The sequence below is a fragment of the Hemiscyllium ocellatum genome, chromosome 10 (assembly GCF_020745735.1).
Source record: "Hemiscyllium ocellatum isolate sHemOce1 chromosome 10, sHemOce1.pat.X.cur, whole genome shotgun sequence".
Lineage (NCBI taxonomy): Eukaryota > Metazoa > Chordata > Chondrichthyes > Orectolobiformes > Hemiscylliidae > Hemiscyllium > Hemiscyllium ocellatum.
This window is the reverse complement of record NC_083410.1, coordinates 107,029,236-107,173,414: the sequence shown is the minus strand read 5'-3', so window position 1 is coordinate 107,173,414 and position 144,179 is coordinate 107,029,236. Positions and strand designations below refer to the sequence as shown.

At 46.4% G+C, this 144,179-nt stretch overlaps 1 protein-coding gene across 4 annotated transcripts; it reads right to left on the bottom strand.

The window, feature by feature from the left end:
- Positions 1 to 41,253: 41,253 nt before the first annotated feature.
- Positions 41,254 to 107,296, bottom strand: LOC132819891 (BTB/POZ domain-containing protein 3). 4 transcript variants are annotated; one of them, XM_060831843.1, is made up of 6 exons: positions 107,156 to 107,296; positions 67,356 to 67,588; positions 63,608 to 63,698; positions 59,680 to 59,798; positions 50,539 to 51,466; positions 41,254 to 41,924 (listed from the first exon to the last, which is right to left on the bottom strand). In XM_060831843.1, exons 2-6 carry the CDS (start codon positions 67,511 to 67,513, stop codon positions 41,895 to 41,897), a joined length of 1,326 nt encoding a protein of 441 aa, XP_060687826.1. In that variant the 5' UTR covers positions 67,514 to 67,588; positions 107,156 to 107,296; the 3' UTR covers positions 41,254 to 41,894. The 4 variants fall into 4 exon arrangements, with proteins under 4 accessions (XP_060687826.1, XP_060687825.1, XP_060687828.1 ...); XM_060831842.1 differs by lacking the exon at positions 41,254 to 41,924 and having other exon boundaries at positions 49,676 to 51,466; XM_060831845.1 differs by lacking the exons at positions 41,254 to 41,924; positions 67,356 to 67,588 and having other exon boundaries at positions 49,676 to 51,466.
- Positions 107,297 to 144,179: the final 36,883 nt, after the last annotated feature.

The following is a 144,179-nucleotide window of genomic DNA, read 5'->3' as shown; positions in this document are numbered from 1 at the left end:
GTTACTGCAATTGCTTTGCTCTGAGTATTTGCCCTGATGTGCTGGACTCGTCCATCACTGAGGATGGGGATATTTGTGGAGCTTCCTCCTCCAGTGAGTAATTTGAGTGCCCACCAGCATTCACAACTGGATGTGGCAGGACTGCAGAGCTTAGATCTGAGCCATTGGTTGCTTGAAAATGTTATTCTATAGCGACAAATAGCTTGATATTTTCTGCCATCCTAGGGAACTGTATTAATGTTATGACCTTTCTTTTGCACTAAGAGATCTATATCTGGAAAAGCTTGATGGGTGTTGAAGCTGTAACCAGCTCCATTATCAACTCAGACAGCTCAGTCTCTGATTCACAGCCCGTGTCCTCACTCACTGATCAACCGATCAATTGATTTCTGTGACTGGTGCCTGTCAGACATTAGCTCGAGACAGTAAATTCTAAAATTCACTTTCACAAGAAGCTGATCCCCCAGCATTTCCCATAGCTTAGCAGTATCTCTCTGATCCTCTCCTGACAGGTTTGCGATGTTATTTCTAATGGCTACTTTTATTTTAACTGCTTGTTTATTCAGTTTGGTGGTGGGAATATCTAATATTTATAGCTCCACATAATTCCAACGAGACCTTAAATTCAGGAGGGACATCTGTAACCTTCCAAATCCTGCTAGAAGCAATCTACTTGATGTTCTCTGACTTTGGCAATAGTATGGTAATGTAGGGGATTTATTGTCAGAGGGATATCACGTACTTCCGGACTTCTGATTTTTAAAAAAAATTCTTCCTGGTGCTGTTTTTTGGTTGTTTTATGTGAAAACAGCATCTTTGTACAAAGAAATAAAGGGCTGTGTGCTGGATCACTCGGGAACAAAAAATCTGTCGACCTTGCCTAATGTCTGCTATTCCAATTAGTGGCTTTAATTTGACCGTTTACAGTTCCCAGGAGATGTGATCTTTTAGAATGATCATTGAGTGACCTATCTGATCCTATCAAGTCCAGAACCGCAAAGCGGACTGAATGGGCAACGTCTTAAATTCTCTTTTTAAAATTTATTTGTTTCTTGTTATATTATGGTGAACGCACTGTTATTCTGAAAAGTTTATTTTTCCTGTTTATTACTAAGATTTTGTACTTCAGAATTTCAGTAATGCTAGACTTTTTAGTTTTCCAATTCTTTTTCCTCAGAATGAACTCAGATTTCTCCAGTTTCCTCATTTCCCCTCCCCCCACCTTGTCTCAGTCGAATCCCTCGAACTCAGCACCGCCTTTCTAACCTGCAATCTTCTTCCTGACCTCTCCGCCCCCACCCTACTCCGGCCTATCACCCTCACCTTGACCTCCTTCCACCTATCACATCTCCATCGCCCCTCCCCCAAGTCCCTCCTCCCTACCTTTTATCTTAGCCTGCTGGACACACTTTCCTCATTCCTGAAGAAGGGCTTATGCCCGAAACGTTGAATCTTCTGTTCCTTGGATGCTGCCTGACCTGCTGCGCTTTTCCAGCAACACATTTTCAGCTGTGATCTCCAGCATCTGCAGACCTCATTTTCTCCTCAGAATCTGTGGGCGGCACAGTGGCACGCACTGCTGCCTCACAGCACCAGAGACCCGGGTTCAATTCCCACCTCAGGCGACTGACTGTGTGGAGTTTGCACATTCTCCCCGTGTCTGCATGGGTTTCCTCCGGGTGCTCCGGTTTCCTCCCACAGTCCAAAGAGGTGCGGGTCAGGTGAATTGGCCATTCAAAATTGCCCATAGTGTTAGGTAAAGGGCAAATGTAGGGGTATGGGTGGGTTGCGCTTCAGCGGGTTGGTGTGGACTTGTTGGGCCGAAGGGCCTGTTTCCACACTGTATGTAATCTAATCTAATCTATACCTAAGATGGTGCAGTCAGTGGTGACTTATAGACTTTTCACTATATTCACGTGAGTACATGTAACATTAAAGCTAACTCAATTCAATGATGCCTCATGATCACATTGGATCTCCCTCCTGATTAGAGGGTGAGTGATCACATTTCTTTGGGCCCCCCATTTCTTACTCCACTGAAATGCTAGCCACTCTAAAAATGTCCGTATTACAGTGGAGGAGGTGCTGGATGTCTTAAAATGCCTAACGGTGGATAAATCCTGGGAGCTGATCAGGTGTAGCCCAGAACTCCGTGGGAATTTGGGAAATGATTGCTGGGCTCCTTGCTGAGATATTTGGATCATCGATACTCACAGGTTTAGATTAGATTACTTACAGTGTGGAAACAGGCTGTTCGGCCCAACAAGTCCACATCAACCCACCGAAGCGCAACCCGCCCAGACCCATTCCCCTACACTTACCCCTTCACCTAACACTACGGGCAATTTAGCATGGTCAATTCACCTGACCTGCACATTTTTGGACTGTGGGAGGAAACCCACGCAGACACAGGGAGAATGTGCAAACTCCACACAGTCAGTCGCCTGAGGCAGGAATTGAACCCGGATCTCTGGCGTTGTGAGGCAGAAGTGCTAACCACCGTGCCACCCACCAGGTGAGGTGCTGGAAGACTGGTGTTTGGTTAATGTAGTGCCAGTATTTAAGAAAGGTGGGAAGGGAAAGCTAGGGAACTGTAGACTGGTGAGCCTGACATCGCTGGTGAGCCTGACATTGCTGGTGGGCAAGTTGTTGGAGGGAATCCTGAGGGACAGGATTTACATGTATTTGGAAAGGCAAGGACTGATTTGGGATAGTTTTGTGTGTGGGAAACCAAGTCTTGTTAACTTCTGGGCAACACAGTGGCCCAGTGGTTGGCACTGCTGCCTCACAATGCCAGCGACCTGGGTTCGATTCTAGCCTCGGGTGACTGTTTGCACGTTCTCCCCATCTGTATGGGTTTCCTCCCATAGTCCTAAGATGTTTAAGTTAGGGTGAATTGGCCATGCTAAATTATCCATAGGGATGTGTAGATTAGGTGCATCAGTCAGGGGTAAATGTAGAGTAACAGGGTAGGGGAATGGGTCTGGGTGGGTTACAGTTCAGAGGGTCGGTGTGGACTTGTTGGGCCGAATGGCCTGTTTCCACACTGTAAGGATTCTATAACTTGATTGAATTGTTTGAAGAAGTAACAAAGAGGATTGATGAGGGCAGAGAGGTGGATATGATCTATATGGACTTCAGTAAGGTGTTTGGTTAGGTTCGCCATGGTAGACTGGTTAGCAAGGTTAGATCACACAGAATATCAGGGAGAACTAGCCATTTGGAACCAAAGGTAGAAGACAGAGGGTGGTGGTGAAGGGTAATTTTTCAGACTGGAGGCCTGTGACCTGTGGATGCCACAAGGATGGTGTTGGGTCCACTACCTTTCAGCATTTATATAAATGATTTGGATGTGAACATAGGAGGTATAGTTAGTAAGTTTGCAGATGACACCAAAATTGGAGGTTTGGTGGACAGCGAGGAAGGTTACCTCAGATTACAACAGGATTTTGATCAGATGGGCCAATGGGCTGAGGTGTGCTAGATGGAGTTTAATTTAGATAAATGTGAGGTACTGCATTTTGGAAAGGCAAGTCAGAGCAGGACTTATACAGTTAATGGTAAGGTACTGGGGAGTGTTGTTGAACAAAGAGACCTTGGAGTGCAGGTTCATTGTTCCTTGAAAATGGAATCTCAGGTAGATCAGATAGTGAAGAAGGTGTTTGGTATGCTTTCCTTTATTGGTCAGAGAGCATTGAGTACAGGAGTTGGGAGGTCATGTTGCAGCTGTACAGGATATTGGTTTGGCCACTTTTGGAATATTGTGTGCAATTCTGGTCTCCTTCCTATCAGAATGATGTTGTGAAATTTGAAAGAGTTCAGTAAAGATTTACAAGGATGTTGCCAGGGTTGGAGGTTTGAGTTACAGGGAGAGGCTGAACAGACTGGGGCTGTTGGAGGCTAAGGAGTGACCTTATAGAAGTTTATAAAATCATGAGGGACATAGATAAGATAAATAGATAAGGTTTTTTCCCTGAGGTGGGGGATTCCAGAACTAGATGGCATAGGTTTAGGGTGAAAGGGGAAAGCTTTAAAAGGGACTTTAGTGGCATTTTTTTTCACACAGAGGGTGGTACATGTATGGAATGGGCTGCCAGACGAAATGGTAGAGGCTGGTACAATTACAAGATTTAAAAGGCGTCTGGAGGGTATATGAGTAGGAAGGGTTTAGAGGAATATGGGCCAAATGCTGGCAAATGGAACTAGATAATTCAGGATATCTGGTTGGCATAGACGAGTTGGACCAAAGGGTTTGTTTCCGTGCTGTGCATCTCTGTGACTCTATAGCTATTGTTTTTTTTTAAATCTTATTAATTTGGAAAGGAAATTTGCTATTCTTACCTAGTCTGGGCTGCAGGTGACTTCAGACCCAAAACAATATAAAATCATAGAATCCCTACAGTGTGGAAAGAGGCCATTCAGCCCATTGAGTCTGCACTGACCCTCTGTAGAGTTTCCCACACTCTCCCAGTAACCCTGTATTTTACCAGAGCTAACCCACCCAGCCTGCATGTCCCAGGACATTTAACGCAATGTAGGAGCAAATGACTGCAGAGGCTGGAATCTGTACTGAAAACAACAAAGTCAGGCAGCATCCATGGAGAGAAAAGATGAAGACTCATCTGGAACTGAAATGTTAGCTTGCTATCTGTCTCCAGGAATGCTGCCTGACCCGCTGTGATCTTCAGTTTTTGTTGGTTTCAATCCTGGACATGTAACCACAGCTCACCCACCTACCCTGCACCTCCCTGGACATGGGTCATGTATAAACCTCCCTTCCTGTAAAACACCCCAGTACATCACTCACTTGAAGAATACATAGACAACAGATGCTAACCCTGCCAGCGATGCCCACCTCCCATCAAATTTGTTTTTCCTACAAATTGTATGTGTTATTTCACTCTGTAACCCGGTGTGAAAAATTTAATCGCATAACCCCAATCTCCAACTCTGCTCTGGTCTGTTAAATCAATTTACATCTTGAATCAGGTCTGGGATATTCTTGCTTTGTATAGTTATAAAATCATAGAGTCATACAGCATGGAAACAGACCCTTCGCTCCAATTAGTCCACGCCGATTATAATCCCAAACGAAACTAATCTCACCTGCCTGCGCCTGGTTCTTATCCCTTCAAGCCTTTCCTGTTCATGTCCTTATCCAAATGTCTTTTAACTATTGTAATTGTACCCACATCCACCACTTCCTCGGGAAGTTCATTCCACGCGCGAACCCCACTCCGTGTAAAAAAAGTTGCCCCTCGTGTCCTTTTAAATCTTTCTCCTCTCACCTTAAAAACATGTCTCCTAATCTTGAACTCCCCTCCCTAGGGAAAAGGCCTATACCTGTCATGATTTTGTAAACTTCTATATTTTATCTACTCATTCTGTAAGCGTCCTGCATTTTTCTTGCTCTGTGATCTTTTCACACTGCTTCAGCTGATGCCGCTATGGGTGTTTTGAGTTAGAACGTTGTGGGTTCAAGCCCCACTCCAGGGAGGAGATTGGTAAGTGAGCTCTGATTGTTACAGGCATCGTCATGGAGAATGAAGCTATTACTGACGATTGACAGTTAACTGCTGGGTTGACAGTTAACTGCTGGACTCTGTTTGGTTTAATTTATTTTAAACATGGTGCCCAACGGTTAAAAATATTCTGAGGCAATTCCATTGTTTCTTGATATTTGAAAGGAATGGCCAAGTGCAAATGTTTGGCTTTTGAGAGACAATGAGCTCACAGCCTAGGACATTGCTTCCCGATTTCTTGACATCATTCTGCAACAGCTGAATACCGGACAGAAAATGACATGAAATCTGGTACGTGGCATGCAGGCGAACTGTCCCAGCAGATGCCAGTGATGCATTACCAAGGAGATGGTGTGCATTGAGGAACAGCCAAAACATCTCAGGCCATCTTGGCACCAGATTTAAAAAGGCTTGCAGCTTGTACGCTGAGGAGAAAGGGGATGCTCTGGCCGCAGAGAAGATGGAGTTGGAGTTTACCCAATCTGTCAGTGGGCATGCCAACCTCTGCCAACTTCAGTTCATTCCAAGTTTTATTAATCAGAAACCCCTGGCACAGTTAAGGCTGGCCAATCTGTTTGTTTGGTAAAGCAACTCATTTATTCTCACTTACTATACCCCGTGGCATCCTCAAGATCATCGCTGGAGGCAATCATGGGAACTTGTGATGGTTTACTTTGTTGCATTTTACACAAATGTTATTAAGGAATAACATTTCTTTTAAAGATGTCCTTGATAGGCATTATATCAATATGCCACATAATGGGGACTGTATTGTGTGAATGAGAACTAGGGGACATTGCCTCAAAATTAGGGGGAGCAGGTTTAGGGCTGAGCTGAGGAGGAACTTCTTCACCCAGAAGGTTGTGAATCTGTGGAATTCCCTGCCCAGAGAAGTAGTTGAGGTTACCCCATTAAATGTTTTTGGAAGGTGGATTTTTGGAAAGTAAAGGAATTAAGGGTTATGGTGAGCGGGCGGATAAGTGGAACCAAAGTCCACAAAAAGATCAGCCATGATCTTATTGAATGGTAGAGCAGGCTCAATGGGCCAGATGGCCTACTCCTGCTCCTAGCTCTTATGCTCTGAGGTGTGGCGGTTTGGTCGGGTTAGGATGTAGAGAAAACAACAAAGGCTAGAGGTCGCAGCAGGCCAGAGAACATTCATGGAGCGACAGCAAGCTAACATTTCCGTTCTATGATGCGGAGGTACCGGTATTGAGCTGGGGCGGACAAAGTTAAAATCATCGAGGAGAAAGTGAGGACTGCAGATGCTGGAGATCAGAGCTGAAGATATGTTGCTGGAAAAGCGCAGCAGGTCAGGCAGCATCCAAGGAGCAGGAGAATCGACCTTTTGGGCATGAACCCTTCTTCAGGAAGTTAAAGTTAAAAATCACACAACACTCGGCTATAGTCCAACAGGTTTATTTGGAAGGACCACTATTGGAAGTAACAGTTACCTAATGAAGGAGCAGCACTCCAAAAGCTAGTGCTTCCAAACAAACCTGTTGGACTATAGCCTGGTGTTGTGTGATTTTTAACTGTTTCCAGTCTATATGACTCTTCATCAGGATGTAAATCTGGTGTGCCTTTACTGGACACTTTTATATATTGAGGGGCTGAACAGCCTCCTCCTGTTCCGAAACAATCCGCTGAAGACAAGTGTACGGTGATTATTTGATAAAATATGTAAGGAGTTGTCATCGTTCATGGTTTCATCCCTTGTGAGGTGCATCCGCTGTACGGCTGATAGTCTGAAATCTGTCCACTGGAACAGATTGAATCGTCCCTCAGGAAACTCAAGTCCCTTCGCCATCTTCAGTGACTGGTTGGGTTATTGCTTGTGCTGTCAGGGGCAAGGCTAGGCTGATGAAACGTGGCAAGAACATGGGCAGGTGGTGCAGTGATAATGTCACAGTGCTAGTAACGTAGAACCCTCAGGGGCGTGGCAGAATGTAAAACTTGAGTTCTACAAATCTGTAATTAGAACCATGCTAACTTAGGGCAGCACTGTGGTTCAGTGGTTAGCACTGTTGCTTCATAGCACCAGGGACCCTGTATTCCTGATGAAGGGCTTTTGCCCGAAACGTCGATTTTACTGCTCCTTGGATGCTGCCTGAACTGCTGTGCTTTTCCAGCACCATTCTAATCTAGACATCTGGGTTCAATTCCAGCCTTGGGCGACTGTCTGTGTGGAGTTTGCACGTTCTCTGCGTGGGTTTCCTCCGGGTGCTCTGGTTTCCTCCCACAATCCAAAGATATGCAGATTAGACACATGCTAAATTGTGAATTGGCCGTGCTAAGTTGACCATAGTGTTCAAGGATGTGTAGGATAGGTGCATTTGTCAGGGGTAAATGTAGAGTAATGAGATAGGCGAATGGGTCTGGGTGGGTTGCTCTTCGGAGGGTTGGTGTGGACTTGTGGGCCTGAAGGGCCTGTTTCCTCACTGTAGGGATCCTATTTTTTCTTTTTCTGTTTGATTTTAGAAAGAGAAAACTCTTCTCCAAAAAAAAACAGAAATCAACATGATCAGAAACACTTCCTGTAGCACCAGCCAGCACAGAGTCAGTGCCCTAAACCGAGGAGACTCTAAATCTCCTGTTTTTTTTCCTCCTTTTTTTTCTTTTTTTCCTTGTATATCTTCTACCCCAACACTACTGCCTAAGTGTTGTAGTGCTTATATTTTCAGTAGCGATCCTATAAATGTTGACTATTGTTAAAAGCTATTTGTTATGGCTTAAGCTTAAGCTAACAACTGAGAGAATGCTTTGAGATAAAATGCTTATACTCAAAGACACAGCTATATTCTAAAATGGCTTTCTTTTGTAACTTAAAGTATGCATTTAAGGTTTGCATGGTTATTTTAATCTGTTTCATATATTAACAGTTACTATGGTTTCACATGGCTGTTGCAGTTAAAGGGCACAAATAGATTTTGGAGAATAATTAAGTTTATCAGTTGGGACCTCAGGGATGATATTAAATTACTAGCAGGAGACATCATCTGCTCAAGCAGATTAATAAATTACTCTTTCAAGATAAAGTTACCATAGCCCCACTCTTCCGTCAGACAGAGATGGTTTGTGAGGAGCTTAATGCAAGTCTTAAGTGAGACCAACTAGATGGTCATCACTGTTGAATGAACCAAGTAAGAATTGGCCACATTATGAGTTTGCCAGTTCAGAATCGGTCATGTGCTGCCCAATGCTGGGAAAACCAACTAGGGTTCAGAATGCTTCTGATCACACACAGGTTATAGGAGCCAGTGAGGGTTAATGAATGGCCATTCTTAGTGGTCTGATACAGAAAGGTCACATCAAGGCAACAGAGCAGAACAAGAGACATTTGCCCAGTGATAATGTGAGCTGGTGTCCTGAAGTGGATTGACTGAAAACTGGGCTTTTCTTGATTATCATTTATTTTGAACTCAGTGTGATTAACATCATAAATTCTGCAAACTTTGTGAAAGTGCACTTGTCTCTGGAATGTGTCTTGTAACTAACCGGTGCTAGTAGACATTTCAGTCTATAATTGCATTTGAATTACAAGGCCATAACGTATAGGAGCTGAAGTAGACCATTGAGCCTATCTATACAGTGAGAACATGATGATTCTCAATCCCACTTTCATGCTTTTTATCCCCATAACCCTTAATTCCTTTGCTGACTAAAATTAAAGTAGACCCCAAAATATTACCCAGTGGTTCAGAAAGGTGACCAACCACCTTCCATCTCAAGGAGCATGTAGGGATGGACAATAAATCGACAAGAACACACCCATTGTGTTAATGAAGAACTACCTGCGTATAGAGTGAGCTGCCAGAGGAAGTGGTGGACACGGATCCAATCAAATGATAATGTCAGCCAAATCCATTATCATTCCACGTGGGAATCTCACTGTTCCATTCCAGGTCAACGCTAAAGGAACAGCGAGATTACCTTCCAATTGCAGGGTGCTGATTGGAGGTAGCTAAGTGTATTGTTGTGCTAGTGTGCTCTCAGAAGGTGTCGAAGATGTCTCATGGTGTAACAGAGGGAAAATACAGCCAGTGGACGTGTTCCTGTTTTGATCCCAGGGCGTGTGCTGGGCTTACACAGGGTTGTAAAAGCCTCAGTGCTGCTGTCTTAAGATGGCAAATGCCTTACACTCGCTGAAATGAGCCCAGCTTCTGTATGAACGCAGGCTGTGAATCTACAGTCATTGTACATCCTGGTGACATCATCTAGATCATCACAATGGTCATACAGAGCAGAAAAAGACCATTGGTCCCACCTTGTCCATGCTGACCAGAGATCCTCAATTAATCTTGTCTTTTTGTTTTATTCATTCACAGGAAAAGGGTGTCACTGGTAAGATCAGCATTTATTGCCCATCCTATTCACCCAGGGGGCAGTTAAGAGTTAACTATGTTGCTGTGGGTCTGGAGCCAATGTAGGCCAGACCAGGGTAAGGATGGCAGTTTCCTTCCCTAAAGGACATTAGTGACCCAGAGGGGTTTTTCCAACAATGGTCTCATGGTCATCTTTAGACTCTTAATTCCAGATTTTTTTAATGAATTCAAATTCTACCATTTGCTGTGGTGGGATTTGAACCCGGGTTCCCCAGAACATTACCTGGGTCTCTGGATTAACAGGCGAGCAATAATATCACTAGGCAATCGCTTCCCCATTTGGTGCATATTCATATACCCTTTCTATTCATGTACCCAGCGAGATGCCCTTTAATATTGTAATTGTATTCGCTTTCACCACTTCCTCTGGCAGCTTATTCCAAATGCAGGTAGCTCTTCTGTAACTCAATGGTTGTATTCTTGTGTAACTCCACATTATAGAAACATTGTGCTTAAAGTGTTGGCAATGTAATCGCGTTACAGCCAACACCTTTGAAAAGTTTGCACTTTAGAAACAGTGACTCCAATTTGTCAATCACGCTACAGTGAATTTGTGCTCATGAATGACGTGTATTTGCCATCCTCGTGTGAAAAAGTTGCCCTTTGTGTCATTTTTAAATCTTCCCCCACTCACCTTAAGTGCAGGCCCTCTAGTTTTAGACTCCCCTGCCCTGGGGAAAGGACCTGGGAATTCACCCTATCCATGCCCCTCAGGATTTTATACTCACTCCTCAGCTTCCGACGCTCCAGGGAAAACAGCCCCAGCCTCTTCAGCCTCTCCCAATAGCTCAAACCCTCCAACCCTGGCAACATCCTTGTAAATCTTTTCTGAACCCTTTCAAGTAGGGAGACCAGAATTGCATGCAGTGTTCCAAAAATAGCTTAAGCAATTACCTACACAGCCACAACATGGCATTCCCAATGCCGATACTCAGTGCACTGACCAATAAAGGAAAGCATACTAAATGCCTTCTTCTCTATCCTGTCTACCTGTGACTCCACTTTCAAGGATCAATGAACCTTTGCCTGAGGTCTCTTCGTTTGGCATTTACATGCTCAAAGCCAGTGAGCTCTGCAGGCAGAATTTGGATTCGACTTGCGAGTTGCTGCTCATTCAGTCAGTAGAAAATTCACGACCAAAAATTCAAAACTCCATTCCCCAACCATATCCTCCGGGAAAGTCCAAAGGGAGACCTGTATATTTTTCATTAATTGTCAAAGGTGAAGAGAGAAGAGAATATCTCACATCCTTCACCTCCTTTAATGTGCTATTTTCTCTCGGAATGGTGCTGCCTGGCTACCCTACTTAATCAAAGTCACACGAGCAGCCCGAACATAATTAAACTTTTAATGCATCTCACTGAAAGAAGTGGTATTGCTGGGGAGATTGGTGTTAGTGTAACATTGTTAAATCGATTGCTTGCTAAAATGTGTAGGCTTGGGGGACCGGGGATGCTGGTGGGAGAGGGGTGGCTGCTTAAAAAATGAATTACAGAAACACTTTAAACAGTCGAAACTACACTCCGGGAACAGAAGGAGAAGGGGATACAGTTCATCAGTCTTTGAAAGTGACAGGGCATGTCAGAAAGGCTGTTTGGAAACTGTGCTTGCGTATGTTATGTAAAAAGCGACATAGGAAGGAAGTTATGATTATAGAGAAACATAGAAAGTAGAAGCAGATACAGGCCGTTCAGCCCTTTGAGCCTGCTCCTGTGTTCAATTTGATCATGGTAGATCACTCCCCTGTTCCTGCTTTCTCCCCCCATATTGTTTGATCCCTTTAGCCCTAAGGACTATATCTAAATCCTCTTGAAAACATGCAATGTTTTGGCCTCAACCAGTTGTTAAATGATTAACCTTAACCAACTCTGGCTAGGCCTCAGCTGGAATATTGCTTACAATTCTGGCCCCTCTTTAGAAAGGATGTCAAGGTCACCTGCCCTGATAACTCTTCAGAAGATACTGGATTCCAGACATTAACTCTGTTTCCCTCTCCACTGATGCTGCCAGACTTGCTGAGTTTCTCTAGTTTGGCATGGTGGCTCAGTGGTTAGCACTGCTGCCTCACAACGCCATGGGGACTTGGTTCAATTCCCGCCTCAGGTGACTGACTGTGTGGAGTTTGCACGTTCTCCCCATGTCTGCGTGGGTTTTATCCAGGTGCTCTGGTTTCTTCCCACAGTCCAAACATGTGCAGGTTAGGGTGGATTGGCCATGGGAAATGTGGGGCTATAGGGATGGGTCTGGCTAAATGCTCTTCAGCAGGGATTGTGTGAACTCAATGGGCCAAATGGCCTCTTTCCACACTGTAGGAATTTGAATGATCTCTGTCTTCTAGCACTTGCGGTATTTTGCCTTTATAATAACATCTCCTAAATCAATGTGGTGGGTGGGCAGTAAGGAGGGATGGACAAGGCATTGGGAGTGTGAGTGAGGCAGGAAGGACTGTGGGGGGTGGAGATGAGAAGTCATGGGGAGAGTGTGTGAGGGAGGAAGGGAGGAAGGAGTGAAGAAGGGACTGCCCAATGAAGCCGGAAGCAATGGGTTCTCTTCATAAGGTCTGATCGAGTGAGAGCACACAACATTTCAGACCCTCTGCATTGGAGAGAAATGTTTTAAAAAACACATCTGCGTGTTGTTAAAGTATTTCGTGTCTCTCAGTATCACAGATTATTCTATTATTCGATGCAGCAAACTTCCCACATAACATGGAGGGGCAGACGTAGGCCACTCAGCCCATCAGCACTGCTCCACCATTCACTGATCTGATAACCCTGAACCCCACTTTCCTGCCTTGCCCCGTAATCCTTGATTACGATTAAAGGCATGTCTGACTCAGCCTTGAGTATACTGAATGACCCAGCCTTGGTAGCCCTCTGCGGTAGATAATTCCACAGAATCACTCCCCTCCTCATATTCCTTCTCATCGCTGTCTTAATTGTGGGACCCATAATTCTGAGACGGTACCTATGGTCTTAGGCTCCTCCACAAGGCGATACAACCTTTCCGCATCTATACTATCAAGCTCCCTAAGAATTTTATGTGTTTCAATAAGGTCACCTCTCGTTCTTCAAAAGTCCATTGAGCACAAGTCCACCCTGCTCAACCTCTCCGCCCCTCCATCCCTGGGACTAGCCAAGTGTAGCATTGTTGGCAGTGACAGGTGATTGCAGGTGTGGTGCATGCATTACTGTAGTTGCACTGACAGCAAAGGCAGCCTGTGTAAAACAAGTGGATAATGTACAATAGTCTCTAATTACTAAAGCTGCTCATTAACACATCTGGCAGGAATTAACCCTGGGAATACTGGTGGCCCTGGGAAATCCTCCAGTGTATTCATTACCAAACGATTCAGCCTGTCTCTAACTGTACTCCATGAACTACTTAAGCTGTAACTACCCCCTTTGTTAATGATTTCTGTGACAATGAAAAGATTTCTTTTTCTGATGGTTTTTATTTTGCCGTTGGCTTGTCTTAAAAATTAAAAAAAGCCAATCCCCGCATCCCAGAGCTGTCAACACGACTCCATGGGAAGTTGGGAGGACTTTGGTACAAATGTCATTGATGTTTTGTTCCAAATGCGTATTCAAGGAAGTGTTTCAGCACTCGATCCAGATGCCGTGGGATTGGTTTGAACCCAGCAAATGGCCTCTTCCTGTTCTTGGGAGATTCGGGTGGATTTTAATCCAGTCTGCAGAGAGGGAATCCCAAGGGATCTGGCTTAATCTACGCTGTGCCCGATGGGATCAACGTTAAATCCATCGCCAGAACATAACAGCACGACGGTTGGAGGAAGAGCGCCTCATCTTCCGCCTGGGAACCCTCCAACCACAAGGGATGAACTCAGATTTCTCCAGTTTCCTCATTTCCCCTCCCCCCACCTTGTCTCAGTCGGTTCCCTCGAACTCAGCACTGCCCTCCTAACCTGCAATCTTCTTCCTGACCTCTCCGCCCCCACCCCACTCCGGCCTATCACCCTCACCTTGACCTCCTTCCACCTATCACATCTCCATCGCCCCTCCCCCAAGTCCCTCCTCCCTACCTTTTATCTTAGCCTGCTGGACACACTTTCCTCATTCCTGATGAAGGGCTTGTGCCCGAAACGTCGAATTTCCTGTTCCTTGGATGCTGCCTGACCTGCTGCGCTTTAACCAGCAACACATTTTCAGCTCAACGTTAAATTGCCAGGATTGGATGCAACGTTGGGTTAGGTCTTGCCCAATCCTTGGTCCAACAAATCCAACGGGACAAACACAGAAAGGATGCCCCTGATGATCATGGAGTCTAGAACCTATGGTCAGAATTTAAGGAAAAAGGGGAAGGGCACTTAGAACAGAGATGGAGTAGGAATGTCTTCCCACAGAGAGCATGGAGAACCTGTGGAATTCTCTGCCACAGAAAACAGTCAAGGCCAAAACACTGAATATTTTTAAGAAAGAGTTAGATATTACATAGAATCCTGACAGTATGGAAACAGGCCCTTCGGTCCAACAACTCCACACCCACCCTCTGAAGAGTAACCCACCCAGACCCATTCCTCTACCCTATTACTTTACATTTACCCTTGATTAACACAACTAACCGACACATCCCTGAGCCCTAGGGGCAATTTCCCATGGCCAATCCACCCTGACCTGCACATCTTTAGACTGTGGGAGGTAACCAGAGCACCCGGAGGAAGCACACACAGACACAAGGAGAACGTGCAGACTCCACACAGACAGTCGCCTGTAGTTGGTATCAAACTTGGGTCCCCATACTGTGAGGTAGCAGTGCTAACCACTGAGCCACCATACCACCCCCATGTGTGTTTACTACATTCAGGATGAACTAAAACTGCGCCCCCCCCCCCCCCCCCTCTCCAAATAAGATTAATCCCATGTCTTCAATCCCAGTAGTTTTCAGGGGAATATTTGTTAAACTAGCTGGGTCAAAGTTGGAGATTCTGAAGCTGTGCACAATGAAAGCAGGGACTTTTGTTAACACAAAAAAACTGCAAAGAAATGATCTAGCATGAACACAGAGTTTAGCACAGCAGGGACCTAGGTAAGGAGATAATTAAATGTAATTACTGTTGCATGTTGTGCTATTTCTATTGTTCACTGCTTTGTTCTGTGTCCTGTAGATCCACAAGGCGGTTGAAGCCCAAATTACAGCTTAGCACAGTGTTCTTCTACTGTAAGTCACTATATAAATGCAAGTTGTATTTGTTATGGTTGCTACACACAAAGTCAAATGAGATTATTCCCAGATATGTCCCAATAATCATAGGATCCCTCCAGTGCAGATCGAGGCTATTTGAGTCTGCACTGAACATCTGAAGAGCATCCCACCCAGACCCAACCCTATCCTACCACCCTACATTGCTCATGGCCAATCCACCCTAAACTGCACATCTTTGGACAGTGGGAGGAAACCCATGCAGACACGGGGAGAATGTACAAACTCCACATAGACAGTCACCCGGAGGTGAAATCGAACCCACGTCCCCAGTGCTGTGAGACAGCAGTGCTAACCACTGAGCCACCATGCTGCCCCTAATTTTCCACCCCTTTGGTCATCAAGACTCTATCTCCCTCTGCCTTAAAACGGTTTGAAGATTCTACATGCACTGGCCCTGAGAGAAATCAAATATTTGAAATTTGTTGAACCAACTTTAAGGGAAGGAAACCTGCCAATGTTACTTGGTCTGGCCTACAGGTGACTCCAGACCCACAGTAACGTGATTGACCCTTCACTGCTTTCTGACATGGCTGAGCAAGCCACACATTCGAAGAATCAGAAAAAAACTGCAGTTGCCAGAAATCAAAGTAGACAGGCAGAAGGCTGGAAGAACCCAGCCAGCCAGGCAGCATCAGGAGATGGAGAAGATTACTTAGATTACTTAGATTACTTACAGTGTGGAAACAGGCCCTTCCGCCCAACAAGTCCACACCGACCCGCCGAAGCGCAACCCACCCATACCCCTACATTTACCCCGATAGATGTTTCAGGTGTAACCCTTCCTTTGGAGTGGGGGGTGCGTGTGGGGGGAGCTGCAGGTAAAGGGGTTGGCGGAGGCAGGGTGGGGAGATTAGCGGAATGATGAGGTAGTGATAGGTGGACACAGATGGAGGGCACATTTTGGTTGGTCGAAGGGAGGGATGAATCCGGTTGTGAAGGAAGAAGAGTCGGTAAGTGGAGTGGAAGGGTTGATAGGTGGAATGGGAAAGGGGGGGGGGAGGGACTGTAAGTGGAGCTGGTGGGATGGGAAGGAAGGTTATTTGAGACGGGAGAAGTCAACGTTGAGTCCTCTGGGCTGCAGGCAGCCCAGGTGGAAAATGACCTCTGGTTTTGATCCTCCAGTTTGCGGTTTGGTTCGTTGTGGCAATGGAGGAAGCTGAGGATGGACAAGTCAGAGGGGGAGTGGGAGGGGGAGTTGAAATGACCGGTGACCAGGAGATCAGATTAGCTGTTTCGGGCCTGGTGAAGACTCTCGGCATAACGGACACCTACTCTATGTTGGGTCTCACCGATGTGAATAAGAGCTACCAGGAAAGTGGGGGTGGGGGGGGGGGGGGGGGGGGGGAGCTGTCTGTTTATGGGCTCACTGAGGTGGAAAGATGGACGCTGAAGACCATTGGCTGGGGGTGGGGAGGTGGGTTTACTGTTCAACATGTTGGCAATCAAAAGTATGCAGTGGATTAAAAACTGTGACTGTGACCATTCCTGAGGGGGGGAAGGGTAAATGAGAGAGAAGACCACAGGAAACTCCACCAGTTGCTGTTCAAACTAGGGGTTAAAAACCTTTGTTTCCCAAGTCTCATTTTCCCACTCTGGTCATATTTTCCCAATTTCCCACAGCATGCAGTGACTGGGAAAATACAGCTTTTATACCAAGCACACCATCACACCTCTCTAACATTTTAGTATAGGTGTTAAGTAGTCCACTATAAAGCAACCTCTTGCGTAATTTTGATGTCTGAATAACCAACGGGTCATAAAATGTAACTCAAGATATTAGACAGTTCAATAATTCTTGTAACTGTCAGATTTTGGAGGAAAAGCAAATAGATTCAAGTCCTACACCGCCTGAAATTTGATGCCATAGCATCAGAGAATAGGGGAAAACATGCAGTTGATAAGGTCCAGTCACCGACTCACTGTTCTAATAAAGATTAACCTTCCTTTGCCTTAAGCCCTCTTCACAAAAAGTACACACTGAGTAAATTACTGCAGAAGCAGGGAGATATTTAACGTGCACTTTGCTCCCCTTAAAACAAAAAATAATTTTTGGACATTTTCAGTTCAAACTTCACTAATTGCTATTGAGGACCAAATAGCAAGGCATATGAAATTCTGCCGGTTCAACTATTTTGAACTCATCTAAATGTATTTGGTTAATAGGGATATACCGAGTATGGTTGAGAGTATGGTGCTGGAAAAGCACAGTAGGTCAGGCAACATCTTAGGAGCAGGAGAGTAACCCACCCAGACCCACACCCCTGACAATATGGGCAATTTAGCATGGCCAATTCACCTTCCCTGCATATCTTTGGATCGTGGGAGGGAACCAGAGCACCCGGAGGAAACCACAACAGAAACGGGGAGAATGTATAAACTCCACACAGACAGTCGCCTGAGGCTAGAATCAAACCCAGGTCCCCGTCATTGTGAGGCAGCAGTGCTAACCACTGAGCCACAGTGCCACCCAGTCCAACTCAAGACTGGGATACAGACTCTAACCTCACACCTTTAATACATTGTCTGAACTGAGATGTCACCATTTTTGATAAAACTTTAAATTGTCTCGAGAGTGTGACTTGAAAGAAGTTCTGGGATTTACATATTAATGAACTGAAACCTGCAACCCATTCCAAAAGATAAAAGACTTAACAGCAATCTGGGTTTGTTCAATATATCATTTCAGTTGCATGACACTGTAATCTTTTGCTATAAATTCTGTGTCTTATGATCCTGCCCCACTACCACTTGATGAAGGGGCAGCGCTCCGAAAGCTAGTGCTTCCAAATAAACCTGTTGGACTAGAACCTGGTGCGGTGTGATTTTTAACAATAGCCAAGGAGTTGCTTTTAATAATATAGCTGTGAGAAATCAAAGGGTGTAGTCCCTTTTTGTTTAAATCGGGCACTGGAAGGAGATCAACCTGTCTGAACAGAGGTCTTGCTCTGTTCGGAGTGAGGGTGGCTTGCCATTGCAAGCTGAATAACAGTTCTGTTCATGAGATGAACTGAGTGTCTAATGCTCTGCAGAGCTTCCCTGACATATCTTAAAATGTAATTGTCTCCTCAGGTTCTTTAGCAGCTTGCTTGCTTTGACATCCTGGTGAGCACTAGTTACTGCTGCACAAGTGTGTAATCAGCTCTAAAAGCCTAATTGCCTGCTTCGTGTAACCGCAGTTATTTCAGGAATAGTCTCGAGAGGCCAATCATTGCCAAACAAGTTATCAGGCAAGTGAGCCTGTCTCAGCAACAAGGGGATCGATGGCCCAATGCCTGATATCCTCATTGGGAGAATGTTTTCCCGGGGACTCTGAAGCAGAATTGAGAGATTGATTAATTAATGCAACAGAGTATGAGTGAGTGATCTGGGTTGTATATTCTGCGCGGCATTTTGCTGTCTGTATCTTGGTCCATCACATTGAGCCAATTAGAGCAAATGACTCTTCGTTTCATTATCTATGTCTCCAGGTTTTTCATGGTTAATTGGAATGACACGTTGAATTCATTGCTTCTCCAATAACATAAAACGGTTATAAAGGTAAATGCAGATGGTAACAGTCAGTACAAGACTGAGGGTGAGACACTTGGTTTCCGGGCCAGTGCTCAGACTTATAGGGGGAGGCAACCCATGTTCCTCATTCTGAAAATCTAAAACCAACACCTAATTAAATTAAGTTCATACTTTCGCTTTCTTCAGTGTTGGCAGAGTAGTTTCATCTCCAAGTCAGGTGGTTCCACTTCAGGGGCTCAAGCACAAATGGGATTCTAATGCAGTGCCGAGGGAGTGCCATACTGCCTGGGGAACTGGAGCTGCCTGTTAGCAGAGACGTTGAGATACAAGTCCCATGTGCCCTCTCAACTGAGTGTAAAACAAAACCCAAGACATTATTGTGGGAAAGGAGAGAGAGGAGTTGTCCCCTGTAGCTCAGTTCATTCATATCCCTCAACCAACACCGTTAAAATCAGATGACCTGGCCTTTAGCTCATAGCTGCCTGTGGGCAAATTGGCTGCTGCATTTCCTACTGTCGCAGGTCCTCCAGGAGCAGGTAGCGATGGTGGGGGAAACCCTATCAGTTCCTCTGGAGGCTGGAGCTGGAGGCCACAGGGAAAGGCCAAAAAGGAGGAGGAGCTGGACTGGGCTTGAGTAGAAGCCTCTGATTTTTTATTAAAGGTTCACAGGATGAGGGCATGCTGACCAAACTGGCACTTATTGCCCAGAAGGCAGTTAAGAGTCAACCACATCACTGTGCGTCTGGAGTTACATGCAGGTTAGGGATGGCAGTTTCCTTCCCTAAAGGACTTTAGTGAACCAGATGCTTTTTTTCAGACAATGAACAATGGATTCATGGTCATCATTAGGTTCTAATTCCAATTTTTTTAAATCTGTGGTGGGATTTGAACCTGGGTTTCTGGATTATCAGTCCAATGACAATATCACTAGGCCTATGCCTCCCCTGGTTCTGTGTAGAGAAACAGAAAGGGGAATTAGAGCATGCAACAGCAGGAGTCCTCGCCAGACTGACTGACAGCACCCCTGAGCCGGAGGACTCTCAGGGAGTGATGGAGATAAACAGAGAGGAGGGGTTGCAGCCAGGAGTTGGAGCTTAGTTCCAGACTGGTGGGTCAGCATCAAGGAGGCAAGGACACAGACCAAAGCCACTGAGGCTGGTTAGAAAGCTGGGAAATGGTAGGGGCGAGGGCCAACAGCTTCAGGAGGGCCAGGAAGGCCATCTGGACCAAACGGCTGAGATCGTGAGGCCACGGGGAGTAAAAGATCCTCTTCATGTCTGAGAGGCAAGATAATCGGTGTTACACAGTCACAGGAGGTTAGCGTTAGGCACCCCTCCTCCAGAGCTTATTACCCAGCTGGTTAAGAATTAACCTCCTTAACAACGTCCTGGTGGATCAGCAACATTCCTCTAAGGTACACTTTTCCATAATGGTTACAAAGATATATTGCCAGTCTAATAATGAATCCCTGCTTCCCGATCTTTGTGCTGTGTGTATGTGTAGTTAACTTGCCTGTCCCATGACACTACAGCAAGTGAGCATACTATGTGGCTGTAAAGTGCTTTGGGATGTCTGAGAGAAAGGTGGTACATAAATTCACATCCTTCTTTTCATTATCTGCTGTGTCAGAGATAATGGAATGATTTCACTCAGCACACCAAGATGCTATATTCAGCAAGGGGTAAATGAAATATTAGTCACATTTGCAGAGGCACTGCAAGCCTTTAACAATTATTTAAACGTCAGGACTAACAAAATAATGGAACTTAAATCTTTTTATTTTCTTTACTTTGAATCGTAGACTTAAAACAAAGGATACTACTTTCAACCAATGAGTGTGATGGGTTGGCTGTAGTTTTGAAAATCCTGTTTACTGGAGTGCATTGAGAGTTGTGGACAATGTCGCTTTCTGCTGGAACAGTGAGTATAAATGAACACAGCGTAAATGTGCTGTTAGGTTCTGAAATAGGGGGACAACTGCTCAACAAGATTTTGACTGCCTCTTGACTTGGTGACCATGGGGGCTCCTGCCCTGGTGACCATGGTCCCTGACCTAGTGACCCCTGACCTGGTGGCCATGGTTCCCATGGCTCCTGACCTGGGTGGCCATGGTGACCATAGTTCCTGACCTTGTGGCAATGATGACCATGGCTCCTGACCTGGTGGCCACGGTGACCATGGTTCCTGACCTGGTGATTGTGACCATAGCTCCTGACCTGGTGGCCATGGTGACCATAGTTCCTGACCTTGTGGCAATGATGACCATGGCTCCTGACCTGGTGGCCACGGTGACCATGGTTCCTGACCTGGTGATTGTGACCATAGCTCCTGACCTGGTGGCCATGGCTTGTGCAGGATCAATGCGGCAGAGGAGCATCCATGTTACTAAGAGAAAGCATCAAAGGAAATAATTGTCTCCCTGTGTCTCCATCTCTTGTGCGGAGCAATTAGAAAGTCTCCAGTTCTAGTGTCCATTTATGTTTCTCTGCAAATCACCTTGTTGAAAGGAAAAGGGAAAATCATCCTCAGACTCTCCGAAAGGAGTAAATTCTCAAACATTCAATGAAAGACAGCAATGGTATATCATTGGGGGAAGAAATCAAAATCATCAAATGGGAGAGAAAGAAAGCAACTCATTGAACCCTATGGTCTAGCCTGGTGCTATTGAACTGTGCATCCTTGATTTTTCTTTTCATTTTTCTATTCTTAATAATTATGTCTTGCCTGTCTTTGAGTGTCTGTAAGACTTATGAAGGGTGAGATGGTGTAGAGTTAAATTAGAGAGATATAAGTTAGCAACTCATTATTCCTCATTGTCATTGGCTAAAGACAACAACTTACTTTGAATAAATTATTTTCTTGTTCAGTACGGAGAGCTGGTGAGTGTTTTCTTTGAACCTGAGTTCACCAGTTGGGTAAATTGGGAATGTTGGATAGTTTGGCTAAATCTTTTCACACTTGGCTCTGGGAACACACCAGAGTTGTTTGATTTCCATTGCACTACCCTCTGTGAAATGTGAGAAAGAGTGCAAGATTTGACAGAGGAGTACAGCATCCAAAGAAATCCACAGATTACTTCATTAATGATCTATGTAAGTTTGTGGAGAGGTGTGACAAAGGTGATTCAAAATCAGAATCATAAGAAACCCTTAATTATAAGAATTGCTGATGAAACTTTGTCAGATTTGTTATAGTCCCAAGAAGATCTGGCTGAAAGCCTAATGGGTTTTATTATAAACCAAAACTCACTCTTAAAAACTTTTGGCAAAACTGCTCTAAAATGTTATCAGAAAGTGGAACAATCCAACACAGGAAGTTTAAGGTGAAGGAACTCCTTAGGGCCAGTGCTCATATTATACAGAATTTACCTTCCAGTTTGAAATGGAGAAACTTGAATCAGATGTAACGGTATTACAATTGAGTAAGGGTAACTACAAAGACACGAGGGAGGAGCTGGCCAGAGTTGATTGGAAGGGAAGCCTAGCAGGGAAGATGGTGAGCAATGTTTCTGAGAGTAATTCAGGAGGCCAAGCAGAAATTCATCCCAAGGAAGAGGAAACATAATCGGGGGAGGATGAGGCAACCATGGCTGAACAGAGAAGTCAGGTACAGCATCAAAACAGGAGAAAAAGCATACAACGTGGTGATGGGATGTCAAAGGATTGAGAAGCCTTTAAAAACTAGCAGAGGATAACTAAAATTAAAGTAATAAGGAGGGAGGAGATGAAGGGAAGCAAGCTAATAATACAGAAGAAAATTGCAAGAGTTTTCTTTTTGGTTTAAAAGGGTGCAAGAAAAAGGCAAGAGTGAACATTGGACTGCTGGAAAATGTTACGAGAGAAGTAGTAATGGAATATTGTGAGCATTTTTGTGCCCCGTATCTAAGGAAGGGTGTGCTGACATTGGAAGGGGCCTGGAGAGGTTTACAAGAAAGACCCTGGGAAGGAAGGGCTTGTCATGAGGAGCAGTCGAGTTGTTGCCAATGTTGACCCATGAAAGCAGCTGACCAGGACTGTCCATCAACAGGTTAAATGTAGATTTACATCTAAGAAATAGAAACATAGAAAATAGGAACAGGAGGACACCATTCGGCCCTTCGAGCCTGCTCCACCATTCAATCTGACCAGGGATGTTCATCCAATTCAGTCACCTGTTCCTGTTTTCTCTCCAGACTTCTTAGCCCCAAGAACTCTATCCAACTCCTTCTTGGAAACATTCACTGTTTTGGCCACAATTGCTTTCTGTGGCAGAGGATTCCACAGGCTCCCCACTCTCTGGGTGAAGACATTTCTCCTCATCCTAGTCCTAAATGGCTTACCCTATATCCTTAGAATGTGACCCCCTTGTTCTGGACTCCCTAGTCATCAGGAACATCCTTCCTGTGTCTACTCTGTCCAGTCCTGTTCAAATTTAATCTGTTTGTATGAGATCACCCTCTATTCTTCTAAACGCCAGGGAATATATTCCTAACTGATTCATTATCTCCTTATACATCACCTTTGCCATCCCAGGATTCAGTCTAGTAAACCTTGATTGCACACCCTCCATCACCAGAACATCCTTCCTCAGATAAAACTGCACACAATGCTCACCAAGACCCTATACAATTGCTCCTCTGCTGAAATCCTCTTGCTATGAAGGCCAACATATCATTTACCTCCTTGACAGTTGGCTGGAGAGTGAAATTGATATTTCACCTCCAAATCCATCAGATGCCAGTTGGGTGGACTGAGTTAAAGATGGCCCTGGACTCTCTCCATGTGAGGTTTCCCAAGTCAGTGCATCAAGTGAAAAGGAAGGATTTTTCGTGCAGGCATCACCTTATTTGTCATGGCCGTAACAATGCAACCAGCAACACGCTGAGGTACCTTCCAAATCATCTGGAAGGCCAAGGGTAACAGATACATGGAAATACCACCACCTGAGGGCTCCTTCCCAAGCCACTCGCCACCCTGACTTGGAAATATGTCGCCGATCCTTTAATGTTGCTGAGTCAAAATCCTGGAAATCCCTCCCTAAGAGCATTCTGGGTGCATCTACAACAAGTAGACCATAGACGGCTCTCCACCACTTTCCCAAGGGCTGCTAGGAACATCCTGTGGAAAAAAAACATTTAAACTAAAAAGCAGGAACATCACGTTTGCAGTGAATCTGATGAAGGAGCATTGCTCTGAAAGCTTGTGTGATTTTAAATAAACCTGGTGTCGTGTAACTTCTGACCTTGTCCACCCCAGTCCAACCCCAGCATGTCCAAGGTTGGAAATGAGCGTCCAGTGTTAGGCTTGTGCGACAAGATGAAAAGCATTTGATTTTGTTTGTTCTTTAATGAACAGCAAACTATTGCAAATGCCCATGTCAAACCTTATACAGAGGAATGTCGATTATCCGAAAGTCGATTATCCGAATTTCAGATTATCCAAACAAATTTGCAAGGTCCCGATGCTTCGGTAAACTGTGTTATCCGGAATTCGATTATCCGAACAAAATACTGCCCGCCTGTGTTGTTCGGATAATCGAGGTTCCTCTGTATCTAGTGTGGAATCTGTTCGGGAAGCCTGCGATCTCATTGGTCATTCAGTAGTCAGGTGAACGCTGATGGTTCCAATTTCGGAGAATGGATGAATACTGGCTGTGACTGGGATTAACTGTATTACTCCAGGGTGTAATTGAAGGGTCTCACCAGAAGCACAGTCGAGAATGTCGCTCATTTCCTCTTGCAAATAAGCCTGTCTTTGAGATAAATGTAAACCAATTGCAGCGACGGATGATCGATATCCACTACCTTTCAATCCACAGTGATGAACCTTTTTCAATATTAGGCACCTTGCGATTAGAGCTGAAAATGTGTTGCTGGAAAAGCACAGCAGGTCAGGCAGCATCCAAGGAACAAGAAATTCGACGGTTCAGGCATAAGCCCTTCTTCAGGAATGAACTTTCTCCACCTTGCGATTAGAGGCAGGACAGGAATCAATTAGCATTTACTTGAATCAGAGTTTGAAAGATGCACAAACTGAGTGCCAGCTGTAAATGCGTGCCCAGTACGCTGTCCGACAGTTAGATTTTGGACAGGACATTTAGCGTGTAATTCAATAGAAAGTGGAAGCTAACATCATAAATATAGTTAGGTTTAAGTGATTAAGTGGCACTTGTTGTAGTTTGACCAGGGCATCCACCACATTTAAACAACAAAGGAGGGGAGGGAGCGATAGAAATAACCCAGCAAAGTCCCTTTACCTCACCTCGGATTTTGAGAATTAACCGTCCAAAAAGGCCCCAGATTGCTTCTGTCACTCAGTGTCCACATCTTTAATCACTCTCAAAGAGGCTGCGCAGTTACCAAGGACCTTTCACTGGATTGATCCGCAAGCAGGAAGCAGAATCAGATGGAGGCCGGAGATGTCAAAACAGGAAACGCTCATGGCTGTAGTCATGGCTACCCTCTTTTGTGGGAGAGCAGGTGCAGAGAAAGTCAGAGCTGCAACATTCCCCTCCAGTGGGGCTGGAGGGCATGGGGGTAGGAAGGTCAAATAATTGGACAGAATGGCCCGAGCGATACTCCACATCTCCTTCCTCACTACCTCAGGCAAATTGACTTTCTTCACCCAACACCAAATAAGAGCCATTAAAGAGGTCAATTATTTGCAACCTAAAGGCCCTTGACCACTGGCCCCAAGAGGGGTCTTGTGGAGCAGTGGTGGTATCTCTACCTCTGGGCCAGGAGGTCTCAAGTCCAACCTGCTCCACAGGTAGGTGTGGTAACGCCTCCCCAACTGGGACGAGGGGCAAAATAACCGCTGATGCCAGTAGCTGTCCTCACACCAGCTGGGTGAAGAGTGTCGACTCCCGACCAGGAAAGGATGTTGATTTACCTGCAAGATTGGAGGCAGGGGTTCAACTGGGACAAGAATGGAGGCTGGGGGAGGTGCTCAATGGCTCCAATGAAGCTCAACGTTCCTCATTGAGGGATATCACCTCACCTTTCAGTTCAGTGCTCTACAACCTCTGAGACTCAACACTGAGGCCTGTATTTTCATCCTGACAGAGGGACCCTCTGTTGTGGTGAAATTGGTGGACAAGGCTGGGAGTCTCTTAATCTTGCCCCAGATGTGGCACTTCCCATTTCTGAAGGGGGGGGGGGTGTGGGAAATGGGAGATTCACAGAAACCTCCACGATTAGATCTCTCTAATTGTCTTTCATAAGTTTAATTACATTGCCTTAATGTTATCGCTCATAAGAGGGGGATGGGGAACATGGTATTGAAGGATCCAGCAGATCACTACAGTTCACCAATACTCACAAACATTACATTTACACGCACATCCATTCCAGGCTACCATCAATCTCTTTGATTATAAAGATAGGCTCACTTCCATCAACGTGTCATGCTTCAAGTAATCACAGTTAAGTTGGAGTCTGAGACCTTTCTACCCTTAGGTCACGTGCTCTGACACAGTGGTGTTATCATGAATCTGTCTCTCACCAACATACTGTGTCTCTTAAAGGTATGTAGGCATACTGTGTTTCTTAAAGGTATACTGACATATGCTGTGACTTTTAAATGTATATCAACATTCTGTGTTTCTTAAAGGTAATACAACTGTGATACATCATATAATGTCTTCCCTTTTTTTTAAGGTATGAAAGATTATCCCAAACAGATATGTACATAGACTTGAGTTGTCAATCCAATGAGCATACAGCACAAGTAAAACAGTTATAAAATTAGCATTTCACATTTCAATGTCGTTCCGTGAAGATTGTATGACAGTCTGGAGAGGTACTTGTGGCTCTGTGTTGCATTTATATCTGACAACTTGCTGCTGGTAGCTGTCACTCGACATCACTGATGTACAGTCATCATCGCCACCATCCCTCTGTCCCGACATCGTGGCTGTGCTGGACATTGAGCTGAACTGGCTTCTGGTCTTTCACCATGTTTCACCATGATCAACAATCACTGTGTATGATGTGGGGATGGCTGTGTGTTCCAGAAATCTTTGCTGGTGTCTACATACTTGTAATTGTATTTCTAACTCACTGTGAAACCACAGCTCCCAGCCTGCTCATCCACCATGTAGCGTTTTTGTTAGGGGAGTGTTCACTGACACCGATAACTGCATGTGCACTGATTGGGGAACGTATGGTTCCAAGCACTGATGTCACCACATACACTTTTATGACTGGGTCAGTTGGTTGGACATCTGGTTGGTGATGGACAGTGACGCCTATATTGGATGGGTTCCAATTCCTATATCGGTTATCATGAAGGAGTGTCCCCTCATCTGAGGTGTGGGGACCCCCAGGTTAAACCATCACCAGCTATCTCTCTCTCTCTCTCTAATGAGAGAGTAGTCCCATGGTCCAGCAGGGCTTTGGCAAGTTTATCTCTTTCATTGTCCTCTGTCGTTGATGGGGAAAATCCTGTGTCTCAGAGTGTTAAGGTTGCTGGGCACACACACGTCCTTCAAACAGCAAAGTTGCCCAGAGTATCAGGGATGTGTAGGTTAGGCACATGAACCAGGGGGAAATGAGGACTGCACACACTGGAGATCAGAGACAAAATGTGTGGCACTGGGAAAGCACAGCAGGTCAGGCAGCATCTGAGGAGCAGGAGAGTTGACGTTTTGAGAATGAGCTCGTCATCAGCCAGGGTAATGTAGGGGAATAGGGTAGGGGAATGGGTCTGGGTAGGTTACTCTTTGGAGGGTCGGTGTGGACTTGTTGGGCCAAATGGCCTGTTTCCACACTGTAGGGATTCGATGATTCTGTGAAACATGAGTTATGCTTCTCCATTCCAACGGTTTTGGATTTCCTCTCGTCTTGTAAAACCCAGAACTAATTTAAATCCCCAGGACCTGATCAGGTGTACCCGAGAACTCTGTGGGAAGCTTGAGAAGTGATTACTGGACCTCTTGCTGAGATATTTGTATCATCAATAGTCACGGGTGAGGTGCTGGAAGACTGGAGGTTGGCAAAGGTGGTGCCACTGTTTAAGAAGGGCAGTAAGGACAAGCCAGGGAACTATAGACCAGTGAGCCTGACCTCGGTGGTGGGCAAGTTGTTGGAGGGAATCCTAAGGGACAGGATGTACATGTATTTGGAAAGGCAAGGATTGATTAGGGATAGTCAACATGGCTTTGTGTGTGGGAAATCATGTCTCACAAACTTGATTGAGTTTTTTGAAGAAGTAACAAAGAAGATTGATGAGGGCAGAGCGGTAGATGTGATCTATATGGACTTCAGTAAGGTGTTCGACAAGGTTCCTCATGGGAGATTGGTTAGCAAGATTAGATCTCACAGAATACAGGGACAACTAGCCATTTGGATACAGAATTGGCTCAAAGATAGAAGACAGAGGGTAGTGGTGGAGGATTGTTTTTCAGACTGGAGGCCTGTGACCAATGGAGTGCCACAAGGATCGGTGCTGGGTCCACTACTTTTTGTCATTTACATAAATGCTTTGGATTTGAGCATAAGAGGTACAGTTAATAAGTTTGCAGATGACACCAAAATTGGAGGTGTAGTGGACAGCAAAGAGGGTTACCTCAGATTACAACAGGATCTTGACCAGAAGGGTCAATGGGCTGAGAAGTGGCAGATGGAGTTTAATTTAGATAAATATGAGGTGCTGCATTTTGTGAAAACAAATCTTAGCAGGACTTATACACTTAATGGTAAGGTCCTAGGGAGTGTCGCTGAACAAAGAGACCTTGGAGTGCAGGTTCATAGCTCCTTGAAAGTGGAGTCGCAGGTAGATAGGATAGTGAAGAAGGTGTTTGGTATGCTTTCCTTTATTGGTCAGAGTATTGAGTACAGGAGTTGGGAGGTCATGTTGTGGCTGTACAGGGCATTGGTTAGGCCACTGTTGGAAAATTGCATGCAATTCTGGTCTCCTTCCTATCAGAAAGATGTTGTGAAACTCAAAAGGTTTCAGAAAAGATTGACAAGGATGTTGCCAGGGTTGGAGGATTTGAGCTATAGGGAGAGGCTGAACAGGCTTGGGCTGTTTTCCCTGGAGCGTCGGAGGTTGTGGGGTGACATTATAAAGGTTTACAAAATCATGAGGGGCATGGATAGAGTAAATAGATGAAGTCATTTCCCTGGGGTGGGGGAGTCCAGAACTAGAGGGTATAGGTTTAGGGTGAGAGGGGAAAGATATAAAAGAGACCTACACAAGAGTTAGGTATGGGTATGGAATGAGTTGCCAGAGGAAGTGGTGGAGGCTGGTACAATTGCAACACTTAAAAGGCATTTAGATGTTTATATGAATAGGAAGGGTTTGGAGGGATATGGGCCGGGTGCTGGCAGGTGGGACTAGATTGGGTTGTGATATCTGGTCAGCATGGACGGGTTGGACCGAAGCGTCTGTTTCCATGCTGTACATCTCTATGACTCCAAGTTGAAATTGTGGGCCAAATATATGGCAGAGGACCTGATTAAAAGCGCCCTCTAGTGGTGCAGCAATAGCGTCCATGCCCCTGGACTGGGAGGCCTGTGGTTCGAGTCACACCTGCTCTAGAGGTGTGGAATAACACCACCCGGCAGATTCATTAGGAAAAGCAGGTTTGGGGGAGATGGGAATAAAAAGTAAGGTAACTTCTGAGAGCCATCTTGTGGCACAGTAATCGTGTCCCTATCCCTGGACCAGGCAGCCTGGGTTGAAGTCCCACCTGCTCCAGAGGTGTGTAATAACACCTCTGAGCAGGTTGATTACGGAAAATAAGTAAGTTAAAATATTTACCTTACCCCTGAGGAGCTGCTTGGCTGAGGCCCCATTTTAACCAGACTGATTGTAACCACTTGAATCTCCAGCATCGCTCTATGTTTTGGTGTGGAAACAATGCCCCTATCACCTCCTCGTCTTACCCTCCTCAAGCCTCACTGACTGCTCATTTCACCCTCTAGAGTCACCACACAGAAGGAAGACTGCGGTGGCAGTGTGTGACACTTTCTTCAGATTGGCACTGTGGTGCAGGAGTGCCAGGGTCTATTCCAATTCTCCAGAGAATTCACTTGGCAGCAAACCTCCAACAAACAGGCCGAATTGCCGGTGAAGTATTTGCCTTATCTTTTATTTTATTGCCTGCGCTCAAGTGGAGAGGATTTTCTGTACAACGGAGTTTTTTTCAGGGAACTAATGATGATTTGACAGCGTGAGAGACCTAAACTAACAGGAAATGGAGGCAAATTTAATCAATCCTGTTCGCTGATTTCTCAAAATTTTCTGAAGAGTTATTGACCATTTTTAACCAGCCACTTGTAGTTACAAGCCTCTAACAGGCATCACTTGCAAGGTTTTCTGTTAGAATTGACAGGTTGTTGGCACAGTATCCATTCTTAACTGGTCAGATAAAACTCAGTCAGCGTTCAGATTTCCTTTCTGTGTATTACTGTCTGTAGTATAGGGAGAGACTTTACTTGATATGGTGGCTCAGTGGTTAGCACTGCTGCCTCACAGGGGCAGGGACCTGGGTTTGATTCCAGCCTCGGGCAACTGTCTTAATGGAGTTTACACATTCTCCCCCTGTCTGTGTGCGCTTCCTTCAGGTGCTCTGGTTTCCTCCCACAATCCAAGGGATAGGATAAATAGACAAAGTCTTTTTCCTGGGGTCGGGGAGTCCAGAACTAGAGGACATAGGTTTAGGGTGAGAGGGGGAAGATATAAAAGAGGCCTAAGGGGCAACTTTTTCACTCAGAGGGTGGTATGTGTATGGAATGAGCTGCCAGAGGATGTGGTGGAGGCTGGTACAATTGCAACATTGAAGAGGCATTTGGATGGTTATATGAATAGGAAGGGTTTGGAGGGATATGGACCAGGTGCTGGCAGGTAGGACTAGATTGGGTTGGGATATCTGGTCGGCATGGACGGGTTGGACCGATAGGTCTGTTTCCATGCTGTACATCTCTACGACTCTATGACTCTATGTGCAGGTCAGGTGAATTGGCCATGCTAAATTGCTCATAGTGTTAGGTCAGGGGTACATTTGGGGAATGCGTCTGGGTGGGTTACTCTTCGGAGGGTCGGTATGGACTTGTTGGGCCAAAGGACCTGTTTACATACTGTAGGTAATCTAATCTAATCAGAATTCTCTACATCGCTTCACTCTTTTCCCCATCATCTGATCTTCCCTAAACCAAGTGGGAGCAAATGACTGCAGATACTGGAATCCGAACTCAAAGCAAAAAGTCCTGGAGATCACAGTGGGACAGGCAGCATCTGTGGAGCAGGAGAATCAATATTTCGGACATAAGCCTTTCATCAGAAATGATGGGGCCCATTGTGAGTGAGAAACATTCCCGATGAAGGGGTTATGCTCGAAGCGTTGACTCTCCTGGTCCTCAGATGCTGCCTGACCTGTTGTGCTTTTCCAACACCACACTCTCAACTCTGATCTCCATCCTCTGCAGTCCTCACTTTCTCCATCCATGCAGAGAGAACAAGCTAACATTTCGAGTCTTAGACGAAGGGAAGGGATTGAGAAATAAATAGAGGGAGGAGGATGGGGCTGGGGGATAGCTCCCCTTGATCCCCTTGATACTCAAGAACCTATCTATCTCAGTGGAATGGCGATAAGTAGGTGGTGATTGTGATTGGTCAGTGGGAAGGGTGGAGCAGATTGGTGGGAAGGGAGATGGACGAGTCAGGTCAAGGGGGCAGGGTGGAAAGGGAGGGTTGGGCCTGAGTTGGGGTTGGGAGATTTGGAAGCTGGTGAATTCTATGTTCAGGCCATATGGTTGTAAGCTCCTGAGGGTTAAGCTGAGATGTTCTTCCTCCAGTTTGCGTGTGGTCTTGTGTCCCAGGATGGACATGTTGTTGAGGGAGTGGGAGGAGGAGTTGAAATGGATGGCAGCCGGAAAGTGGGGTTGACTGGAGCATACGGACCAGAGATGTGCCCTGAACTGGTCCTTGAGTTTGTGCTCAGTCTCTCCAATGTAGGGGAGACCACATCAGGAGCAATGGATGCATTAAATCTCCATAGATGCTGCATGACCCTTCAGCATTTTTTGTTTTCATTCCCTAAATGGGGTTGGAGATGCTAGGTGGGGTGGCGAGATAGGATTGTGGGCTTGCAGCCTCCGAGGTGGCCAAGTTGTGATCGAGATCAGATCCATAAGACCATAAGACATAGGCCATTCAGCCCATCGAGTCTAATAAGCCCATGGCTGATAAGTTTCTCAACTCCATTCTCCTGCTTTCTCCCTGTAACCCTTGATCCCCTTGATACTCTATCTCAGTCTTAAATATGCTCAATGACCTGGCCTCCACAGCCTTCTGTGGCAATGAATTCCATAGATTCCCCACTGTCTGGCTGAAGAAGTTTCTCCTTATCTCCATTCTAAAAGGTCTTCCCTTTACTTTGAGGCTGTGCCCTTGGGTTCTAATCTCTCCTAACGATGGAAACATCTTCCCAGCATCCACTCTATCCTGGCCATTCAGTATTCTGTATGTTTCAATTAAATTCCTGCCCCCACCCCCACACCCTCCCCATCCTTGTAAACTTCATCAAGTATTGTCCCATGGTCCTCAAATGTTCCTCATGTGTTCAGCTTTTCATTACTGGGAACATTCTCGAGAACCTCCTGTGAACCCACTCCAGGGCCAATACATCTATCCTCAGATATGGGGCCCAAAACTGCACACAATACTCCAAATATGGTCTGACCCGAGCCTTATAGAGCCCCAGGAGTACGTCCCTGCTTTAATATTCAAGTTCTCTACTTCCAATAGCAATAGTGACCAGGAGGGCAGAGGAAATACTTCGAGGGTGTCCTCAAAGACTCCCTCAGAAATTGGAACATTCTCACAACCCGAAGGAATCTCTTGCCCAGGATCACCCGAACTGGAGAAGAAATAACTGTGAAGGTGTCCATCATCTCGAGATTCTCCAGGAAGCCCCAGGTGGAGGCCAAGCACAAATAGTAGAAAGAATGTACAAGAAAGAATGGGACCCTGGTTCAATTCCAGCCTCAGACGACTGTCTGAATGGAGTTTGCACATTCTCCCCCTATCTGCATTAATTTCCTTCGGGTGCTCCAGTTTCCTCCCACAGTCCAAAGATGTGCAGGTTAGGCTGGATTGGCCATGGGAAATTGCCCCATGGTGTCCAGGGATGTGCAGGTTGGGTGGATTAGCCTTGGGAAATGCAGGGTATGCGATGCTGTTTTGAGGGTCAGTGCACACTGGATGGGCTGAGCAGCCTCTTTCTGCACGGTGAAAATCTAAACATTCCATCCATCCTCATTAGCAAACACTACCTGCCCATCCTCTTGCAGGGTGTGTGGATCGAGCATTGGACTATGTAGTCACCCATTAGCCACAATCCCAGAGTGAAAGCAAGTTGATTAAGCGATGAATATTGCCAGGATGCCAGAGATTGCTCCCCTAATGTTCTTTCAATTTGGTGCCATAGCAGCTTGCACATGAACCCAAACAGGTGCACACTGTCTCTGGTTCACATCTCACCTGAAAATGTCTATGGCCACTTTGGAATATTGTGTTCAATTCTGCTGTCCCTGCGATGGGAAAGATGTCATGAAACTTGAAAGGGTTCAGAAAAGACTTACAAGGATGTTCAAGAGTTTGAGGTATAGGGAGAGGGTGAACAGGCTGGGGCTGTTTTCCTGGAACGTCAGAGGCTGAGCGGTTATAGAGATTTATAAATTCACATGAATAGGGTAAATAGACAATGTCTTTTCACTGGGGTGGTGGAGTCCAGAACTAGGAGGCATAGGTTTAGGGTGAAGGGGAAAGATTTAAAAGGGAAAACGTTTTCATACTGAGGGTGGTGCGTGTAAGGAATGAGCTGCTTGGGAAGTGATGGTGGCTGGGACAATTATGACATTTAAAAGGCATCTGGATGGGTATATGAATAGAAAGAGTTTACAGGGATATGGTCCAAGTGCTGACAAAGGGGACTAAGTGAATTTAGGATATCTGGTCAGCATGGACTGGTTGAACCGAAGGGTCTGTTTAGGTGCTCTATGACTCATCCATCAGTGGGGTCACAGCCTTCATTGTTTTACTCAGAACCAGAATGTTGAGATTCCGGGGTAAATGTCAGGATCAACGGAGCTGCACCTGACGCTGTGAGGTAGAAAGGAAAACAGGAGAAAGATGAGACTCAGATAGGGAAAGATAATCCTGAAAGGAAATTTCAATCATTTTATTCATAAAAAAGGGGAGATTATAGCGATTCAGCAGAGCAATACTGATCGAAAGAGGGAGGAGTTGAAATTCTTTCCTGGGATTTCTGAAGTGGTGGGCCACCCTTTATTGGCTGTTGAGAAGATGTTGGTGTTCTGGGAAAGCTCCAGCCCATGTATTGTAGGTACAAACACAGTGCTATTAGGCAGGTTTGATCAGAACCGTATCATGGGGTTGAAACAATTGCAACGGGTTCTGACCCTCTAATTACAATATCAATTTGCATAAAACTGTTGTCATCACAAAGGGATTTTGACTTTCCCAATTATTTAATGGACTCTGAAGGCGAAAGAAGTCTGTTGTATCAATCAGTTATGGTTGAAAATCAGTTTTACAGGGAGGTCCAGAGAGGACAAGTTAACTGTTAACACTTAGACTCATACAGCACAGAAACAGACCCTTCAGTCCAACCTGTCCATTATCCCAAATTAAACTAATCCCACTTGCCTGCGCTGGGCCCACATCCCTTCAAACATTTCTTATTCATGAACTTGTCCAAATGTCTTTTAAATGTTGTGACTGTATCCTCATCCATCACATCCACATCCAGTTCGTTCCACTCACGAAACAACCTCTGTGTGAAAAGAAAGCACCTTGTATCTTTTTAAAATCTTTCTCCATAAAAACACCTAGTCTTGAAATCCCCCACCCTAGGGAAAAGACACTGCCATTCACCTTATCTATACTCCTCGTGATTTTATAAACCTCAATAAGGTCACCCGTCAACCTCCTACGGTCCAGTGATAAAAAGTCATTTATGTGATTCTTTGACAATACCTGATCCCCATTTGGGATAAGTGTCTGGTTTCTGTGTAGTCATTAGATTTTTGATTTTGTTTAATGAGTTAAATTACCCCTGCTAATAATTAAACATTAATAATCAATTTCAAAAGGGTTGGATTTTCTGCTTATGAATTGGTAATGCTGCATTGGATGTAGACTGTTAGGGTAAAAGAAAATAGCTACAAGCAGCAGAATAGAGGTTAGTATTTCTGTGCTGCGAGATAAGGAAGCCTTTTAGGTTGCTAGGATATTGAGGAATGGTTCATGCAGCTCAGATGCTTACATGTGCAGGTCTGCGGGGAAATCAGAATTAAGAAAATTATTAGCTAAAAAAGGAACAATTGTCACGAGAGAATAAAAACAGCTGACAGCAATAAAAAAGGCCTATATTAAAAATTCTAAAAAGGCAGGGGGGATAAAGGATCATCAATGTTTATGGTATAAATTGTAAGACTTTGTAGTGCTGTTTAGAAGTCAAAAAATAATTTGGAAATCAATAATGGGGCTTGAGACAGTTAAAGGTGCAGGAGAGGTTTGAAGATAACATCTGGATGATGAGTATGTTTTGCGTGAGGTTTCACAGAAGATACTGAGGTCCTGGAACTACAAGGTATGTCATTTAAATTAACTTCGGTGGAATCAGCAACAGAAGTGATTTCAGCTCAGCCTGAGACATTTAATGGTAAATGAGAGATTTCAATTCCCCCAAAAGTGCTGAATGAAATGGAATAGAATAGTAATTTATTGTCAGTTGTATTTATGAAAATACAGTGAGATGTGTATACATCACCACAATTCAGCACCATTTTAATTATGGAAATCATGAAAATAATTGATACAAAGTTAGGACAAAGTTCATATTTTGTTTCCTCCATCCCTCCTGGGTTTGAAACATACCCAATACAGCACAGGACAGGCCCTTCGGCCCTCGATGTTGTGCCTTCCTTTTATCCTATTCTAAGATCAAACTAACCTACATACCCTTCATTGTACTATCATCCATGTGTCTATCCAAGAGTCGCCTAAATGTCCCTCATGTATCTGACTCTACTCCCACTGTTGGTAGTGAATTCCAAACACCCTCACTCTCTGTGTAAAGAACTGACCTCTGACATCTCCCCTAAACCTTCCTCCAATCACCTTAACATTATGCCCCTTGCTGATAGCCATTTCTGCTCTGGGAAAATGTCTCTGGCTATCCACTCTGTCTATGCCTTTCATCATCTTGTATACCTCTATCAAGTCACCTCTCATCCTTCTTCACTCCAATGAGAAAAGCTCTCGCTCATCAACACTTCATCATAACACATGCCCTCCAGCCCAGGCAGCGTCCTGATAAATCTCCTCTGCACCCTCTCTAAAGCTTTCACATCCCTCCTATAATGAGGTGACCAGAACTGAACACAATTTTCCAAGTGTGGTCAAGCCAGGGCTTTATAGAGCTGCAGCATAACCTCGTGGCTGTTAAACCCAATCCCCCTGCTAATGAAAGCCAACATACTGTATGCTTTCATAACAACCCTATCAAATTGGGTGGCAACTTTGAGGGATCTATGGACGTGGTCCCCAACATCCCTTTGTTCCTCCACTCTGCCAAGAATCCTGCCTTTAACCCTGAATTCTATATGCAAATTTGACTTTCCAAAATGAATCACTTCACAGTTTTCCAGGTTGAACTCCATCTGCCACTTTTCAGCCCAGTTCTGCCTCCTTACAATGTCCTGTTGCAACCTACAACAGCCCTCCACACTATCCATAACTTCACCAAACTTCATGTCAACAGCAGACTTACTAACCCAACCTTACACTTCCTCATCCAAGTCATTTATAAAAATCACAAAAGGTAGAGGTCCCAGAACAGATCCTTGTGGAACACCATTGGTCACTGAGCTCTAGGCTGAATACGTTCCATCTACTACCGCCCTTCTATGGGCCAGCCAATTCTCTATCCAGACAGTCAGATTTCCCTGTATCCCATACCTCCTTACTTTCTGAATGAGCCTACCATGGGGAACCTTATCAAACACCTTGCTGAAATCCATGTACACCACATCCATGGCTCTACCTTCATCAATGTGTTTTGTCGCCTCCTCAAAGAATTCACGAAGGTTTAACCTGCTCCTCACAAAGCCATGCTGACTATCTCTAATCAGACTATTGTTTTCCGAATAATCATAAATCCTGTCTCTCAGAATCCTCTCCAATAATTTTCCCACCACAGACGCGAGACTGACTAGTCTGTAATTCCCAGGGTTGTCCCTATTCCCTTTCTTGAACAAGGGAATAACATTTGCCACCCTCCAATCTTCTGGTACTACTCCAGTGGACAGTGAGGATGCAAAGATCATCGCCGAAGGGGCAGCAATCTCTTCCTCCCCCTGCCTATAGTAACCTTGGGTATATCCTGTCTGGACCAGGGGACTTATCTATTCTCGCATTTTTTTCAAAATTTCCAGTACACCCTCCTTATTAACATCAACTTGTTTGAGTGTATCAGTCTTTATGGAGTGTCTATAGAACACACTACTGAAAGTGCCCGTGAAGATGAAAAGGATTTCTGGATTAGGCCCACCACACCATCACTGTTGCCATGGCAACGAGGGACCGACTAGAACCACCATGTTGCCACCATGATAGCCACCGCCGTCAGTGGAGCCTTTGGTGAAACCACACTCACCATGGCCTCATGTAATGGACATTCGGTTTGGCTGCCACAGGCCCTCACAATGACCTTCCTTCACATCCAGCGCAGAAAAGGTCAACTCTGATACAAAAGGGAAATGAAGAGGCAGAAGGAACAGAGGGGAACTGGGCCAGTCAGTTGAGTGGGAGCGTACTGTCATGGAGCCCGGACAGTTCCTAATTGCTGCAGTCGCCATCTTGTGAATGAGGAATATTTTCCATAGTCCATTGCATTTTGTGCTCCCTTCAATGAATTATAGTTATTTCCTTTATTTCAGAAGGCAACAAAAGATCACCCATGACATGTCAACTGCAGGAAAGCAATCTAACCCTGAGCCCTATTACCCTTCTCAACAGCCATCTCCCACATCTTATTCCTTCACCAAACACATTCCTGGGATTGAAGGGATGGTCCAGTCAGGGACGATTTCATAGACTGGCCTTCTATTCTCCAGAGTTTAGAAGAATCAACAGCAATCCCAAGTTCTGACAGGGATCCATAAGATGAATCTTTCCCCAGTGGGAGGGCTGAAACTGGTGGGCACAATCTCAGAATAAGGGACAAGCCATTTCAGATTGTGGTTAGGGGTGACCTCTTCACTGTGTGTGTGTGTGTGTGTGTGTGTGTGTGTGTTGGGGGGGGGGGATGGGGAGGAGTTGGTGAATCATAAGAATTTTCTGCCCTAGGTGCTACAAAGGTTCAGCCATCAAGACTGAAGATCCATAGATATCTACGTGTTAAAATGATTCAGGGATTGTACAGGAAAATGGGGTTAAAAGTCAGCCATGTTTTCACTGAATAGCGAGCAGGCTGAAAAGGCTGCATGGCCTCCTTTTGTCCTTGTTTTCCCCAACCCCAGATCTCAGTGGTTCTGATGTTTCCCAAGTCCCAACGGAGTAGATTGCACTGTTCGAACTCTTGAGGCAGTGTGTGATGGGGAGTGGGACACTTTTAGCTTATGTGGGTACTGCAGATGCTGGAGATTAGAGTCAAGATCAGAGTGGTGCTGGAAAAGCACAGCAGGTCAGGCAGCATCCGAGGAGCAGAAAAAAATCAACGCTTTTGCCCAAAACATCCATTATCCTGCTCCTCGGATGCTGCCTGACCTGCTGTGCTTTTCCAGCACCACTCTAACCTTCACTTCGAGCTTATGTCAATATTATCAAGCTGGAGGGGGTTCAGAAGAGATTTACCAGGAAGTTGCCGGGTGTGGAGGGTTTGAGTTATAAAATGAGGCTGGATAGGCTGGGACTTTCCTCACTGGACCGTAGCAGGTTGAGAGGTGACCTGATAGAAGCTTATGAGGGGTACAGATAGAGTTAATGGTGATTTCTTTTCCCCAAGATGGGGGATTTCAAGACTAGGGACTACATGTTTAAGGTGAGAGGAGAGAGATTTAAAAAAAAGACATGAGGGCAATTTGTTTGCAGAGAGTGTGGTTTGTGTGTGGAATGAACTTCCTGAGGGAGTGTTGGAGGTGGGCATTGTTACAATGTTTAAAAGACATTTGGATAAAGTACATGGTTGGGAAGGGTTTGGAGGGATATGGGCCAGGAGCAGGCAGGGGGGATTTGTTTAGTTTGGGATTATGGTCGGCATGGACTGGTTGACTGTGACTCTATAATTGGTGAACCGATTCCAGGAATCTATATATAGGAATTCAGTGCCAACATCCAAACAAATCATTAATGAACTAATTAGTAAAATGACATCATATGGGATTCAGCATGAGCTTGCCAATTGGATAGAACATAGAACATAGAAACATAGAAAAATACAGCGCAGTACAGGCCCTTTAGCCCTCGATGTTGTGTCGATCCAAGCCCTAATCTAATCTAACCTAATCGAAGGATACAAAATTGGCTAAACAGCAGAGAGTTGTTTTTCAGACTGGAGGCCTGTGACCAGCAGTGTTCCATAGGGATTGGGGGCTGGGTCCACTTTTATTTATCATTTATATAAACAATTTCGATGAGAGTATGGGAGAGATGGTTCGTAAGTTTGCAGATGACACCAAAATGGGTGGGATAGTGGATAGTGAAGGTTATCTAAGATTACAAGAACAGATCTTGATCGATTGGAACAATGGGAACAGATGGAGTTTAATTTGCATAAATGTGAGGCATTGTATGTTGGTAAATCAAACAAGGTCAGGGCCTGTACAACTAAAGGTGGGGCCTGGTGTAATGTTGTAGAACTGTGAGATCGAGAGGTTCAGGTACATAACTCTTTGAAATTTGTGTCACATGTCAACAGGGTGGTTTCAAGGAATTTAGTATGCTTGCCTTCATAGGACTGAGCAAGGAGTTGGGACATCATGCTGAGATTGTACAGGACGTTGGTGAGGCCCCTTCTGGAATATAGTATCCAGTCTGGTCATCCAGTTGTAGGAAGGATGTTATTAAGCTGGACAGATTCAGAAAAGATTTACAGGAACGCTGCTGGGTAAGGAAGGTTTGTGTTATAGGGAGAAGCTGGGACTTTTTTTCACGGGAGCATAGGAAGTTAGGGGGTGACCTTATGGAGGTTTATGAGGGGCATGGATAGGATCAATGGGAGTTCTCTGTTCCCTAGTATGGGGAAATTTTAAGACTAAGAGGCATACATTTAAGGTGGGAGGAGAAAGATTTAAAAAAGACATGAGGGGCAACTTTTTTATTACACAGAGTGTGGTTCATGTGTGGATCGAACATCGAGAGAAAGTGGTAGATGCGGGTGCAGTTGCAATGTTTAAAAAACATTTGGGTTCGTACATGAATAAGGAAGGTTTGGAGAGATATGGACCAAGCACAGGCAGGTGGGACTGGCTTGGTTTGGGATTATGGTCGGCATGGAGTGGTTGGACCCAAGGGTCTGTTACCCTCATCTCTGACCCTGATAGAATGCACCACCAGAATCCTTCTCTATCCCAGAGAGCAGTGCAGGCTCAGTACTTGAGTGTATTCAAGGCAGAGATTGATAGATTTCTACATATTAAATGTATCAGATGGGAATCGTGCATTGAGGTGGATCAGTCATAATCTGGTTCCATGGCAGACCAGGCTCAAGAATGACTCTTTCCAATCTTTATTCCTGCCTAAAATCCCTTCCCATCAACGAGGACCCTCTGCTTCCTAAATTATAGCCAATTACTGAGCCAACAATGTCTCATTCTCACAATCCATAAGGGCCGAATGGTTATCAATGGTTTTCTACGGGGCACTTTATTGAAGGTGTTTCGGAAGCGAAACTATCTAAGAGTCAATCTGACTGGAATCATTCATGTTTGCTCAAACTGGGTTATGTGTGACAGGGTCTGTCTCTTGAAGCACGTGGTGAATTCTTAACACCAAAAAAGGAGAAATCAGAAGGAAGGACACAGGAGGGGGACCAGTTGATAACTCATTAAAAATAACTGTTGGAAACTGGGCCAAGAATGTCACCAAGTATACAGGAGCAGACCTGTATCCTGATAAAATTCACATGGACGCAGCAGCAGCAGTCCAAAGGTCTATCCCACCCACTGTTGATTTAATTTCTCAATGGTAGCCGACGGTGGACACAAGGAGCCCAAATCAACTTATTTTAGGGCACAAAGCTTGTACTTTAGCACCTTTTCCTTTAGTAGGCTAGGATAGACCATTAGGCAGAAGTGACTACTGCAGATGCTGGAGATTAGAGTCAAGGTTAGAGTGGTGCTGGAAAAGCACAGCAGACCAGGCAGCATCCGAGGAGCAGGAAAAATCATCAGGAAGGGCTTTTACCCGAAACATTGATTTTTCCTGGCCCTCAGATGCTGCCTGGCCTGTTGTGCTTTTCCAGTACCACTCTAGTCTTGACTAGGATAGCCCACTCCCCACACCCCTCTACACTCATTGTGTGTCTTTTGCTTTGACAATATCAAGAAAGCAAAAAGTGTTTTTAAAAACACAGCAAAAGTAAAATCACTTCTTAGGCATCAAAGAACCAGCTTTCTTTTATTAATGTTTCTTTTCAAGTTTTAATATACACATTCATCTGTCAAACATCATTTAAATTGCTTCACTTCAGCACAATACAGGTAATCCCCAAATTACGAATGCTCAGAGTTATGGACATGATCCCTTTCTCTATTAATGTTAAGGATTCGACCTGCGAACATTTGGCTGTCCTTACAAAAGGATGTTTTGTACGGTACTGCATTGTGTTTGGACTTGTGTACAAATCCACTTAACAAAAGTACACAGAGCTTGTTCGTAATCCAGGGACTGTCTGTAACTTTATAAACTTGAGGTACTTGATCTTCTTTTCACAAAAGTTAATTGCGGTCACCAAGCACAATCTCAATAGTCAGTGCCAAATACGTACTTTGGGAAAGTTATTGATATGTAAAGATTCAAAAACATAAGCGTGTCAGACTGATGCACAGCTAAAGATTTGTCGCTTCATCATTTCAACAGTAGCAAGATACAAGTCAGTAACAAATGGTGGCGTTCATTAAAAAAACTGTGGAATGGAGTGAAATTCTTTTTGTCCTCTTAATCAACTCGCCTTTAAATTAGAAAATTTTGTTCTGCATCAGCTGCAAACTCTGTAATCCTGAAGGAAGTGTATTGAGGTGTAGTCAGCCGGCAATATACAACTTTGTGACAATCTGCAAATCAAAACCAAAACGCAGAGCTGCAATAATCAGCAAGTTTGACAAGGAAAAAAAAATATCTCCCCTACAAGCAATTTGTATCACTTACTGCAAAGCTATCAAACCACCGATGACAAGGGGCTGTGTGAAGTTGGCAGTTTAATCTACAAAATGTATTAGAAGTTCATATCAGTTTTGGTCTTTCAAACTGAAACTCCCTGGAACATGGAGTCATTTAGATAAGATATCCAGTTTAAACATGAACCTGACTCAGGCATGTTCAGAGGGTGAGATGCCATGTAATTATGATTCCTGGCTAAAGCCAAGGTCTCTATTAAAATAATTGAGGCATCACCATTTGGCGTTGACCAGAATGAAGATGGTTTGGCCATTTTCCTGTCAACTGCAGTTGAGGGGCATACTATCAACTTTATGTGAGGTGTTTGTACTGACTAACTCACCCCCTGCACTCACTGCGTTTTATTGGAGACATAATCCCGTTGCTACTGGGAGTTGCTGCTGGAGTTTTGATCCCAAATTCTGCTTGTTCACAGACACCCATTTTGAACAGATTCTGATTCTTAAATTAAAAAAAATCAAAAGAACTGTGGATGCTGTAAATCAGAAACATAAAGCAGAAATTGCTGCAAAAGCTTAGCAGGTCTGGAAGCACCTCTGCAGAGAAATCAGAGTTAACGTTTCAGGTCCAGTTCTGAGGAAGGGTCACTCAATCTGAAACGTTAACTCTGGTTTCTCTCCACAGATTCGGCCAGGCCCGCTGAGCTTTTCCAGCAACTTCTGTATGAGGTTCTGTCTGTTGTCAGCTCATTAGCTGACAGTAGTGCCTGAGGGTACACTCTGCATTCCTCCACCTCTCCTCATTACCCATGTAGTTTATTTGAAGCAAAAAAAACTATTCAAATGACACACCCACCTTTATTTGAAAGTACTAGCTTTCAGACTGCCTCTCATTAGTTACCTGGTGAAGTAGCAGCGCTCCGAAAGCTAGTGCTTCCAAATAAACCTGTTGGACTATAACCTGATGTGTGATTTTTAAACTTTCCAACACCAGCTCCTCCACAGCACAATTCAAATGGATCACTCTCCATCAAGTAGCCGCAGAGATTTAAAATATTTTTCCAACCACAGTCCTCCCCTCTTTTGAGCTCCAAAATAGGAGGTTTCAGCATTTGCAAAATAAAAACGTAAATTTTATCCAGCATTTCGGTTAGCAAACCAATAAAACCAGCTGTGACACCACAGCAACCCCCTTTCTAACAGCAACTAAACAGTCTGTGTGAACGGTCGCTCAATTGTTTTTTTCACCTAACAATGGTAGTGCTTATTTTTCCCCAGCACCCGTGTCGCCTGTGTGCGGGTGTGGGACACAGTGAAGAACAACATGTGTGTAAATCTTTATTTCTATTCCACCACCAGGAAGAAGGGAACCATCCGAGTGGCCAGTGACAAGCAATGCCCTTTGAATGTGCACCATATTGCACTTGCTTGAGAGGGAGCTAATCATTTAGCGACGGGATTTATAGAGTCATAGAGATGTACAGCACGGAAACAGACCCTTCGGTCCAACCCGTCCATGCCGACCAGATATCCCAACCCAAACTAGTCCCACCTGCCAGCACCTGGCCCATAAAGGATACAGGACATGAACATCAATCTGTGGCAAGGGCTCGACTAGTTTAAAGCCTCAGAGAGGTTCTGGATGAGAGTTCAGTTAGCAATGCAGCTGAATCCCGCGCTTTGTACTTTTCCAGCCTTGAGTTGCCATGATCTGATTGAGAACAGGGTAGAATCAGCAATTCTTGAAAGGCAACTGCACAAAGGAAGGAGAATGGGTGATGGGGAAAGACATGGGAGAGAGATTAATCGTCAGGTGAACCTAGCACTTAATAAAACATACAAGATTCTTAGGGGACTTGAATTAACAGTCTCAGAGCAAAGGGTCACACATTTGAGACAGAGAAGGGGAGGACTTTCTTCTCTCACAGAGGAGTCAATCTGTGGAACTCTATTACTGAGGGCTGTCCAGGCTGGGGCATTACTCAAGGCTGACAGAGACTCAGCAGGTCTGGCAGCACCCGTGGAGAGAAATCAGAGTTAACATTTTGGGTTGTGACCCTTCTTCAGAACCAAGGGCTATGGGGAAAAGGCAGGGAACTGGAGTTGAGGGTTAGCAGCTCAACCATGATCTCTCTGAATGACGAAGGAGATTTGATGGGCTGAATGGCCTACTTCTACATTTGACAGCACAACTTAACTTGCTCATCTTGATTCATCACTTCTCTCTGTCTGTCTCTCTCTCTCTGATGAGCGGAACTGACGAGTTCTCTTCCTTGTGTTTCCTTCGCTGCTGATCTGTGTTGCCATGTCAACAGAGACGAGTTACAAGTGGGTAGAAAATAACAAAAAAGAGAGATCAACCTTGAAAACTCTTAATTATCAGCCTGCATAAGCAATGGCCAAAGCAAGCTGCTATTTACAAGGTTCACTTGTTTTGTGCGAAGGACTCTTTCGGAAGATGATTACAGTCTTCTACAGTTCATCAGGCCTCCACTGATTGCTGCTGCCTTCTCAGCCTCCCACACAATCTAATAAAGCTCAAGAAGGACGAATTCTGATTAGCCAAGCTGTTCTGGAGACAAGATGCATTTACCGTCACTCAAAACACAATCCCTGAAAACTGATCTTTCTTTTCCCTAAACCGCACTTTCGAAAGAAAATAACAATATTGCCAAAATGTTAACTACATGCCATCAGAACAAACATGGTGGCTCGGAGATAAATTGTCTCCTTTGCTTTCGTCTGGTTTTGGCAGGTCTAAAGGCGGATAAAACAATGCAGAGAGAGAGAGACCCAAATTCGCATTGCTTGGTGGACAGCAATCAGAATCTGTTTTGGGGAGGAACGAGAGGAAAAGTCTTCCTCCTCCATCACTGCTTCCCCATCCTTTGTATTTCCCAGAGATAGAAACTGGAGGAGGTCATTCAGACCCTTTTGAACCTCTTCTGTCATAGAACACCTACAGCGTGGAAGCAGGCCATTCGGCCCATACCGGGCCTTGGAAGAACATCCTTCCCAGACCCACTGCCCCACCCTATCCCTGCAACCCTGCATTTCCCAAGGCCAATCCACCCTGACCTGCACATCTTTGGATTGTGGGAGGAAACCGGAGCACCCGGAGGAAACTCACTCAGACACGGGGAGTATGTGCAAACTCCACACAGTCGCTCAAGGATGGAGTCAAACCCGCGTTCCTGGTGCTGTGAGATGGCAGTGCTAACCACTGAGCCACCATGCTGCTTAAATAGCTCACCCATTCCCTAAATCCACATCACTGCCTTTGCAACTGATTCCGAAAAAGATCTTTGGTTAACAGAAAATCAAACGATTCCAGATTCATAAGGAACTGACAGCACAGGAAAAAGCAGAGGACAGGTCAAATGTCCACCATTCCTTGTAACATCATGAGGTTCCCATGTCACTCCTGAAAATCCTAACATTTAGTCTCTGCCCTCTTCAACTCCCTAAACCAGTTTCCACCTGTCCATGGTAACGGTTGGCTTCAATATTGTGAGAACTTTGCACACAACACCTCTCAACCTTCTCGAGTCATGGTTTGTGTAGTTGGTCTCCCTAACTTCACCCTTTCAGTGCCAGCTATCCTTCCCTTCGCTGCCACTCTTTCCAACACCAATATAGTTTCTGAGGGTTGGCACTCAGAACGGACTCCCACGTGGCTCTGAGTGTAGCCTAACCAGGCTTTGCATAGCTTTCGCTCCCCTCCCACCTCAAGCTTTACCACCGATGAAAACCTGTGACTGAACGTAATGCTGCCAAGTGACAGTGACTGGCTAATCTGTTGCTTTAGTCCTGACTCATTGGACAGCAGCCAAACTGCCCAGTTCTGGTTGCCCTGTTAAAGGAAGGACATTATTAAACTGGGGATGGTTCAGATGAGATTTAGAAAATAGAACAGTACAGGCCCTTCGGCCCTCGATGTTGTGCCAACCTTTTATCCTACTCTAGGATCAAACCCTTCATTTTACTATCATCCATGTGCCTATCCAAGTGTCGCTTAATGGTCCCTAATGTCTCTGACTCTACCACTGCGAACAGTGCATTCCACACACCTACCACTCTCTGTCTAAAGAACCTACCTCCGACATCTCCCCTAAACCTTCCTCCAATCACCTGAACATTACGCCCCCTCGCGATAGTCATTTCCGCCATGGGAAAATGTCTCTGGCTATCCACTCTGTCTATGCCTCTCATCATCTTTATACACCTCTCTCAAGTCACCTCTCATCCTTCTTCACTCTCATGAGAGCACGAAGCACGATGTTGCTGGGAATGGAGGGTTTGAGTTAGAAAAAGAGGCTGGATAGGCTGGGTCTGTTTTCACTGGAACGTAGGAGGCTGAGAGGTGACCTTATAGTGGTTTATAAAAAAAATGAGAGGTAGAGATAAGGTGAAAGGCAGGTGTCTTTTCCCTGGGGTGGGGGAAGAGAGGACTTCAAAACTCGAGGGCATATTTTTAAGGTGAGAGGAGAAAGCTTTGAAAAACACAATGGGCAACTTTTGTTTTTCACAGAGAGAGGTTTGTGTGTGGAATGAACTTCCAGAATAATGGTGGATGTTGGGTATAGTCACCATGTTTGAGAGATGCTTGGATAAGGACTGGAATAGGAAAGGTTTGGAGGGATATGGGCCAAGCGCGGGCAGGTGGGACTCATATAGTTTGGGATTACGGACAGGTTGGACTGAAGGATCTATTTCCGTGCTGTATGATTCCATGTAGAGATGGGGATTGAAGGGTGAGTGTTGGCCTACAATGACTCCCATCTGCTCTTGCTTCAAGAGAATACCCTGGCATTTTTATTTCACATTCACACAATTCTTATCCAAAAGACATCACGTCTAGTGCCACACCTCAGGGCTTCGGGAATGTGGGGCCGGGAGGCGGCGGGCAGCAGAGGCTTTGTGCATCGAGATTGGGGAGTGGGGCCTGACGACGGCCTGAAACGTCGACTCTCCTGCTCCTCGGGTGCTGCCTGACCCGCTGTGCTTTTCCAGCGCCACCCTTTGCAACTCTGACTCTCCAGCAGCTGCACTGCTCACTCTCTCCACGAACCCCACAGCCCTTGTGCCTTAGGAAGTAGACAAGGTGCAGCCTAACGAGTCAAGGCCGAACTGTAGCACAGACAAACCGAGAGCATGTTCTCTCTGGCTTCCTGCAGGTGCTAGTTTGTCCTGCTTAGTCCTCCCATCGTCAGCGTGCATTTCTGTCTATCGATACCGAGACAATAGCAATGACTGAATTGACTCTGTTTTTGCAAACAGCCTGTTCTGCAGGGAAGCTCAGTAGACGCCATTTTAGATTCAATACATTTGCTGTGTACAATGTGGAAGAATTGATGGCTGCGCCCTCTATGCCGGGATATGGGACTGAAGGGTGCAGAAAGGAGGAGAGAATAAATATTGGGTACAAATTTCCCCTTCGCTTGAGATGGGAAGGTGGGAAAATAGTTGAGCATGTTGGCTCTGGAAAGATCTTCTCGCTAGCTTTCCCACCAGCTAGAAAAGAAGGGAAAATGTCTCTGTGTTTAATGGGATAGGGAAATAACTGGACAGTCTGGACCCAAAGAAAAGTTTTTCTCCCCCTTCTTGCCACCTCGCCAATGAAAGTTCTGGGGATTTCTGTGTTTCACTGAAAACAACCACAGAAAGACCGCAACTCACCCTCTCCCCAGATCGCAACACACCGCCCCCCCCCCCCCCCCCCCAGATCGCAACACCCTCCCCCCCCAGACCGCAACACACCCCCTCCCCAGACCACAAAACACCCCCTCCCCAGATCGCAACTCCCTCCCTCCCGAGACCGCAACACACCCCCTCCCCAGACTGCAACACACCCCCTCCCCAGATCGCAACACACCCCCACCCCAGATCGCAACACACCCCCACCCCAGATCGCAACACACCCCCTCCCCAGACCGCAACTCCCTCCCTCCCCAGATCGCAACTCCCTCCCTCCCCAGATCGCAACACACCCCCTCCCCAGACCGCAACACACCCTCTCCCCAGACCGCAACACACCCCCTCCCCAGATCGCAACTCCCTCCCTCCCCAGATCGCAACTCCCTCCCTCCCCAGATCGCAACACACCCCCTCCCCAGACCGCAACACACTCCCTCCCCAGATCGCAACACACCCCCACCCCAGATCGCAACACACCCCCTCCCCAGACCGCAACACACCCTCTCCCCAGACCGCAACACACCCCCTCCCCAGATCGCAACTCCCTCCCTCCCCAGATCGCAACTCCCTCCCTCCCCAGATCGCAACACACCCCCTCCCCAGACCGCAACACACTCCCTCCCCAGATCGCAACTCCCTCCGTCCCCAGATCGCAACACACCCCCTCCCCAGACCGCAACACACCCCCTCCCCAGACCGCAACACACCCTCTCCCCAGACCGCAACACACCCCCTCCCCAGACTGCAACACACCCACTCCCCAGATCGCAACACACCCCCTCCCCAGACCGCAACACACCCTCTCCCCAGACCGCAACACACCCCCTCCCCAGATCGCAACTCCCTCCCTCCCCAGATCGCAACTCCCTCCCTCCCCAGATCGCAACACACCCCCTCCCCAGACCGCAACACACTCCCTCCCCAGATCGCAACTCCCTCCGTCCCCAGATCGCAACACACCCCCTCCCCAGACCGCAACACACCCCCTCCCCAGACCGCAACACACCCTCTCCCCAGACCGCAACACACCCCCTCCCCAGACTGCAACACACCCACTCCCCAGATCGCAACACACCCCCACCCCAGATCGCAACACACCCCCTCCCCAGACCGCAACACACCCTCTCCCCAGACCGCAACACACTCCCTCCCCAGATCGCAACTCCCTCCGTCCCCAGACCGCAACACACCCCCTCCCCAGACCGCAACACACCCCCTCCCCAGATCACAACTCTCTCCCTCCCCAGACCGCAACACACCCCTCCCCAGACCGCAACACACCCCCCTCCCCAGACCGCAACACACCCCCTCCCCAGATCACAACTCCCTCCGTCCCCAGACCGCAACACACCCCCTCCCCAGATCACAACTCTCTCCCTCCCCAGACCACAACACACCCCCCTCCCCAGACCGCAACACACCCCCTCCCCAGACCGCAACACACCCCCCTCCCCAGACCGCAACACACCCCCCTCCCCAGACCGCAACACACCCCCACCCCAGACTGCAACACACCCCCACCCCAGACTATGACTCACCCCCTAGGTGAAAGTGAGGACTGCCGTTGCTGGAGATTCGAGCCAAGGTTAGAGTGGTGCTGGAAAAACACAGCAGGAATGAAGGGCTCCTGCCTGAAACGTGGATTGTCCTGCTCCTCAGATTCTGCCTGACCTACTGAGCATCTCCAGCACCAATCTAATCTTGACGACAACTCACCACCTCCCCAGTCACCCGAGTTCCCGGCAACAAGGAGAGACAGCCTGTATGTTGGGATGGAGGCCCCCACTTTGTCCCAGTCTGGGGGGGGGGGGGCAGACAGAGACATGGAAGAGGGTGGTAAGTGTGTGCCCTTTGACAGTCCCACTCCTGTCTTCGCCCCTTTGAACCCATCCCCACCCCAATCCCACCCCCAGCAACAAACCCGCGGGAAAACCCCAGCCCTTCCCCACCACCCCAACTGGATCCGAAAAGAGTAGGCCTCCAGTGGCAGGCTTTAGGACCCAGAAGGTGCAGGGTGGCCAATTGGCCAGAGTCTGCTGGGAGGGGATTACTCCGAGGCCTGGGATAGGCTGGGATGTTGCCGGCTCAGCTCTCAGTGAGCTGATTGGTGGATGGTGGGTTGAACCCTCTCGCCTGGCGAGGGCAGCAAGATGGCCGACACCCAACACGTGCATAACCCTCCCCAGGCCCAACCACAAGGGGCTCATGCAGCACAGTGGTAGTATCCCTTTACCTCTGAGCTAGGGGTGGGAGGGGTTCAAGTTCCACCTGCTCCAGCAGATGTCTAATAAGATCCCTGAATGGGTCGATTGGAAAATATGCCCCGAACCGCAACCCTCCTCCCTGCTCTGAGCTAATCTTGCCCAGGGATACCAATAATGGTGCCCCGACAGTGAGGTAATCCATACGTACTGGGATATATCTTGTGATTATGTTGGTCAACGATATTAGCTCATTGTTTCAATTTAGCCTCAGTAGCATTTCATCTACCCCTAACCCCTTGGGTCGTTCAAGGACATATCTCTGGGGTTTTTACACGTGAGGGCAAAATAAATCCCTTGTCTGTCACTGGTAATTTGGGGGGGGGGCGTAGGGGGAGTGGAGGGGAGGGCTGGTGGGAACTAGAATTCAACTGCACATCCTGCAGGTGACCGGCTGAAAAGGGGCTGTTTCCTTGCGTTCCTGTTGGCCTCTAGGGCCCACCATACGGACAGGAGGAGGGGTGAGACAGGCAGCCCGCCCGAGAGGCTCAGGCATAGAATATCAGCTCCGGCAGCTGCCCCCCCTGCACCCCAGTGCCGTTGGTACTGTCGGAGGAGCACTGGAACTGGAAGGAGACTTTGCCGCACTGCACCTCGGTCAGGCCCTCCTGCCCAAAGTAGCTGAGCTCGTTGCCGTCCAGGACCACGCTGGCCGTGTAGAAGGTGTCAGGCTCAATTTGCACGGGGTGATCGAACCACACCGGGAAGGTGTGGCTGGAGCCGTCCGAGTAGAACTTGGTGAAGTTCTGGCCCAGCAGGACACCCTGCCTCTTCAGTTCCAGGGTGACGCTGTACTCCGCCGCCCCACAGCTCGAACCGTACAGGCCGAAGCCTGCCACAAACACCCGCCGGTCCACCGCAAACTGGATGCTGTCGCAGCGCCCCCGGTAACGCCACTGGTTGCTGCGGTAGGCGCAGGACTGGAAACGGTGGCAGCGCTGAGGGGCCAGGCCCTTTCGGGGCCTGGAGACAAACTCCAGGTCAGGCTTCTTGGCCGCCGTGTACCAGAGGAAGATGTCATTGGTCTCGTGGAGGGTCAGCACGCCGGACTGGGCGGCACCGTTGGCAAAATCGTCCAGGGACATGGCGGGGATGCGGATCTGGTAGAGCGCCTTCCCCAGCACCTTGCGCTTGTTCTCGATGTTGGCGGAGAGCTCCCGCCGCTGGCACTCCACCTCGGCCCAGTTCAGCACAGCCTCGAACAGGACAATCTCCTTGGCGTTGAGGGTCTCTCGGTTCAGGATGCTCTGCAGGGTCTGGTAGTCGATGTCGCAGAAGCCCTCGGACTTCAGGGCCAGCTCCGCCTGGGCGTCGATGACCTCCCAGCACCTCTGGGTCAGTTCGGGCTCCTCGAACAGGCAGCTCTGGGACAGCAGCACGCAGGCGTTCTTAGCGCTCAGGCTGGTCTCCAGGAAGTTGACGCAGGCCCGGGCCAGGTGGGGCACGATGTATTTCTTCGCCGCGTACAGGGTGGCCAGGACGGTGTCTGCCGCCAACTCAATCTCATCGCAGTAGATGTACCTGCAGGGAGAACCAGAGCCATGAGCAATTGCAAAGTGAATCCCTGCTTGCTCCCCAGTGGATCTGGGAAAGGGGTAAAGGGACCATTCCACTCTGTCCAGGTTGTAAGTTTCCTCACCGAGCTGGTAGGTTTGTTCCGAGATGTTTCGTCACCATGCTCAGTAACATCAGAGAGCCTTAGAAAAATACCCTGCAAGTCTGCAACAAACATTACATCAGACAGACAGGCAGGAAACTAGCCACCAAGACACGTGAACACCAACTAGCCACCAAAAGACATGACCAACTCTCACTAGTATCCTTACATACAGATGAAGAAGGACACCACTTCGACTGGGACAACACATCCAGCCTAGGACAGGCTAAACAGAGACACACGTGGGAATTCCTGGCATTCAGACCAGAACTCCATCAATAAACACATCGATTTGGATCCCATTTACCAATCTCTGAGAAAAAGAACCAGAAATGCTATCACCCACCTTAAGAGACCAAGACACATACATAGAAAGGGGAACAGAACACCAGCCCTTCACCGGAGGCTCACTGACGATGTTACCTAGTATGGTGACGAAACATCTGAGAACAGACCTTTCAGCTCAGTGAGGAATCTTACAACCAGAACCTCAACCTGAGCTACTAATCTTCCCCAAAATCACCTTCCAGCCTGTGCCAGGGTGGCTTGTTCTGTTGGGAAGAGGTCGCCCCCCTGTTGAGGGATATCTGCCCCGCTGATCTCTCCAATGGTGACTGCTCAGAGCACCGCTCTGTCAATGACAATCAGATGACTGGCCCATTTCAACACACCGCTGCCTCTATCAAAAGGGGCTGGGGATGGTGTCGGTTGGGGATTGAAACCTCCTCCTCCTCATGTTAAGATGTTAGCTACATACATAGGGCCACTCAGCCCCTCGGGCTTGTACTGTTCCTCATTCAGACCAAGGCTGAGCTGGCTAGCTAAGGCAGGGTGGAGGGGGTCGATGTGGGATTGCACAGCAGCAGTCTTACCCCTCTGGCCAATATGCACCTTTGTTAGTGGGTGCTTGGACACCCCCCACCCCAAGCTGGTGAGTTTGGGGAGGGGCTCAGGCAGGGGATGGGACAGATGAAAACCACCCATTCCCCCTCTACTGATGGCCCACTATGAGGTTTGTGGTAAGACTACCCAGTACAGTTTCCCCACCCCAATACTAATTATGACCTTTATATGGACCATTAATGTGTGTCAAGGCAGGACGGGCATTAACCCAGCCTGGGGCGTCGTTGAGGAGCATGATAGGCAGAGTCCTGTGGGGTTACCTGAATGTTGTGGGCGGAAGGGGGAAGTAGCTACCCCTTAAGGGTGCTCAATGCCCAATTGAGGTACCTAGCATTGAGAAGAGGAGGGCACTGACTGTCACCCATTTGCCCTTGATGTTGAAATACTCCCCTCCTCTCACTTCTCTCCCCACTTTTCCCCCATTCTCCCCCACCATTCGCCTGTAGATTGTCATCCAAACACCACACTGGGCCTCTGCTGGGTGTTGTACCTGACTCAGCCATGCCTCCATGGTGGCGCTGCTGAGCATTACAGCTGCCGATCTCTGACTGGCCGGTGGGACCTCCTTGGGTCCTTGATCTGGCTGGGACGGGTATCGCTGGCCTGTCAAGGGCCTGAATGGAATTAAGCCGTAATGACAGAGAATGGGGAGTAGGCCCAAAAGGGCAGAATGGCCTACTCCTGCTCCTGTTTTCAAAGTTTAAGTCATGAAGGAACGAGGTAATGTGTGGCTGTTGACATCACAAGAAATAGGAGCCGGCCATTCAGCCCATCGAGTCTGCTCCAGCCGTCAATGAGATCATGGCTGATTAGATAACACTCCAATCCTATCTCCAGCCTTACCAGCTTTCCATCCAGCAGCCAAGATCCACGCCCACTCTTACAGTACAAATATAAACAAATACAAAAGTAGCCAGAAAGTGAGAGGAATTTCTCGTTACTCACCTCTACTCAAACCCCTTGCTTATATGACACAAAAACTGGTGTTTAGAGGGGTTTCCAGGTTTAGTTCTTCCTTGTATATCCTCCTTCCAAGGAATTTTAAATCATTACAAACAACAGATTAAAAACTTTTCAAGGTGTAACCCTCCTCAGCTCTTCATAAAAGAACAACTAGTGTGTGTGTGTGTGTGTGTGTTTGTGTGAGATAGAGTGTGAGTATGTGAGTGAGTGTCTGTGTGCGTGTGTGTGAGAGAGTGTGAGTATGTGTGTGCGTGTGTGTGTGAGAGAGAGAGTGTGAGTGTGTGTGTGTGAGATAGAGTGTTAGTATGTGAGTGAGTGTGTGTGTGTGTGTGTGTGTGAGAGTGTGAGTGTGTGTGCAGGTGTGTGTGTAAGAGTGTGTGAGTGTGAGTGAGAGTGAGTGTGTGAAAGTGTGTGTGCATGTGTGTGTGTGAGAGTGAGAGTGTGAGTGTGTGAGAGAGTGTGTGCATGTGTGTGTTTGAGAGTATGAGTGTGTGAGTGAGTGAGAGTGTGTGAGTGAGTGAGAGTGTGTGTGTGCGTGAGAGTGTGTGTGCATGTATGTGTGTGTGTGTGTGTATATGTGTGAGTGTGAGTGTGTGCCTGCACTATTTTAAGTATTGTTTCCTGCTCTGCAATATCAGGGCCACAAATTCCACAAACCCTAGGGTGGGGGGGTTTCAAAACCAGGGGGCATCTTTTCAAGGCGAGAGGAGAGAGATTTAAAAAAGACATGAGGGGCAATTTTTTTAAACAAGTGGTTCCTGTGTGGAATGAGCGTCCTGAGGAAGTGATGGATGTGGGTACAGTTACAATGATTAAAAGACATTTGGATAAGTAGATGAATAAGAAATGTTTGGAGGGATGTAGGCCAGGAGCAGGCAGGTGGGGCTAGTTTAGTTTGGGAACATGTTGGAGCACGAACTGGTTGGACCGAAGGGTCTGTTTCCGTGCTGCATGACTCTATGTACTACGACTTTATAACACCTGACGCTAATGAGGGAGTCCATCTTTTCCACAGCCTAATATCAATCTTGGTAATCGGGAAACAAACGTTTTCTTGACAGCTTGGTTTCAGAGTCAGAGGTTCAAGCCCCACTTTAGGAATCTTGCTTTTCCATTGAGTCAGTGTTAAACACTTCGGAAGGATCTTTCTGCTTTAAAGATCCTATTTTAATGCCAGTTGTTATTATTACACTGTCAGCCATTGCTCAGGCAGTGGCATCCCTTGAGACATGAGGTTGTGGGTTCAAGTCCCACTCTAAACTCTTGAGCATCATCTCTGTCCAGGTTACTGGAGCTGATGCAGGATTGAGAGTGCATCACTATTGTAGAATCCCTACATCATAGGAGCAGGCTATTTGTCCCATTGAGTCCACACCTACCCTCTGAAGAACATCCCACCCAGACCCAAGCCCATCCCTGTTACCCTGCATTACTCATGGCTAACCTACACGTCCCTGAATACTATGGACAATTTAGCATGGTCAATCCATCCTAACCTGAACGTTTTTGGACTGTGGGAGGAAACTGGAGTGCCCAGAGGAAAACCACGCAGACACAGGGAGAATGTGCAAATTCCACACAGACATTCGCTCAAGGCTGGAATCAAACTCAGGTCCCTGGTGCTGCGAGGCAGCGGTGCTAACCATTGGGCCACCGTGCTGCCCTACGGTGGAGATTCCTCTGATGGGGCATTAAACCAAGACCTCACCTTCCCTCTCTGGTGGACAAAAACAAACTTCAAACATCGAATATTGGGGCAGTTAGAGGGACAGAAAGAGGGAAAATTATAAATTTGTCAACAAAGTCAACACTCCACTAGCTAATAATTAGAAAATCTTCAAACTGTTGAAGTGATAAATTTCTCACAAATTAATGTGGAAACTCAAGTTTAAGGCTGCAGATGTTCGGGAGCTACTACACGGGAAAGACATAGTGGGCACCGGCAATGGGCAACGTGTCAAATGGTAAGAAAGTTGAATTGGAAAATGAGATCTGGGATGCAGTTTAAAAAAAAAGTATAACTATCTAGTTAAGAACTTCCCATTTAGCGTACGTGTGATAGAAATACATTAACTGTGAACTCACCACTCTAGAAGGTGGGTTTAGGGTGATGGCCTTTTTGTCTGTAGAAGTGTGTCAGTTATTTTGAAAAAAAAGACTTTGTTGCTAACTTTGACTTTTGCCTGATCCAATTTAAATACTGGAATGTTTGATAATTCGCAGCTTTCCTTGTGTGCTGTGGCTTCATGTTTTAAAGGAGGGCTGTTAATTATTGAGGATATTGATTAATTCAGCTTCAGGCAGAGAGTCCAAATATCACACTTGTCCACACAACTGTAGAAGGTAACATTACTGTGGAAATGCATCTCCTAAAGGAGTTTGAGAGAATGTAAAAGTAGGCCCCAAAGCCCAGAAAAAAGCCCTTAAGTAGAGCCATGAAGGAAAGGAAATTATGCTGCGAACCTGACTATTAATCCTAAATTGGTAACAAAATCAGAAATTGCTGGAAAGCTCAGCAGGCCTTGCAGCATCCCGGTCCCGGTGAGTCTAAGACAAACAGCTTTGACTTCTTGTCTCATTTTAACAAAGTACAATACAGCACAGGAATAGCACTGACACATTTTGTCCTTCCATACTAAAATGGTCTTCCCTTACAGGATCCGTATCCCAGGTTAGGTGAATTGGCCATGCTAAATTGCCTGTAGTGTTAGGTGTAAGAGAATGGGTCTGGGTGGGTTGCTCTTTGGAGGGTCAGTATGGACTTGTTGGGCCGAAGGGCCTGTTTCCATACTGTAGGTTATCTAATCTACTCCCTTCTTATTCATATATTCGTCCAGGTCCAGGTTCCAGGCACTCACCACCCTTTGTGTGAAAAACCTGCCTCGCACATCTCTTTTAAACATACCCCTCCCCGACCCTGCACCTTGACTCTGTGTCCCGTAGCAATTGACCACTCCACCCTGGGAGAAAGCCTCATATTTTCCACTCTGCCCATGTCATTCACAATCTTATAAACTTCTATCAGGTCGCCCCTCAACCTCCTGCATTCCAGTGAAAACAAACCCAGTCTGCCCAATCTTTCCTCAACACTTCAATTCCTCCATACCGGGCAACATCCTGGTAAACCTTTCCTGTCCCCTCTCCAAAGCATCCACATCCTTCTGTCAGCGTGGTGAGCAATGGTCAATGAAATAATGTAGCCATTATGGAATCACAATCACTTGTGTACTGACCCCATAATCACGGGATTCTATGATTACTGGGGCAAGAGACATGTGATTGTGATCTCAAATCTATCTCCTGCCAGAGCTGCAGACAGGTTCCTGTCAATCCCCATTACTATCTGAAATTCAGATTAAAATTCATATTGAGACTAATTGTGACTGATGCAAGCCTTTCTTTCTTGCAATTTACTGAAATAAGATTATATTTCTTACGGTCCATCGAATTATGAGTATTAATGCAAGTGTATTGTACAGTCATTGGTGTTCCTCAGTTACTTCAGTCTTCCAGTTTGTGGAGAATTTCAGAAAAGTCGGCAGAGTGGTTCCTGGTAGAAATCTTTAGCATTACGAGTGATCAATGTGTGACCACTGTGGAGACTGCACTCCCATGAAATGGTAAAGCTATGTGGTTTCTCGACTGTATTAACCTGGAAATAGTACAAACCTGGAGCAGAAACTGTACTGTGTCAAGGTCAGTATCGGGCCTGGAGGTTTCAGTATAGTTGACGTGGTGACATGTTAAGTCTGTTGCTGTTATTATCGCTGATGGCAGAAAATACACCTTCACAGGCACACATACACTGCCCTGACAACCCAGCTCTGTCAGCCAACCAGCTACCCTCAGACTCAACACACACTGCGCTGACAACCCAGCTCTGTCAGCCAACCAACTACCCTCAGACTCAACACACACTGCCCTGACAACCCAGCTCTGTCAGCCAACCAGCTACCCTCAGACTCAACCTCATTTTACACACAGGAAGTGCTCGTGTTGGAAATGATCGCTCCCATTTTGATTCCTTTGTGGAATGATCACATTGCAGGATACAATAATGGCACTGTGCCACAGTGTGAATTATAATAAGTGCCTTATACTGGGTTTGAGAGCTGAATGCCAAATGCTTAGGACAGAGGGTAAGACTGTGTTTCCCTTCACAGTCCAAAATATTAGAAGCCATTCCATATTTAGATACAGCAAGACGTTTTGTTTGAAATCTAACTACAGTACAGCCTTGTAAAATTGCTTGTCTTAGGATACTGGAGGCATAGCATTTTTACAGCACAGAAACCGGCCCTTCGGTCCATCATGTCCGCCTGTGTTATTTCAAAGGCTCATCTAAACACCTCTTCAATGTTGAGGGTTCCTGCCTCTCCCACCCTTATAGGCAGTGAGTTCCTGATGCCCACCACACTCTGGGTGGAAATAACTATCATCAAATCTCCTCTAAACCTTAAGTTACTTGTGTCTCCCAGTTACTGACCCCTCTACTAAGGGGAAACGTTTCTCCCCTTCGACCCTGACTATGCCCTTCAGAAGTTTGGACAACTCAGTCAGGTCCCCCCTTAGTCTTTGCTGCCCTTAGGAAATTAACCCCAGCCCTCTTCAGAGCTGAATTACCCTAGGACGGGTAACATCTTGGTGAACCTCCTCTGCACCCTGACGAGTGCCATCACATCCTTCCTATAGAGTGGTGACCGGAGCTGCACACAGTACTCCAGCTGTGGTCTAACTAATATTATATACAGATCCATCAGAATCTCCCAGCTGCTGTATTCAATGCATTCACTGAAGGAAACCTCCTTTATCTACCTGTCCTTTTGCTTTCAAGTATCTATGGACATGCACAGGAAGATCCCATTGATCCTCTGTATTTCCTAGCATCCTACCATTCAATGGGTACACCCTTACCGTGTTCATCCTCCCAAAAATGCATCCCCTCACACTTTCAGGCCATCTGACTATCCTGTCCATATATTGTCCTGCAGTCTAAGGCTCATCCTCTCGCTGTTTATCACTATTGCTCATGTCATCTGCAACTCTCTGGTCATACCTCCTACGCTGTTATTTGTATTGGCACTAGCTCCTGCTTCACAAATGACAAAAGCTCAGTCTGTACTGCGGTGTTTGCCAGCTACAAGATGCACTACAGCAACTCACTGAGGCTCCTTCGACAGGAGCTTCCAAGCCCACACCCGCTATCACCTAGAAGGACAAAGGCAGCAGATACATGGGAACACCACCCCCCTGCAAGTTCCCCTCCAAGCCATCCTGACTTGGAAACATATCACCGTTCCTTCAGTGCCATTGGATCAGAATCCTGCAGTTGTCTCCCTCAGGGCACTGTGTGTCTGCCTTCAGCACATATACTGCAATAGCTTCCAAATGTGATTCACCAACAGCTTCTCAAAGCCAATTAAAGTTGGGTGACCAATAATATGACATTGAGGGGGATAGATAGAGTTAATGGTGGTTATCTTTTCTCTGGGATTTCAAGACTAGGAGACACATTTTTAATGTGAGAGGCGAGAGATTTAAAAAAGACATCGGGGCAAGTTCTTTTTACACAGAGGATGGTTCGTGTGTGTGGAATCAACTGCCTGAGGAAGTGGTGGATGCAGGCACAGTTACAATGTTTAAAAGACACTTGCATGAACGGTGGCACAGTGGTTAGGACTGCTGCCTCACAGCGCTTGAGACCCAGGTTCAATTCCCAACTCAGGCGACTGACTGTGTGGAGTTTGCACGTTCTCCCCGTGTCTGCGTGGGTTTCCTCCGGGTGCTCCGGTTTCCTCCCACAGTCCAAAGATGTGCAGGTCAGGTGAATTGGCCATGCTAAATTGCCCGTAGTGTTAGGTAAGGGGTAAATGTACGGGTATGGGTGGGTTGCGCTTCGGCGGGTCGGTGTGGACTTGTTGGGCCGAAGGGCCTGTTTCCACACTGTATGTAATCTAATCTAAAGAAAGGTTTGGAGGGATATGGGTCAAACGGGGCAGGTGGGACTAGTTTAGTTTGGGATTATGGTCGGAATGGACTGGTTGGACCGAAGGGTCTATCTCCCTCTGTATGACACAATGACTCTAAATGTCAGCCCAACACAGCAAATTCTTTGCTTTAATTATTTCCAACACATATACAACACCATTTGTTTCCCAAACCAAACCTCTACGTCAAATGCTTTCACCATGAAAGAGACAGCGGCACTCACTTCAGCATGGCGAGGAAAGCACATGGTTCGACATCAGGAATTCGAATTTCATCCTTGTCTTCCGCCAATTCCCCGTAAAACATCGCGTGAAATACTGAGCTGCCCACGGCCAGGACATACTGCGGGGACGGAGATTGAAAGAGCAGTTACAACTACTAAGATTGTGGAGCGAACACTAACAGGTTCACGGCAACTTGGGAACAGGAGGAGCTCAATTAACTTCTCATGGCTGCTCTGTGGCCTACCTTCAGAGAGTTGCCTTTGTCCTATGTCCCTTTAGATGGAAATATTCTATCGTTCCCAAATTCCAAGTTATCAACTGACCTAGCACCAGTTGATGTTGGAAGACTGTTGTTCTGAAGTGTTGCTTTCTTCATTTTATAATTTCTTCCTAAAACCTGCAATGCTGGATTTTTCTAAGTTAAAAATCACACACAACACCAGGTTATAGTCCAACAGGTTTCATTGGAAGCAGTAGTGTTCGGAGCGCCGCTCCTTCATCAGGTATTTGTGGACAAAACCACCTGATGAAGGAGCATTGCTCCAAAATCTAGTGCTTCCAATTAAACCTGGTGGACTATAACCTGGTGTGTGATTTTTAACTTTGTCCAGCCCAGTCCAACACTGGCTCCTCCAAATCATGGATTTTACTAAGAACTGTAACTGAAGAAACTGTACCTAGATCCCTATGTACCTAACAACTTGTACACCTTGGAGAAAGTGAGGACTACAGATGCTAGAGATCAGAACTGAAAAATGTGTTGCTGGAAAAGCACAGCAGGTCAGGCAGCATCCAAGGAGCAGGAGAATCGACGTTTTGGGCATAAGCCCTTCTTCAGGAATCTTCAGAATTCCTGAAGAAGGGCTTATGCCCGAAACGTCAATTCTCCTGCTCCTTGGATGCTGCCTGACCTGCTGCGCTTTTCCAGCAACACATTTTTCAACTTGTACACCTTCCACAGGTTCTTCCCAGTCATTATTAGACCAATGAATGGACTCTCTCACCTCAAATAATCCTGACCTTGCTACCAATGCTCTTGCCTAATTTAACCTGTCAGTCTCTACCTAAGTCTCTCTGATCTCTACATCCCTGCTATGATCTGCCTGCACTGCTCATAAACAAAGCTTTTCACTGTACTTTGTACACGTGACAATCAATTAATCAATCAATCATTTGAGTACTTGTGACAATAAAGTAATTTAAAGTTTTGGAAGAGATTTTTTTGAGTAGCCTTTTTGAGTGGGAGCGTTTACCAACTCAATGGTTTTAATTTTAGGGCCTGAACACCACCTTCCACATCCTTTACCCAGCCCCAAACCCCAGGGCCCGTGATAACATGGGCTGCTTTTAACACAGCTAGCCCATTTTCACTTACTCAAGGTCTCCATTGTCAGCTCATCGTCCTCCCTGGCTTACCATCAGCCATCCTTTGGTCTACCTGACTTTCTGAGTGCTGTCTCCACCTATTTGCTCATTCCTTTTTCCCCTCCAGCCCCTATCACTAGCCTAAAGACACCCCCATGAACACTGACCCTATCCGGCAAGCCATGTTGATGATCACCCAAATGCAGGAGTAAAATACATCTCATTCTGATTACTAACACTGCAGGGGTGCAAAATGACATTTTCCAGCGTGGGTCAGTGGGCAGAGTACTGGGGTTGATGCATTTATTGCTTTTGTAATGACTGACCAGTTAATTCTCCTCTGAAATTCTCAGTTAATGGAAGGAACAATCTATCCTTGCTGTAAACATTGGAACGCAGGAACAAGAGTGGGCCACTCAGTTGGCCTGTTCTGCCATCCAATGAAATTCTGATTGATCTGTGGCCTAATTCTATGTAACCTTCCTTTGGCCCACAAACTATAATACCTTTGCTTCAAATATTATCCACTCAGATTTAAAATTAACAACTGATCCAGAATCCAATGCCATTTGTGGAAGAGAGTTCCAAACCTCGCCAACCCTGTGTGTGGAGAAGTGCTTCCTCACATCTCTCCTGAACGGTCTGGCCCTAATTCTCAGACAATGCCCCTAGTTCTAGAATCCCCAGCCAATAGAAATATCTATCCTGTCCTTGCCTGTTAATATTTTGAAGACTTGATCAGACCACTTGTCAAACATTAAATTCTGGAGGAAACAGGCTAAATTTGTACAACCTCTCCTCATACCTGACCTTCTGGAGTTATCATTCTTGTAAACCTTCATTGTACTTCCTCCTGGGCCAATCTCTCTTGCCTGGGAGCAATGGGCTGAATGGCCTGCTCGTGTCCCCATGAGAGTTATGTAACATAAAATGCTGCAAGTCTTCTGTACGGGGTATGGGGCCCAGTTCTGTTGGCAGTTTTTTTTTAATTCATGCATGGATTGTGGATAATCGCCAACATTTATTGCCCATCCCTAATTGCCCAGAGGGCAAGTAAGAGTCAGACTCATTGCTGTGGGTCTGGAGTCACATGTAGGCCAGACCAGGTAAGGTTAGCAGACTTCCTTCCCTGAAGGGTTTTAGTGAACCAGATGGGGTTTTACCCCCCCCCCCAACAATTTCATGGTTATCATTAGACTCTCAATTAAGTGTCAGCAGGTAGGATGGACCTGCTGGAGACACTAAGCAACATCAGCAACAAGGGTAAATCCTAGGCCAGAATTCAAATTCAGAGGAGAAAATGAGGTCTGCAGATGCTGGAGATCAGAGCTGAAATTGTGTTGCTGGAAAAGCGCAGCAGGTCAGGCAGCATCCAAGGAGCAGGAGATTCGACGTTTCGGGCATAAGCCCTTCTTCAGGAATCAATTTCATGAAGAAGGGCTTATGCCCAAAACGTCAAATCTCCTGCTCCTTGGATGCTGCCTGACCTGCTGCGCTTTTCTAGCAACACATTTTCAGCTCAGAATTCAAATTCACCCAGCTTCATAATTTCCAAGCATTGGCATTTCGGTCTTCAACGTCATTGAATGACCAACATTAAAACAGTGAAGAAAACAGTTTGTGCAAAGTTTTAACAGTGTTTCCACTGGACAGTTTGATCAGTTGAAAAGGAATTTGTTTCACAACCAAATCTCACTTTGTTTCAAAATACTGTTCCAAATATTTTTGACGGAAGACTTGTAGCATTTTATGTTACAAAACTTTCACGGGGACACAAGAGCAGGCCATTCAGCCCATCGTTCCACCATTCAAAGAGATCCTGGTAGCTGACTCCAAGTCCCACCTGCCTTGTCCCCAAATCCCTGACTAAGAGAAACAGGATCACTGGCTTAAAGCATTAATAACTGATGTAGGATCATTAGCCATTTGTGGAAGGTAGCTCTAACCATCTGCCAATCATTATGCATGAGAATGTTTCTTCACTGCAATCCCATTCCCACTTTTAGACTCCACCCCCCCAGTCCTAGACTGGCCAGCCTGGTAAAATAGTATCGCTCCATCTACCCAATCTGTTTCCATTAATATCTCAATGAACCCCTAAACCTTTTATATTCCACAAGGAACAATCCTAGTTTGTGTTTGCTCTCTCCTGGTAATTTATTGTTACTGGTTCCAGGGATAACTCCTGTCAATCTACACTGCACTCCCTCCACAGCCCCCAATATTCTTTGTAGTGGCCAGAATCACTGACAGTGACTCCAGGTAAGGTCTCTGGGCTTCAGGTGTACCTGCAGCCCGTTCTGCAATGCCCCTTGTAATTTAGTAAATGAGATCTAAAGGCCAGCATTCTCTCAGCCTTTCTGACTGGGTTATAAAATGATTTTTATTTTGGAAAGCACATCCACAGTATGATGGATGATGGTTCAAAAGTTGACCAAAGCGAGCGCAGGTTATTGAGGCATGCTGATGTTTTGCCGAATAACCGTCTCAATCTGCATCGCGACCCCCACCCCCTCCGTCCAACCGTGCCCCACCCCACCCCACCCCCCGCGCGCTCCTTACCTTGTGCCCAGGCAACCGCTGGGATCCTCCTTGTGGTCCCACAACAAAGTGAACATCCGCCATCAGGTCATTGTTAAACATCACGGCATTTCTAGGGGAGAGGAGAGTGTCACGCTTGTGTGTGATCAGAAAACGTCATGCACGACGGGACTACAGGAGTTTTACAGCTCAGAGAGAGGCCATTCAGTCCACCATGGATATACTGGATGCAACAAGAGCAGCGCTGAAAGCGGTAGCCTTCAGGGTCAGTTCATTTCATTGGAGTGAGCTCAGTAAAGGTTCACCAGCATGATCCCTGGCTTGGAGGGATTGTCTTAGGAGCAAAATTTAAACAGGTTGGGACTCTACTCCCTGGAGTTTAGAAGTATGGGAGGTGACCTCTTTGAAACATATCGGATTCTTAAGGGACTTGACAGGGTCAATGTTGAGAGGATGTTTCCCCCTCATGGGGGAGTCTAGGACCAGAGGGTATAAAGGGGCACCAATTTCAGAATGAGATGGGGAGGAATTCCTTCTCTCAGAGGGTTGAATGTCTTTGCAACTCCTTGTCACAGAGAGAGCTGTGGGGACAGAGTCCTTGTGCACACTTAAGGCTGAGATAGGTTCTTGATCAGTGAGGGAATCAAGGGTTACAGGGAAAGGGCAGGAAAGTGGACATGAGGAATGTTGGATCAGTCACAATCCCACTGAATGGTGAAGCAGGCTCGAAGGGCCGAATGGCCTACTCCAGTTCCTATTTGTTATGGTATTCAACCCTGTACCTTATAGATGTGATGAGGTCTCTCTTTCAAAAATCATTTCGCCCAGGTGAAAGTGAGGAGTGCAGATGCTGGAGATTAGAGTCGAGAGTGTAGTGCTGGAAAAGCACAGCAGGTCAGGCAGCATCCGAGGGGCAGGAGAATCGACGTTTCGGGCATAAGCCCTTCATTTCGTGCAGTGAGTCCTGGATACTCACCACTTCCTTGAGTGAAAGAATTTCTCTTGACTGCTGTGCTCCTTGGTCAGTGACAAAGGAGGCCAGGTTGTTGTACTCACTCGACGGGCATGAGCATTGCTTGCTGGAACAGCATTTGTTGGTTTGGAACACCAACCCGAAGTCATTTATTTAAAAACAAATCGACTTCACCAGGAATATTGCCTGGTATGGAGGGCGCTAGCTATGAAAAGAGGTTGAGTAGATTAGGATTATTTTCATTAGAAAGACGGAGTTTCGGGGGGACCTGATTGAGGTCTGCAAAATCATGAGAGGTGTAGACAGGGTGGATAGCAAGAAGCTTTTTCCCTCAGAGTAGGGGACTCAATTGATAGGGGTCGTGAGTTCAAGGGGAGAGGAGAATAGTTTAAGGGAGATGTGTGTGGAAAGTTCTTTACGGAGAGTGGTGGGTGCCTGGAACATGTTGCCAGTGGAGGCGGGCACGATAGTGTCATTTAAGATGTATCTAGACAGACACAGGAATGAGCAGGGAGCAGAGGGATACAGATCCTTGGAAAATAGGCTCCAGGTTTAGATAGAGGGTCTGGTTTGGTGCAGGCTTGGAGGGCTGAAGGGCCTGTTCCTGTGCTGTAAGGTTCATTGTCCTTTGTTTAGATGTGTTCCGACACACCTCTGGTCTTGAACCCAGAACTCCTGACCCAGAGGTTGGGCCACTACCACTGCACCAATAAAGATAACTGTCCAGAGGGTACACTACGAGTCAACCAGGTTGGAGTCACACATCAGCTAGGCAGCAATGACAGATTCCCCTCCCTAAAGGGTATCAGCAAATCTTTAAAAAACAATCAACATTTGGTAAATTTGTTTCTTTAATTCCAAATTTGACTCAAATTTCACCAAGTACTGTAGTGGGATTCACACCCATTACCACAGAGTTTGGGAATTCCCGACCCAGTGACAATAACTCCATGGCCATCATCTCCCAGGTACTTTCTGTCCCACTTTACTGAGGCCCCTCAGAGTTGGGAAAAAAATCCTCAATCAAATCTCCCCTCAGCCTCCTCAGTCGAAAGGGAACAACATCCAGCGAATCAGATCTTCCCTCAAAACTCCACTCACGGTAAAAGCACATCCCACACTGACATTTCATCGGATTCAATCCAAGAAATCCAAGGAAAGCCTTCACACAGCTCTATTTTACTCCTGACCGCAGCACCCCTCTCCATAAACCCGTTTGATAGGAATCCCCCTCCTGACTGGGTCTATTTCAGTGCGAATCACAGACCACCACCCTCTCCCTCCTGCCAGCCACCAGAAAGTGACCATTTGGCCCATTGAGCCCGTGCTAGACCTTTGCACCTGTTGTTTAGACCCAGATTCCTGCTGTTTGACTGTCACATGGACATGCAAACCCCTCTCAAAAATTATTTACAGAGCTTCCAGAGCTTTCCAGTCCATTAACAACCCTCGATGTTTAAAATAAACTCATCCCTTCTCTCCCCAGATCTTTCAGCCAGTAATTTTTAAACTGATGTCCTCTATGTTACTGACCTAATTGTCAGAGACTGGGACAAAACGTTTTAACTTTCTCTCTCTCTCTCCAAATGTTTGCCCGCTTCTCCCCATCTCATTTTTGAACCTAATTTCTGGCTGAAATGGATTTTAATTTTAAAAATGCAGCACATTTATCCTGGACACAAAATTGCCTCTGTTTTGGGGTAAGCCAGCGAGTTGACCCTGGGGGATTTCCACAATCTCAATCCTCAGTGACTCCATCGAAAGCTACGATGGAAAGATTGCATGCAAGCAGGAGCACTTGAAATAATTTGTTGTTCAATTAACAACTCCCCCTCTCAGGGCGTTCATGGGGACCACTAATTGCTGAACTACCTCCTTCCACCACCCCATTCCCCCCAACCCCCCCCATGCAAAGGACCTCAGGCAAATCAGACACGCACACACAAAATACAAACAAACACCCATTTGTGACTGAATGCCTGATTACACACCAAACAGAAAACACTTTAGCTGCTGGTTTCTCAGACTCAAATTGCTTTCAGCATCCTGTGTGATACAAAACTGCCATAATAAAAATTCACACACAGAAAGACATACACGCTTACACATACACATACAGACACACACACACACACAGTCACTCACTCACACAGACACACACACACACAGACACCCACACACAGACACGCATACACTCTCACAGACACACACACACAGACACGCATACACATGGACACACAGACACACTCACAGAGACAGGCACACACAGACTCACACCCACAGACACACACCCACAGACACACACCCACAGACACACACCCACAGACACACACCCACAGACACACACAGACTCACACCCACAGACACACCCACACACCCACAGACTCACACCCACACGCATGTACATAGAACAGTAAGCCACAACCGGAGCAAGAAATTCAGCCCTTGCTGTTTCACAAATGGTCAACTGTTTTAAAACCAACTGCAGATCAGAAGAGAACTGTGGTTGTAAATAATAAAAGTTGGATTAAATGCTGTTGCTAAGGGGCTGTTGTTTTGCAGTGGTAGTGTCCTCAACTCTGAGCCAGGAGAACCTGGGTTCAGAGTCCCACCTGCACTAGAGAGATGTGCAGTAACATCGCTGAGCAGGCTTGGTTAGAATTAGGAAATATCTAAAAGCTGCTGTTACTGGAGGGTTAGCTGCCTGAGTGTTCAGGTGCTGAATGAAGGACTGGGTAGAGAATTGATTCAGAAAGGGCTGTCTGTAAAGTGGAGAAGCTAGTCCTCCTGCCTTACCTCTCTCGGATAGTGGGGTACAATCCCTGCCAGTTACCAGCCTGGATGGTGTTGTTATTGTTGAGGTTTTGCTGATAGTTGGAGCCGGGGCAGCTGTTGGCCGGTGCTCTCTTGCTGCTGCTGGTGCTGCTGCTGCTGGAAGTCTCCCCTGGCATCATCTGGTTCAGGGTGAGGATATCGTAGCAGACGGGCAGCCGGCTGGCTTTTGATGCCTTCTTAGATTTCTTCACCGCCTCTGGGAGCATGAGGAAGAAAGTCAAACATCTCATGCTCCTGCCCTTGGCATCGACCATGGGTGCATCAGCCTCAGGTGAAACTGAGCAAGGAGAGAGTGGCAGGAGGAGGAGGAGGAGGAGGAGAGGAGGGCTCACTGAATGGACTGGGGCTTCAATTCTCAAAACAGATTTCTTCCCAAGGTCCTTCCTCCTCAGCCCCGGTCAGGAGCCGCGTTCTGAGCTTTAACTGCACCATTCTTTCCCCCCCCCAGTTTCACAAAAGCCAGCAAAAGTACCTTTGCAGGCAATCCCTCCTTCTCAGTGCGAGAACAGGGAACTGGCTCCTCTCCGACTGAGAGAGAGAGCACAGGGGGAAAATAAAGAGCGAATTTCTGCCTCCTGCCTCCCCCCTATCTCTCTCTCTCTCTGCTGCACCTCGCTCCAGCTTCTCTCAAGGCGTCAAGAGTCTCTGTTTCTCTCTCTCTCACACACACACACACACCCCCTTTCCTTGTAAAAGGAATAAAACGAGGCTTTTCTCCTGCAGAGAGACAGAGACTGACTGGCAGGAACACAAATGTACACCGACTGCGCCTGGGAGAATCACACAACACTGACACCTACTGTAAAAGGCACCCACAAACAGGCCGCAGTTCAAAGGACATCACCCTCCCTCAGCAACACCCCGTCCCGAACTCCAAAGCTCCACCTTCCCCGCCACCCACCCCCCTCCCCAAAAACCCTGACCCACCCGCTTCCCCAGCTTGGGCTGCGCCTCTCCAATAATTCCACAAAGAGTTTACACTCACTTTCTGAACTTCAATCCTTCTTTCTCTCAGCTGAGGGCTTGAAATATTGTTGAATGTTGTTGCTGGACATGATGAGATGTGTGTGTGATCCCTTCACAGAATCATTTCAGCACAGGTAGAGGCCATTCCGCTCAGAGTGTCTGTGCTAGCTCCCACTTCACCAGCCCCAACGAAAGCTACTGATTCCAAATAAACCTGTTGGATTATAACCCGTGTGACTTCTCCAACACCCGCACCTACACATCAAAGCTCCCTGCAGGACAGGCTCACTTGTCTAAAGTGCAGGTTAGGGTGGGTTTGGTCACGATAAATTGCCCACAGTCCCCAGGTGAGGTGGGTTAGCCATGGGAAATGCAGGGTTACAGGGATAGGTTAGGGACTAGATCTGTTTATGATGCTGTTTGGAGGTTAGTGCAGACTCGATGGGATGAATGGCCTCTTTGTGCACTGTAAGGATTCTATATTTCAATTCCTTCCAGACTCCAACAAATAATTACTTGGAGTTTGCACCTCATATAGTCAGTGTGCCTTCATTCCTCAGACCTGTGAGTATAGGGGTTGGGACATCATGGTGAGATTTTACAGGATGTTGGTGAGATCTCTTCTGGAATACTGTGTCCAGTTCTGGTCTCCCTGCTATAGGAATGACATTGTTAGACTGGAGAGGGCTCAGGAGAGATTTACACGGATTTTTGCCAGGAATAAAGAGAGGCTAGATAGGCTGGGATGTATTTCACTGGAATGTAGGAGGTTGAGGGGTGACTTTATAGAGGTTTATAAAATGTGAGAGGTATAGATAAGGTGAATGGGAGGTGTCTTTTCCCTAGGCTGAGGGATTTCAAGACTAGGGGGCAAATGTTTCAGGTGAAAGGAAAAAGATTTTAAAAAAAGATATGAGGGCTTATTTTATTTTATACAGAGAGTATTTTGTGTGTGGAATGAACATCCAGAGAAAATGGTGGGTGTGGGTACAGTTACAACATTTAAAACACACTTGGATAAATACATGAATAGGGAAGGTTTGGAGGGATCTGGGCCAGGAGCAGGCAGGTGGGACTAGGTTAGTTTGGGAACATGGTTGACATGGACTGGATGGACCGAAGGGTCTGTTTCCGTGCTGTATGATTCTATGAGTCTATAACTCATGGAGAAAGTGAGGACTGCAGATGCTGGAGGTCAGAGTTGAAAAGTGTGTTGCTGGAAAAGCACAGCAGGTCAGGCAGCATCCGAGGAGCAGGAGAGTTGAGGTTTCAGGCATGAGCGCATCATCAGGAATTTAAACACCCCACCAGCCCTTGTGGCTTCTGTTTCTTTTGCCTGAACCCAAGTAATAGCAGTGGGCCATTGAGCCCCTCAAGCCTATTCTATCCTTCAATAACATCATGGCTTATGGAGGGATCTAGTTTCCAATTCAACCTTCAAAACAAAAACTTGCCTTCCATGTTTACCAATGGATATCCCCGATATTCAAAAAGAAACTCAAAACATTACCAATTCTCAGACAAGATAATTCAAGATGTTTCCAGCAGCAGAAACTCAGTGTCAGCAGAAATACAATTTTACACCAGTCTCCTCACTCCCATTAGGAATTTCAAAGACATCCCGTCGGTTATGGATTCAACATCTGGTTTAGTTAATAGTTCCTGCCTCCAAAACATCCCAGTTGAGACAGGTGAGGAACTGTTTATCTGCTGCATCAGGAATGATTAAAATAATTTTAACCCCTGTTGTTCAAATCTAATGCAAGTTGACAGGAGGACGGTTAAGCAATGAATCTGCTTTGTGAGTTGCTACCCACTTAAGAAAAAAAGCCATTTCCTACGCAAAACGATTTTTCAAAAGCTCCTTTGTGCAGCTTTCACTATTAGATTAGATTACTTACAGTGTGGAAACAGGTCCTCTGGCCCAACAAGTCCACACCGACCCGCCGAAGCGCGACCCACCCATACCCTTACATTTACCCCTTTACCTAACACGGGCAATTTAACATGGCCAATTCACCTGACCCGCACATCTTTGGACTGTGGGAGGAAACCGGAGCACCCGGAGGAAACCCATGCAGACACGGGGAGAACGTGCAAACTCCACACAGTCAGTCACCTGAGTCAGGAATTGAACCCAGGTCTCTGGCGCTGTGAGGCAGCAGTGCTAACCACTGTGCCACCGTGCCGCCCTATTAAGCCAGTGCTTCTTAGTGCCTCAACACCCAACCCTCACAGGAAGAGGAAAAGGCCATTCAGCCCATTGGGACTGTTCTACCATTCAATGAGATCATGGCTGATCACTGACTTGCCTCCACACACCATGAGTAAAAACCATGGGGCACATGAGGTTGGGAGGGCAGAGATTGGGGGAGCGGGTGGCATCCGCTGTTTTCGGGGAGAGGAATGGGCTTTGGTTTTTGATGGCGTTATTTGTTGGGGGAAACTGGTTGAGTGTGGGAGGAGTTCGGAAAAAAAAGTGGGCTTTCTATGAGAGAGGAAAAAAAAAATCCAACGTCTATTTTCTGATGGAGTTCTTTTTTTGCAGCAGCAGCAACTGGGCCTCAGAGCAGTCCACACCCACCCACCCAATTTAAAACAAATGGACTTAAAGCGGCCTTACAACCATTGAATATCAGTGTGACCTCCATGGTAGCTACTGCTGACCCTGAGCTCACAACTCCAGGGTGGGAGGGACAGAATACTTGGCATACTGTCTGCACATTGGGCTCCTTATCTGAGTGAGCAAGGATGTTCTGGCTACAGAGGGAGTGCAGCGTAGGTTTCCCAGACTGGTTCCTCGGCTGGCAGGACTCACATATGAGGAGAGAATGAGTCATTTAGGACGTTCGCTGTGATTTAAAACAATAGTGGGGGGGGGGTTGGGTGTGGAATCTTGTAGAAACCTGTAAAATTCTAACACAACAAGGTAGGGTACCACAGGAAGGATGTTCCTGGAGACTAGTGAATCCAGAACCAGGGGTTTGCAACCAGACTGGGTGGCTCAGTGGTTAGCACTGCTGCCTCACAGCATCAGGGATCTGGGTTCGATTCCAGCCTCAGGCAACACTCTGTGTTGAGTTTGCATGTTCTCCCCATGTCTGTGTTTCCTCCCACAATCCAAAGATGTGCAAGTTAGGGTGAATTGGCCATGCTAAATTACCCATAGTACCCAGGGATATGCAGGCTAGGTGGGTTAGTTATGGGAAATACTGGTTTAAAGGATGTGGGGGGGGGGGTGTGGGTTTGAGTAGGACACTCTTCAGAGGGTCAGTGTGGACTCAATGGGCCAAATGGCCTGCTTTTACAATGAAGGAATTCTAAGGATATGGGGGTAGGCTGCCTAGGACTGAAGTGACAGCCAGAGAATGCTGAGTCTGTGTAATTCACTCCCACAAAAAACAGTCAAGGCTAAACCATTGTTTGATTTTAAGAAGGAGTTAGGTATGGCCACTTGGGATCAGAGTATGGGGAGAATGTGAGAATGGGGGAGGGGCTGATCTGGACTGAGTAACGGAGGAGGGCCGAATGGTCTTCTCCTGTTCCTGCTTTCTATCACCCACAGTCTGGGAAACCCTGCACTAACCATATTCCATATGAAACTTGTGTTAATAAAACGTGTGTTTTCAATCATCCAGCAACAATAAAAGATTCTCAACAGGCAGGCAGGAGATATAAAGACAACATTGACATATGTGAGATCCCTTCCAGCTGATTTGGCAGAGAAACTAAATGGTCCACTTCAAACAATGATCGTTCTTCCACAGCCGAAGGATTTCAGTCGGGACGTTTGCGTGCAATAGCATCGGCGCCCAGCTCCCCCTGCCCCATCACCTCAGCCTTCAAATAACAAAACAGAAACCAGCAGCCACTGCCGAGGCAGAAAGAGTTAAAACTTCAACGTTCTGTCAGTCTCTCCACAGACACAGTCAGAACTGCTGAGTACTCCAAACTTTTCCACACTTTCTACGGATTTCCAGAGGCAGCATTTGCATTTTGCGTTGGACACCTGGACATGCAAGTATGTCTGGTCTAAAAGAATAGTAGAGCAGCCTATAAGCCCCTGAGCTGGGAAACTAAAGGGAGGTCTTGTGACACAGTGAGTAGTGTCTCAGCCTCTGAGCCAGGAGACCCGGGTCAGTGTTCCACCTGCTCCACAGGTGTGTCATACTATCCCTGGTCTATTTGTTCAGGAAAATAACTATGATTGAACTCTTGTCGTGTGGTGGTAGTGTCCCTACTTGGGGATGAAGGGTTCAAGTCCCACATACCCCAGAGGTGTGTGACGCCACCCCTCGATGGTTTGATTTGGAAATAACGATGATTGATATCAGCAGAGTTTGTTTGGTGCAGTGGTAGTGCCCCTTCCTTTGGATGAGGAGCGCATGACTCAAGTGGGTGGCACAGTGGCACAGTGGTTAGCACTGCTGCCTCACAGCGCCTGAGACCCGGGTTCAATTCCTGACTCAGGCGACTGTCTGTGTGGAGTTTGCACGTTCTCCCCGTGTCTGCGTGGGTTTCCTCCGGGTGCTCCGGTTTCCTCCCACAGTCCAAAGATGTGCGGGTCAGGTGAATTGGCCACGCTAAATTGCCCGTAGTGTTAGGTAATGGGTAAATGTAAGGGTATGGGTGGGTTGCGCATCGGCAGGTCGGTGTGGATTTGTTGGGCCGAAAGGCCTGTTTCCACACTGTAAGTAATCTAATTTAATCAAGTGCCACCTACTCCAGAGGTGTGTTTAACATCCTGAATGAGTTGACGATTTACTATCTGCAAGATGGAGAATCCATAGCTCGCCGATCACTGGAGTGTGTAACTAGCATGTTGTATAGTCATGTGCACCTTTAAAATATTAAAACATTAAATCTCCCCCATTATGAAAACAGAACAGCCTAATATATTATTGCATTCATGATTCATGTCTTTCAGAATTCAGTCTGGGTTTCTCAAATGGAATGAAACAGATGTGCCCACCTGCTCACCATCCTCAGCTTCCCTTCCCACAGGGTGCCCCATGCACTTTACAATATCACAAACACAACCTATAAAGCTTGGTTTTAATGGGACACGGCTCCAGCATTAAAGCTCTCGGAATAGATTTTCTTTAACAAGCGTTATTAAAAAAACCAACAAGCAATCGCAGCAGAAAATTTCACACTCTATTACAATCCAGTTTCATTATCTATTGACCGCGGCCTGAATTCTGACAATTTGGATTTCTGTGCTTTCTACATGTCAAGTCCTTTTGGAATCTGAGCTCTGGAGATTTCAAATGCCACACTAATTGACTGCCCCAATTGTCCCAACTATGCAAATGCTTCAGCAGTTTTGTTGTCTGGACTTCAGCCCAGCTCTAGTGTGAAGATGGGCTTTTATTAGAGGGTTCTGTGTGCAAAGTCACCCACAGACAGAAAGGGGTTGATTCTCTACACAGCGGAGGGGATCAATGTGACACACTATAATCGATGTGCCAGGCAAGGGGCAAGTAGAGACGGACTGGAAATGCAATCTAGCCAGCGATGCCACGAGTGAATAAATAAACAAAAAAGGTGACCTGAAAAGGAACCGAAACACATTGAAAGCAATTAGTTGCTGAATCAGAATTGTGCTTGCCAGAGCAAACACCAGGGCGACTGATATTTAAATGTACATTGTACCATGCCCAATGCAAACTGCTGTAATTACCTTCCTGCCTCAGAGAAGTAACCTACCAGAGCAATCAGTGTAGGAGCAGAATGTGCCCCTTACACATTTGTTCTACCCCCCAATAGTTCCTGCAGTTAGCACATCGCAGTCAGAGGAATCGACTGATGCACTGAAATTGACAGGTGTGGTCTATCCTTTGAAGAGGTGTTTCAATTTGGTCAGAAAAGGAGAGAAGCTGAAAGGTGCCTGGCATTGTTCCATTTTACAGAGTCAGGGAGCAGCATCGAAGCCTGTTTCCGATTGTTAATAATTCTGCTACTTCCAGTCAGAAAGGGTGACACAAAAGGGCACAGATATCACATCACTGGGAACAGAAAGGACAGCGAGACCAGGGGAAGCTTTTTTTACTCAGTGAATGCTTTCTTTTGAAATTCATTCACAGGAACATGAACACTGCTGGCTAACCCATTGTCCATCTCTAACTGCCCAGAGGGCAGTTAAGAGCAAACCACATTCCTGTGGGTCTGGAATCACATGTAGGATAGACCATTTGAAGATGGCAGATTTCCTTCCCTAAAGGATGTTGGTAACCTGATGGATCTTTGACAGTGGTTCCACGGTCATCATTGAACCAGATTTCTATTCAGGTTTCATCATTGGCTCTGGTGGGATTCAAACCCCCAACATTCCCAGAACATTAGCCCTGGGGTTCAGGATCACTAGTTACAATACCAGGACACTTCTGCCTCCCAAATTATGGTCTGCAATACACTGCCTGGGAAACATCACGGAGACCAGTTCCACTGAGATTTTCAAAAGGGAACTGGCGTTTTATCTGAAAAGGATGAGCAGGGCTATGGGAGGAAGCAGGGCGATTCGCACTCTGCGCTTTGCTCGTTTGGAGACCTGGCGCAGCTCCGACGGGCCAAATGGTCTCCTTGTGCACCGACGCCAATCTGCGATTGTGTGACAACAGGATGAAAAGGGCAGCTACAGCAGAAGAGAGAGAATAAGCTTCAATTTTTCGATGAGCAACTGAGGGAAGTGGGCGAGCTGGTTGTCGGCTGGAGGAGGCTGGCAAAGCAGAAAGTTACTGTGGCACAGACAATGGGATTAATGACACAAAAGAGGCACCAGGATAATTGATGCCATCCAGTAACAACACCGTAATGACATGGGAAATACAGAAAGCCTCAAAGTACTAAGCAAAGACCCTTTCATATCATTTATGATTCCAAAAATCAAATGCTGTAATTTCTGCACCAAATAAAAGCCATCAACAAATATCTGTGATAAATACTGATTCACACTAATAATGCTTTATTACATTTCTATAAATATTTATTTCAGTGTACTGAAAATTAGAAATCCCAAGTAGTTATCGTACTGATACTTACTCAGGTTTTGGAGTCCGAAGCTAGGGTGAGAATTCACAGCAGCACTCTGACTAATTGCAATTTCTTAATGGCCAGAAATTCACAAGTCATACGAGAAACTGCACAGGCAGTGACCCACAAGGTTCAGTAATGAATCATCCGACTTAATGAGGTTCGATGAAAGTACCATTTGGAGTCACCAGTATTTCTCTGCTGTGTCCCACACTTCAGGGCAGCGTACTGACTCAGTGTCTATTGTGTGAGGGCCAGTCATAGTCTCCCAAAGAATACCAGAACCCAGCTGGGCAAGGCAAGCCATGTTAAAGAGGGAAAGGCCACTGTAAAGGCTCCTTTTCTGATACCCTAGTGCAGGAACACTTCCCCAGTCCTTTTCCCCATTGTGACTACACACCTAGTCCCCTCTGTTGCAACAGTCAGGGTAGGGGAGCTCTGCTACAGGGGGGTTCCAGGTTCAGGTTAATTTGGAATGAAGGACCCCTTTCCATGTGGATACCTTGAACCTGATGAATTTATATGTCATTGGAGGCAGTTCAGAAAAGGTTCACGAGGATGATCCTGGGTTGGAGGGATTGTCTTAGGAACAAAGGGTTTGGAAGAATAGGAGGTGATCTCATTGAGACATATCAGATTCTTAAGGAGCTTGACAAGGTCAATACTGAGAGGATGCTTCCCCTCATGGGAGAGTCTGGGACCAGAGGGTATTGCCTCAGAATAAAGGGGCACTGATTTTACACTGAGATCGGGAGGAACTCCTTCTCTCAGAGGGTTGTAAGTCTTTGAACAACTTGCCGCAGAGAGAGCTGTGGGGGCAGAGTCCTCGTATATATTTAAGGCTGAGATAGGTTCTTAATCATTCAGGGCATCAAGGATTACAGGGAAAAGGCAGGAAATTGCACATGAGGGGAACGTTGAATCATACAGAATGGCAGAAGGTTCTCGAGAATTAATCCACGGATGAGGGACTTCACCAATACTGGCGAGGCAGTAGCATCTGGGGGGAGGAGTTGTTCCATTTGTGAAGGCTGAAGGGGGGATTTGGTTGAAGTCTCGCAGACCAGGAGGGGTCTGGGCGGAGTCAAGGGGGGAGAGACCTTGACCATTGGTGGGAGTATCAAGAACCAGAAGGTACTTGAAGGTGATTGGCAAAGGAAGTCAAAACGCTGAGAGTAACAACTTGCTTCATACAGCGAGGGGTTTTAGGATTCAGAGTGTGCTGCCTGAGTGTGTGTGTTGGAGGAACATTCAATGTTTGCTTTTAAGAGGGAACTGGATAAACTCCTGTAGAGAAAACAACCAGGAGGAAGGAAGGCCAGGAGAGTGGGATGAACTAACCTGCTCAGACAGATGGCTAGTACAGGCTCAGCGGGCTGAAAGGCCTCTACCCTTGCTGGAATCATTCTGTAATTTATTCCCCTCACCAGCCCCCAGAGGCTAGAACCCTACTCTGTGCTGACCTTCCAGTTCACTCAATCTCAATAATACTCTTGCATTAAAGAAATCATTGTCTGTGTGCATGCAAATAAGATTGTTTAAAGATATGTTTGTTTAAAGTGAACAAACATATCGTTCCTCCCTAACAGCACGATGGGTCTAGCGAAACCTAATGGACTACAATGGTTCAAGATTTACCACAACCTTCTCAAGGGGCAATTAGGGATGGCACAGACAGTATTACCCACTTCCCAAGACAGCAATTAGGAAATGTAATCATTTACTTGCCTCAATGGTGATAGCATGGGGAGAAGCAATGGCCTAGTGGTATTATTGCTGATTCCTAACCCAGAGACTCCAGGTGACGTTCTGGGAATGCAGGTTCCAATCCTGTCATGGCAGATGGTGGAATTTAAATTCAATAAAAATCTGGAATTAAGTGTTTACTAATGACCAGGAATGCATTGTCAACTGTTGGGAAAATCCCATCTGGTTCACTAATGTTCTATAGGGAAGGAAATTAGATTAGATTACTTACAGTGTGGAAACAGGCCCTTCGGCCCAACAAGTCCACACCGACCCACAACCCACCCATACCCCTTACCTAACACTACGGGCAATTTAGCATGGTCAATTCACCTGACCCGCACATCTTTGGACTGTGGGAGGAAACCGGAGCACCCGGAGGAAACCCACGCAGACACGGGGAGAACGTGCAAACTCCACACAGTCAGTCGCCTGAGGTGGGAATTGAACCCAGGTCCCTGGTGCTGTGAGGCAGCAGTGCTAACCACTGTACCACCGTGCCGCCCCTAAATCTGCCATCCTTACCTGGTCTGGTCTACATGTGACTCCAGACCCACAGCAATGTGGCTGGCACTTAACTGCCCTCTGGGCAATTAGGGATAGGCAATAAATGCTGGGATAGCCAGCCTCACCCTCATCCCATGAATGAATTTTTAAAAACCTGAATGAATGCAATTCCTTTGTCGTTCATTTTAATACCATTTCTCCCATTCCCCAGCTATCTTCCTCTCTGTTTTTCCCTTCTCTCAAGAGTGTTTTCAGCTTTAACCGCCCTGGGCCTCAGAAGGAATCGTAGAACCATAGAAACGATACAGCACAAAGGGAGCCATTCGGCCCATCTCATACATCACAGTCTTCTAGATGCCCTTTCTAATCCCATCTTCCTGCACACGGCGTAAAACCCTGCAGCTTACAGCACTGAAGGTGCAGATCCAGGTACTTTTAAAAACAGTTTGGGATGTTTGACCCCACCATCAACTCAGGCAGTGAATTCCAGACACCCACCATCCTCCGTGTAAAAATCCTTTCCCTCACGTCCCCCTGTAATCCTTCAATTACTTTGTTTGAATCCAAGGCCCCCTTGGCTTTTGAACTCTCTGCTAAGGGAAACATGTTCCTCCTGCCTACTCTACCTCTACCCCTCACAACTTGGTGCACCTCGGTGGAGGCAGCTTTTCTTGGTAAAACCGTTGCTTTTGAACTTTCTTCATGGCTCGAGATGGAGCAGCTTTCGGAATCTCTCTCTGCCATGTGCCAATCTGCCGTTACCAAACCTCGAATGTGACCAACTCAATCTGTGACAACGTGGAAACGTGCCACAGCGAACAGAGGCCGCGGTGTCAGAGAATGCCGGAGTGTGCGAGGGTATCCCGCCAGCCCCCTCACCCTCTACCGCCCTGTGGAAACTGACAGAACAATGGTAATTTCAGCAATCCATTTCTCCTCCAGAAATAAGTCTGGGAAGTCATCTAAAAGAGAGAACACAGACAGGCACATCCATAAACACACACACACACACGCACACACACACACACACACACTACACACACACACACTACACACACACACACACTACACACACACACACACACACTACACACACACACACACTACACACACACACACACACACACACACACTACACACACACACACACACACACACACACACACTACACACACACACACACACACACACTACACACACACACACTACACACACACACACTACACACACACTACACACTACACTACACACACACCACACTACACACACACACACACACCACACTACACACACACACACCACACTGCACACCCACACCACACTGCACACCTACCACACACACACACACACACACCACACTACACACACACCACACTACACACACACACACACACCACACTGCACACCCACACCACACTGCACACCTACCACACACACACACACCACACACACACACACACCACACTACACACACACCACACTACACACACACACCACACACACACACCACACATGCCACACTACACACACACACCACACTACACACACACACACCACACTACACACACACACACCACACACACCACACTACACACACACACCACACTACACACACACACACCACACTCACACACTACACACACTCACACACTACACACACACTCACACCCCACACACACACCACACTACACACACACCACACACACACACACACTACACACACCACACTGCACACCTACCACACACACACCACACTACACACACCACACTACACACACACCACACACCACACTACACACACACACACAACACACCACACTACACACACACACACACACGCGCACACACACGCGCACACACTACACACACACACCACACTACACACACCACACGACACACACACACACACCCACACCACACTGCACACCTACCACACACACACCACACTACACACACACACACTACACACACACACCACACTACACACACACACACCACACTACACACACACCACACACACCACACTACACACACACACCACACTACACACACACACACACCACACTACACACCCCCACACCACACAATACACACACACCCCCACACCACACACACTACACACACTCTCTCTCTCTCTCTCTGATAAGGTGCTGACATTCAAAGTGCAGGAAGATCATCATTTTCAGTCACACTGATGTGTGAGTCTCTCCTGAGATCTGCTGCACTGTCTGAAGGGTGTTGACAAGCCCCTGAAATTAAAAACAAAATCTGGCCCCAGATGTTTCATTAGGAGAAAGGCTGGTCTTGGGGAATTTGGAAAATTCAGGATTAGAACATCACGGGATAAGAATTACATTGTTGTTCTTCACCCCCCCAGTGAGAAAATCTATCTCACCTTGATAAAAATTTGTCTTTTTTTTGGACACAAGATTCCTTTCGAAATGATGCCATTTGCTAAGGGTTATGGGTCAGACTCAGCTGCTCGGTGGGAAGTCAAATTTACACCCACCCCCAGGTATCAGGCAATGACCATCTCAAATAAGAGACACACTGCCCTTTAATGTTCAATCACTGGCTTCCCTAGTACCAACATCTTGGAGGTTTCAATTGACCAGAAGCTGAACTGGAACAATGAGACAGAGTGTAGCTACAAGGGCAGGTCAAAGACTGGATTCTGCAGTGAGTAACATCTCCTGTCTCTACAAAGCCTGTCCACCATCTACAAGGCACAGGTCAGGAGTCTGATGGAATACTCCCTGTTCGTCTGGATGAGTACAGCTCAATCAACACACAAGAAGCTTGACACCAGCCAGGACAAAGCAGCCTGCATGATCAGCACCACATCCACCACCAATGCTTAGTAGGAGCTGTGTGGACCATCTGCGAGATAGAACCCTTACAGTGTGGAAACTGGTCATTCGGCCCAACAAGTGCACACCGACTCTTCGAAGAACATCCCTCCCAGGCTCATACCTCTACCCTGTCCCTGTAATTTCCATACACGGTCCACCTAGCCTGAACATCCTTGGATGCTACGGGCCACTTAGCACAATCCACCGAAACTGCACATCTTTGCACTGTGGCAGGAAACCAGAGCACCAGGAGCACACTGGCTCAGACACAGGGAGAACGTACAAACGCCACATAGACCCAGGGTGGAATCTAACCCAGGTCTCTGGCGCCATGAGGCAGCAGTGCTAATACTGAGCCACTGTGTTGTCAGCCATTTCAAAGTGAATAACACTGAGAAGCTAGAGACCCCAGTCAGGGAAGTCAATGACCTGGCCATGAAATTCAGAGATGTTTCAGTCTTAACTTTAGCGAAGGCTTTGTTTTATGAAAATAATATGGGATAAAGAATGAGAAGCTTAATGTATGAGGACTCTGGGTTTATACTTGATAGGGTTTGTGGGCGGCACGGTGGCACAGTGGTTAGCACTGCTGCCTCACAGCGCCTGTAGACCCGGGTTCAATTCCCGACTCAGGCGACTGACTGTGTGGAGTTTGCACGATCTCCCCGTGTCTGCGTGGGTTTCCTCCGGGTGCTCCGGTTTCCTCCCACAGTCCAAAGATGTGCGGGTCAGGTGAATTAGCCATGCTAAATTGCCCGTAGTGTTAGGTAAGGGGTAAATGTAGGGGTATGGGTGGGTTGCGCTTCGGCGGGTCGGTGTGGACTTGTTGGGCCGAAGGGCCTGTTTCCACACTGTAAGTCTAATCTAATCTAAGGGTTCAGGAGAATGGGGGAGGGGGGGGAACCTAATTGAAGCTTACAGAATACTGAATGGCCTGGACAGAGGGGATGTTGGGAAGATGTTTCCATTGGTAGGAGAGACTGGGATTTGAGAGCACAGCCTTAGAGTAAAGGGAAGACCTTTTAGAATTGAGATTAGGAGAAACGTCTTCAGCCAGAGAGTGGGGAATCTATGGAATCCATTGCCACATAAGGCTGTGGAGGCCAGGTCATTGAGCATATTTAAGAAAAAGATAGACAAGGTCCGAATTATCAAGGGGATCCCCACCCAGACACGGGGAGAACGTGCAAACTCCACACAGACAGTCGCCCAAGGTTAGAATTGAATCCCGGTCCCTCACGTTGTGAGGCAGTGGTGCTAACACTGAGCCACCGTGTCATGCTGCAAAAACTTACTGAGGCTCCTTAGACAGCACCTTCGAAACTCATGACCACTTCCATCTCGAAGGACAAGAGTTACAGATCCATATGAACACCATCCCCTGCAAGTTTCCCTCTGAGCTACTTAGCATCCTGACTTGGAAATATTTCGCCATGCCTTCAGTGTCGCTGAGCAGATATTCCGACAGCATGGGGGTGTACCTACAGAACATGGACGGCCATGACTGAAAAAGGTGGTTCATTACCATCTTCTCAAGAGCAGCTTGGGACAGGCATCCAAGGCACACAACCCATGGAAGAATAAATAAAACATCTGAGACCATGAACCGGAATAGCATGGTTGCAGGCGGGTCAAGAGGGACCCTTGGATTCCAATTTGTTCCATACCAACACAGGAAGGTATGAATTGGAAGCAAGAAGATGCCATTAAGCCCCTCAAGTCAGCTCCACCATTCTGTAGAGATCACGGCTGACCTGAATGTTGAACGTTTAGTCAACTTTTCCCACTCACACCCTATAACCTTTCACCCCCTTGTTAGTCAGCGCAGCATTAAATATATTCAATTTGCCTGTCTCCACTGCTCTCTGAAGGACAGAGTTACAAAGACCCATGCAGCCTAGTGACAGAATTCCTCCTCCCTCCATCTTAAACAGAGGACCCTTTAGTTTGAAACAGGATCATTTAGTTCCAGTCACTAGTCCAAGGTGAACCATCCTCTCAGCATTCACCCTGCCAAGTCCCCTTATATGTTTCACAATTTTGCCCATTCATTTGGCCCAACTATATCCTTCTACAGACTCAATGCCCTCTTCACCACCTACTCTCCAGGGTTGGAGGGTTTGAGCAATAGAGCCTGAATAAACTGGTCTCCCTGAAGTGTTGGAGGCTGAGGGGTGATCTTATAGAGGTTTATAAAATCATGAGGGGCATGGATTGGGTAAATACAAAGGGGGAGGAGCCTGATAGAGATGCATAAGATTACCATAAGACATAGGAGCTGAAATTAGGCCATTCAGCCCATCAAATCTGCTCTGCTATTCAATTATGGCTGATACGTTTCTCAACCCCACTCTCCCACTTTCTGCCCATAACCCTTGATTCCCTTGATATTCAAGAACCTATCTATCTCAGTCTTAAAGATACTCAATGACCTGGCCTCCACAGCCTTCTGTGGCAGTGAATTCCACAGATTCACCACTCTCTGGCTGAAGACGTTTCTCCTTATCTCCGTTCTCAAAGGTGTTCCCTTTATTCTAAGGCTTTTTCCTCAGGTACTAGTCTCTCCTACCAATAGAAACATCTTCCCAACATCCACTCTGTCCACACCATTCAGTATTCTGTATGCTTCAATTAGATCCCCCCCGTCATCCTTCGAAACCCCATCGCGTGTAAACCCAGAGTTCTCAAATGTTCCTCATCTGTTAGCTTCTCATTCTTTATCCCGTATTGTTTCCTAAAACAAAGCCTTCACTAAAATTAAGACTGAAACATCTCTGAATTTCATGGCCGGGTCATTGGTTTCCCTTCCTGGAGGCCTCCAGTTTCTCAGTGTTATCACGTTGAAAATGGCTGACAGCACGGTGGCTCAGTGGTTAGCACTACTGCCTCACAGCGCCAGGGACCTGGGTTCGATTCCACCTTGGGTCAGTGTGGGTTTCCCATGGGTGCTCTGGTTCCCTCCCACATTCCAAAGATGTGCAGCTGAGGATGGATTGGCCAGGCTAAACTGTCCCCCCCAGTGTCCACGGATGAGTAAGTTTGGTGGATCAGCCACAGGAAAGGTGGGTTTTATAGGGATAGTGTGGGAGGGTCAGATGGACCAAAGGGCCTGCTCTCACACTGTAGAGATTCTATGAATTCTCTGTCCGCTTTCCCATCATCTCCTGATACCTGCTTCAATTAAAGGGGATGCACTTGAGGAACACCTTACTCGCTAAACATTTGTTGAAAATTAATCTGGAAATGTCAGGGAAATTCCTCCACACGGCATTCACTAGATGTGGAACTTGCTACTACAGGAAGTGACTGAGGTATCGTCAAGTGGGCGGCACGGTGGCAAGTGGGCGGCACGGTGGCACAGTGGTTAGCACCGCTGCCTCACAGCGCCCGAGACCCGGGTTCAATTCCCGACTCAGGCGACTGACTGTGTGGAGTTTGCACGTTCTTCCCGTGTCTGCGTGGGTTTCCTCCGGGTGCTCCGGTTTCCTCCCACAGTCCAAAGATGTGCGGGTCAGGTGAATTGGCCATGCTAAATTGCCCGTAGTGTTAGGTAAGGGGTAAATGTAGAAGTATGGGTGGGTTGCGCTTCGGCGGGTCGGTGTGGACTAGTTGGGCCGAAGGGCCTGTTTCCACACTGTAAGTAATCTAATCTAAAAGCTTTCAGAAGGAAATTAGGCAAGTCTGCGAGAGAAGAGGGGAATGGTGAAGGGCTGAGGTAGACCCAAAGGTTGCTGCAGAATCTCAGCAACACCACGGGAGAGAGGAATGGCTCAAGTCCAAATGGAGAGAGATGGAAATGTAATGGCTTCATGAAGAAGGGTGAGAGAGACAAGAACAACAGAAGGGGAGGTTAGAGGGGGAGGAAGGTTACACATGTACCTCCAAACAAAAGGCAAAGGGAGTGATAATGGTAATAAGACATGACACAAAATATAAAAGCTGAGCGTTTCCAGTTCAGTTCTGAAACATAGAGGAACAGGAGTACAACTGCAGCCTGCTCCACTATTCAGTATAATCATGGCTGAGTACCAAGCTCAATAACTTAACTGCTTCCCCCCCACCCCCAGCAAACCCTGTAGTCACAAGAGCTATATCTACCTCCCTCTTGAAAACACAATGTTTTGGCCTCAGCCACTTTCTCTGGTAGTGAATTCCTGGTGAAGGGCTTATGCTCGAAACATCGATTCTCCTGCTCCTCGGATGCTGCCTGACCTGCTGTGCTTTTCCAGCACCACACTCTTTTCTCTCTGATCTCCAGCATCCGCAGTCCTCACTCTCTCCGAGTGAATTCCACAGACTCCCCGCTCTCTGAGTGAAGAAATTTCTCCCCATCTCAGTCCTAAATGGTTTACCCCGTTATCCTTAGACTATGACCTCTAGTTCAGGACTCCCTCACCATTGGGAACGTCCTTTCTGAATCAAAGTGATCCAAATCCTATCAGCATTTTATGGGTTTCGGTGAATTATCCCACTCAATCTTCTAAACTCCAGCGAATACAATCCTAACCAACTCAATCTCTCCTCATATATCAGCTCTGCTGTCCCAGGAAACAATTTGGTGGAACCTTCGATGCACACTCTCTGTAGTCAGACAAGGAGATAAGGAAACTAAAACTACAGATTCATGTTGGAACCTTTATTCACTGGAGAGTAGGAGGTTCGGGGGTGACCTTACAGAGGTTTACAAAATCATGAGGGGTTTAGATAAGGTGAATGGCAGATACCTTTTCCCTAGGGGTGGGGGATTTCAAGACTAGGGGGCACATTTTTAAAGTGAGATGAGAGAGATTTAAAAAAGACATCAGGGGCAACGTTTTTACACAGAGAGTGGTTTGTGTGTGGAATGAACTTCCAGAGGAAGTGGTGGGTTCAATTACAACTTTTAAAAGACATTTGGATAAGAACACGGATAGGAAAGGTTTGGAGGGATATGGGTCGGGAGCCAGCAGGTGGCACTAGCTTAGTTTGGGATTATGGTCAGCATGGACTGGTTGGGCTGAAGGGTCTGTTTCCGTGCTGTATGACTCTCTCCAGCTGCAGTTCCAGTTTTTATTTCGGATTTTCGGTGCCTGTTGTATTGTTACTTCTGCTTTGAAATCGGAGGAGACTCAAGTGCAGCATGAGTGCCAGTACTGTCTAGCTGGGCTGAATGGCCTGTTTCTCACTCCCTGATGCAACATATGGGCTGGGTGAGAATGCCATCTATTCAGTGTCAGTACCACCACGTAGTTTCAGCTTCCACAGATGGACTCAGTCCCCTTGAGGTTAGTGAAGTTGCATGTGATGGCCATGTAATATTTATAACCCAACACATTTCTGTGTTGTTGGGGCAGTTTTTGCAGAGCCGTGCACCAAGATAGTTCACGGTGCATGGGAGCTCAGGGTTTATTTTTTCATATTTCCATTTATAACATCCTATTACAAACCAAGCTGAAAAGACTTGGACTCAACTGTGAGTGAAAAATAATCAGAGGAATTGGCTGCCAGCCATTTAACTGTGAGCTATCAGCTCTTCAAGTAGTCTTCGTCTAATTAAAGGCAAGTTTTCTTTGCACAACCTGACAGTGTTGAAGAAACGTCTTAACAGCTTTGTTTCAAATAGACAATGCACCCAAAAAAATAGCTTATTTCCATTATTTCTTTTTTGTTGTAACTTGAGGGAGAATAGTCGAGTAGCTATTTTGTTTCAGTCAGGTAAAGGGTAGACATTGGGCTCGAGGGGGAGATGGGTAAATGGAGCTGGCCCACAATCCACCATGATCGCACCCTGAGTGCCAGAACAGGTTCGACGGGCCGAATGGCCTCCTTGTAGAAATGCCAGTAGCCTCAAAGCCACAGCTAAATGCCGGAAATTGAAACGATCAAAAAAAAACAAAATAAAGAGCCGAGAAAGCTGGAGATTCTCAGTAGGTCGGGTAACACCTGCGAAGAGGGAAACAAGAGTTTGTTTCTTTAGTGAGTCTCGGGACTCCAGTGTGGGGTCTGTGAGGGGACTCTGAGCTCACTATTGCAATCAGTCCTCCAGGAGGTGGATCCAATCTGTCTCCTGAAGTCCCGGGGCAATACCGATACTGCAGGAAGGTTAGATTAGATTATTTACAGTGTGGAAACAGGCCCTTCGGCCCAACAAGTCCAAACCGACCCGCCGAAGTGCAACCCACCCATGCCCCTATATTTACCCCTTAGCTAACACTACGGGCAATTTAGCATGGCCAATTCACCTGACCCGCACATCTTTGGACTGTGGGAGGAAACCGGAGCACCCGGAGGAAACCCACGCAGACACGGGGAGAACGTGCAAACTCCACACAGTCAGTCGCCCTAGTCGGGAACTGAACCCGGGTCTCTGGCGCTGTGAGGCAGCAGTGCTAACCACTGTGCCACCGTGCCGCCCACTGGGCGTGGCAAAGCCTGAAGCTTGGACAAAAGTCCTGATATCAAATCCCAACACTGCTGGAATCGGAATCCCATTACAGAGGAACCTCGATAATCCGAATGACACGGTGGGGAGTGTTTTGTTCGGATAATCGAATGCCGGATAACACAGTTTAGCCAAGCATCGGGACCTTGCGATCTTCTCCGGATTATCCGAAATTCGGTGAATCGAATGCTGGAAAGTTGAGGTTCCTCTGTAGTAAAGTCAATTAATTAATCCAAAACAAAACCTGTAATTAAAGGTAGCCACTAGTAATGGTGACCACAGTGCGGGTAACCATGGCAATTACTGATTACTAAAAACCTCAATGGCTTCACTCATGAAGGAAATAGCCCTCCTTACCAGGTCTGGCCTACATGTCCATGGCAACGTGGCTGACTCTTAAAGGCTGTTAAAGGGATGGTCAGTAAAAGTTGACATTGGCAGCAACACCCCTGTCCCGTGAAAGAATTTTAAAAAGGGCCCAATCTGAGCAAGACAGTATGGCCTGGGTTATGATGGAAGGTGAGATTGATACTGCTGATGGTGTGCCCACTACCTCTCTCCCTGGTGACACGTGATAACTTGAGGGTTGGTGAAGTCTCGAGGGTGAAAGCCTCTTCCGTGATTGGGTCTGAGACATTTCACACCGAGTCGCCCATCACTGGGTGGAGCCAAATAAATATAGTGGCTATAACAGCAGGTCAACAAGTTAAATATATTCAAGGTCATAATAGACAGATTTTTAATCAGTAGGGGAATCAAGGGTTTGAGGGAAAAACATGGACAGTGTGGATGTTGGAAAGATGATTCCATTGGTAGGAGAGACTAGGACCCGAAGGCACAGCCTTAGAGTAAAGGGAAGACCTTTTAGACTGGAGATAAGGAGAAACTTCTTCAGCCAGAGAGTGGGGAATGTATGGAACTCACTGCCACAGAAGGCTGTGGAGGCCAGGTCATTGAGCATGTTTAAGACAGAGATAAATAGGTTCTTGAGCATCAAGGCGATCAAGGGCTATGGGGAGAAAGTGGGAGAATGGGGTTGAGAAACTTATCAGCCATGACTGAATGACAGAGCAGACTCGATGGGCTGAACAGCCTAATTTCTGCTCCTGTTTCTTATATTCTTATGGTCATACAGTCTGGGCGCATTATGGCCTGGTATCATAACTGTTCTACTCAGGACCATAAGAAACTACAGAGGGTGGTGTGCACAGTCCAGACCGTCACAGGAGCCAACCTCCCATCCATAGACTCCATTTACATAGCCCGCTGCCATGGAAAAGCTGCCAATATCAAAGACCCATCACACCCCAGTCATGCTCTCCTACAACCTCTTCCATCAGGCAGAAGATACAAAAGCCTGAACACACACACACACACACACACACACACACACACACACACACACACACCAACAGGTCCAGAAACAGCTTCTTCCCTGCCATTTCTAGACCAATGAATGGACTCTTTAGCCTCAAATAATGCTGATCTTGCCAACGGTGATCTCCCCTAGTGCACGCCCTGTGCAATGTAACCTGTATACTTCTGTCTAAGTCTTTTGGATCTAGACATCCTTACTTACTATGATCTGCCTGTACTGCTTGTAAACAAAGCTTTTCACTGTACTTTGGTACACGTGACAGTCAATCAATTAAATCAAACAAGAAATTTGAGCTAAAGATTATCAAAACAGCCATGGATTCAGTGAGTGTCAGGACAGGCTTGATGGGCTGAATGACCACTTCTGCTCCTATATCTTATGGCATTATGATCTTGCAAGGCACAGATCAAAGAATGTGACAGACTACTTCCCATTTGCCTGGATGGGTGCAGCTCAAACAACACTCAAGAAGCCTGACACCCTCTAGGATATGAGTGCACTCTAATCTTGACTCTATTCTCCAGCATCTCCAGTCTTCACTTACACCTACCATCCAGGAAAAAGCACCTCGCTTGATTGGCGATGCAACCACATACCTTCACTCCCTCCATCACCAACATGCATTTGCAGTGTGCATCACTACAAGATGCACTGCTGAAATTCATCAAGGTTCCTTCAACAACACCTTCCAAACCTGCAATCTGCTCCATCTCAGAGGGTGAGCAGCATGGTAACACTACCATCAACAAGTTTCCCTGCAAGACACTCCCCATCCTGATGTCGGAACACAGTGTCAGTGGGTCAAAACGCTAGAACTTCTTCTCTAATGTCATTGTGGCTCTACCTACAGCACATGGACTGCAGCGAGTCAATAAGTCAGCTCACCCCCACCTTCTGTAACCACAGATAGGCAATAAATGCTGGCCCAGCCATTGGTAGCCACACACCATGAATGAATTTTTTAAAAAAGTACGAATCTACATGATAAAGGGACTAAAATAAAATACTGTAGAAATTTTAAAAGAACTTTAAAGTTAGAAGAAAAAAAAACATCAAGCAGAAAAAGCAGGAAAAACAATAATGCCTGGCAGACTTAATAACAGGGAAGTGTCAAATATTGGACATCTTGAAGAAAACTGTTCTTAAGATACAGAATAACTTTCAAGCTACACAATATATCAGAAGGTGAATAAATAAATAAGCTATTATGTTCAATAGCCCCAACAGTTGATGCTGTTATAGTTTGACAAGGCCTAGAAAGTGGCACAGATGTTGTAATGAAATTTTATAAGTTTTTGCCAATTCTTTTAACTTGAGGACAAATATAATTCTTGAAAGAGCAAGATTCAACAACATCCAGTGATATCCATCGATTAGCTGATAATGATCTGTACAGATTTGTGGAAAACTGTGACTACAAAGTCAGAATTCATAAGCAACAAAAATATTATTGGAATTACTGATGAGCCTTTGTCAGATTTATCAAGGTACAAAGAAGATTTTGCTTTTGACACACCTATTCAGATTGCATGAAGAATCATTGAGAAATCCTAAATTAACCAAACAGTGAGTGAGTTCTGGCAAGTTTCTCTGGGTGAGCATTGAAGATTGTTTACTTCATTGTTCTTTCTCCATGTGGGAGATGTGACTTCATCAGAGTCACCTCAACTCCAGTGACTTTTTAACAGGCTACATCCAATATTTTACAAGAGTAATAAGACGTCAGTGTTGCCAAACAAGGATACTTTGGAGTACAGGTTCACGGTTTCTTGAAAGTGGAGTCACAGGTAGATAGGATAGTGAAGAAGGTGTTTGGTTGTTGTGGGTTTGAGCTATGTGGAGATACTGTGTGCAATTCTGGTCTCCCTGCTATAGGAAGGACATAGTGAAACTTGAAAGGGTTCAAAAATGATTTTGTTTTTTAAGAATCCCTACAGTGTGGAAACAGGCCATTTGGCCCAACAGGTCCATTCCAACCCTCTGAAAATAATCCCACCCAGACCCATTACCCAACCCTATTACTCGACATGTACCCCTGACTAATGCTCCTAACCTACACATCCCTGAACATTATGGGCAATTTGGCATGGCCAAATCACCCTAACCTGCACATCTTTGGATTGTGGGGGGAAACCCACGCAGACAATGCGCAAACTCCACACAGACAGTCACCCGAGGCAGGAATTGAACCCGGGTCCCTGGTGCTATGAGGCAACAGTGCCAACCACTGAGCCACCAGATCATGACTATGTTGCCAGGGTTGGATGGTTTGAGCTATAAGGAGAGGCTGAACAGGCTGGAGCTGTTTTCCCTAGACTGTCAGAGGCTGAGAGGTGACCTTGTAGAGATTTATAAAATCATGAAGGTCATGTTTAGGGTAAATAGACAAAAGTCTTTTCCCTAGAGTGGGGGGGAGTCCAGAAGTAAAGGGCATAGGTTTAGGGTGCTAGGGAAAAGATACAGAAGGGACCTAAGGGGCAACTTTTTCACACAGAGGGTGTTGTGTGTATGGAATGAGCTGCCAGAGGAAATGAAGGAGGGTTATACAATTACAGCATTTAAAAGGCATTTGGATGGGTATATGAATAGGAAGGGGTTAGAGGGATATGGGCCAAGTGCTGACAAATGGGACTAGATTGGGTTAGGGTATCTGGTCAGCATGGACGGGTTGGACCGAAGGGTCTGTTTCAGTGCTGTTCAGGTCGATGATTCTGTGTCATCGGCCACGTGGATGAAATATTGATCCATGGGGCGATGGTTCAGGAATATGACCAGAGGGACCATACAGTTATAAAATGCCAAAAAATGTGTTGCTGGAAAAGAGCAGCAGGCCAGGCAGCATCCAACGAGCAGGAGAATCGACGTTTCGGGCATAAGTCCTTCTTTAGGTATATGCCCGAAACGTCGATTCTCCTGCTCCTTGGATGCTGCCTGACCTGCTGCTCTTTTCCAGCAACACATTTTTAAGTTCTGATCTCCAGCATCTGCAGTCCTCACTTTCTCCCAGTTATAAAATGCCTGCAAGCTGTACGGTCTAACCTCCATAATGAGAGTAAAACTTCCAAGGAATCTGTTTGCTACTTGGGACTTATTCTATCCTTCTTTTTTAGTAATGTCAGGGCCCCAGGAGTAGCGTGGTGGCTCAGTGCTTAGCACTACTGCCTCACAGTGACAGGGACCCGGGTTCGATTCCAGCCTCAGGCGATGATCTGTGTGGGGTTTACACATTGTCCCCGTGTCTGCGTGGGTTTCCTTCCACAATCCAAAGATGCGCAGGTTAGGGTGAATCAGCCATGCTCAATTGACCATAGTGTTCAGGGATATGTAGGTTAGGTGCATTAGTCAGGGGTAAACATAGAGTAATAGGGTAGGGGAATGGTTCTCGGTGGATTGCACTTAAGAGGTGAAAATGTGTTGCTGGTTAAAGCACAGCAGGTTAGGCAGCATCCAAGGAATAGGAAATTCGACGTTTTGGGGTGCACTTCAGAGGGTCAGTGTGGACTTGTTGGGCCAAGGGCTGAATTCCACACTGTAGGGATTCTAAGTACAGGTTCTCCTGATCCCAAATCAGTAAATGATCTACAAATGTTTTTGGGTAAATCAGCTTTTCCCTCAACTAACAACTGCAACTGAATCGTTGGGGTTACATTGATAAGATCATGAGCCTGAGCCTGTTAGTTTGTAACGCAGCAGCTCATGAACTGAACCCAAATGTTGTCTCGCTCACGGTGCTCGTATTTTCCGTTAATGGATTTGACTGGAATGTCCCCAAGAGGCTGATGTGTAGGTCCCTCCCCCGAGTGTGAAGGGCCCAGATGTACTCATGAATTTGACATGCACAAACTCAACAGGACACGTTTGTGTTGTGGCACTTTGGCCTGAGCCATCTGTTACCCCACCGGGTTGGAGGAAGCCTGAAACAAAAAACCATTTCCTGGAAGTGTAAGGCTGTCACATCACAGCAAGTGGACTGGGTTGTTTTTTAAAAAATCAGCATAAGCTTTAGTCCCATGGTGAACCGGAACACAGTCCTCGGTAACGTCAAACTGCCTCTCCACACTTTCACAGGTATTCCACAGACGCCAAAAAAACATTGCTCCCGCACAAAAGCCAGATTTACATTAGGGCCAGGAGCAGGCGTAGGCCATTCAGCCCATTTTAGCCTGCTCCGCCACTTAATACGATCATCTTGGCCTCAAATCCACTTTTCTGCCCACTCTCCAAAACCCTTTACTAATTAAAAATCCACCTCCTCCTTACTCTAAGCCCCTGCATCCACCGCACTCTGGGGGAGTAAATTCCACAGATTCAATAGCCTTTGAGAGAAGTAATTACTCCTTATCTCTGTACCTATTACAGAAGGTGCAAAACTTGACCTACTCTTGGGAAATAAGGCAGGGCAGGTAACTGAGGTGTCAGTGGGGGAGCACTTTGGGGCCAGCGACCATAATTCTCAAGTAGTGATGGGAAAGGATAGACCAGAACTAAAAGTTGAAGTTCTGAATTGGAGGAAGGCCAATTTTGATGATATTGGGCAAGAGCTTTCAAAAGCTGATTGGGGGCAGATGTTCGCAGGTAAAGGGACGGCTGGAAAATGGAAAGCCTTCAGAAATGAGATAACGAGAATCCAGAGAAAGTATATTCCTGTCAGGGTGAAAGGGAAGGTTGGTAGGTATAGGGAATGCTGGATGACTAAAGAAATTGAGAGTTTGGTTAAGAAAAAGAAGGAAGCATATGTCACGTATAGACAGGATAGATCAAGTGAATCCTTAGAAGAGTATAAAGGAAGTAGGAGCATATTTAAGAGGGAAATCAGGAGGGCAAAACGGGGACAAATGGGGGAGATATTAAATGAGTATTTTGCATCAATATTTACTGTGGAAAAGGATATGGAAGATTTCGACTGTAGGGAAATAGATGGTGACACCTTGCAAAATGTCGAGATTACAGAGGAGGAAGTGCTGGATGTCTTGAAACGCATAAAGATGGATAAATCCCTAGGACCTGATCAGGTGTACCTGAGAACTCTGTGGGAAGCTAGAGAAGTGATTGCTGGGCCTCTTGCTGAGATATTTGTATCATTGATAGCCACAGGTGAGTTGCCATTAGACTGGAGGTTGGCTAACGTGGTGCCGCTGTTTAAGAAGGGCGGTAAAGCCAGGAATCTATAGACGGGTGAGCCTGACCTCGGTGGTAGGCAAGTTGTTGGAGGGAATCCTGAGGGACAAGATGTACATGTATTTGGAAAGGCAAGGACTGATTCAGGATAGTCAACATGGCTTTGTGCGTGGAAAATCATGTCTCACAAACTTGATTGAATTTTTTGAAGAAGTAACAAAGAAGATTGATGAGGGCAGAGCGGTAGATGTGATCTACATGGACTTCAGTAAGGCGTTCGACAAGGTTCCTCATGGGAGACTGATTAGCAAGGTTAGACCTCACGGAATAGAGGGAGAACTGGCCATTTGGATACAGAACTGGGTCAAAGGTAGAAGACAGAGGGTGGTGGTGGAGGGTTGTTTTTCAGACTGGAGGCCTGTGACCAGTGGAGTGCCACAAGGATCGGTGCTGGGTCCACTACTTTTCATCATTTATATAAATGATTTGGATGCGAGCATAAGGGGTACAGTTAGTAAGTTTGCAGATGACACCAAAATTGGAGGTGTAGTGGACAGCAAAGAAGGTTACCTCAGATTACAACAGGATCTTGACCCGATGGGCCAATGGGCTGGATAAATAGACAAAGTCTTTTCCCTAGGGTTGGGGAGTCCAGAACTAGAGGGCATAGGTTTAGGGTGAGATGGGAAAGATATGAAAGAGATCCAAGGGGCAACTTTTTCATGCAGAGGGTGGTATGTGCATGGAATGAGCTGCCAGAGGATATGGTGGAGGCTGGTACAATTGCAACATTTAAGAGACATTTGGATGGGTATATGAATAGGAAGGGTTTGGAGGGATATGGGCCGGGTGCTGGCAGGTGGGACTAGATTGGGCTGGGATACCTGGTTGGCATGGACGAGTTGGACCGAAGGGTCTGTTTCCATGCTGTATACCTCTATGACTCTATTTGAAATCTGCTGCCCCTTACCCTGAAACTATGACCTCTCATTTTAGACTTCTCCACATGAGGAAACATTCTTTCTACATCCACTTTGTCAATCCCCTTTGGCTCCTAATGGACCTCAGTTAGATCTCCTCTCGTTCTCCCAAATTCCAGAGTGTACAGGCCTAAACTCTGACCTTCCTCTCAGTCAACGACCGACAACATGACATTGCTCAGTGTTGCACAGAGAAACTCCACAATTTCTAGAGATGTGTGGGTATTTCCCCCTGCCAGTCAGACCAAGGAACTATGCTGATGTAAGCCAATATAGATTGATCTCATTCCCAGGACTTTTACATTATAGGGCAATCTGTTCCACTGTGACAGTTGTGTTCTTCTGTAACCCCACGCTATAGAAAATCACGCTATGGAAAACCACTGTGGAAAATCATGCTGTAGATTATCGCTCATAGAAAATCGCTACATCTGTTCAACAGAAAGTCCACATTATCCAAACAATGTCCACACTTTGTCAATCACGTTATAGCCAATTCACGCTGACAAAACGCACCCTACGGGTGACCAACCTGGATTACTCTGCATTTGCTGGAGAAATCAGCCAAACCTCATTGGAAGATGAGGCTACAGATTCACTCTCGAGTTTTGTTCACAAATAACCAGCCTAGACTCAAAGGGCTGAACGATCACCTTGTATGCTCCAGTGAATGGATGACTTGACACACCCCTCTGCAAATAGTTTGTAAGCTGTGAGTCCTGTTGCATCTTCAATAGAAATCAGCTCAGGTCCAGACCAGTGAGATAGAAAGCAAGCCACCATTCTTTGCAAACAGAGTTTATTAAAGACTCAGTCTCCCAGCTCTTTCCACGCATCAGGTCAGGTCCCAACTGTTCCCCTTTATAATTGATCAATCAATGAGCTTGATGATTGGATATTCCAAAAAGCACCGAAGAATGAGACAGGTTTGTCTGCACATCTCTCCCCTCCCTCAACATGTGGACGGGGGGAGGTCAGTACCATCAGGCAGACATTACAGCTCACCACAAAGCCATTCTGCAACCATAACATGACATCATTACCCACTGTCACAGACTTTGCACATGAATAAGATCAACTGTTTCAAAAGTAGACTCAGCATCCAGTAGGTAGAACAATGGGACCAAAACACAACAGACCAAAACACATACATAACAAGTGGGACAGAACCCCAGCGCTTCACCAGAGGCTCACTGATGATGTCACCTGGCGTGGTGACAAAACGTCTGAGAACAAACCTTCCAGCTCAGTGAGCAATCTTACAACCTGAACCTCAGCCTGAGCTACAAATCTTGGGCACTTCAATGTTAATCCTATTGCCGTGGGTTCGGAATCATGTCCAAGCCAGGCCGGGTATGCATCGCGGATTCCCTATCCTGCCAGGCATTGGTGAACCAGGTGGGAATTTTACAACAATGATACTTTCATGCTCGTTATCACTGAGGGTGTAATCCCGGGTTTATTAATGATTCTGAATGATAATAAATATACAGCAGCTGTAAAGGTGAGATTTGAACCCAGCTCCCTTGCAGTATTAGCCCGGTGATGTTGCCATCATGTCATTGTCAACTCCTTCAATGAGGAACAGGCACAGAATGTGAAAGGAAGGGCAAAAAACATTACACTCTCATCTTTGACATCAATGCACTCATTGGGGAGAGTCCGGGATAGCCACTAAAACAGAATGAGACAGTAACTCAGTCAGATAACCCACATGGATCACCTTTGAGCATTCCGAGTAATATCTACAGCTCAGCGTAGGAGTTTACATCAACCTTTATATTCCATTTGCACCACTCACAGAATCATTGAGATGGACAGCATGGAAACAGACCCTTCAGTCCAATGCTGCCCAGATATCCCAACCCAATCTAGATCCATTTGCCAGCACTGAGCCAATATCCCTCTCATCCCTTCCTATTCATATACCCATCGATACCTTTTAAATGCTGTAATTGTACCAGCCTCCATCACTTCCTCTGGCAGCTCATTCCACCTTCTGAGTAAAAAAGTTGCCCCTTAGGTCTCTTTTATATCTTTCCCCTCTCACCCTAAACCTATGCCCTCTAGTTCTGGACTCTCCCACCCCAGGGAAGAGACTTTGTCTATTTATCCTATCCATGCTCATCATGATTTTATAAACCTCTATAAGATCACCCCTCAGCCTCCGACACTCCAGGGAAAACAGCCCCTGTCTATTCAGCCTCTCCCTATAGCTCAAACCCTCCAACCCTGGCAACATTCACGCAAATCTTTCCTGAACCCTTTTAACACCATCCTTCCGATAGCGGGGAGACCAGAATTGCACGCAGTATTCCAAAACCGGCCTAACCAATACCTTGGGCAGCCATAACATGACCTCCCAACCCCTGTACTCAGTACTCTGACCTATAAAGGCCATACAAGTCACTTGTGCCTTGCAGATGGTGGGGCAGGCTTTGGAGAGTCAGGAGGGGAGTTACTTGCTGCAGTATTCCTCATCTCTGACCTGCTCTTGTCGTCACTATGTTTATGGGTTGAATTTCTGGAAATTGGAAACCGCAGAATGTTGATAGCGGGTCATTCAGTGATGGTATCACCATTTAATGTCAACGGGCAGTGATTAGGTTGTCTCTTACTGGTGAAGGTCATTGCCTATCATTTTTGTGGCATGAATGTTACTCGCTGTTTGTCAGCGCAAGCCTGGATATTGTCCAGATCTTGTTACATGAGGACGGGTCGTGATTCAGTCAAGTTGATAGGGAGAAGGCGTTCCCCTTTGTAAAGGAAACAAGAATTTCGGGACATGGGCTTAAAGTGATGGTCAAAAGAAGCAAGGTTGATGCGAGAAAAATCTTCTTCATACATTGAGTGTTTTGGGTAGGGAACACATTCCCGGGAAATGTGGTTGAGGCAGGATCAGTCGAACGTGCTATTGGATGGTTATTTGGATAGTAACAGTGCACAGGATTATGGGAATAAGGCAGGAGATTGGCACTAGGTCATGGAACCAAACTGGATAATAACACCGGTGTAGGTAGATGGGCCGAATAGCCTCCTGCTGCACCAAAACAATTCTGTGATTCTTAGACACTCTCTTTTGATTTATTCGGGCATTTGCTCAAAACAAAGTAAACCAGGGCAGTTAAACCCCAATGCACACTCAACTTTTTGACTCTCTAATCAGCTCGTACCTCCTGTCGGTACAAACTAGATAGGCCGAAGGGCCTCTTCTGTACTGCACAATTCTAAATTCTCAAATGCCCAGTTGTTGTTGTCAGATTCTGATAGCGTCCCTCACAGAGGCATCCATCAAGGCTGAAGTAACACGGGTTTCTCTCTCACCTGCCATTTTTAAGAGAACGCCAGACAATCAGAAAAGTTTCCAATCAGATTTCTCATGGTGGCAATAGCGTTATAGAGGTCTGGAACTCAGATAAAGGCAGTTCGGCCCATCGAGGCTGTCCCAGTCAGAGACAAGCACCTGACCACTCTCATCCCATTTCCCAATGCTGGTGGGAAACATGACTCAATGTTCAGACAAAGGTCAGTTTGAGATGTTGTGGGGAAAATCACCAGCCTCGGAGTCAGAGTCGGGGTTTCAATGGCAGAGTTTATTGTACAAGGAAATACCGGAGCTCTGAGGAGAGGAAGACACTAACAGCACAGTGGGCAGCTGTGAGTCTTCTCTCAGCCCGGAGCACAGGTCAAGATACTTTTATACATTTTGTATAATAGGTCAGTGCTGAGGGTATTGTCTCTGTAACATGGTTTGTTTATTGTAAATATTGCAGAACCGTTGACAATTTCGGTGCAGTCATTGTTAGTTCCAGCGCAGCTTTTGTTAATTTCAGCACGGTCATTGTCAGTTTCAGCGCCTGTGCGGAATTTCCATTGCTGTAGCAATGGGCGCTAATCGCTCTTCCTGAGAAGGACTATTACTGCAGCCCTGGTTATTAGCACTTTATATTGAGTCCGTATCAGACTGTTAGCATTTCTATCAAAGGTGTTGGCTTTGGTGGGCAGTATACGCGACTCATGTGTATTCTCTCCCCCACTCACCTTAAACTAATCAACTCAGTTGTGAGTGCATTGTGCTGGCATCCTGGTGGCCCCAGGCAGTGTCTGTGTTTGCTCTGCTGTCTCTCTCCATATTGTGGTCTGGCAGCCATCTTGTGTCAAGTGGCCGACTGATGGTTCAGCGGCCATCTTGTGTTTCCATGCACTTGGGTCAGCCTGCCCCGTGCCATCTCCCACTTCAGAGACAATCCAAGGCCAGCCCATTACACCTTCTCACAGCTCCTATCCCTCCACCTGTGTTGCACCCTGTACAGATCCCAATGCCCCGAATCATAGAATCCCATCACTGTGGGCGCAGGCCATTTGGCCCATTGAGACCACAACAACCCTCCGCAGAGTATCCCACCCAGCCCCATCTTCCCTACCCTATGCCTGTAATCCTACATCTCCCATGGCTAATCCACCTAGCCTGCACATCCCTGGACAATTTAGCCTGGCCAATCCATGCACCTGACCTGCACATCTTTGTGACTGTGGGAGGAAACCGGAGCAGCCGGAGGAAACCTACGCAGACACAGGGAGAATGTGCAAACTCCACACAGACAGTTGCCCAAGGCTGGAATCGAACTTGGTCCCTAGCGCTGGGAGGCAGCAGTGCTAACCACTAAGCCACCATACCAACCCCTGCAGCGATATAATTTCTCTCCAGCCCTGTAACAATTCTCTAACTTGAGCCTGCATTTAAAGTAAAATCTCGGAGTTGTAAACAAAGTCGCCCTCCCAGCGTCTGATGATAAAATGGTTGCACTGATCCCAGGATGAAAACTGTGTTTGCCAGTTGATCCTTCATGTCCCGGTGGGATTATTATGTGAGACTTACTTGCACTGGAACTGAAAACAGGAAGTCCCAAAAAAAACAGGAAAACACACCTTAAAGGGGCCCTGTAACTTGGTTGAAACATCCGATAAACGCACTTTCCCAGCTTTGGAGTCCGCTGATAATTATATTTGTTAAATGGCGCATTATGAATTAATCAGAAGACCTTGCCCTTCAGTTTACATTCACAACATAAAGTATTTGTAGCTGCTGAGGGAAAAAAACTAGGTTAAAAACAAGGGCTGCAGATGCTGGAAACCAGATTCTACATTAGAGTGCTGCTGGAAAAGCACAGCAGGTCAGGCAGCATCCGAGGAGCAGGAAAATCGACGTTTCGGGCCAAAGCCCTTCATCAGGAATAGAGGCAGATTTTCCTGCTCCTCGGATGCTGCCTGAGCTGCTGTGCTTTTCCAGCACCACTCTGATCTAGAGCTGCTCAGGGAAACCAGGACCGGCCAGGACTTTGTGACCAATCTTCTCTTTTGAGGTTGTGGTGTGTGGTTTTCTTTTTTGTTGTTTGTTTGTTCTCCCTCTCGGTTTATGCTGCATGAAGTGGTTGGGATTTCTTGGTAAAACCCAACCATTCAGCAAGGAGCGAAACCGAGCTAGTTTCCTTGTCATGGTATCATTTCCCCTGGAGCACACTTCATTTAGGTATCGCCTTGCGCATCCCACTGCAACTGGTGATCTCAGCTGCAGTACTGCGTACAGCGGCAACTGCTCTGCCCAGGACCATTAGAAACTACAGACAGTAGGGAACACAGCCCAGTCCGTCACACAAACCAACCTCCCATCTACTGATTCCATCTACACTACCTCAGGAAAGCAGTCACCATCAAAGACCTCGGTTATAATCTCTTCCGACCTCTTCCATTGGGCAGAAGATAGAAAAGCTTAAACACACGTACCAGTAGATTCAAAAACATGGAATCTTCCCCACTGTTATTCTGACTGGATTTCTCAAACTTCAATTCAAATCTTGCCCTCTGTGCACCTGTATTTTGTTCTATTGCCCCAAGGCATTTTGTCAGGTAATGATTTGCCTGCACTGCATCAAAACAAAACTTTTCACCGTACCTGGGGTACACGTGACAATAATAAAATCAGATCAAACAGCTGTGGGTGTCACGTTGTAGGAAAACTGGGAATGCAACGGAGAATACGCAAACGATTAACGAGAATGGTTCCAGGAATGAGAAACTTCAGTACCCAAGACCAATGGAAGAGAGTGGTACTGTTCTCCATGGAGAAGGGGTTTGATAGAGGTTTTCAAAATCAAAGGCAAGCTGTACTGAGGGGAGGGGGGAGGCAATTCCTGTTCAGAATAGGAACGAGAATGAGAGGGGCATAGGGTTAAAGTGATGCGCAAAAGAAGCAAGTGTAATGAGAGAGAAAAAAACATTTTCACCCAGCGAGGGGTTAGGGTGTGGAAAACCCGGCCTGGAAATGTGTGGAGGCTGGTTGAACTGAGGCATTCCAGAGGGCCATTGGATGGTTATTGGATGGAAAGGGTGTAAAGTGTATTGGAGGAAAGGCAGGAAATTGGTGGATGTGGGTACATTTACAATGTTCAACAGACACTTAGATAAGGACTAGATTAGAGCGGTGCTGGAAAAGCACAGCAGGTCAGACAGCATCCGAGGAGCAGGAAAATCCTGATGAAGGGCTTTTGCCCAAAACATCGATTTTCCTGCTCCTCGGATGCTGCCTGACCTGCTGTGCTTTTCCAGCACCACTCTAATCTACACTCTGGTTTCCAGCATCTGCAGTCCTTATTTTTACCTACTTAGATAATGACATAAATAGGAAAAGTTTGGAGGGATATGGGCCGGGAGCAGGCAGGTGGGACTAGTTTAGTTTGGCTTTATGATCAGCATGGATTAGTTGGACTGAAGGGTCTGTTTCCTTGCTGTATGACTCCATGACTAAGGAAACCAGACCTAATTGTTTAGCCATTCTCACTAAGTCCCTGAACATCGGCCTAGTGAATCTCTTTTGAACTGACTCCAATGCCATTCCTTTGTCCTTGGGTCACTCCTTGGACACTGTCATACCAGAAAGAGCCACAGCCAAGTGCTGGGGTTGCCAACCTCTAATTGGAAGATAGTCCTAGATGTTTGAGATGTCACATCCTGGGGTCGTCAGTCGAGCAGAAGGTCCACAGGTGTCCTGTGAAGCGCCTGATGGTCAGAGGAACAGTGCCCCTTTCTTCAAAGAGTGAGCAGGCAACTCACAAGACACTCATCTAAGAGCATGAGACCATAATAACCAGGAACAGGAGTAGGCCATTCGGCCCATCAAACCTGTTGTACCATTCAATAGGATCCTGGGGGATCCAACACTCCTCATGTCCACTTTCCTGCCCTTTTCCGTGACCCTTGATTCCCTCCTATTGATCACAAATCTGTACATCTCAGACTTAAATATACACAAGTTCTCACAGCCCTCCGTGGCATGGATATAGAAGATTTGTGTTTATAAAGCAATGGCTCTCATTTGCTTTTTTTAAGCAGCATGACCCCTGCCTGTCATCTTACACAATCACTAAACAGGTCTTTCTATTCATTGGAAGCCAGACTGTACGAGATCCAGTTATACTCATAGTACACCACTGCCAAGCAATGACACCTCCAATAAGAGATCATCGAAACATCCCCCCTTCATGTTCAATGCCATTGTCACCACTGAATTCCCCCAACCTCAATATCTTGAGAGTTAACATTGACCAGAAACTAAGTGGACAGCTACATAAATGCAGCCATAGCCATAGAGATGCACAGCACGTAAATAGACCCTTCCAACCAATTCGTTCATGCTGACCAGATATCCTGAATTAATCTTGTCCCATTTGCCAGCATGTTGCCCATATCCCTTTAAACCCTTCCTATTCATATACCCATCCAGATGCCTTTTAAATGATGCAGTTGTACCAGCCTCCACCACTTCCTCTGGCAGCTCATTCCACACACATACCACCCTCTGCGTGAAAAGTTGTCCTTAGGTCTCTTAAATTTTTTTCCTTCTCACCCTAAACCTACGCCCCCTAGTTTTGGACTCTCCCACCCCAGGGAAAAGAGAGATGTTCTATCTACAATTGTTAAGTCAGAGGCTGGGAGTGCCACCCTATGTAACTCATGCCCAAGTCTGTCCAGATACAAGGTATAAGTCAGGAGTGTGATGGAATACTCCTCACTTGCCTGGATGGGTGCAGCTCCAACATCACTCAAGAAGCTCGACACCCTCCAGGACAAAGCAGAAGCCCCTTGATTAATACCTCAACCATCAACTTTCACTCTCTCCACCAACAATGCTCAGTAGCAGCTGTGTGAACCATCCACAAGACACACTGCAGCAACTCACCCAGGCTCCTTCGACAGCACCTTCCAAAGCCACAACATCTACTATTGATACATGGCAACACCACCAGCTCTCCACCCAGGCACACACCGATTTGGAAACATATCGCCATTCCTTCAGTGTCACTGGGTCAAAGTCCTGAACACACAGGGACTGCAGAGGTGGAAGAAGACAACTCATCACCACCTTCTCAAGGGCAATTGGAATGGGCAATAAATGTTGGCGAGATGCGCCCATACCCCTGAACTAGTAAAACAAAAGTCATACATGGACGTTGTGTTAAAGTAGAGATGAACATTGCTTGCATAAGAGTGTCCCTGCTACAGTTCCAAATCTTGAAAAGCACTCGAGTTGTTACAACCAGTTAATAACCTCTTCATTTCTCTCGGTATTGCCACCAACCACATAGTTCAAATTGTGAGACATCTGGCAGAGACAAAAATAATAATGAATGCCCAAAATAAACTTCAAAAATGCTAAACAGGTTGTGCAGGATCCGAGAGGAGGAAGGAAGATTGATGTTTAACATTTGAATTGATAAAGGTTAATGTTCCAAGGTGAGAGCCAGATCTCGGCTCTGGAGCTGGGTCCTGGTCTGAGGTGAAGTTGGAAACCATACTTTCCCCTGTGCCCTGGGCATACTCCAGGTTGGCATTGTCCATGTGAGTGGGGCACTTTCCATGGCACAGCCAGTGTGAAATGACCCTCTGAGAAAAGACATTGATCCTTATCATCCTTAGGTCCCTAATCCAAAATTCCTCCATAAAAGAGACATCCTCTCAACACAAACCATATCAAAACGGCACTTGTGGTGCAGCGGCAGTGTTCCTACCTCTAGGTGTGGAGGCCTGGGTTCAAGTCCCACCTGTCCTGGAGGTAAGTCCCTAAAGTCAGTTAAAATAATCAATACCTGCCTCAGGATCTCAGCTTTTGATAGGATCACTCTCATCAATTCAAACCCAGATGCGTGTAGGTTCAACCTCCCCACGGCTTCTGGGGAGGCAATCCCTCTGATCCTACCCCTCAGCATAAGTGAACTGCCTCCAACCTCCCTCCCTGAGTAAGGAGACCAAAGCTGTACTCATGCTGCAGATGTCGGATCTCATCCCTACATCCAGTTCATGTTAATTTTGGAATGCATTGATAAGCTCAGCTTCTGCTGCTCCATCCCTAGCTGCCCAGTAGAAGGCAGTAGTGAACCACCTTCCTGAACCACCGCACTCCTTGGGGTGTTTCCCCTGCTTTTGTCTCTTAGTTGACCCTACTACTGTCATTAACTAATTAATACTTACCTCTGAAATAAAAACAAAATAGTGGAGAAACTCAGCAGGTCTTTGAAAAGTCTGATTGGACTTGAACTATTAACTCTGTACAGGTGCTGTCAGATCAATTGAGTTACTCCAGCATTTAATGTTTTCATTTCAGATAGCCACCATCTGCAGTATTTTGCTTTTATCTCTATCTCTGATAAGCACAAACACAGGTTTTTTTTACAAGCATATCCATTTCCCTTAACCTGTGGCGTTAATAAACTATTGTTTTGTTTGCAAGCATAGTGGTTAGAGCTGAAAATGTGTTGCTGGAAAAGCGCAGCAGGTCAGGCAGCATCCAACGAGCAAGAGAATCAACGCTTCGGGCATGAGTCCTTCTTCAGGAATGAGGAAAGTGTGTCCAGCAGGCTAAGATAAAAGGTAGGGAGGAGGGACTTGGAGAGGGGCGATGGAGATGTGATAGGTGGAAGGAGGTCAAGGTGAGGGTGATAGGCCGGAGTGGGGTGGGGGCGGAGAGGTCAGGAAGAAAACTGCAGGTTAGGAAGGTGGTGCTGAATTCAAGGGTTGGGATTGAGACAAGATGGGGGGAGGGGAAATGAGGAAACTGGAGAAATCTGAGTTCATCCCTTGTGGTTGGAGGGTTCCCAGGCGGAAGATGAGGCGCTCTTCCTCCAGCCATCGTGTTGTTATGGTCTGGTGATGGAGGAGTCCAAGGACCTGCATGTCCTTGGTGGAGTGGGAGGGGGAGTTGAAGTGTTGAGCCACGGGGTGGTTGGTCCGGGTGTCCCAGAGGTGTCCTCACTTTCTCCAAGCATAGTGGTTATCAAGTCTAACTTCAAACTGAAACCTCCAAACCTACAACCACTTCCATCCAGAAGGACGAGGGCAGCAGATACATTGGAATACCACCCCCTGCAAATACCCTTCCGAGTCAGTCACCATCCTGACTTGGAAACAAATCGCCGTTCCTTCACTGTCGCTGGGTCAAAATCCTGGAATTCCCTCCCTAAGGGCATTGTGGGTCAACCCACAGCACATGGACTGCAGCGGTTCAAGAAGGCAGCTCACCCCCACCTTCTCAAGGGATGGGGAATACATACCAGCCCAGCCAGCGACACCCCACATCCCACAAAAGAGTATTTTTAAAAATCAGTGGAGAGAGAAGCAGAGTTAAAGCTTTGAGCCCAGTATAATACTCCTTCGGAACTGTTTAAACATTCTGAAGAAGTCATACTGACCATGGAGCATTAACTCGTTTTCTCTCTCCATAGATGCTGCCAGACCTGCTGAGTTTCTCCAGCATTCTCTGTGTTTGTTTCAGATTTCCAGCATCTGTGAAAATTTTGTTTCAATTAACTTTATGCAGGAATGGAGATCCATCATTGAAGCTCACTGTTACTCAATGAGCAAAGAGTTCCTATCACAAGTGCAGGTTTACAACCACAGATCGATCAGGAGTGTTAGAAAACCCCCATGTTAATGAGTCCACGTTAAATCAAACTCACAGACATGCCAAACAATCAGCACCGTTTTCCCAATTACTGTCATCATTCAACTGTAAAGGTAGCAGAGGCAGGAACCCTCATTTAAGAAGTCACTTCCCTGGAGTGGGCAAGTCCTAAACTAGAGGGCAAAGGTTTCGGGTGAGAGGGGAAAGATTTATAAGGGACCTAAGGGACAACATTTTCAAGCAGATGGTGCTGCATGTATGGAATGAGCTGCCAGAGGAAGTGGTGGAGCTGAAAATGTGTTGCTGGTTAAAGCACAGCAGGTCAGGCAGCATCCAAGGAATAGGAAATTCGACGTTTCGGGCATAAGCCCTTCATCAGGAATGAGGAGAGTGAGGAGGATGAAGGGCTTATGCCCGAAATGTCGAATTTCCTATTCCTTGGATGCTGCCTAACCTGCTGTGCTTTAACCAGCAACACATTTTCAGCTCTGATCGCCAGCATCTGCAGACCTCATTTTTTACCCTATTAGAGGAAGTGGTGGAGGCTGGTACCTTGCAGCATTTAAAAGAATCTGAATGGGTACATGAATAGGAAGGGTTTAGAAATGCAGGCAAATGGGACTAGATAGGATATCTGGTCAGCATGGATGAGTTGGACCGAAGGGTCTGTTTCCATGCTGTACATGTGCACTAGCAATGCCATGGCAACAAGGCTAAGGGCAAAGTTCTGGAAAACAGGACTAGAATAGTTAGGTGGTTGCTTTTGACTGGCACAGATTTGATGGGCTGAAGGGCCTTTTTCCATGCTGTCGACAGTGAAACCTGGCGTTCTACAATAACGTACAACAATAACCTTCAGGGAACACCTCCCTCTTTACAGCAAAACACATCATGCAATACCTTTTAACATAGATGAAGGGCTTTTGCCCGAAATGTCGATTTCGCTGCACTTTGGATGCTGCCTGAACTGCTGTGCTCTTCCAGCACCACTAATCCAGAATATCTTTTTAACATAGTTGGTTGCAACATAACAGTGGCCTCAAACAATGTTTTTTCTCTCAAGCAGGAAACATAAAATTAGATTCAGATGCAATTTCTCAGATCACTGTAAACTGGAGGGGGGAGGGAGGGAGAATAAAACTTCAATAAGACCTAACTTTCCCCCTCCCCAGTCTAACCAACTTTTCATCACTCTCTGATCCCCAACTCCCCTCTGATTGGGTGGGGGGGATTGTGTCGAAACAAGTTCCTATTGTGTTCCTACAGCCTGTGCTAAATGCTCTTTTCCTGTGCCTCCCAACAGCTGCCCTGAAAGAGAGAGAGAGAGGATGGAGTCTGTTCGCAGCCAGTACCATACACTCCCCACCACAGGGTGGGAAAAACAGTGAGAGTGCAGAGCTGTGCTCTCCCTCCTCTCCCCCCTCCCCAACACACACATAAAATAATACCAGTTCGGGACAAGACAAGGAAGGGAAATGAAGCAACATGAAACTTTATTATCCCTAAAAATGAGCTTAAAAAACCGAACTGAGAGCAAACACAGCAGCACCCCCACCCTCTCTCCTCCAGCAGCAGCACCTCTTAACAAAACTTTCTCTGCATCTTACACCCTCAAAAACAAAGGAACGGCTTCAGACAAAAACACAATACGGGCTGATTGCTGGAGGACCCCATTCCACACCGACCCCTGCCCCAGGCATTGTCTGTAAATGCTGCAACCGCCTCCCTCCCTCCAGGACACAGACACAGACACATAGCCCCAGTCTCACTCAGCACCCCCACTCCACTCAAAGAGGGTATTACTGACCTGTTCCGGTGTCGACTCGGTTTATTGGGGAGGGGGTGGGGGGAAGTCTTGTTGTCTCTTCCTCGCCTTCCCACCCTCCAAAAACAAACTAAAAAAAACACATGCAGGAAAGAAGAAGAGGGATTTCAGTGGGCAGCCAGTGTCTGTACTGTGTGAGAGTGAGGGTGGCGGGAGGTGGGGGAGAGCAGTGTCAAGAACCATACAGGAAAAGGGTGGAGAGAGAGAGAGACAGAGGGAGAGAGAACTCCCAGCTGTGCTTTTAAGACAGGAACTTGCTTTTTGTAAAGGGAACATGCTGCCTTCATCTATTGTGTGTACAGTCTGCACAATCCTCCACATTGGCCCCCTAATCCCCCTCCAGAACATTGCTCACTGCAGTCCAGGTGAACTGAACCCAGCCATTCAAACCTGCACGGGGAATTACAACAATAAAAACAGACAGACTGTATCCTTCAGCAATGCAGCACTTTCTGCAGCCTGTGCCTCTCCCTCTCTCTTTGCTTTTTTTTTCAGATTAGATTCCCTCCAGCTGAAAATGTGTTGCTGGAAAAGCGCAGCAGGTCAGGCAGCATCCAAGGAGCAGGAGAATCGACGTTTCAGGCATGAGCCCTTCTTCAGGGAAGATTCCCTACAGTGCAGGAACAGGCTCTTCAGCCCAACAAGTCCACACCCACCCTCTGAAGAGTAACCCACCCACCGACTCATGCATCTATCACTGTGGACAATTTAGCACGGCCAATTCACCTAACCCACACATCTTTGGATTGTGGGGGGGAATCCCACACAGACAACATACAAACTCCACACAGTCACCCAAGGCTGGAATCGAACCCGGATCCCTGGCGCTGTGAGGCAGCAGTGCTAACCACTGAGCCACTGTGCTGCCCCTTTGCGTTGGTTTGCCCTGGGAGAGCTGAAAACAAAACCATTTTAAAAAGAAACAAAGAAAACATATGAAGTTGACTAACTGGATGATGTTCTCGTCAGAATGTCCGCCTTCTGGAGTCGCTACTGCCAAAGAAACGCTGAATTGCAGATGTCAGTTACCCCCTCCCTTCCCATGGCTTTGTACATGTTTCTGTAACCAACCTGTTCAGAGGTGGTATGACACACCTCTGGAGCAGGTGGGACTTGAAGCGACGACTCCTGCCTCTGAGATAGGGGCACTGTCACCTCTGGGACACCCAGACCAACGAACCCAACCACCCCGTGGCTCAACACTTCAACTCCCCCTCCCACTCCACCAAGGACATGCAGGTCCTTGGACTCCTCCATCGCCAGACCATAACAACATGACGGCCAGAGGAAGAGCGCTTCATCTTCCGCCTGGGAACCCTCCAACCACAAGGGATGAACTCAGATTTCTCCAGTTTCCTCATTTCCCCTCCCCCCACCTTGTCTCAGTCAAATCCCTCGAACTCAGCAACGCCTTCCTAACCTGCAATCTTCTTCCTGACCTCTCCGCCCCCACCCCACTCCGGCCTATCACCCTCACCTTGACCTCCTTCCACCTATCGCATTTCCAACGCCCCTCCCCCAAGTCCCTCCTCCCTACCTTTTATCTTAGCCTGCTTGGCACACTCTCCTCATTCCTGATGAAGGGCTTATGCCCGAAACGTCGACTCTCCTGCTCCTTGGATGCTGCCTGACCTGCTGCGCTTTTCCAGCAACACATTTTCAGCTCTGTCACTGCACCATGAGAGCCTGCGATAAAATAACATTTTGGCCAAATTTATCTCCCCACCACGGAACTGGCAAACTCCCCTTCAGAAAGACATCTTTCCCACTGATCATACTGGGTGAGCATCTGGATGAGATTCTAACATTTGCCCACAGTGTCCAGGAATGCGCAAGCTGAGTGAACTGGCCATGGGAAATGCAAGGTGATAGGAGAACAGAGGGTCAGTATGGACTCAATGGGCTGAATGGCCTGCTTCAACACTGTTGGTTTTTTTTCTCTCTGTCTTATCTGATGACATTGAAATCAGCCTTCCCCCAGTTTAGACACTGAACTTCTGCACTATCCTTATCGCTTTCCATCATGACTTTGAAACTTAAGTTGAAAATCACACAACACCAGGTTATAGTCCGACAGGTTTAATTGGAAGCACACTAGCTTTCGGAGCGACGCTCCTTCATCAGGTGAAACTTAAGAGTTGTGACCACCATCCCCCAGAAATGCTCACCCATTTGACATGGAATCACTTGACCAGTTCCATTCCCTGGATTTAGTTCTAGCACTGCCCCATTCTCCAGTCAGACTATCTATGTACTGATGTGACAAGCTGTCCTGGATATACTTTTAAAAATTGCACTCTTTCACAGTAATGGGACCACAGCTAATGTCAGCGAAATTGAAATCCCGTATGACTACAACCTTGTGAAATAACTGCACAGAGGCTTCTCGTCCTGTCACCCTTAGTCACTAGTTTAAAAATCACACAACACCAGATTATAGTCCAACAGATTTATTTGGAAACACTAGCTTTCAGAGCCACCTTCATTTGGTGATTTATCTGTGGTTCATCTGTGGCCAGCCAGCTCGATGTCAGTCCTCAACTGAGGAGATCCTAATCTCCACTGTAGGGATTCTAAAATGCCCAAACACTGTAGACTATGGACCAAGTGCAGGTAAATGGGATGAATGCAGTTGAATGGAGCATAGACATGGAGGGCCGAAAGGCCTGTTTCTATACTACATTACTCTCTGATCACTATTTGTGCCTGTGTCTAAAGGGTGCCTTTTTCAAATTAACCATTTTATTTGGGCAATAAGGATGCTTGACCAGCTATTACATGTTGAAAATATTTACTTTGCAAGAAACTAGCTACCACACTCCCAACACAATGAGTTCCCTATTGTTTGTTTTTTAAAAGTCTTTTGGACTTGGGGTAACATCCCGTTCATGAAAAATACCCGTTCATGTAGCCATTGCTTAGTAACAATGTCAAATAACTGGCTTAACCAGCCACACTTGGAAAAGCCAAAATAAGATGTCTTCTGCTAGGTTGGATAGAACATTGGACAGCACTTGTTGAACAATCCCAAATGTACTACCAGCTTTGTTAACGACCACATTAAGGCAAAATAATTGAGTTTATTAGCAGTTTTTGTTTTGCCGTCTGCAGCACACTAGCTTCATTCACAGGGACCTGCACTCTGCAAGCAAAAGGAATATGTCCAGCCCTGTGCCTTTCCTGAATTAACTAGTAGTTTCAGCTGAAACATGTCGTTTTCCCAAGGCGACATTCCAGCCAATCAGAATTGATCTCCCAACCAACCAACACCCCTTTCCCCTTCAGTATAAGTTGTTATTATTTGAAATATTGCATTCTTGCATTTGCCCTGATGAGTACTTTGGCAAAATGTCACTCTTTTCAGTAATATTCGGGAATGTATGTATGCAGTTGTTTAATGGTGGTGGACTGTCTCTAGATTGTGTTAGGATCGGTTCCAGCACTCATTTCTGAACACTGTTGGCATTGTTCACATGCCTGTTGGTAAACCCTTGAAGTTGGTAACCAGGGTGAAGGGTCAAGTCTTTGCGATGGTGACCAAAGGCAGGATTTTTATGTTGACTCAGCTTCTTAACCACTATCAAAGAGATGGAGCATTAACTGGCTTGAGACATGACTAGTGTCCCTTACTCACCCTATCTGATTGACCAACAGTGCTATTGGAAGTGGTGGCCTGTGCTGGAACTGCAGGTAGATGCCAGTTTCTAAAGGCCAGAACCACACCCGAAGGTATTCTCACGGAGGTGGATGTGGGGAGGTGGGGGCGGGGGCAGTTGAGGGGGTGACATATTGGAAAGGCCAGGGTAGGAGGAAATGCAGAGGGGGTGGATGGAGGAACGGAGGGATTGCGTTGGGATGAAGGCCTGATTGAGAAAGTCTGGTGAGAGATAGCAGCCCAGCTCCCACCCTGGCTAACACCCCAGTAAGCTCATCTGGCTGTCCTATCCTCCTTCCTCCCCACCCATTCCCCCACCCCCCCTCCATCCCCTCTCCCCTGCCCTTTCCCAAACTCCTCTCCCTCTCCTCCCTCGTACCCCGTCCCTTGTCTACCCCCTCCCTCCTCCTCATCTTGCCTTTTCCAGTATTCCTCCCCGTCCTTTCCCCTCCTTTCCCCCCCTTCCCCAACTTTATCTCCCTTCCTCTCCATCCCACTCACCCTCCCAAGTCCCTCCTCCTCCCCTCCCTTGTTCCCCTCCCTTCCCCCTCCCCTTTCCCATCCTCGTCCCTGTCCCTTCTTTGTCCCACGTCCCCCAGCTTCCTCCCTCCTCATCCGGTTCCTTCCCCTCCCCTCCACCTTCCCCACCCCTCCCCTGTCCTCCTCCCTATCCCTATCTCCTGCCTGTTCTTCTCTCCCTCCCCATATTGTGTTTCCCTTCCCGTCCCCATCCCCATTCCCCTCCCCATGCCTACCCCTCCCTGTCCTTGGCCTCTCCATACTGGACTCTATGCAGCGACAGAGTAAGAAGTGGTCCTGTGGATAGTGATTGGCTGCTTAAGGGCTTTGATCACTCCATGGATGCTTGGGTCACCCTCAGTTATAAAATTACAGACAGGACAGTGGCTGTTTCTCACTTACTGGATGATATTTAGGTGCACAGTTCCAGGGCTTATTTATCTCATAGAAACCTAGAAAATATGAGCAGGAGTAGGCCATTCAACCCATCGAGCCTACTCTGGCATTCAGTGCGATCACGGCTGATCATCCAACCCATCCCATTTTCTCACCATACCCTTTGACCCCTTTAGCACAAAGAACTGGATCTAACTCCTTCTTGTAATTAGTGTGAAGGACAATTCAGTTTGCCAAACATTTCTCTTTCACTGGAACAGTATTTCGGAGAGAGAGGATCAAACCTTCACCTTTGTATGTCTTTTATTCACAAAGTGACAGGTCAGTGGGGCTGAGAAACACGTCAGCCATGATCGAATGGTGGAGCTGACCTGATAGCCTGAAATGGCCTAATTCAGCTCCTGTAAAAAATGAGGTCTGCAGATGCTGGAGATCAGAGCTGAAAATGTGTTGCTGGTTAAAGCACAGCAGGTCAGGCAGCATCCAAGGAATAGGAAATTCGACGTTTCGGGCATAATCCTGATGAAGGGCTTATGCCCGAAACATCGAATTTCCTATTCCTTGGATGCTGCCTAACCTGCTGTGCTTTAACCAGCAACACATTTTCAGCTAATTCAGCTCCTGCACCTTATGGTCAATTGGACATAGACATCACGGGCTGGGCCAGCATTTATTGTCCATCCCTAATAGCCCTCGAAACAGGGTGGTGAGCCACCTTCTTGAATGGCTGTGGTCCATATGATGTAGGAACCTCTACAGTGCTGTTCGGGAGGGAGCTCCAGGTGTTTGACCCAGTGACAGTGGAGGAACAGCATAGTGCGTTTCTCAGAGGTGAACTTCACCTTAAAAGGAATATGAAGTTATTCTCAGTAAGAGTGACCCTGATCACTACTATTGATTGTTTTAAAAAAAACCATCGGATTCATTAATGTCCCTCAGGGAAGGAAATCTGCTGTCCCGACCTGGTCTGGCCTACATGTGACTCCAGACCCACAGCAATGTGGTAAACTCTTAACCAAAAGACTGCAGCAAACTATAGAACAGAGGGATTTGGGATTCCTGGTGTAGAAATCACAAAAAGTTAGCATTCTAATTCAGCAGCCAATAGGGAAGGGAAGGCAATGTTATCTTTCAGTTCAAAGGGGTGAGGGTTTACTAAATCTATACAGAGCACCAGTCAGACCACAGCTAAAATACCATGAGCAGTTTTGGGCACTTTATCTAAGGAAGGAAAGATTGACTGAGATAAGCCATCCCACACCCACTCCACACTTATATCCATCCTGTCAGTTAAATCACCTCTTAATCGTCTACACTCGAGAATGTACAAGCCTAGTTTGTCTAGTGTGTTTGTTTAAGCCTGGTGTCAGCTTAATGAATCTGTGCTTCAGCAATGCCCAGAGATGAACACAATGGGATCTGACTGGGCTACCATCCAACCCTCGAACTGATACAATGGGAAGATATGCAGGCCTTCATGTAAAATGTGTGTATGTATGTGATAGAGAGAGAGAGTGTGGAAGAGAGAGTGTGTGTCTGAGAGAGAGAGAGAGGGAGAGAGAAAGAGAGAGAGGGAGAGAGAGGAAGAGAGAGAGACAGTGTGTGTGAGTCAGAGTATGTGTGTGTGTATATAGAGAGACTGTGTGTGTGAATGTGAGACTGTGTGTGTGGGAGAGAGAGGGAGAGAATGTGTGTGTGTGTGTGTGTGTGTGTGTGTGTGAGAGAGTGTGTTTATGTGTGAGACAGAGTGCGTGTGTATGAGTATGCATATATATATGAGTGTGAGAGAGAGTGTGTGTGTGTGAGAGAGTGTGGATGAGAAAGAGTCTGTGTGTGTATATAATAGAGTTCAAAATCACACAATAGCAGTTTATAATCTAACAGATTTATTTGGAAACATTGGCTTTCAGATGGTTGTACTATGTAATAGTGTGATATATGCAATAGATTATGTAATATAGTGTGTATGTATGAGAAAGAGAGAGAATGTGTGTGTGAGAGAGAATGTGTATGAGATTGTGCACGAGTGAGTGAGAGTGTGTATGTGAGTGCGAGAGAATTTGTGATTATGTAATAGAGTGTGTCTGTGTATGTGAGAGACAGAATGTGTGTGTGTGAGAGGGTGTATATGAGAGTGTGTGCGAGTGAGTGAGAGTGTGTGTATGTGAAAGAGTGTGTGTATGAGAGAGAGAGAGAGTCTGTAAGAGAGTGTGTGTATGAGTGATAGTGTGTGCGTTTGTGTATGAGGAGATTTCATAGACAGTCATTAACACTGAGCCAGTAGCCACCAAAAAGAAATCACAGCTAGAATACAGTAAACAGTTTTGAATTTGTTATTTAGTGAAAGATATGCAGGCGTTGGAGGTAGTCCAGGGAAGGTTCACTCAGCTGATCCCAGGGATGGAGGGATTGTCTTATGTGGAGAAACTGAGTAGGGCTGGTTGTGTTCACTGAAGCTGCCAACCATTCCTTTCTCTCAAGTAGTTTTCTGATATTTCCATCACCCAATACAGGAGCAGTTCCTTCCTACATTATTTATTGAATTGGACTCAGTGTGTTTGATGAAATGTGTGTGATTTATGTTTATATATTAAGATCATTTCAAGAGTGTTGACTTCAAAATAGTGCAATATGCCTGTTAAGTACATATCTGTAGTTACTTTTAGGAAAACTCTAGGTCAGAAAGTGTTTCCAGGACAGTGATCAAATCTAATGCGTGTCAGAGGGGAGGGGTCCCTGAAGTGTTAATGGCAAAATCTTTATACTGTGGTGGTTTACAGCCTGTGGAGTAGACATTGTACTCCTATTTTCAATTTAAAATAGTTCAAAGATTGATTTTTGGTTTAGAAAGCTGAGAGATAGACAGCGTTTAGGGCAGTTCGGGGAGACCTGACTGGGATAATATGCAAGTACAGACTCTCCCCTCGAAACAATGCTTCAGAGTAGTGAAAAGGAAAAAGGTTAAAAATCACACAACACCAGGTGCTCCACAATCACCTGATGAAGGAGCGTCGCTCCGAAAGCTAGTGTGCTTCCAATTAAACCTGTTGGACTATAACCTGGTGTTATGTGATTTTTAACTTTGTACACCCCAGTCCAACACCGGCATCTCCAAATCATGAAAAGGAGTAAGTTACTTCAGTCGAAAAGTTTAGTTTTTGCAACTTCCAGACCAGGAGAGTTTGATTAAAAATCCTTGTGTTATTAGAAGCTGAGAAAATCTAAGCTCTCAGTTTTATGAGTATTCATTTCAGAAGACTTCACATTTTACAGGATTGAAACTGGGGATGATCAGTTAAATCAAACTTAAAGTTTTGATGTTGAGGTCTAACTTCTCTGTATTGGAGTCATTGTGAAGTAGTGCTATTAATAAATTGGTTGCAATTCTGTTTCACTCAATGTTTCCCAATTTCCCTAACTATATTTTGCATCCAGATAGTCTTTTTCTTGTTCCCAACTTTTGCGTAATAAACTTCTCTGTTGTTTTCAAAGGAGCTCTGCAGTATCATGTGACCATATTTTAGTCAGTGAATACCCCATGAACTAAAAGAGACAAAAATAAAATCTATTAGGCCACAATCCATCCTGGGGTTTAACCTCTCTGGCAGTAACATTCCCTAGGATCATAACATGTGGCACGAGCCAATCTAGGGTTGCAATAGGGAGTTTCTGCATAGCTTCCAGAGATTTAGAAATAGCTTTGCTGCCACATGTACTCAAGTAAAGTGGTGCAGGGAAAAGGTTACAATGTCGTCACCCATCACTGTATCATCTTAGGTACAAAGAAGCTAGATGCAAATCTTAGATACAAAATAGAGAAATAAAGTAAAAACCCTGACATACCTGATAGTTATTCATTATAGACGTCAGAGAAATTAGAACTACACTTAAAAAGATAAACGTTACGGTCTTTCTATAAAGGGCCGACATTTGATCAATGAAGGGACTTCCACATGTGGTCAGATCAGGCTCACAAACCACTGACCACCCGTTCCGGACCCCAGACCAACAACTATCCCTGCTCCGTGCCGGACACACTGACCATTCCCACTCCAGACACACTGACTATCCCCGCTACGGACACACTGACAATCTCCACTCTGGACACACTGACCATTCCCACTCCGAACATACTGACCGTCCCCACTCTGGATACACTGACCATTCCCACTCCAGGTACACTGACCATTCCCATTCCAGACACATTGACCGTCCCCACTCCAGACACACTGACCATACCAGTTACAGACACACTGAGCTTCCCCAATCCAGACACATTGACTATCCCTGCTCCGGGCACACTGACCATCCCCATTACAGACACACTGAGCTTCCCTGCTCTGGGCACACTGACCATCCCTGCTCTGGACATATTGACCATCCTCACTCTGGACACACTGACCGTCCCCACTTTGGGCACTCTGACCATCCCTGCTCCGGACATACTGACCATCTCCATTCCAGACACACTGACCATTCCCGCTCTGGACACACCGACCATCCCAACTCCGGGTACACTGAGCATTTCCATTCCAGACACACTGACCATCCCTATTCTGGGAACACTGACCATCCCCACTCCGGGCACACTGATCATCCCTATTCTGGGCACACTGACTGTCCTCACTCCAAGTACAATGACCATCCCCTCTCTGCACGCACTGACCATCCCCACTCCGGACACACTGACCATCCCCATTCCGGGTACACTGACTGTCCCCACTCCGGACACACTGACCATCCCCACTGCAGGTACAATGACCATCCCCGCTCTGCACACACTGACCATTCCCACTCCGGACACACTGACCATCCCCATTCTGGGCACACTGACCATCCCTGCTCTGGACACACTGACCATCCCTGCTCCAAGCACACTGACCATTCTCACTTGGGTACACTGACCAACCCCACTCCGGACATACTGACCATGCCCCATTCTGGACACACTGACTGTCTCCACACCAGGTACACTGACCATCCTCACTCCAAGTTCACTGACCATCCCCATTCCAGGCACATTGAAAGTCCCACTCTGGGTACACTGACCATCCCCACTCTGGACACTCTGACTATCCCCACTCCAGGTACACTGACCATTCCCATTCCGGACACACTGACCCTCCCAACTCTGGATACAATGACCATTCCCACTTCGGGTACACTGATCGTCCCCACTCTGGACACACTGACCATCCCCATTCCGGGTACAATGACCATCCCCACTCTGGACACATAGACCATCCGCACTCTAGGTACGCTGACCTTCCCCACTCGGGGTACACTGACCTTCCCCACTCGGGGTACACTGACCATCTCCATTCTGAGCACACTGACCATCCCTATTCCATGCATATTGACCATCCCCACTCCAGGTACACTGACCATCCCCATTGCGAGCACACTGACCATTCCCGCTCTGGAGACACTGACCATCCCCACTCCAGGTACACTGACCATCCCTACTCCAGGTACACTGACCATCCCCATTCCGGGCACATTGAACATCCCCACTCCAGGTACACTGACCATTGACACTCTGGATTCACTGACCATCCCCATCCGGACACACTGACCATCCACACTCCAGGTACACTGACCATCCCACTCCGGGTACACTGACCATTCCCATTCTGAGTACACTGACCATCCCCACTCCGGGCACACTGACCATCCCCACTCTGCGTACACTGACCATCTCCACACCTGGTACACTGACCATTCCCACACCGGACACACTGACCATCCCCATTCTGGGCATACTGACCATCCCCATTCCGGACTCACTGACCATCCCCACTCTGCACACACTGACCAACCCCATTCCGGACACACCGACCATTTCCACTCTGGGTACACTGACTGTCCCCACTCCGGGTACACTGATCATCCACACTCAGGACACACTGACCATCCCAACTCCGGGTAGACTGACCATCCCCACTCTGAAAACATTGAATATCCCCACTCCGGGTACACTGACCGTCCCCATTCCGGACACACTGACCATCCCCACTCCGGACACACTGACCAACTAAACTCCAGATACACTGACCGTCACACTCCAGACACACTGACCATCCCCACTCCGGACACACTGACCATCCCCACTCTGGGTACACTGACCATCCCTACTCTGGGTACACTGACCACCCCCACACCAGACACACTGACCATTCCCACTCCAGACACACTGACCATCCCTATTCCATGCATATTGACCATCCCCACTTCAGGTATAATGACCAGCCCTACACTGTTCACACTGACCATCCCCCCTCTGGACACATTGACCATCCCCACTCCAGACACACTGACCATCCCCACTCCAGGTACACTGACCACCCCTGCCCAGGGCACACTGACCATCCCCACTCCGGATACACTGACCATCTCCACTCCGGACACACTGACTGTACCCACTCCGGATACACTGACCATCTCCACTCCGGACACACTGACTGTACCCACTCTGGACACACTGACCGTCCCCACTCTGGACACACTGACCGTCCCCACTCTGGGTACACTGACCATCCCCACTCCGGGCACACTGACAATTCCCACTCTCGGTACCCTGACCATTCCTGCTCTGGACACACTGACCATCCCCACTCCAGGGACACTGACCTTCCCCACTCCGGGTACACTGACCATCCCCGCTCTGGGTACACTGACCATCCCCACTCTGGGTACACTGACCATCCCCACACCGAGTACACTGAGCATTCCCACACCGGACACACTGACCTTCCCCATTCCGGGTACACTGACCATCCCCGCTCTGGGTACACTGACCATCCCCACTCTGGGTACTCTGACCATCCCCACTCCAGACACACTGACCATCCCCTTTCCATGCATATTGACCATTCCACTATGGGTACACTGACCATCCCCACTCTGCCTACACTGCCCATTCCCACACCGGGTACACTGACCATTCCCACACCAGACACACTGACCATCCCCATTCTGGGCATACTGACCATCCCCACTCTGCACACACTGACCCCCAAACCATTCTGAACACACTGACCATCCCCACTTAGGACAAACTGACCATCCCAACTCCGGGTAGACTGACCATCCCCACTCCGAAAACACTGAATATTCCCACTCCGGGTACACTGACCATTCCTACTCTGGAAACACTGACCATCCGAACTCCAGGTACACTGACCATCCCCACTCCGGACACACTGACCAACCCAACACTTGGTACACTGACCGTCCCCACTCCGGACACACTAACCATCCCCACTCCAGTGACAATGACCATCCCCGCACTGCACACACTGACCATCCCCCCTCTGGACACACTGACCATCCCCACTCCAGACACACTGACCATCCCCTCTCCAGACACACTGACCGTCCCCCCTCCGGACACACTGACCATCCCCACTCTAGACACACTGACCATCCCCTCTCCAGACACACTGACCGTCCCCCCTCTGGACACACTGACCATCCCCACTCCAGACACACTGACCATCCCCACTCCGGGCACACGGACCGTCCCCTCTACAGACACACTGACCGTCCCCCCTCCGGACACACTGACTGTCCCCCCTCCGGGTACACTGACCATCCCCTCTATGCACACACTGACCATCCCCACTCCAGACACACTGACCATCCCCACTCCGGGTACACTGACCATCCCCACTCCGGGTACATTGACCGTCCCCCCTCCGGACACACTGACCATCCCCACTCCAGATACACTGACCATCCCCTCTATGCACACACTGACCATCCCCACTCCAGACACACTGACCATCCCCACTCCGGACACACTGACCATCCCCATTCCGGGAACACTGGCCATCCCTGCACAGGACACACTGACCATCCCCGCTCCAGGTACACTGACCATCCTCACTCCGGGTATACTGACCAATCCCACTCCGGACACACAGACCATTCCCCATTCCGGAAACACTGACCATCCCCACTCCGGACACACTGACCATCTCCACTTCAGGTACACTGATCATCCCCATTCCGGGCACACTGACCATCCCCACTCCTGGTACATTGACCATCCCCACTCCAGATCCACTGACTGTCCCCACTCCGGACACACTGACCATCCCCACTCCAGACACACTGACCATCCCCACTCCGGACACACTGACCATCCCCATTCCAGGCACACTGGCCATTCCTGCTCTGGACACACTGACCATCCCCGCTCTGAATAAACTGACCATCTCCACTCCGGGCACATTGACCATCCCCACTCCGGACTCACTGACCATCCCCACTCTGGGTACACTGACCATCTCCACTCTGGGTACGCTGACCATTCCCACTCCAGGCACACTGGCCATTCCTGCTCCGGACACACTGACCATCCCCGCTCTGGGTACACTGACCATTCCCACTCCAGGCACACTGGCCATTCCTGCTCCGGACACACTGACCATCCCCACTCTGGGTACACTGACCATCCCCACTCTGGGTATGCTGACCATCCCCACTCCGGACTCACTCACCAACCCCACACCAGACACACTGACCATTCCCCATTCCGGACTCACTGACCATCCCCACTGCGGGTACACTGACCATCCCCACTCCGGGTACACTGACCATCCCCACTGCGGGTACATTGACCATGCCCACGCCAGGTACACTGACCATCCCCTCTCTGCTCATCTAAATCTATGGGTTTAAATTACCCTCTAAGACTTCATGACTGCAGAAGAATCTTTCATCATGTACTCAAACGAGTTCAGTATCCACTTGTCGATCTTTCCAATACCTCCGAGGCCATTGGGACAGGTTTCTGGTTAGCCCCACTTAATGTTGAACTTGAACTCAAGTTCCAGCCTCTGGTGAAGTGTTCCAGGATAAGGCTAGTGGTTGAAATGGATGTACGTTCCTGCTTTGTCTCCCTCATAAGCCACGAGGTACAAGGAAGAGCCAAAATGAGGAGCTTGTGTCTGTAGTCAGCAAGTAGCTACAACAAATGAGGGCTTTCACTGTCCTCAGAAAACTCAACATTGAAATTTTGTTTACCAGGAAGGATTGGTGCCACCAACACTGCCTTGCCCCCTCCCATTTTATGGCCTCATCGTCAGGTTGTGCAGCTTATGTGTTTTCTTTAAATGGAGTAAACTTTGATAAAATTAGTAGGAGGGCCTTGGGTTGTGCTGTAGAGCAGAGGGGCCTCAGGTTTAGGTACTTAATTCTTTGAAGTTTGTGTCATATGTAGACAGAGTGGTTAAGAAAGCGTTTAGCACAATTGCCTTCATAGTCCTTTGAGTACAGGCGTTGGGACATCATGTTGAGGTTGTGTAGGATGTTGGTGAGGCCTCTTCTGGAACACTGTGTACAGTTCTGGTCTCCCTGTTATAGGAAGGATACTAAGCTGGAGAGGATTCAGAAGTGACTTACCAGCATGATGCCAGTCTGGAAAGTTTATCTTACGAAGAAAGGCTGGATCGGCTGGGACTTTTTTCACTGGAGCGGAGCAGATTAAGAGGCAACTTTATTGAGCTTTATAAAATCTTAAGGCATATAAATAAGGTTAATGGTCAGGGTCGTTTTCCTGGAGTGAGGGATTTCAAGACCAGGGGACATGCTTTTAAGGTGAAAGGGGAGAGATTTAAAAAAAGACATGGGGGCAATTGTTTTTACACAGAGAGTGGCTCACATGCGGAATGAACTTCCCGAGGAAGTGGGTACAATTATAGCGTCTAAAAGACATTTGGATAAGGACAGGAATAGTAAAGGTTTGGAGGGACATGGCAGAAGTGAAGACTGCAGATGTTGGAAACCAGGGTCAAGATTAGAGTGGTGCTGGAAAAGCACAGAAGGTCAGGCAGCATCCGAGGAGCAGGAAAGCTGACGTTTCAGGCTTTCATCAGGAATGGAATCATTGGAGGGATATGGGCCAGGAGCAGGCAGGTGGGACTAGTTTAGTTTGGGATTACAGTCGGCATGGACTGGATGGACCGAAGGGTCTGTTTTCATGCTGTGTGACTCTGGGACTCTATGACTTTGATATTGGGTGCACAAATTAAATCAGAAAAGGGTTCCATTTCTCAAGTATTAAAGCCATCTCATTTTAGAAACTGAGAAGTTAATTATAATGGGGCACCAATATAATAGCTGGTCCGTTGCTACTTTCTGTTTATTGATGTGCAAATCTTGCAGAAGATGGCGCTGAGGACGAGATACCCCGGAATTCGCCACAACTTGCTAGATACTCTGCCTTTAACTTCTCAAGCTCCCCATGAGTTTCAGGAGATTGCTGTATTTTGATATTGTCAGTCAACTTATTGGAGCAGGTTGCACTTGAACCTATGCCTCTTGGTCAAAGATGGGGACACTACCACTGCACCTTGAGAGCCTTAAATTGCTGCACTTGTACATTAACCCTCATCTACAAGCAGCAGCGAAAGTTAGGGATGGCGCTTAATTGCGCAACAATGATAAGATGTATATCTCTTTAAGTCACTCAATCCCTTTGGAACAGAAGAGGAACAATCAAAACGACAAAGTCTCATTCCTGCAGGCAGTGCTGTCATTTTTAAAATTTTGTAATACAATTTATTTCTTGCAGTTTCTCCCTGTCTCTTGTCGCTCCCTGTCAATGTAATCTCTCTGGTTATTTTTTTGTTTCCCTTCGCTGACTTTGAGTCTGATTTACCCTGCTTTCTTGTCTCTCTTCTCCTGTTCCTTCCACAATGCCCAAATTAGCGAGATCAGGTCTTCGGGCCCCATCACCCACGATGCTCTGAGAAAGCCCCTCGCCAGCTCACACCTCCAGCAATTTGCGACCACAACGAGAAAAGGAATCTGACAACATTACAAGATGTTCTACTCCAGTAGATTCAGGGGCTATTACTGAGGCTTCCCTTCATTTGTTCTGGCACCATTTACATTCCACTATCTTAAGCTACAAGTACACAAGATCTTGCATTTGCAAACTGACCCCGTGAACTCGATTCAAAAGGATGTGAAGGGGCTTTGCAAACTTCCTTCCATTATAGATTGTTAACTATTGATTAGGAATTGCTTCACGCTCTCCCAGATCCATTTCCTTGTCAGAGCATTTCAATTTACTTTGAGATCAGACTGTAACCCAGACAGATAGGCTTCCGCACTCTGTGAGAACATTGAAATCACTTTCTGGGCTTAATGACTAATCGGGATATAATGCTGCTACCAATGTAGTGACGTTGGATTGGATTCTGTGAGACAACTTATTTTTAATGTCACTTTATTATCAGGCCCAATTAATTTGCCCAAGTGTCCTCCGTTAAACGACCTCTCCATTAGTACAATTAATAAAGCTGATTTTTGCCACTAAAGTCTGATATTTTTATAATTTATTTTGTTGCTATCCGTCTGGGGAATAATAGCAAGAAAGAGCTGCACTTCCAAACAGACTGCGCTGGAAAAATCCAATCAACAAGGTGTTTGTCTTCTTTAAACTTCACAGTGACCATGCAACTACAATGAACATGGTTGACAGGCGAGTGAATGGGCAAATGGCATTTCACGTTAGCTCCAGGATCACTCTCGAGGTAGCTGAAGGAACAAAGGTAGGTCTCATGAATTTCTTCAGCTCTCCCTACACTGTATAAAAGAACACAACAACATAAGAACTAGGAGCAGGAGTAGGCCATCTGGCCCACCAAGCCTGCCCCACCACTCAATAAGGTCATGGCTAATCTTTTAATGGACTCAGCTCCACTTACCCGCCCTCTCACCATCACCCTTCATTCCTTTACTGTTCAAAAATCTATCTTTGCCTTGAAAACATTCAATGAGGTCGACTCACCTGCTTCTCTGGTCAGGGAATTCCACAGATTCACAACTCTTTGGGTGAAGAAGTTCCTCCTCAGCTCAGTCCTAAACCTTGTTTTAGAGTCATAGAGTCATAACCCGTCCATGCCGACCAGATAACCCAACCCAATCTAGTCCCACCTGCCAGCACCCGGCCCATAGCCCTCCAAACCCTTCCTATTCATATACCCATCCAAATGCCTCTTAAGTGTCGCAATTGTACCAGCTTCCACCACTTCCTCTGGCAGCTCATTCCATACACGTACCACCCTCTGTGTGAAAAAGTTGCCCCTTAAGTCTCTTTTATATCTTTCCCCTCTCACCCTAAACCCTCTAGTTCTGGACTCCCCAACCCCAAGGAAAAGACTTTGTCTATTTATCCTATCCACTATGCCCCCTCATTCTAGTTTCCCCTGCCAGTGGAAACAACCTCCCTGCTTCTATCTTATCTATTCCCTTCATTATTGTATACGTTTCTATAAAACAACCTCCCCCCTCCCTCCCATTTTAAATTCCAATGATTATTGTCTGAATATAATATGAGTGGCGACTGCAAAGTCTCTCAAAGCCTGACTATTCCTAAGGCAGGAATTCAGTTTCTTTATTCACGCAGGCTTGGTTCATAACTGTAACAGCATCCCTGACCCCAACCCCATTTATGTCCCCACTCTCAAATTGTGCAACGTCATAGTCTGTCTGATGCGTTCTGTCCTCACACGGGATGAAAAAAAAATAGTAAAAAGTGAGGTCTGCAGATGCTGGAGATCAGAGCTGAAAACGTGTTGCTGGTTAAAGCACAGCAGGTTAGGCAGCATCCAAGGAGCAGGAAATTCGACGTTCCGGGCCAGAGCCCTTCATCAGGAATTCCTGATGAAGGGCTCTGGCCCAAAACGTCGAATTTCCTGTTCCTTGGATGCTGCCTAACCTGCTGTGCTTTAACCAGCAACACATGAAAAAAAATAACCTATCACAGTCTTCCCCAATCCATACGACCATAAGAATTAGGCCATTCGGCCCATCGGTCCAGTCTGAAATTCAATCTCCCGATTAAATCAGTTTCTTTTATCTTGGAAATGGTATTACAGCCAAGAGTATTGTCCCCCCGTCCGAGCAAGAAAAATGGCGGATGGAGTTAAATTCAGACAAATGGTGTGCTGAACAAAAAGTAGAATTCCCCCAATTGTGTGTGTTATGTAGAACCTGCAAAGAACAACTCCCACAATTCGATAGTTTGAAAACTAAAAGATAAAGCACAATCCCCAATTAAATTGCCTACATCTTGGTGTTGACAGTTAAGCAACAAAGCAACAGTGCTCATTCACAGCAAAAACATGAGTGTACGTATATATTTCAAGTACTTGATGCTGCTACATATCCCATACTGCTTCACACAAGAACGACACTGAGCTAAATAGGGACAAAAAGAGAGCTTTTCCAGCAACTTCTGTTTTTGTTTCTGATGTACAGCATCAGCAGTTCTTTCAGTTTTTATTGAGCTGAACAGGACGAGAGATCGAAAGCTTGATCAAAGGAGTCCAGAACATTCAGTCTCGGACCTTCGGGTGACCATCCTCCAAGGTGGACTTCGGGACAGGCAGCAGAGGAAAGTGGCCGAGCAGAGGCCGATAGCTAAGTTCGGTACCCATAGGGAGGGCCTCAACTGGGACCTTGGGTTCATGTCACATTACAGGTGATCACCATTGCACTACACACACACACACACAGATATTCCTACACGCACACACACTCACATATACACGGACACAGGTACACACAGACGCGCACACAGACACCCGCACACACCCTTATAGACACACACACTCCCACACTCACACATGCACGCTCTCACAGACTTAAGGCACTCTGCACTCACTACACACACACACACACACACACACACACACACACACACACACACACACACACACACACACACACACATAAAAAACACCCACCCCAGACAGACACACACAGACAAAGACCCACATGCACACATATATTTTGTGGGGTGAATTTGTATCGCAGAGTTACATTGCACTTTGCTCAAACACTGCATACATTCATGTAGAACTCTGAGCTCAAAAACTGCATGAATTTATGTAAAACTCTGTTATCTCACTTTTTAGATTAGAATCAATCCAAAAATCAGGTCAGAGACAGAGAACACAAGGGGCTAACACCTTCAACATATTGTCTAGCTATCACCATTGTTAATAGCTAACCCGAGAATGCAACCTTTATATAAAAAAGGGTTTTGTGATTTACACATGAAAGAATTGAAACTATCACTGTATTCTAACAGATGAAAGGCTTAACAGACAATCAATTTGTCAATGTATAATTTCAGTTACATCACACTGCAAATTTTTGCTATAAATTCTGTGTTACGATCGAGCCCTCCACAATCACCTGATGAAGGAACGTCGCTCCGAAAGCTAGTGTGCTTCCAATTAAACCAGTTGGACTATAACCTGGTGTTGTGTGATTTTTAACTTTGATCAAAGGAGCGTTTTAAACAGGACAGAGCAAAGCAGAGCTTTAGAAAGTGAATTCCAGAACTCAGCGTGATCGGAGGCTGAAGATCCACCCACCATTGATGGAGCAATTAAAATTGGGAATGTAGGAAAGTTAGGATTGGAGGAGCTCAGATATCTCGGAGTGCTGTTGGACGAAGCCATTTGCTTTAGAGCAGCAATGACCCTGCTGCCCACTGGGTGAGCGAGATAGAAACTGTTTCCATATCAAAAGATGGGGATTTGAATTTCTCTTTGTCCTTTGCCCTTGAACATCTCATTAGCAAGGGATTCTTCACTAAACTGAGAAGCCTGTTTTCAGACTGACAATTGCTATTTCAGCTCCCTGCGGTCTTGTATAAGCATAGCATCTATATTTATTACCCATGATGTAAATCATTCTTCCACTGCATTTTCAATTCAGGAATCCTTTTCCCAGGATCACAGAGTTGTTAAACAAAACTGCAGATGGAGGCCATTCTTCCCATTGGATTTGTACTAGCTCTCCAAATGATCCATTCACTGACTGTCATTCTCCTGCTGTCACTCCTCTCCTGTCACCCATTCTCTTTCCTCAGATAATATTCCAACTCCCTCGTGAATGCCTTGATTGACCCTATCTTCACCACTCGCTCCCTTAGTACATCCCAGATCGTAACCACTAACTTCAAGGATGAACAGACTGGGGCTGTTTTCCCTGGAGTATTGGAGGCTGAGGGGTGACCTTGTCGAGGTTTATAAAATCATGAGGGGCATGGATAGGGTAAATAGACAAGGTCTTTTCCCCAGGGTAGGGGAGTCCAAAACCAGAGAGCATAGTTTACGATGAGAGGGGAAAGATAGAAAAGGGACCTAAGGGGCAACGTTTTCCTACAGAGGGTGGTGCATACGGAATGAGCTGCCAGAGGAAGTGGTGGAGGCTGGTACAGTTACAGCATTTAAAAGGCATCTGGATGGGGAAATGAACAGGAAGGGTTTGGAAGGATATGGGCCAAATGCCATAGGTGAAGGCACGGTGGCTCAGTGGTTAGCATTGCTGCTTTACAGCGCCAGGGTGCCAGGTTTGATTCCAGCATCAGGCGACTGTGTGAAGTTTGCACATTTTCCAGTTTCCTCCCACAGTCACAAAGATGTGCAGACCAGGTGAATTGGCCATGCTCAATTGCCTGTAGTGTTAGGTGCATTAGTCAGAGGGAAATGGATCTGGGCGGGTTACTCTTCGGAGGGTCAGTGTGGACTGGTTGGGCTGAAGGGCCTGTTTCCACACTGTAGGGAATCTAATGATCATAACGAAGAGCAGAGCAGTCTCCCGTGGCTGAACAATGAGCTCAATACCCTAATCGCACCCCCACTCCCATATCCTGAGACCCCTTTAGCCCCAAGAGCTATATTGGTCTCTTTCATTCACAACCACTTTCTGTGGGAGTGAATTCCACGGACTCACCTCTCTGTGGGTGAAGAAATTTCTTCTCATCTCAGTCCTATATGATTTACTCCTTATCCTTAAACTATGATCCCTAGTTCTGGATTCCCCCACATTGGGAACATCCTTCCTGCATCTAGCCTGTCTAATCCAGTTCGAATTCTATGAGATACCCGTTGAGAGAGTGGTGCTGGAAAAGCACAGCAGGTCAGGCAGCATCCGAGGAGCAGAAGAATCGACGTTTCGGCCATAAGCCCTTCATCAGGAAATCAGGATTCTCCTGCTCCTCGGATGCTGCCTGACCTGCTGTGCTTTTCCAGCACTACAGTCTGTAAGTTTCAATCAATTTGGAATTAAAATTAGCTTTATTGTCACATGTACTCAGATGAGTACAGTGAAAAGTTTACAAGGCACCATCACAAATGTACCTAGGTACAGATTCTTAGGGGATAGAAAATCCATCAGTATGAGTAGACCCAGTGAGATTCTTATTCTTACCGCTAATAGGGAAGGGGAAAACTCAGTACTAACAAGGCAAGATAGTCACCAAGAAATCCAATCGAAACTTCCTTAACCAGAGTGGTGAGAAAGTGGAACTCACTCCCACCAGGAGTGGCTGAGGTGAGCTGGAATAGATTCATCAGCAGGTTGATTTGGAAGGATCTGTGGAAGATGGGAATGGAGGTTTAGACTGACTCAGGTAGACACAGGAGGATTGGAGGAGGCTGGAGTGGTGTGTAAATGTTGTTACAGACTCGTTGAGCCAAACATCTATCCCTCTTGCGCAGATTCTATGTAATATAGCACAAATTATTTTCTTCTGTCTTCCGAAACCAATTAAATGCTTGTTTCTGAGCTGGGAGACATTGACATGTCAATAAACATGCCTTTTTTTCACTAAAGCCTCATTTCCAGGGATGTTTTGTGATGTGGCTACCGAGTACTGACATAAATGTATTTTTTAATTTTAAAAATATCCTTTACTCATAAAAGCATCTCCTTGCATATATACATCGTCACAATTCTGTACAGTACCACATCAAGTAAACAAACAAACATTTGAGTTTGATTCTATCTCAACAAACCATAGACATCTCTTACACATACAAGACTACATGCATTGAGGTACTAGGAGGGTCCACTGACTGAACGGACCCCCGGTTAACTTCAGCAGGAAGACCTCAGACGGTGGTCTTTCCTCACGGTCCCTTGACGGCGGCTGTCCCTCGGCCTGTAGTCCTTGGAATGTGTTAGTCTGCAAGACTCAGTCAGGCTCCTCGGATGCTGCCTGAACTGCTGTGCTCTTCCAGCACCACTAATTTGGCTCATTCAGAAGGTTAGGAGGAATGGGATTCAGGGGAACCTAGCTGTCTGGATACAGAATTGGCTGGCCAACAGAAGACAGCGAGAGGTAGTAGAAGGAAAATATTCTGCCTAGAAGTCTGTGGTGAGTGGTGTTCCAAGGGGCTCTGTCCTTGGGCCTCTATTGTTTGTAATTTTTATTAATGACTTGGATGAGGGGATTGAAGGACGGGTCAGCAAGTTTTCAGATGACACAAAGGTTGGAGGTGTAGTTGACAGTATAGAGGGCTGTTGTAAGCTGCAGTGGGACATGGACGGGATGCAGAGATGGGCTGAGAGGTGGCAGATGGAGTTCAATCTGGATAAATGCGAGGTGATGCATTTTGGAAGGTTGAATTTGAAAGCTGAGTACAGGATTAAGGACAGGATTGTTGGCAGTGGGGAGGAACAGAGGGATCTTGGTGTGCAGGTACAAAGATCCCTTAAAATGGCCACTCAAGTGGACAGAGTTGTTAAGAAAGCATATGGTGTTTTGGCTTTCATTAACAGGGGGATTGAGTTTAAGAGTCATGAGATCTTAATGCAGCTCTATAAAACTTTGGTTAGACCACACTTGGAATACTGCATCCAGTTCTGGTCGCCCTATTATAGGAAAGGGTTCAGAGGAGGTTTACCAGGTTGCTGCCTGGACTGGAGGGCTTTTCTTATGAGAGAGGTTGACTGAGCTCGGACTTTTTTCATTGGAGAAAAGGAGGAGGAGAGGGGTCCTAATTGAGGTATACAAGATAATGAGGGGCATAGATAGAGTCGATAGCCAGAGGCTATTTCCCAGGGCAGAAATGACTAACATGAGGGGTCATAGTTTTAAGCTGGTTGGCGGAAAGTATAGAGGGGATGTCAGAAGTGGGTTCTTTACACAGAAAGTTGTGAGAGCATGGAATGCGTTGCCAGCAGCAGTTGTGGAGGCAGGGTCATTGGGGACATTTAAGAGACTACTGGACATGCATATGGTCACAGAAATTTGAGGGTGTATACATGAGGATCAGTGGTCGGCACAACATCGTGGGCTGAAGGGCCTGTTCTGTGCTGTACTGTTCTAGGTTCTAATCCAGAACAAGACACAGTCAGGGCCAACTCCTTGCTCTGGAAGATCAGTGAGTTCCGGGCGGACCAAAGAGCATCTTTCACCGAGTTGATGATCTTCTGGGCACAGTTGATGATCGTCTTGGTGTGAACAGACCGTAGGGCACAGAGTCATGCTGCTAGGTATTGATATAAATAAATGATGTTGAGTTGGAGGTGGTGGGGGTGCTGGTTAACTCAGATGATTAGGGTGTGTGGGTTCAATCACCATGTTGGCCAGGGCTCCTTCTGAAGGCGTTCCTTCTCTCTCTTATGGAGTGATTCCCTTCAAACTCAACATAACTCTTCCTCTAATGGAGTGGGAAGCTCCTCGCTCTTTTTGTGATCTATTGGGTAATTCCCTATTCACTTTGAAAACAAAGGAAATGTGTTCAAAGCTTGAGTTCTTGAAACAGAAATGATGAGCATAATGAGCTTGGAGAGGGATGATCTTCTTTGCTGTTACATGCCTCCGACTGAGCTATAACCTGCTGTATCCTCTGACAATCCTCCTCACTGTCCACAACTCCACTAATCTTTGTATCGTCTGCAAACTTACTAATTAGACCAGCTACTTTCTCTTCCACATCATTTATGTAGACCTCGAACAGCAGAGGTCCCAGCACTGGTCCCTGTGGTACATCACTAGTCACAGCCCTCCATTTTCTGAACAGCATCTTTCCCCCACTACCCTCTGCCTCCTATGACTAAGCCAGTTCTGTATCCATCTTGCCAGCTCACTCCTGACACTATGTGACTTCACTTTTTGTACCAGTTTGCCATGAGGGACCTTGTCAATGGCTTTACTGAAGTCCATTTGGACAACATCAACTGCTTTTCCCTCATCAATCATCTTTGTCACCTCCTCAAAAAACCCGATCAACTTAGTGAGGCATGAACGTCCCCACACAAAACCATGCTATCACTGATCAGTCCATTTGCTTCTAAATGCGTACAGATCTTGTCCCTGAGAATTTTTCCAACAATTTCCCAACCACTGCTGTGAGGTCCACAGTCCTTTAATTTCCTGGATTATCCCTGCTACCCTTCTTAAACAATGGGACAACATTGGCTATTCTCCAGTCCTCTGGCATCTCACCTGTGGCCAAAGAGTATACAAAGAGGTCTGTCAATACTCCAACAATTTGTTCCCTTTCCTCCCTCAATACTCAGGGATAGAACCCATCAGGACCTGGGGACTTATACACCTTAATACTTTTTAAGATGCACAACATCTTTTCCTTTTTAATAGCAATTTGGCTTAGAAATTCGACACTCCCTTCCCTGAGATCACCCTCTGCCAATTCTTTCTCTTTGGTGAATACCGTCACAGGGTAGTTGTTTAGAACCTCACCTACCTCCATCTGTCTCCACAAACAGATTCCCTTCTTCATCCGCGAGTGGCCCAATCCTTTCCTTGGCTTCCCTCTCACTTTTTATAAAGATATAAAAAGCCTGGGATTCTCCGTAATCCTGTTTGCTGTTGACTTTTCATGGCCCCGGATGATGACCCCATCCTGATGATGAGCTTTTGCCCGAAACGTCGACTCTCCTGCTCCTCGGATATTGCCTGACCTGCTGTGCTTTTCCAGCACCACTCTCTCGCCCCTAATCTCCAGCATCTGCAGTCCTCACTTTCACCTTTTCATGACCCCTTTCAGCCCTTCTAATTCCTTGTTTAAGTTCTTTCCTAGTTTCCTTCTGTACTTCAAGGGCTTCGGCGGTTCCCATCCTCCTGGGTCTCATGTCCACTTCCTTTTTCTTCTTAACCAACATCCGTGGTCATGCACTGTTTACATAACTTGCTGTACCTATCCTTCAATCTCAAAGGAATGTGCTGCTCCTGAACTCTCATAAACTGCTGTTTGAAATACTCCTATACACCCCACGTGGTTTTCCCCTCCAACAGCTACTTCCAATCTACATTCTCCAGTTCCAACTTAATATTGTTGTAGTTCATATTCCTCCAATTTCATACCTTCACCCAAAGACTGCTGTTATCCCTATCCATGAGTTTCTTAAAGCTCACAGTATAATGGCCACTACTCCCAAAACGCTCATCCCCTGAAACTTCACTCAACCTGGCTGGGCTTATTTACCAAAACCATGTCTAGTATAATCCATTCCCTAGTTTGACTGAGTCAAGAATCTCTCCTGAATGGTCCCTACAAGTTCTGCCCGATCCAGGCCCCAAGCATGAAGTGTCCCAGTCAGTATAGGGAAAGGTAAAATCACCCAATACAACAACTCTATTAGGTTGAAACTGGGACTTTTAGCACAGAGACAGGGATCTATCTATTGCCCCATCAGACCTTCCCTCAGGGGCAATTATGGATGGGCCACCATTCCACCCTTCAACAAAAAAGGATTCTGGGTAATCCAAGATGGCAGATGGGAAGACATTCTGGCTGTAACAGGTTGCTCCTTAACAAGTTTTGAGAAGATTTGTATCGCAGGCTGTTCCTTCTTCGAGGTATTTTAGGTATCAGAGAGGTGATTTCCTCAAATCCCAGGAGCAGCAATTATTGTTTTGTATGCTGTTGCATTGTTTTAGAACTTTGGAGAAAAAAAAGTCAAAACAACAGCAATTTTAAAAGGGAGAGAAACCGACCAATGAAGCACAAGGTAGGGTCAGTGCAAGGGGGAGAGAGAAAGAAATCCACACTGCTAACTGACACAGTTAGCAGCTACTGCCTTTGCTGTTTGAATTCATGTATCGCTGGACATCGGAGTGTGTCTGGGAAAATGAACAAACAGTGAAATTCACAACTGATCTTGGAGGAACCTGTCTGGGAGAGGTCACAGCACAGAAACAGATAAGTGGATATTTTAAACGTAGCCTTACAGTAAGTCTGCAGTAGTGAGTAGTGTGGGTTCTTTCTTGATTATATGTTTTATTCAGATATGTCTCTTGATTAAACTTAAAAATATAAGCTTTAACTATTAATTTAACCTGGAGCAGTGTTTTGCAGAGGAATAAGACAGTGCTATTTTCTGGGTCTGTAGATTGGAAGAAGCAAATATAGCCCTTAGTAGAGTGATATGCTCTTCTTGTCGGATGTGGGAGTTGAGGGAGAGTTTACAGGTTACTGAAGATTATATCTGCAATAAATGCCATTGGTTGCGAATCCTATTAGATTGAATGGATCGCTTAGAGAGGCAGTTAGAGGCAATGAGGAACTTACAAGAGCAGGGGGACATGATGGATGGCAGTTATAGGAAGGAGGGGAAGTCACAGATATAGTCACTTAGATGGGTTAACTCCAGGAAAGGTAGGCCATTAGTGCAGGAGTCTTCTGTGGCTATCCCCATTTCAAACAAATATGCTGTTTTGGAAAATGTAGGGAGTGATGGATTCTCAGGGGAAAGTAACAAGAACTGCCAACACTGGCATCTCCAAATCAATCTGAGACTGGTACAGTTGAGAAAAGAAGTGAGTCAACAGTCAGGGCAGGCAGGGACAAAGCAGAGAACAATGTAGGATGGATAAATTAAACTGCATTTATTTAAATGCAAGGGGCTTAACAGGGAATGCAGATGAACTCAGGGCATGGTTAGGAACATGGGACTGGGATATCATAGCAATTACAGAAACATGGCTCAGGGCTGGGCAGGACTGGCAGCTTAATGTTCCAGGATACAAATGCTACAAGAAGGACAGAAAGGGAGGTAAGAGAGGAGGGGGAGTGGCATTTTTTTGTTAAGGGATAGCATTACAGCTGTACTCAGGGAGGACATTCCCGGAAATACATCCAGGGAAGTTATTTGGGTTGAAATAAGAAAGGGATGATCACCTTATTGGGATTGTATTCTAGACGCCTTAATAGTCAAAGGAAAATTGAGATACAGGTTTGTAAGGAGACCTCAGTTACCTGTAAGAATAATAGGATGGTTATGGTAGTGGATTTTAACTTTCCAAACATAGACTGGGAATGCCATAGTGTTAAGGGTTTAGATGGAGAGGAATTTGTTAAGTGCGTAGAAGAAAATTTTCTGATTCAATATGTGGATGTACCTACGAGAAAAAGTGCAAAAACTTGACCTACTCTTGGGAAATAAGGCAGGGCAGGTGACTGAGGTGTCAGTGGGGGAGCACTTTGGAGCCTGCGACCATAATTCTATTCGTTTTAAGTAGTGATGGAAAAGCATAGACCAGATTTAAAAGTTGGAATTCTAAATTGGAGGAAGGCCAATTTTGAGGGTATTAGGCAAGAACTTTCAAAAGCTGATTGAGGGAAAATATTCGCAGGTAAAGGGATGGCTGGAAAATGGGAAGCCTTCAGAAATGAGATAACGAGAATCCAGAGAAAGCATATTCCTATCAGAGTGAAAGGAAAGGCTGGTAGGTATAGGGAATGCTGGATGACTAAAGAAATTAAGGGTTTTGTTAAGAAAAACAAGGAAAAATATGCTAGGTATAGACAGGATAGATCGAGTGAATCCTTAGAAGAGTATAAAGACAGTAAAAGTACACTTAGGTGGAAAATCAAGAGGACATGAGATAGCTCTGGCAAACAGAGTTAAGGAGAATCCAAAGAGTTTTTACAAATACATTAAGGACAAAAAAGTAACTAGGGAGAGAATAGGGCCCCTCAAAGATCAGCAAGGCTGCCTTTGTGTGGAGCTGCAGAAAATGGGCAAGATACTAAACGAGTATTTTGCATCAGTATTTACTGTGGAAGATATAGACTGTAGGGAAATAGATGACTACTTTTTGTCATATACATAAATGATTTGGATGCGAACATAAGAGGTACAGTTAGTAAGTTTGCAGATGACACCAAAATTGGAGGTGTAGTGGACAGCAAAGAGGGTTACCTCAGATTACAACAGGATCTTGACCAGATGGGCCTATGGGCTGAGAAGTGGCAGATGGAGTTTAATTCAGATAAATGTGAGAAAGCAAATCTTAGCAGGACTTATACACTTAATAGTAAGGTGCTAGGGAGTGTTGCTGAACAAAGAGACTTTGGAGTGCAGGTTCATAGTTCCTTGAAAGTGGAGTCGCAGGTAGATAAGATAGTGAAGGCGGCATTTGGTATGCTTTCCTTTATTGGTCAGAGTATTGAGTACAGGAGTTGGGAGGTCATGTTGCAGCTGTACAGGACATCGGTTCAGCCACTGTTGGAATATTGTGTGCAATTCTGGTCTCCTTCCTATCGAAAAGATGTTGTGAAACTTGAAAGGGTTCAGAAAAGATTTACAAAGATGTTACCAGGGTTGGAGGATTTGAGCTATAGGGAGAGGCTGAACAGGCTGGGGCTGTTTTCCCTGGAGCGTTGGAGGCTGAGCGGGACCTTATAGAGGTTTACAAAATTATGAGGGGCATGGATAGGATAAATAGACAAAGTCGTTTCCCTGGGGTAGGGGAGTCCAGAACTAGAGGGCATAGGTTTAGGGTGAGAGGGGAAAGATATAAAAGAGACCTAAGGGGGAACGTTTTCACACAGAGGGTGGTACGTGTATGGAATGAGCTGCCAGAGGAAGTGGTGGAGGCTGGTACAATTGCAACATTTAAGAGGCATCTGGATGGGAATGTGAACAGGAAGGATTTGGAGGGATATGGCCAGGTGCTGGCAGCTGGGACTAGATTGGGTTGGGATATCTGGTTGGCATGGACGACTTGGGCAGAAGTGTCTGTTTTCGTGCTGTACATCTCTATGACTATCTCAAGAATGAATAAACAAAACATATTTAGGAAAGCTAATTTCTACTTGAAGGAAATGAGCATCTCATTTGGAATAAAAATCCAAACTCCTGGACAAAGTCACATTTGTAAAGGTAATGGTTTGTGGTATTACCACAGGATTATTAATCCAGAGAGCCAGTCAATGTCATTGGGTATCAGGTTCAAATCCCACCACGGCAAATGATGGAATTTTAATTCAATTAAAATATCTGGAATTAAGAGTCAATTAATGAACATGCAACTGCTGTTGATTGTTAGGGAAGACCCATCTGGTTCACTGATGTCCTTTTGGGAAGGAACCTGCCATCCTTACCTGGTCTAGCCTACATGTGACTCCAGTCCCACAGCAATGTGGTTGTCTCTAACTCCTCTCTGGGCAATTAGGGATGGACAATAAATGCTGTTCTGGCCAGATGTGACGTCATCCCATGGATGAATAACAATGAATTCATTTTGGGCTTGTGCTATCATCAAAATGGAAGAAGGCAGAGAAGAGGAAGAACCACCTCACTGAGGGGGATGGTGAATCTTTGGAATTCCCTTCCCAGAGGGCTGTGGACAGTCAGTCATCAAGTATGTCCAAAGCAGCGGTTGGCAGATTTCTAAAACATCAAGAGGTGGTGGGCAACAGCGAGAGAACAACGTGGGGTAAAAGATCAGCCATCTAATTGGAAGGGAGGAAGTGCAAGTATCTAAGACAGAGAGTGGCGCGTGTATGGAACAAGCTGCCAGAGGAAGTGGTGGAGATGGTTATAATTACATAATTTAAAAGACATCTGGATGGGTACATGAATAGGAAAGGTTTAGAGATATGGGCTCAATGCTGGCAAATAGGAGTAGATTAGGTTGGGCTATCTGGTCAGCATGAACAAGTGGGGCCGAAGGGTCTGTTTTCATGCAGTACATCTCTACGATTCTATTTCATTGAATCTTGCAGCAGGGTCAACAGGTTGAATGGCCTCCTCCCTCCTTTGGTAGAAACATCGGAGCAGGAATAGGGCATTTTTCCGGATGTATTGCTCTGATGATGCGTTAAAAAAAACAGCAATCACAAGATTGCACGGGGGATGAAAGCAAGCAGCTGGAAATCCCGAGACGTTGCAAAGGATGTTTTAACTTGAACGAAATATGTTGAAAATCGTTGGCTTGTTTATACTGAGCTGTGCTCTGAACAGGGTATAGTTTCAGGCATTTCTCTTGGGCAGGAGCTACCGTGGTGTGGTTTGATTGCTGGAAGATTGGTACCTCAGAGAAATATCACTGCTTCAAACACACTTTGACACGGCTAATGTATTCTGAGAATCTCTGCCTGCCATCCAGACGGAGAAACTGGATATTAAATGAAAAATACAGCCACAGACCTGCAGTTCCCAGTCAGTATTTCAGCTTGGTCTCCATAAACCAAACCATTGCCCTAACAACTCTAGGCTGGAAGCTATTCTCCCAATCCTGTTATATTTTGAATATCAATCGTAGAGATAAACTCCTAGCGAAATCCCTTGAAATGAAATCAAAGGTAGGGTTTATTTAACAAAACATAAATCTTCAGGAGTATTAACTCGGTGTCTTGGTTGAAAACTAGATTCAGCAGCCTGGGATTGAGTGCATTGAAGGTTAAAATTATATTCAGCTGTGAGGCTACAGTGTGGGGTGATAGAGAGTTTCTGTTCTGTGCCAACATATTACATTAGAGAGATAACTGCTGCACACCAAGAGGAGATGTTCGTCATTGTAACTGATGGTTGTCAGGGCCTTCAAACCCAAAGCAAGAGAAAACCTTTGCTAAATTGAATCTCTGTTTATCCTGCAGCATCTGATGAAGTGAGAGGCATACCATTTATAAATAATGTTGTTTTCAACTGAACAGAGATATGGAATAGCCATTAGAACTGATCTCCTTCGATATTTTGCGCAGAATATCCCCTTAAATAAGAGGGTGGTACAGACACACAGTCCCAGGGTATACACTTTCAAAAGCCCTACTAGAAGATCTTTACTCTTTCTGGTGTTAGACCCTCAGCGGTGATGTTTGAGGAATCCAAGGGAGTTTGTTTATCCTGGAATAAAGATGGACTCATAGCCAATGAGGAGAAAGTGAGGTCTGCAGATGCTGGAGATCAGAGCTGAAAATGTGTTGCTGGAAAAGCGCAGCAGGTCAGGCAGCATCCAAGGAACAGGAGATTCGACGTTTCAGGCATAAGCCCTTCTTCAGGAATTCCTAAAACGTCGAATCTCCTGTTCCTTGGATGCTGCCTGACCTGCTGCGTTTTTCCAGCAACACATTTTCAGCTCTAATAGCCGATGAGGGCCAACAGACTGGCCTTCCTGCACCAGTGCCACTTTAAACTGTTCTCTGAAAAAGAGTGCAAAAAGAGGCCATTCAGCCCATCAAACCTGCACAGCCCCTCTGATGAGCATCACACCCAATCTCCATAGCCCCAGAGTTACCATTTCCCATGGCTAACCAACCTAGCCTGCAAATCCCTGGACGCTACAGGCAATTTAGGATGGCCAATCCACCTTAACCTGCACATTGTTTGGACTATGGGAGGAAACCAGAACACCCAGAGGGAACCCGTACAGATACGGGGCAAACTCCGCACAGACAAACCACCTGAGGTTGGAATCGAACCCAGGTGCCTGATGCTGTGAGGTAGTGGCGCTAACCACCGAGCCACTGCACCACCTATAATAGCAACAACTCTACATCTCTCCCTCAGTTATTGAATTGCATGCGCCTGCCTCAGTATCTCAAACAACTGAAGATAATAAAGTCAGTTGCTGTAAAAATGTTAAAGATGTCCTAGCAGCGATGAGGTGATCATCAGGGTCACCTTACTATAATAAGACGAGATGCCTGGGTGACCACTTGTCGTTTAAGTAGAGCCACCAATGTTGAGCCAGCCTCGGGGACCATGCATGGTAGAGGATGGACCTGTCTTAGAGCACAGGGTTCCGTGTATTATCTCCTAATGACAATACACAGGCTCCATTAGTTCTTGGGCAGATTAACTAGTACTAAGATGTGGGAGGAAAAGACCCATGAGTCTCCATTGGGAGACTATGGCGGTCTGCTGTTTGCCTGATGCCTTTCCCAGTGGCTGTGTAATATTTATGAGTGGGTAGAGTTTCAGCTTTACTCATAAATTAACTCTTTCACCACTTCACCTTGGGTGGCACGGTGACTCAGTGGTTAGCATGGCTGCCTCACAGCTCCAGAGACCCAGGTTCGATTCTAGCCTCAGGCGACTGTCTGTGTGGAGTTTGCACATTCTCCCCGCGTCTGCGTGAGTTTCCTCACACGGTTCAAAGATGTGCAGGTTAGGGTAGATTGATCATGGGAAATGTGGGGTTATAGGGGTGCCCCTCAGAGGGTTAGCATGGGCTGATTGGCCTGCTTCCACACTGTTGTGATTCAATGAATGAATTAGTTATGACTAGGAAGAAAGTTACAACTCATGAACTTTAAAAATCAAACACAATGTTAATTGTTTACTCAACCTAGAATTCAGTGAGAGGTGAGTCAATGTCCATTTGAGCGTTGTTGACTGATGTCTTAGATGTGCGGATCAACTATGTCCTGTTCTCATCTCCCTGTTATAAAAGAATATTATTATAACCTGTTTTTGTGTGATTTTTTGCTTTGGAGGGATATGGGCCAAGCATAGGCAGATGGAACTAGTTTGGTTTGGGATTATGGACTGGTTAGACTGAAGGGTTTTCTTCCGTGCCATATGACTCAGTAACTCTTCGATAGGCAATAGGTATGCAGACATTCCGTGTTCCTGCCTGCACTGGTCGGAACGGCGACTCGTGGTGACTTCTGGATTGGGAGGCCATTGCCATGCGCAGGCTATGGAGATCTGCACGTTGAGAAAAACAGGAAAGTGATTATGGCTAATGAGCTCCCATTGCCTCTCCCCAGAACCTCACCATTATTATGGGAAAGTGTCTTCACTCTCATTGTCGAACTCAAATCATCATCGAAATGTATGGCACGGAAGGAGCCCATTGTTCCATCATGCCCACATTAGCCAACAAGTAGTTACATTGTCTAATCCCACCATCCAGCTCTTCGCTAATGCTCCCAAATGTTATGCATCTAAAATCCTCAAGCAGTTTAAAAACGTGATGGAGGGTTTTGCCTCCCTCACCCCTTTGGCTCGTGGTAGCCACCACCCTCTGGGGTAAAAACAATTATTTCTTGAGTCCCCCTCCCAACCTCCTGCCATTTACCCTAATTCAAAATCCATTGGGAACAGACCCTTGAACAAAGGGTAATGGAGCCTTCTTATCCACTCCGTCCATACTTCTCATTATTGTACAGGTAACCCTCGCTACCCGAAAGCAGAGTGTTCCTATGAAACCTTCCATAAGCTGAAATGGGGGAAGCGAAGAAGCATTAATTTAGATTAGATTAGATTCCCTACAGTGTGGAAACAGGCCCTTCAGCCCAACCAGTCCACACTGACCCTCCGAAGAGTAACCCACCCAGACCCATTTCCCATCTGACAAATACACCTAACACTATGAGCAATTTAGCATGGCCAATCCACCTGACCTGCACATCTTTGGATTGTGGGAGGAAACCAGAGCACCCGGAGGAAACCCACGCAACACGGGGAGAATGTGCAAACTCCATGAAAAGAATTTTGTTTTTTCTCGTAAAAGCAAAAATCCCCTTTGGATTTCTTTTGGTTAGTGAAAACAGGTAATAATGTAAGTCTTTCATAAAAAGAAAAGTGTCCTAAGGTGAACTTTCAAAAAGCGAGGGATACCTATATCCCTCTCCTCAGCCTCCCCTATACCAACGTAAACATCCTGAGACCAACCAGTCTCCCCTTGTTGTCAAAAGACTGCCGACCCAAGGGAAGATTAGTCAGGAACAGAGAATAAACTAATCTCCCTGTTCAAAATAAAAACCGAAAGAACTGCGGACGCTCTAAATCAGGAAAAATCTGGAAATTGCTGGAAAAGCTCAGTAAGTCTGGCAGCACCTGTGGAGAGAAATCAGAGTTAACATTTCGGGTCAGAGTGACCCTTCCTGAGAAGGTTAACTCTGATTTCTCTCCACAGATGCTGCCAGACCTGCTGAGCTTTTCCAGCAATGTCTGGTTTTGAAATCTCCCTGCTTTGATAAACTAAGAGATGGTAACATCGGGAGTGCGTGAAACATAAATTATTTCCAGCCGAGAATGGCCAGAGATGTGTGAATGCTGATGGGTAAGTCTGTTGGGCAGACCCAGCACAAACAGTACCTCTGGCACACTCCTAGAGATCAGATCCTCAGCTACTGAAGAGTCTATTTTCCTGCAAACCCTATTAAGGAATGATTAATCATATTCTTGGCTCCACACAGTCAAGCAGAAACATATGAAAATATCCCCAGTTGGCTTCCAAAATGTCTTTGGCTGTATTTTCATGTTAATCTGGAATGAATTATCTGTAGGTTGTTGAAATGCTGAAGAATTAAATGATGTAGAATTCGCTGATTGCCTTGGAGTGATATAGCTAGTTGGGGTGGAGGGTTGTTTTTTTTCTCCTTGTAGATCTGGTTGAGACTCAGCAGTAAATGTTGACAACATAATTAACAAGCTGTGTATGTTGATTGTGCTGTATTGGTCTGAAGTAATGAGCAGCTGCAAATTACTTGACTGCATATGTTATCACAATACATGTTTCTGATGGCCTGTGATGTCTCTCTATTATAGCGCAGGCCTTGCCCCTGTGATTTACGGCACCTTTTAGTCAGCTATTACACAGGAATGAGAGCTGGGATCTCGGTGCGTTATCGACGTCAGTCTGTAAGGCTGGCTGCTCAGTGACAGATGTTTGTCGCCTGGAAAAACAAAGAGTGAATCAGATAGAGTTTCCTGAGCTTGGAGCTGTCATTACCTCCAAATGCAGGGAACCAGCCAGGGTGATGATAATCCTGCTGGGATAATAAGACAGCCTTTCAGTCGGGGAAGATGGGAAAGATTTGATTCAGTACCTTTAACTATTGCCAATGCAGAAATAGTTTCAGAAACATTTTTTTTCAGGTATTTAGTTTACCCGGATGTTGCCTGGGCTGGAGAGTTTTACAGGTTTCCCTCGCTTTATTCTACTTCGCTTTTGTGAAAGACCTACGTTAGTACCAACAGGTTTATTTGGAAGCACTAGCTTTCTGAGCGCCGCTCCTTCATCAGGTGGTTGTGGAGAATAAGATGGGAAGATTGTGGTGTCTTAAAATCTTATACTCTACAATCACCTGATGAAGGAGCAGTGCTCAGAAAGCTAGTGCTTCCAAATAAACCTGTTGGACTGTAACCTGGTTCTGTGTGGATTTTTTTTAACTTTGTACACCCCAGTCCAACACCAGCACCTCCACATCATTGAATTAGTAGCTGTCTTCGCTAACCAAAAGAATCCAAAGAGGATTTTCGCTTTTACAAGAAAAGGCAAAATCTTTCCCACGTACATATATGCTTCTTCGCTTAACGCCATTTCGCCTTACAGGAGGCTTCACAGGAACACTCCACTTATGGATAGTGGAGGGGACCCTGTAGTTATGAGGAGAGATTGGACAGACTGGAGCTTTATGCTTTAGAGCAGTAGAAACTAACTCAGGGTATGATTTGAGGGGTACAGATGGAAGAAATATTTCCCCGTGATGGAGAGTTCAGTGTCTGGGGTGGGGGCGGGGACAGAGGTTTAAGGTAAGGGGCAGGAGGTTTCGATGGATTGTAAGGGAATGTTTTCATTCTGAGGGTGGGGGGAATCTGGAACTCATTTCCTGAGAGGGTGGTAGAGGTGAGAGAGAATCCCTTATCATATTTAAGAAGCTTTTCATAGAATCCCTACAGTGTGGAAGCAGGCCATTCAACCCATCGAGTCCACGCCGGCCCTTCAAACAGCATCCCACCCAGACCCACCCTGCTACCCCATCCCTGCAACTCTGCATTTCCCATGGCCAACTCACCTAGCCTGCACATCCCTGGACAATATGGGGCAATTTAGCATAGCCAGTCCACCCTAACCTGCACATAGAGTCATAGAGATGTACAGCATGGAAACAGACCCTTCGGTCCAACTCGTCCATGCCGACCAGATATCCCAACCCAATCTAGTCCCACCTGCCAGCACCCGGCCCATATCCCTCCAAACCCTTCCCATTCATATACCCATCCAAATGCCTCTTAAAAGTTGCAATTGTACAAGCCTTCACCACTTCCTCTGGCAGCTCATTCCATACACGTACCACCCTCTGTGTGAAAAAGTTGCCCCTTAGTTCTCTTTTCTATCTTACCCCTCTCACCCTAAACCTATGCCCTCTAGTTCTGGACTCCCCAACCCAGGGAAAAGACTTTGCCTATTTACCCTATCCATGCCCCTCATAATTTTGTAAACCTCTGTAAGGTCACCCCTCAGCTTCCAACGCTCCAGGGAAAACAGCCCCAGCCTGTTCAGCCTCTCTCAATAGCTCAAATACTCCAATCCTGGCAACATGCTTGTAAATCTTTTCTGAACCCTTTCAAGTTTCACAACATCTTTCCGATAGGAAGGAGACCAGAATTGCACACAATATTCTAACAGTGGCCTAACCAACATCCTGTACAGCCTCAATATGACCTCCCAACTCCTGTACTCAATACTCTGACCAATAAAGGAAAGCATACCAAACGCCGCCTTCACTATCCTATCTACCTGCGACTCCACTTTCAAGGAGCTATGAGCCTGCACTCCAAGGTCTCTTTGTTCAGCAACGTTCCCTAGGACCTCACCATTAAGTGTATAAGCCCTGTTAAGATTTGCTTTCCCAAAATGCAGCACCTTGCATTTATCTAAATTAAACTCCATCTGCCACTTCTCAGCCCATTGGCCCATCTGGTCCAGATCCTGTTGTAATCTGAGGTAACCCTCTTTGCTGTCCACTAATTTTGGTGTCATCTGCAAACTTACTGACTGTACCTCTTATGCGTGCATCCAAATCATTTACGTAAATGACAAAAAGTAGTGGACCCAGCACCGATTCTTGTGGCACTCCACTGGTCACAGGCCTCCAGTCTGAAAAACAACCCTCGACCACCACCTTCTGTCTTCTACCTTTGAGCCAGTTCTGTATCCAAATGGCTAGTATTCCCTGTATTCCATGAGATCTAACCTTGCTTACCAGTCTCCCATGGGGAACCTTGTCGAACGCCTTACTGAAGTCCAACTAGATCACATCTACTGCTCCGCCCTCATCAATCATCTTAGTTACTTCATCAAAAAATTCATTCAAGTTTGTGAGACATGATTTCCCACGCACAAAGCCATGTTGACTATCCTGAATCAGTCATTGCCTTTCCAAATACATGTACATCCTGTCCCTCAGGATTCCCTCCAACAACTTGCCCATCACTGAGGTCAGGCTCACTGGTCTATAGTTCCCTGGCTTGTCTTTACCGCCCTTCTTAAACAGTGGCAGCACGTTAGCCAACCTCCTGTCTTCCGGCACCTCACCTGTGACATCGATGATACAAATATCTCATCAAGAGGCCCAGCAATCATTTCTCTGGCTTCCCACAGAGTTGTCTGGTACACCTGATCAGGTCCTG

What these genes read in the sequence shown, in the direction of transcription:
- LOC132819891 (XM_060831841.1), bottom strand. Translation starts at nt 67,648, where the DNA reads ATGGTCGATGCCAAGGGCAGGAGCATGAGATGTTTGACTTTCTTCCTC. An exon ending in AGCGGTTGCCTGGGCACAAG is followed by an intron (nt 59,799 to 63,607) that starts GTAAGGAGCGCG and finishes CCGTCCCCGCAG; the next exon opens with TATGTCCTGGCCGTGGGCAG. An exon ending in GCTTTCCTCGCCATGCTGAA is followed by an intron (nt 51,467 to 59,679) that starts GTGAGTGCCGCT and finishes TTCTCCCTGCAG; the next exon opens with GTACATCTACTGCGATGAGA.